Below are 144,179 nucleotides of genomic sequence, written 5' to 3'. Positions count from 1 at the left end.
TGAATATATGCTAAATATATATAATTATGTTCTGTAATCGAAGCTTTTTTTTCTTCTTTTTTGCAACCCCCCCTCCTTTACTCCCCAATTGTATCCGGCCAATTACCCTACTCTTCCGAGCCGTCCCGGTCATTGCTCTACCTCCTCTGCTGATCCGGGAAGGGTTGCAGACTACCACGTCTCCTCCGATACATGTGGAGTCGCCAGCCGCTTCTTTTCACCTGACAGTGAGGAGTTTCACCAGGGGGACATAGCGTGTGGGAGGATCACTCTGTTCCTGTAGCAACCAGGACACATACCCACATCCGGCTTCCCACCCGCAGACACGGCCAATTGTGTCTGTCGGGAAACGCGACCAAGCCGGAGGTAACACGGGGATTCGAACTGGTGATCTCCTTTTTGGTAGGCAACAGAATAGACCTCTACGCTACCCGGACGCCTTCTGTAATCAAAGCTATAGGCAAATATTTTTGCTTTCAGAAGTAACTAATAACCCTTCCCTGCTGCCATCACATTGACAAACTATTCTTCATAAAGGTAATATTGCAAAGTGTCTCTGACTTGATCCGCGTTGACCTTACCTCTTCTTTTCATTGTAGCTAACGTTTGAACAATCTGAATATGCTTGAAAAAAAAAAGTATTATTACATGATGATGTTTAAATTCAAAATTTCCCAATAATTGTGATTGGATCACAATTATTGGGAAATTTTGGTATTGGCAAAGTCACAGAAAGCAGCTGCTGAGATGGGAGAGGCTTTCGTTACGGCTAAATTATCTCTTTAATGACCTGTAGATGATGACGGGGTAATGGAGCCTCACACGCACATTGCCAGCAACTACATTTGCAGACGCACACAGATGCATGTAAAACACAGTCACATACTCACACGCATAGACAAATGCAAACACACACACACACACACACACACACACACACACACACACACACACACACACACACTGTGGGCAGGTGTATTCACAGTCCCATGAGACACAGGGGTAACCAAAAAGCAAATGGCAGCACAGCCTGTAAAAGCAGTTGCTATTTCACCACCTCGTGTAGACAGCACAGGTCATTTTCTGACAACCTGTTGGAAAACCCAAGTTTAAATATTTATACTGAAAGGAGAGACTCTTGTCTTGTTCTCATGTGAGGGATCAATAACAACAGATGTGTTTACATACTGGCCAATAATAATATGATCTAAAGTCAAGTCAAGTCAATTTTATTTGTATAGCTCAATATCACAAATTACAAATTTGCCTCAAGGGGCTTTACAGCAACACAACAATCCTGTTCTTAGACCCTCGCACCAGATAAGGAACAACTCTCTAAAAAAAAAAAACCCTTCAACAAGGAGAAAGAATAGGAAGAAACCTCAGGGAGAGCAGCAGAGAAGGGATCTCTCTCCCAAGACGGACAGATGTGCATAGATGTTGTGTTTACACAACTTACAGAACAAAACATTGAAAGAGGATAACAGAAACCAACCAAGGCATTACTTGGACTTAAGAAACACTCTAGGATACACTTTTACCTGCTTATCCTTATTGGGGCATGGTCAAATTTGGAGTAATAACACAATTAAGACAACCAAATTTTTAAATATATTATCAAAAGAATCCATGTAAACCCAGGTGAAAGACCGCAATATCTGAAACCATATAAACCCTTTAATTGAGATATTGCCTTTAACTGAATACTCCTAGTAATAGGGATACTCACAAAAAGAAAGAGGAGCTATGAAAGAAGCAATAAAAATCCACTTATGATATCCAGCAGGTTAAAATAATATACACATTATAAAGCCGTATGCTGTAATGCGAGTTCACCGGAAAAAAGGCCTTCACATAAGCTCTCTGTGTTAAGCTTATTCTTCTCATTTCTTGTGGTCTTTTGTGTTTCCTTATTTCCAGTAAAGTCCTTTAAACCTGGTAAATTCAACACTCATTATTTAAATTTGGGGTTAAAAAAAAAGGTCTGAGTCCCACATTTACTTGAACTGAAATATTACACAATCTTTTACAGGTTAAGCATATTTCAACACCCTGCAGACCACAAAATGTGCAAAAAAACCCAACAAACTTGTTCATTTTCAAATGTGTGTAACAGCAATATTCAGCTACATTTTCTCCAGCGATTGGATTTACAAGACTGTTTCAGACTTTGTAGTCCAGGTCCTTCTAATGTCATCATCCTCTTTCCGCTTTCCCAGCTAGTTTGCTGTTTATAGGCTCTCTCCAGGCCGGTCTACATACATCACGATAAACTGTAGCAGCAGGAGCCAAGCATGTGGCTCTAATATTATTAATGGTTGTGTAATATAGGAGAGATCAGACACAAGACAAGGGAGCTATTCAGATCTTGTCTTACAATGGGTCGTGATCCGTTTTCCACGTAGCGGGCTACAGATATTATCTGATTCAAAAGACATGATGAACAGACGTAGTTATTTTAACATGCATTGGTAGTTGAGGAGTGTTCCTCTGAAAGGGATGCCCATCATTAACCTCACTCCTTTGTTCCTACCGACACTGTTAGTCCAACCTTCAAGGTGAGATGTTTGGAAAATGAAATAACATTTAAATAATGATAAATTACATACAAAAATCTTCAGTGCTAGGGGCATCCAGGTAGCATAGCGGTCTATTTCGTTGCCTACCAACACGGGGATTACTGGTTCGAATCCCCGTGTTACCTCCGGCTTGGTTGGGCGTCCCTACAGACACAGTTGGCCGTGTCTGCAGGTGCGAAGCCGGATGTGGGTATGTGTCTTGGTTGCTGCATTAGCGCCTCCTCTGGTAGGTCGGGACACCTGTTCGGGGGGGGGGGGGATAGCGTGATCCTCCCATGCGCTATGTCCCCCTAGTGAAACTCCTCGCTGTCAGGTGAAAAGAAGCAGTGGGCAACTTGGTGGAGACATGTGGTAGTCTGCAGCCTTCCCTGGATCAGCAGAGGGAGTGGAGCAGTGACCACGACGGCTCAGAAGAGTCGGGTAATTGGCCAAGTACAATTGGGGAGAAAAAAAGGGGGAAAAAAAATCTTCAGCACTCCTCACAGTTCTGTATGCATGCATGTAAATGTGTTTTTAGGAGCATTTTAGGAGAGGAGGTTTGAAGCAAACCCCTTTCCATAATAGGGGTACCGCTATTCTCTGCCGAAAGATTCATAAAGGAAAAGGAAATCTCCAACCCAGTTACTGTTTTTATCATCCACTTCTCATTGAGCAAGACAGGGAATTGGGCCCCAAAACTTTTGCATAGTTAGGGCCATTATTTACCCACTGAGCAACAACAGGAATGGGACCCCTTACTGTGGTGGTTTTAGTGCCATACTTTACCCATTGAGATGCAAACCTAAGAAGATCCTGTGTTTCTACACCGGATCGAGTACAGATGGTAACAGTGATACCTCTGCAATGGGCGCCACTGTATAATCTGTGTGTATTTTCTTGGTGTCTTAGTGGCCAGTAACTCATCTCTGTGCATCATGGGGTTCGGACTATTGGAGACTAGACAGATCTAGGTCACAGTAGGACCTCTTGGTCTTCTCTCACAAATAATTCCAGCCGTGTAACCAGAGGTCGGCCTGGTGACCTGTTCAGCTCCATTCAGTCAGCTTTAACATGTGGAGCTACATTACTGTGTATGAGCCATGTTTTAAGATGACAAAGCCTTGGTGATGATGCCATCTAACTTCTGTTATAGTGTTTGGGTCAAACATAACACAAGTGGGTGAATTCACAAAGATTTGATTGCAGCCTCTGATAACACCATGAATTGTGCATCACTTGCCACAACTATCTGCCCTGTTTCAAGGTCCGATTCACAAATGCTATTGCGCAAATATATTACAGCGCAAACACGCTCATAAAGCGCAGCTGAGTGCAATTTGCCTTTGTTTCGCGTCTGACTGCAATTATCCATGTGGCGATGTATAAATGGTGGCGTTGTGCCAAGAGCACAGTAGGCAGGTTCAGTGTCTTCCTTGATGTCATCACGTATAGTAAGAACTGTTTGACCTGGCAATGTGTATCTGCAAATGATTTAAGTCTTAGTTAAATCAAAAAGTGATATTCTCCTTCGAATTATCCTTCATGAGCATGCCTGGCATGACGATGCCTTCGCCTGACTGCAGTCACTGCTGCCATAATTACTGGAAAGTCTGGGCATCCGTTGCCACCAACTGTCTGAAGACGATAATAATGTTCACTCTAACTGTGTATGGATATTAGCATTGGTGTATCTGAATTGGACTTTTTTTGCAATGAGAGACTCATTCACACAGAAAGGGGCCAATTTTGCACCAAATGTGTACATATTACCTAATTTAAGTACATACAAATAGCACCAGAGCACCGAGACACTGCTTGGCGGAGCAGTTTGGGGTACATTTCACCCTTTGTGTGTGCTTCGAGAATTACACTGTTTCTTTTTGTCTTATTTGTGCAGGTTTAGCAGCCAGAAAACGCCACAATTCCTTTTGTGACTTCACCCGTAGGTCTGCTACTGCATTCAGGATTTTGGTTTCAATTACACAGAGGACTTCAGTTTTAAAACTATTACAGCATATTGTAGCAACCGAGGGAGGTGGTCGCTCTGACTGTCAGCAGTTCTGCACTTGGGGAACGCAATGGCTGATGGGACTGTTAATGTTCATACAGAAATTGTGTTTTAGTGATATTGTGCTCATGTTGTGATTATTGTTGTGTTGTTTGTTTGGGAGCTCAACTCAGACCAAGTAGAAGACTGTTTACTGATTGACTGACTGTAAGAAGATGACTCAGACTAATGTCGCCACTTGTGACCTTGGGGGGGGCGGGGGATATTTGTGTCGTGGCTTAGACTAACTTCGAAGGGGGAATATTTGTGTAAGTTGTTCTGGATGGTATGTAAATAAAACAGCACTCCTGGGGTATTGCGATGTATGGGGCACGGAAGTGGCAATTAAAAAGACATCTCTGCCTCTCAACTCATTCTTCCATGCCGGCTTGCCACATTGGTGTCTGAAATGGGATTGAGCTGAAGAATGGAGAAGGAGATCCAGAGACTGGCGGGACATTGAGCAGACCCAATGGCGCTTGGTAAACCTGGCATGGCAAAAGACAGAGATGGAAGTTTTCCAGCCCATGGTTCCAGTGCACCATGGCCCGACTGCACCCTAGAAGCCAGGAGGGCCATTACAGCGGAACGCCTGTTGCCACTGACCGCCCCCTAGAGGCCAGGAGAGCCAATACAGGGTAACGCCTGCTGCCTGCTGCTACCGACTGCCTCCTAGCGACCGGGAGGGATGCTGCGCATAGAACACCAACCAAGCTGCCCAAGTACAATAGGATGACACAGCTAGAGTCATACCTCTTGTAAGTCCAATTAGCGGCATGACACAGTGGATGGAGCAACAAGGAAGCGGCCATCCACCTGGCTCTGGCATTGGAGGAAACGGCTTTGCAGGTGCTCCTCGACCTAGTCCCAGTAGAGCAGCAGGACCTCCAAGCCCTGACCATGGCACTGGAGAAGCTATTTGGGCAACAACCCTTCACTGACCAAAGCAGGGAGCAGCTAGCCAGCTGCTGCCGCCAAGAAGGAAAGAGCCTGGGTACCTTCACTGCAAATGTACAGTTACACCACCAACATAGATACCCGCAGTTCAACACGTGTACCAGAGATGTCAAGCTCCCGGACAAGGGAGCGACCTCCTGTAGCTATTGTTGCCTCATGTGCTCCGTCCCAGGTTTTCCAGGTGGTCCATGGCTCGGTGGGGGCGTGTCACTATGGGAATGCCAAGACCCTCCACCACCTCGGGGGGGGGGGGTGTACTACTGGCCTGGCTGTTGACAAGACGTGGAGCCGCATGTACACTGCTGCGAGTCCTGCAACCACTGGACCCGGGCCGGCTCCAGAATGTGGCAGAAGAGGGCCTATGACACACAGTGCCTTGGGCAGCTCTTCATGCGAGGGGACAAGGTATGGGTGTATTGTCCTGTTCACAAGAAGAGGAAAGCTTCGCAGCCACTGGCAGGGGCCAGGCGAGGTTGTGGGCCGGTTGTCTGAGGTGGTGTACTGGGTACACATGACCGGCCAGGGGCGCATGGTGGTGCTGCACCAGGACAGATTCTCACCATGTCACCCCCTTGCTCTGCCTGTTGTTGGGACCTGGGGCGACAGAAGCACCCCATGCACCAATCAGTGTGCCTCTCGCCTGGTTGCGCTTCGTGTGAGCCCCAGGTGGCTTGTTCACCAGCGACAACCCCCTGGACATTTGAGGGACTATGTTTTGTGTGATGGGGACGTTGAGGACGACTGACCGCTCAGATGGGGGCTATGTAGCGACCAGGGGAGGTGGTCGCTCTGACTGTCGGCGGTTCTGCGCTGGGGGAGCGCAATGGCTGATGGGACTGTTAATTTTCATGTTAAAATTGTGTTTTAGTGATGTTGTGGTTATTGTTATGTTGATTGTTTGGGGGTTTGACTCGGACTAAGTAGAAGACCGTTTACTGACTGACTGACTGACTGTAGGACCGTGACTCCGTCTAATGTTGCCGGTTGTGACCTGGGGGGGGGGGGTCATTGTGTAAGTAGTTCTGGCAGGTGTGTAAATAAAAAAGCACTGGGGCATCCGGGTAGCATAGGGGTCTATTCCATTGTCTACCAACACGGGGATGACCGGTTCGAAACTCTGTGTTACCGCTGGCTTGGTTGGGCATCCCTACAGACACAAATGGCTGTGTCTGTGGGTGGGAAGCCGGATGTGGGTATGTGCCCTGGTCGCTACACTAGCGCCTCCTCTGGTCAGTTGAGGCACCTTTTCAGGGGGAAGAGGGAACTGTAGGGAATAGCGTGATCCTCCCACGTGCTACGTCCCCCTGGTGAAACTCCTCACTGTCAGATGAAAAGAAGCGGCTGGCGACTCCACATGTATCGGAGGAGGCATGTGGTAGTCTGCAGCCCTCACCGGATTGGCAGAGGGGGTGGAGCAGCGACCGAGATGGCTCGAAAGAGTGGGGTAATTGGCTAAGTACAATTAAGGGGAAAAGGGGGGGGGGATCCAAACAAAATTAAAAAATAAAATAAAATAAAAAGGGCACTCCCGGGGCCTTGCGGTGTATGGGGCTATGGGGCATGGGAGTTGCAGTTAAAAAGAGATCTCTGCCTCCCGACTCATTCATACATGCTGGCTCACCACAGTACATATATTCATACGTTTGTTTATATATTTTTTTTTTCAGGTGAATCGGCCATACTAAATTGTAGTGTGTGTGTGTGTGTGTGTGTGTGTGTGTGTGTGGGTGTGTGTGGGCCCTGTGATGGCCTGGTGGCCTGTCTAGAATGTCTCCCCGTCTGCCGCCCAATGACTCCTGGGATAAGCTCCAGCCTCCTCGCGACCGTGAGAGCAGGATACGCGGTTTGGATAATGGATGGGTGGATATTATATCGTATTGATGTACAACCACGTTGATAATATTTCTAACATAATAATAATAATAATAACATTTATATCGCACTTTTCTAGACACCCAAAGCGCTTCACATTGAAGGGGGTAACTCACTTCAACCACCACCAATGTGTAGCACCCACCTGGGTGATGCACGGCAGCCATTTTGCACCAGAACGCTCAACACACATCAGCTTGAGATGGAGAGGGAGGAATCATTGAGCCAGTTACATGGGGGGATGAGTAGGTGGCCACATGGAGAGAGCCAGGTTCGGAATTTTGCCAGGACACTAGGGGAACCCCCTACTCTTTGCAGTAAGTGCCATGGGATCTTTAATGACCATAGTCAAGTCAATTTTATTTGTATAGCCCAATATCAGAAATTACAAATTTGCCACAGGGAGCTTTACAGCAACACAACATCCTGTCCTTAGACCCTTACATCGGATAAGGATCAGGACCTCGGTTTAACGTCTCATCTGAAGAACGGCATCTCCTACCTCACAGTGTCCCCATCACTGCACTGGGACATTGGTATATTTGTTGTTGTATATTAGGACCAGAGGGAAAACTGCACCCTACTGGCCAACCTATACCACTTCCAGCAGCAGCTCAGTTTTCCAGGGAGTTTTCCCATCCAAGTACTAGCCAAGCCCATACCTGATTATCTTCCGTCATTTGGCAGAGCAAGAGTACATATTGATATGGCTGCCGGCACATGTTGGTATGGCTTCCATATGCACCCAATCAATGCCTTGTCTTATTAACTGTTAACGTGATGAAATATTTGCTAACTATATTATAGAAAGATCATTCGCCAAAAGCAGTATGGGTGTCCGGGTGGTGTGGTGGTCTATTCTGTTGCCTACCAACATTGGGATTGCCGGTTCGAATCCTCGTGTTACCTCCGGCTTGGTCAGACGTCCCTACAGACACAATTGGCGCTGTCTGCCGGTGAGAAGCCAGATGTGAGTGTGTCCTGGTCACTGCACTGGTGCCCCCTGTGGTCGATCGGGGCGCCTGTTCGGGTTTGGGGGGGACTGGGGGGAATAGCGTGATCCTCCCATATGCTACGTCCCCCTGGTGAAACTCGTCACTGTCAGGTGAAAAGAAGCGGCTGGCGACTCCACATGTGTCGGAGGAGGCATGTGGTAGTCTGCAGCCCTCCCCGGATCAGCGGAAGGGGGTGGAGCAGCGACCGGGACGGCTCAGAAGAGTGGGGTAATTGGCCAAAAAATTCGATTGGGGAGAAAAGGGGGGGGGGGAGTAGTGCTGTGCACATCCTCTATATTAGCATCAAAATGTGCTTCGCTAGAATCTTCAGAATATTCTTTAAAGAAAAACAATATCATAAAAATGTGGTGCATTCACACCAGACAGACTTTTTACAGCTGCCAGAAAACCGAACCTTCAGTTACTCTCCATACTGTTAGGTGTATATTGGATTTAAACCCACCCAGTGGAATTTTCCTCCGACAGCTGTAGTTGTAAAGTGGATTCCTTCGCAACGCTGTGGCTAGCCTCACAACCCCGCCTAAACATGTATTGAGGTCTTGTAAAGAACACACGGAGGCATGTTTACTGTCAGGTCGACCATAATGGGAGAACTAGCAGCTCGGCACCGAAGAGCAGACTTTATAGAAGCCCCTCTTCTTACCATGGCACCATAGCAATGCTGTTCATTGATGTACAGGCTCACATCATTATACAGGCGAAATGCTTCCCCGATCTCTACTTGTGTGCTATCATGTTTATCATGTGCTGTCAGTTTATACAAATCGTGCTCATTCTTTCATTGAAGACTTCCCCAATTACCCCACTCTTCCGAGCTGTTCCGGTCGCTGCTCCACCCCCTCTGCCGATCCGCGGAGGGCTGCAGACTACCATATGTCTTTTTATGATACTTCCATTCTACAATACACTCTGGTAGGTCTTCATATAGTCCACTGTTAATGCACTGCTTCTGTTTGTGCATGTTTAACTGCCATGGCATTATGGCATTGGCTGCTCCTCGCTGTCAGCTCTCATTGAAAGTGAATGACTGCAATGTGCTTTTGCTGCACATGACACTTTAGGTGTGAGCACAGAATAAGAAAAGAATTGGAAAACTCAAACGTCGCCCTCTTTTTGACCCTTAGCAATAATTTAACTTTGACCTTTGAAAGCGGCATTACTTCTCATTTTTTACAATGGCTGTCATCTTATACGGTGTCCTAATATCCATAAATAACATCAACCTTATGTCTACCTAACAGAGATGAGCGAAATATGTATGTTAATGCAAGGATAAAATCGTTGAGCAGAAGCCGGTTAATATGTAAAAACGTTGAAATTATAGCCCATTAGTGTATGTCAGAGCTACTTGCTAAGCTCTAACATGGTAACGCTCTATTATTAATGCGATGCAGAGTTGGGGTCATTTTCCAGCAGATGTCATCCATATTAATCATCTCATCATGTGTAACACCTTTGACTCTATTACATTGACTCCCAGGACGTGCTTTAATTTTCCATTTTACAACTGCATCTCACGGACATATTGCCTTGGTTTGTCCATAGCTTGAACAAGCTTATGTCCATGAAATTACTCTTTTCTTCACTTCTCACTTCATGCTGCTTCTCTAATGTGGTGATAAATTATCCTCCTTCATCTGAGCAGAGGAAGAGACAGGGAAGAGATTAAAAGGTTGACACTAGCGGATGTCACTGGTGAGAGTGGAAGAGAGAGAAAGAGATACAGTTGATGTGGATGCACAGAGAGAGAGAGAGAGAGAGAGAGAGAGAGAGAGAGAGAGAGAGAGAGAGAGAGAGAGAGAGAGAGAGAGAGAGAGAGAGAGAGAGAGAGAGAGAGAGAGAGAGAGAGAGAGAGAGAGAGCAAACGATAGAGAAAAGCTGAAGTAAATGGAGGGAGGAGGGAAAGCGAGAGAGCAGAGAAGGCTTTAGATATAGGTCTGTTAGAGCTTTTATAATAGGGGATTTGAAACGTTGCATCTCAGTTTACATGAGCAGCGGCTGCAGCCAGCTGTTAGACCAGGAAAAAAACCCATTAGATCGCTCCCTTTGTCTCTTTCTTTCTCTCTTTCTCTCTCTCTCTGTCTTGTTCAATCCCTGGCCGCCTCCCTATCCATATTTTTTTTTCTCTGTCTCTCTATCTGTATTCCTCTCTGAATGTGGACCACTTTGCATATCGTGACGGTTTGTATATTTATGTACAGTATGTTGGGTTTAAGGTAAAATTCTGTATGCAATTCCGGTGTCAAAAGTGATGTTGAGGCCTTGCTAGCCAACGTGAAGTATTTTGTCAAATGCCTATATTCCACCACAGCTGTTGGGTCTGGAAACTTGGCGTCTTGAACGTAAAGGGGTTTAAAGATTTTTCAATTATAGAGTGAGTTGGTGGAGAAGCTGTTCCATGAAAACTTCTGTTTTCTTCATGTATGTCCTCAAACAACCCAAAACCGCGGGTTAGGTTTGGGTTGTTTGAGGACATATGTGACATATATGGAAACAGAAGCACACATTGTAATGTACTGTACGCACATGTAATCTATGTGTATTGGCCGTTGCTCTCATTCTTTCTTTGTTTCTTTATTTCTTCTAAATACTTACCAATCTCTCTCCCAAACCCACAACCCCAAAAAAAAAACATACACACACAACACTCTCACGATCATATTAATTTTTATATTTTACATCTCCTGTCTTTCTTCCTTTTCCCTTGTGTTCCCTCCCTTATTTTCTTTCACTTCATCTATTTCTCTCCCTCCCTTTGTCTAGCCCGCTGTAATATATCAACAGTATCTCTCCATGGTCAACTACCCCGCCCTGTATTAATGAGATACAGAAACAATACTTTCATACCACCAGGGGCATTCTTATTTTAGCCAGGAATTACCTAGTGTTTATTCTTCCTATCCATAACAAATGGTTAACCCTATATCAAATGGAGAAATAACACACTCGGAAAAATCAACACTATTGCCATACACGGGAAATGGGTTTTGTCTGATTTTTACTATGAATGTGCACAAAAGAGATTATCGCTCAGATCAAATTGGACTTTCTGTTTAATGTTCTTTGCCTGAAGGATTTCCAATGTGCACTCCATTCCCTGCTAATATCAAATGTGACATATCGTGATTTTTGTTACACTAATTTAGTTTCTTGTTACCTGAACATGTCTGTTCAGATAGCAAGTGACGCACCCTTCATAGTCATTGGGGTGCCAAATTTCCAATTATGAAAATCTGAAATCTAAAAAAAATTACAAAAAAAAAAGATCGCCTTCATATGACAATAATCAATGAAATTACTAGTGGGTGAACCCTGGGTAAGTTTGCCGAGGAAGAACAAGAATAAACAATCAACTCTGACTGACAAAACAATCAACTCTGACTGACAAATTTGAATTAAAATGTCAGTTGTGTCTTCCTGGTTTGTGCCTCCCATCAGCCAGACAGAAAGCAGGAAGGAGGTTGTTACAGATGTCCTGTTGCCATCTAGACATCCAAGTCACTGTGTTGTCCAGCTGTTACATCAGAGGAATGTATTCCTTCAATGTGAAGACCTGGAAGACATTAAATACAGTATGTGTTTATATTTGTATTTTTGTCAACACAGTGCAAAGTGTGACATCACATAACAACACCTGATAATCAATAGCAGCACATTCTGAAAGTGCCATAAAGTGTCCAAATAGAAACTGAAATTGAACAAGAATAAAAAGAAACCTTTCAATTCGATGCTGAACTTGCATGTCAATTCATGAAGTCAAGTTTTATGTTGTAACCGAATCTTGAAAATGGAAGACAATCAGGTAACACACGGTGGACATGCCGTTCAGTCTTCCCAGTTTGTGTCGACCCCCCTCCCTCCCCTCCAGCGTTTCCAATCGGTGTTATTGCACCGCTGTCGCAAACACAATCTGCTGGCGCAAACACAATCGATTTCGGTTTTCCTCAAAGCCTAGAAACTCCCAACAACACAGGACACATGCTTTGAAATGTTTACACGTTTCCGTGAAGAAGCATGTGAACCGGAGAGGTAAAGGGAAATTGTCATAATTTTAAACTGAATCTTGGAACTATTGGCAATTGTAACGATGTGCATTGCATAGTAATAACATAGTTTGAGTAAAGTTATTGCTTCGCACGAACAAGCACTACGGGTTGGCATCGGGGTGTACTCTGTGTACCGTGTCAATCAAGAATCCGAGCTTGCTTTTATCATCAGGTGCAATCTGGTTCATTATCTTCAGAACTTCTTCCCTTACATCTTCGTTCTCTCGCTCCGGGAGGTTGATGAAGCGGCCATTCCATCTCCTACTGTATCGTTCACTTTCTTCGATTTTCTCTTTTACTTCTTCCATGCGCTTATCCAGTGTTTTCACATTGTCCTCAGTCACCTTTACCTGTAACCCAAGCCTTTTCTTATCTTCTTTACCTCATTAATGTCTGCTGTGTTTTTATTATTTATTCGCTTTTCAGAGGCGAGGAAACCTTCCTTCAGCTCGTTGATGGCTTTGAAAATGTCAGTGTTAGAGACCGTCATGCTCTTGTTTTTATTGACACATATTTCCTTTGGGTTTGAACTCTTACTTGGGGTCTCAGGAAGGGGGGAGCACAAACTGTAGCAAGCCTCTTTTGGTTCCATGTCCAACACCAATCCTCCTTTTGAGTCCTTTGCATTTCTCTCAAACGGAGTGTTGTTAGCTTAGCAAGCTAATTATGTTCTTGGCATCGTCAAAGTTTTAGGTTATTTTTGCTGTCAAAATACTTATCTTGGTAGTTAACCTACACTTGTCTGTGCTTTTAATAAGTTTTAGTAGTTCAACAAGTGGTTAAATGGCTAGCATTGTAAAAATAACGTAAGGTACTTAACTAATGTTGCAGAGCTTAGCACATCTCAACCGCCACAGTCACCATCTTGCACAACCTCCACAATCGTCCACCATTGCCTAGCCTGCTACTGGGTGGTTGACGCACTTCCTTTGCTGTAAATCAATTTGCCGGAAAAAATTATGTCCGGTGGCGGACAGAATTGCATAGTGAAAGCGATGCTTATAGAGAAACAATCTAAAGACCAATGGTGTGAGCAAGTAAGAAATTTTACTGTGTGGCTGTTAATAACTTAAATTTGAAGTCACTGTTGTGTTTACATATTGGAGGTAGTCTTTTAAAGAGAATATTTACAAGATGTTAAATTTTTGGGATATTTATTTATGGTAGTGCAAACAGTCCCTGTGAATCTCATATTAAATATTCTACATATGAATCTAGCAGTGCAATGTTAAATGCAAACTTTGGTATGACACTAGACAAAGGTGTCAGAAAACAGACAGCTAAAAACCTCTTTTAGTAATATTTAATTGCAGAACTGTCCAAAGTTTAGCCCTCAACAATTACTTTTCGTCAGTCAAAAACAAAATTGTTCTCTGTTGTCTGTCAGCCTGTTTGACTGTTGTTGGATCCACACATTTTCCAATCGTCTTCATCTTGATCTTAAGTTTCTGGACGCTTTCTACTCTGTCCATTCAAGTTCATGAGAATTGTAGCTGGCATATCAATGACGTATCCTAGGTTTTCAGGATAGCTTGAGTGCATATAATAGACCAATTCAAACAGCGGTGTAGCAGAGGCCACACTTCACAGATTGTTGAGAACCCTCGCACCCCAGACATGATTTCCACATCCTCCAGGTCCCACATCCTACAATGTCAACATCCACACCCTCATTCTGACTCATGTAAATCCCAAGTTAAGTCTGTCTGACTTTTTACTTTTTCTTCGATTCATTGACCAATGATTCAGTTGGTAGAAACAGCAAGCTCCAGCATCCCCGCGACCCCGATTGGGAAAAGCAGCTTGGATAATGGATGGTTTTAATGGATAATAATAATAATGATAAATAACTATTGTTTAGCTTTTATCATAACCAGTGTGCTTTACAGGACAGAAGAAACCAAGTGACGTGTTTTTACTCTTAAAGGTGATTTAAAAGCACGCGCACGCGTAAACACACACATACACACACACATACAAACACACACACACACACACATACACAAAGTAATGTTTACACATATTCCAATATGATGCAACCTTGTCCATATGCTCCACAACTGAAATGCATAAACCCACACTGTGTCTGTCTGTCTGTCTCTCACTCACTCATTCTCTCTCTCTCTCTCTGTCTCTCTCTCTGTCTCTCTCTCTCTCTCTCTCTCTCTCTCTCTCTCTCTCTCTCTCTCTCTCTCTCTCTCTCTCTCTCTCTCTCTCTCTCTCTCTCTCTCTCTCTCTCTCTCTCTCTCTCTCTCTCTCTCTCTCTCTCTCTCTCTCTCTCTCTCTCTCTCTCTCTCTCACACACACACACACACACACACACACACACACAAAAACAAACACTCACATATTTGAAATTAACGTCCATATGTTCTTGCACAGCATGCTTCCTTCCGAAAGGTTATTATCCACCATTTAAATTCTACTTAGAAGTTGCTACAAGGCTGTTTGTGCTAGCTGCCAGTGACATAATGGAAAACATTCACAGCACTCGCTCGTTGACCATATGATACCTGCACTATTAATCAACTGCTGTGACAGAGCATATTCAGGCTCATTTTATCTTTATTTTTTTTCAAAAATTCATAGATGGAAATATTTGGACTGTGATCTAAGATAAGAGTTTTGTCCCGTCTGTTCAACATTTATTTATCATAAATCATGAAGGCAGCAGCAGCAACATCCCACGAAAAGTGAGAGGAGGGTGACTAACAGCCATGAGAGACAGAATGTGTTAACAGTGAAAACAATCCCAACACATTCAGTTCAATTTTATTTGTATAGCCCAATATTACAAATTCGCCTCTGAGCTTAACAGCAACACAACATACTGTCCTTAGACCCTCTCATCGGACAAGGAACAACTCCCTAAAAAATCCCTTTAACGGAGAAAACAATAGGAAGAAACCTCAGGGAGAGCAACAGAGGAGGGATCTCTCTCCCAAGATGGAAAACGTGCAATGGATGTTGTGTTCACGCAATTTACACAATACAACATTAAAAGAGGATAACGCAATTATAATGGACTTATAAAATGTATGAAGAAAATGATGCGCAGGATGCCAAGCAGTGTCCAGACGCCGTCGGAACAGTCCAGGACCCAAGCCACGCGACCAGCATCATCATGTAAGAAAAAAATTGTACGGATTTATAAAAAGAAAATGTGATGAGGGGAATGGCAGGCAGCATCCAAGTGCTGACCGCCATCACCATGGAGACCTGGGAGTAGAACCGACTGCACGTGCACGCAAGGGAGACTCACATTACACCATTCACACACAGAAAAAGAGAAAGGAGAAGACATTGTTCAGAGAGAGAGAAAAGACATGTGAGAGAAGAGAACAGTTTGCAATAGTCATTAGTCATTATTAAGTCATCAATTAGTCATAATCTGTACTCTATAATCTCATCCGCAGAACAGTGGTTGGTAAATTAATTGAGATAGAAAACCAACCCGCCATGCAGTACAGGTTGTGAAGCACTCAACTTAAAGGCAACTAATTGTAGGCTAAGGCAAAAAGATGAGTTTTAAGTTTGGATTTAAAGAACTCAACAGACTCTGATTGTCTGATGGCAGCAGGCAGGTTATTCCATAACAATGGAGCCCAATAGGAAAAGGCCCTGCCACCAGCTGACCTCTTTTTAACTTCGGGTACACACAGGAACCCTGTACTTTGAGATCGAAGAGCTCGAGATGAAATGTACAGTTTAAGGAGATCAGACAGGTAAGATGGGGCAAGCCCATTTAGGATTTTATAAGTCAGCAGAAGCACCTTGTATTCTGGTCTAACATGGATAGGAAGCCAATGAAGGGAGGCAAGAATTGGTGTAATATGATCAAATTTCCTAGATTTAGTTAGGATTCTAGCAGCAGCCTTCTGAACCATCTGAAGACTTTTTTAGTACTAGCATGTGGCAGACCTGAAAACAGAACATTACACTAATCAAGTCTGGATGAAACAAATGCATGTATTGGAGTCTCTGCGTCAGCCATGGAGAGAAAAGCCCAAATTCTAGCTATGTTACGTGAGTGAAAAAAGGCAGTCTTGGTGATTTCTTTAATGTGCTTATCAAAGGAAAGGCTGGGATCATAAGATTTTTGGCTGCCACACTTTGCAAGCACAGAGTTGTCGATTGTAATCGTTACTTGATCATCTCGGTCATCGCATTTGCTATTTCCAATAGATTTGTTCTCCGCGGCTTTAACAGTGACTTTCACTTTATTAAGAATCAAATCTCTCTGCATCACTCTGTGCATTTCCAAGCTAACACTACTCAACGAATTTATATATAATGCACATGTAATGCATACATAGTATAAAAAGTACTGTAGCAAGTATTCCCAGCATGGCTTCGTGAACAATTGCCAGCCACAAGATATTCATTTTGGTAAAAGCTGAGTGGGTGGGAGGAGATTTACGGGTGGCCTGGTAGGCGGTAGGCGATGGAAGTGGGTTTGCTCTATTGAAATCATCATGGTCACATTTGTCTCCCACAAAAACCAGTCTGTCTGCTCAGCCAGAGCTGAATCAGGATGTGGTTTTGGTATTAGTCATGAGGCGGATCATGAGTGTCCCACCTCGACAATGAGGCGCACCTGTGCCAAATGTCTTTCTATAATTACTTTTTTTAACTAACTTATTTATTGAAACAAATTCACATAAAAGAGGAGGAAAAAAACTCTTGATCTACTTAAAATGCTTAACACACATGGTCATGTCAGAGTCTTCAGAGGGGCTAACAACTGCATAGATACACTATTACTAACAGCTCTCTCCTCGCCTACTTAAATCTGGTATCTGGGAGTCCACAATTATCCATGTTGGTGGGAAAGGAGACGAATGTGATGCTCAGCCTATACATTTCCATGTTTTGTATCAAACTACAGTTATACTTCTCTACAAATGGATTAAGAGTATATTTCTTCAACCTGGCAGCTCTTTGGAGTATACGATACACGTGTTTAAAGCCTCTGAGAATGTTATCGACCCAGAAATGTTTGACACTTCTGAGACTCAAAACATGGCAGCTTGACACTCCTCAACACAGAGGTTAAGTAACAATAACCCATCCAACATGTAGTAAATATATATGGCTCAATTTTAATTTTGGTCCCCTATTAAAGTACGTAAAATAAAAAAAACCTTTTTTTTCTTTCTACCTGAAAAAGAATGGTAAATATTTAATGGAATGGAAATAAAAGACTATGGAGAATACGGAGATATATTTTGTTAATGTAGCCATCCATTATCTAAACCGCTCATCCTGCTGTCAGGGTCGTGGGATGCTGGAGCCTATCCCAGCAGTCATTGGGCGGCAGGCAGGGAGACACCCTGGACAGGCCGCCAGGCCATTACAAGGCAGACACACACACATTTACACCTAGGGACAATTTAGTATGGCCGATTCACCTGACCTACATGTCTTTGGGCTGTGGGAGGAAACAGAGCACCCGGAGCAAACCCACACAGACATGGGGAGAACAGGCAAACTCCACACAGAGGACGACCGGAGATGACCCTCAAGTTTGGACTACGTGGGGGCTCGAACCCAGGACCTTCTTGCTGTGAGGCGACTGCGCTAACCACTGTGCCACCCAATGTGTAATTAATGTATCCAGTCATCAGTATATAGAAATTTGAACATTTATTGAAAGGTTTCAATGCAGAGTTATGTACAGGATTGTAGTTTGCAGAGAAAAGGCTTGTCACGTGTGGAATGATGTGGATACATAGATCTGTTAAATCTTAAGGGGAAATACAAAATGTATTTTGAGTTGGGGATTAAGCTCTAGTTTTGATTAGAAGTGATAATGTAATGGATGGGTTGTGTCTAGTTGAACACAAAAATAAATGTGTCATCTGCGTAAAAGCTGATACAGCTCTCAAAAGCCCCCCCCTTTTTGTTTTTTAAAGTTTCCCCCTTTTTCTTCCAATTGCATTTTGCCAATTACCCCACTCTTCCAAGCTGTCCCAGTCGCTGCTCCACCCCCTCTGCTGATCCGGGAAGGGCTGCAGACTACCACATGCCTCCTCCGATTCATGTGGAGTCGCCAGCCGCTTCTTTTCACCTGACAGTGAGGAGTTTTGCCAGGGGGATGTAGTGCGTGGGAGGATCACACTATTCCTCCCACTTCCTCCTCCTCCCTGAACAGGTGCCCCGACCAACCAGAGGAGGCGCTAGTGCAGCGACCAGGACACATACCCACATCCGGCTTCCCACCTGCAGACACGGCCAGTCGTGTCTGTAGGGACGCCCAACCAAGCCAGAGGTAACACGGGGATTTGAACCAGCGATCCCCGTGTTGGTAGGCAATGGAATAGACCGTTACGCTACCCGGACGCCCGTCAAAAGCCCCTATTCTGGTCGCTGTAATGCTGAGCCTGTGTGAGTTCTGACAGCCACTGCAAACACTGGTTTTATTACGTAAACAAATAGCATCAAGGAAAGACTGCTGTCTTTTACAAGGGGGGGAAATTGGATGTTGTTAGTTTCCTAACTGATGTTATTTCTAATTTTAGCCATTGGTTAAGGTATAGAATTGTAATCCATTTACAAAATTGTTTAACCTCTGTTTCCATATCCAGCGTTGTTGACAGGCCGTTAAGCAGCACACCAAACACTAAACCTGAAAATGTTTGGTATGATACGGTTTGTTGAACTGAACCCAGCACAACAGTAATTATGTAAGCTTATGTTACTTTTATTTGTACAAAAGGGTGTCGGTCAAAGGTGCACAACAAATGTCCTCTTGGGTGTTCATGCAAGAGGACACACTCATTTCACAACATGCCATTGTAAGGGAAAACAGAAACCACAGCTGTGATATCTCTTATCAATGAGAATCAGGTTTACTCTCGTGTTATTGTTTGAATTCTGTACCTGCTATCTGGAACATGACAAAGTGGCATGAGGCACTTAACATCAAATTAACAGTAATAATTTCAAGTAATTACACGTCCACTACTTCATCAAGGGTTATCGTATTTTTAATACACGTTACATTATTTAGCAAGATCTGAGGATGAAATGGGACATTAATGTTTAATAGTCCAATTATTCAAGTATATACTGACCTAAATAATGGCCTTTTGGCCATGTTCTACCCTCTTCCAGACAGCACAAAGACTACAGCATAACAATCTGACTAACACACTTTGGACCTCATCTCTGCTCAGACACCGGATTCGCAATGTAACCGCTGCCATATACGAAATGAGCCGGCTTTGACCTTTACTTTGTGGGTTTAGCCAAAGACATTCATCAATTATGGACCCAATTCAGTGAAAGGTCAACCCCAGATTTACTGTTTCTAAATGAATCCACTTTAGCTCGGAGGAGCGGTCCTTATTTGTCATGGTTCAGGAGAGAAACAGTCACAATACGATAGAAAACAGCTGCCAATTCATACACACCAAAAGATTAAGGGTATCTGCATTCTTAAAAGCGTGTGTGTGTGTGTGTGTGTGTGTGTGTGTGTGTCTTGGCCCTGGTAAAAAGTAAATACAGGCCGTGAGTGTAATTATCTAGAATGACAGGAGTTTACACAGTGCACAGTAAGAGTGTGGACTGATTTCTGCGGATCATTTCCCGTTGTGTACAGTTTGTCAGAGGAGTTCTTCACATGAGACAATGACATCACCAAGCCAATATCCTAAATCAATCCCTAAGCATAAGTATGGGTGTTTTCTTGCCATTGTGTATGCATCTAATGAGACGCCACATGATGGACACAATGTGTGTGTGTGTGTTTGTGTTTGTACGTGTGTATATGTTGACCTTCCCTGCTTTCAGCTTCCATGTGAGCGACAGTTGTTTTTTTTCGGGTCATCGTTACAAGGGGTATCACAAACAAACTCACGCCTATTATATTTCCTTCTTTCACATGCGCACACAAACTGATCTGTTGCACACAAGCACAGACACAGTCACGTAAATATACAAATAAATTATTTATTCTCATGTCAGTTGGGAACGTCACAAGGTCACAAACGAGATGTTACAAGACTTTGTCAGTTCCATATGTGCTCATTTGACAATCAACACACTGGTAGAAAATGTGAAATATAATAGCAGACTTGCAAATGTGCACACACACACTAACACAGATACAGTGCTCCCCCAAATACAAATTGATACAGTGTGGCTGAGGCTGTGGGTCGAGTGTGCATGCTCAGCCAGTCCGACAACGCTTCAGTAGGTTACAGTTCAGTTCTGTGTGAACTGGTTTCCACAAACTAGAGGGGTTTACTTCAGGACACTTCTTGGAATCATAACAGTTTCCTGTGCCAGTGTGTATTTGTCTGCCTGCTGTAAGCACTATACTGGGTACTGTGCTGACGTGAGTAGATGATATGTGGCCCTGCGATGATGCTGTTGAGATACCAACACCTTTGGGAGATGTCCATATTTGATGAAAATTGCAGTGACTGCTGGGATAGGCTCCAGCATCCCCGCGACCCTGGGGGCAGGATAAGCGGTTTGGATAATGGATGGATGGATGGATGTAAATTTTCCTTTAATTGCTGGGCGGAGTCGATGTAGGTGGACATATGTGTGCAGACGTGTGCTTGCATGCATACATGCCTGCATGCATGGTCTTCATCCACATGCACTAATACTGGGGGAGACACCGAGGTGATGGACATAAATATTGTACACAATGAATAAAAGGTCTCAGTAAAGTCACTGATAGTTTCCTTATGGGAAAAAATGTTTACCGCTAGTTGAAAGAAAAAACAGAATAAACCGAAATTGTCAGTTTATTCTGTTTTTTGAAAAACTTGAAAATATGACTTAGGCCATTATTTTAAGAAGGTGACGATATGCAAACGTCGACATTAATTGCGGTAACAGACGATTGAAAAATCAACATTTCAATCTATCACAAGGTTAATGTAAAAAGGTGCAATGATGCCTCAGTTCACCGGAGAGCCATTCAGCCCATGGCAGACTGCTCCATGCGGCATGGCAGACTGCTCCATGCGGCATGGCAGACGGCTCCATGCGGCATGGCAAACTGCTGGAGTTGCACAACAATACTGAATGTTACCGAGCTGATGATGCTAGCTAGCCCTCAGTGCGTGCGTGTGTGCGTGCATGTGTGTGTGCTAAAGTTCCAGAGTTTAATAGCTGAATTTATCGGTGAGAAATATGAAGTTTGTGTGTTAGAGGGGGTTTGTGTGTCAGAGGGAGGGTGTGTGTGTGTGTGAGTCCATGCACATCTGCGTGCACATGCCTGCACGCGTACTCGCACTCGAAGCTTTTCTCTGTGTGCGAAAGTGTCTTCCATTGTTTACGAGAGTCTTCCAGAAACTATCAGTAGTTCATGGAAGTCCTTGCCTCGCTGCCATGAAATACACAGAAATCATCATGAACAGATGAGCAATGATGTGTCTGCTGTACAATACACAAATATACATGCATGCACAAGACAAATAATTCCACAGATGTACGTACATGTCTGCACACACACTCTCTGTCTCTCTCTCTCTCTCACACACACACACACACACACACACACATGCAAAAACAGATGCATATGTTTAATTTGAGTTTCCATGAGCACAGGGAAGGCGTGAAGCTTCCATCTCTTTCAACACAGGAGACAGCACCAGCCAAGAGCAACATAATAGCTAAGTGCGTGTGTCTGTCTCTGGATGAGTGTGCGTGCGTGTGTGTGCACGCGTGCGTACACATATATAAGAATGTGTAGTTGGTGTTTTCAGGCAGGCTTGTGACTAGTGTGTATAATTTTGTAAAAATGGCAGGCTCTCAAGCCATCCACAGATATAAAACATGACTAATGCAACTGGGGAGTTATGTTTTTTCCCTTCATTCATAATTCCCTCAGTCTCCCCCGCCCACCTCTCAGTCTGCCTGCATATTCTAGTGCATTAATTACTCACGGTGTGAAGTTTATATGGCGAGGTAGGCTACTGTAATATTTGCGGCGGCTGCAGGGCAGGGAGGGAGACTCGTGCTCGCAGCGTGATACCAGTTCACACTGTCGTATGCAAATCCCTTTTAAAATCGTGCTGATTCATATCACCGTGCTGTACTAACCGGCGTGTATGATGTCAGTTCAGTGGGCTACGTTTTCATATTCTTCCCCCATCTACTATCTGTGTAGCTGTCAAAACACGGTTCCCTCACTGGGAGAGTTGATCTCACCCATTATTAAGCCATGCTGTAATCTATTTTCAGGTTTATCAGGCTCAGCAGCGCTTAACCAGGTCATGTGAAGCATGATCCGGAGCAGCTGTCCCGGCACGATGTCGGTCCATAAACGTGGACCTGCTCGTTCCCTGTTGAAACTTCTCAAAAGGTGTTTGCGTCATTCTGGTCTAGCAGTTGTAGTTTTTCGAGCAAGCATATTCCCACGTCTGTTGTGAGCTTCACTGATTAATTCTGGCTCCCTTGCCTATGCTTTAGGACTGTCTCAGATGTTCTGCAAATCCCACTTTTAGCACAATAACAAAAGTGACAGCCAAAATACTGCCTCATCGTTTCTGTTTTTTACTTTCTTTTTTTTGGTTATTTTGCGCTAATTTCACCTGTTTGCAGTAATGGGATGTATGGGTGGAGGGCATGTGATGGGAGGATGCTGGAATTGAAAATACAGGGATTTCTCCATAGACGACAGCAGCATATGTCGGTTTTATCAAAATTTTCAAGGGGGGTGTTTGTTTCGTTGCCGTAACATTGAACTTTCCCAACATAAAAAAGCCCTGAGTTGGCGTCCCGTTAGCGTAACAGTCTATTCCGTTGTCTACCAACACGGGGATCGCTGGTTCGAATCCCTATGTTACCTCCGGTTTGGTCGGGCGTCCCTACAGACACAATTGGCCGTGTCTGCGGGTTGGAAGCTGGATGTGGGTATGTGTCCTGGTCACTGCACTAGCGCCTCCTCTGGTTGGTCAGGGGGCCTGTTCGGTGGGGAGGGGGAACTGGGCGGCAATAGTGAGATCCTCCCGTGTGCTATGTCCCCCTGGCAAAACTCCTCACTGTCAGGTGAAAAGAAGCGGCTGGTGACTCCACATGTATCGGAGGAGGCATGTGGTAGTCTGCAGCCCTCCCCGGATCAGCAGACGAGGTGGAGCAGCGACCAGGACAGCTTGCAAGAGTGGGGTAATTAGTTGGATACAATTGGGGAGAAAAAAAAGGGGGGGGTCCTAAAAAAACCCCAGCTCTGATTGGTTCGCAGCACACCGATTATCTAGTGAGCAGAGGACGCTGCCAGTAGATTGACGTTTACAATGGTGTGATGTGATCTGCCCCGAGCTCTGCACCATCTGTTATTGTAGAATCCCCCAACAGCTCCGTCCAAACAGCCTCCACAGTGTGTTTATGTCCACAACACTCGCACTTAGACCGCATCCTTTCAACATCCAGAAGATGGAGAGGAAGTAGACTTCTGTGGATGAAGGCGAGGGAGTACTGGATATCTTGGCCATTCTGTTTTTTGTTTTTTTTTTACTTTTTATTTCAAGTGTGACATTTATTTATTTCAGCTCATAACAACAAGTCCCTTGAGGAGTTTGGAGTGAAGGAGAATGACGTCCTGGATGTCTGTTGCTTGAAAATGATTTGCTCATTATGGTAAACATCAGGGCCTTAATACGTTTAAAAGCTGTTTACAGGCGCCACACAAACAGAAAGCGTGCATGTGACACTTTTTTTTTTTAGATTTTTCCCCCTTTTTGTCCCCAGTTGTATCCGGGCAATTACCCCACTCTTCCGAGCCTTCCTGGTTGCTTCTCCAGCCCCTCTGCCGATCCAGGGAGGGCTGCAGACTACCACATGCCTCCTCTGATACATGTGGAGTCGCTAGTCACTTCTTTTCTCCTGACAGTGAGGAGTTTCACCAGGGGGACGTAGCACGTGGGAGGATCATGCTATTCCCCCCAGTCCCCCCCCCAAACAGGCACCCCGACCGACCAGAGGAGGCGCTAGTGCAGTGACCAGGACACATCCACATCTGGCTTCCCACCCACAGACATGGCCAATTGTGTCTGTAGGGACGCCGACCAAGCCAGAGGTAACATGGGGATTCGAACCGGCGATCCCCATGTTGGTACACAACGTAATAGACCACCACGCTACCATGTGATACTTTCCGACTTGGGATTTCAGTTAAAAAAAAAAATTAAGTTACCTCGACTACTAAACCTAAACCAGTGTTTCCCAACCGAGTCCTCAAGGACCCTCTATCCTGCAGATTCTCTTTGCAACCCTGAATAGGTACCTGTTTATAGTTATTCAACCAATCAGCAATGAATTATGTCAGACGTTGCACACCTTGCATAATTAAGTGCTGTGAGATGATTGGTTGAGTAAGTACAAGCAGGGCTACCTATGCAGGGTTACAATGAAAATCTGCAGGTTAGGGGGTCCTTGAGGACTGGGTTGGGAAACGCTGACCTAAACGCCACCGTTACTGCAGTGTTCAGGACAATGAAATCATTTATGCGCATGATGTTATACCATATACATATTTTAAATCTTTGGATCCACTTTGGAAAAAGTGTAATTTGTCTGTCCTGCACAATGACATTACACTTTAGTTCACAAATTTTGAAATAAGTCCTTTAATAATCTTACATCCGTGTTTACCTTCATGTGCTGTTGCCCCACAAGGTCCTGGCCTCTGTTCAGATCCATCATTCACTGAAACTTCTGTTGTTCGTTAAGTTTCTTAGTAGTTTTTAACAGCGTCGAGGTGTCAGCGGAAGTTAAATAACGACAGAAGTGGCAGAGGTGACACTTTGCCTCGGACTTATTGCAACATCACCCATGAGAATTTCAAATTAAGTCTTTAAAACGGTTGTTCTTTCTCCGTTCAGTACAACTGTAGAAATAAATGGGATAGATCACATATAAAATGAGAGATTACATGGTTGATGAGCTTACACTAACACCACGTCTGTTGACCCGCGCACGTTCTCATCCACAACGTCCTGCATACAGCACCACGGCTGGCAGATATTGTAGTAATAATCCCGGCACAGTCTACCACTCATTACCTACTGAACCATACGGGATCGCACTAACCCTTACCTCTCTTCCCCCTCCTCCTCTCCCTGTCCAGAGCAGCTCATGGCCTACTTTTTGACCCTGGCTCTCTCTTCTAAAGCCTCATCAATCAGACCCCAAACAGAGCTCTGTGGTGATATTAGTTTTCAGGAGATATGCTCAGGAAACGAACAACCGTCCTGCTTGGGAGCAGGAGCTCACTTTTTGCACACATTAGTTGTGCTCACTTTTACGCACACACACACACACACACACACATACACATACACATACACACACTCACACACACTTAAAACCACATAGTTGCAAGCATCTGTGCACACTCAGATATATGTGTCTACGGATATAAATGTGTGCGCACAGGTCAGCACGCCTCATCCCTCACCACCACCACCACCACCACCACCACCACCACACACACCACATTTTACACTCCTGTATAGCTCAGTTAGGACAGCATCCCACCAACACGGTGGGTTCAATTCCCACTGGGCTTAGAGGTGGTGATGTGTAAATTCTGTTTTAAACATGTGTGCAAGGCCAGCAGTTGAGCCGTGATAGTAATGGTTTTGCGGGGCTCAAACGGTGCTCCTGATCATTGTGTGAGCAGAGGGTTAGCTGTGTAAATACGGTAGAAAGGTGGAAAAATGAGCCGAGAACAGTTGGGAACGAGAGACGCAGAAGACTGGAGGGCAAAGTAGCTTCGCTTTACCAGCGATAAACAGGACGTGGCTGAGCTTTTGGAACATTTACTTAGCAAAATGTGTATCTGGAGGTACATGTTAATTCTACATATATATATATATATGTATATATATATGTTTATATATATATGTGTATATATATGTATATATATATGTATATGTGTATATATATATATATATGTGTGTGTGTGTGTGTGTGTGTGTGTGTATGTATGTGTATGTATGTATATGTATGTATGTATGTATGTATTTTTACATGGGCATCTTGTAACCGACTGGAGGGACAGTGCTACTTCCCTGCTCACCCTGAAGAAATGCCCTCAACCAACGCTGCTTTGTAATTCAAACCGAACAACTGTCGACCCTGTGAAAACACTGCGAGGCCCTGTTTGGATACTGAGCCACAGCTTTAGAAACACTCCCCGACTTTCTCACAGCCATCCAGGAGGAACTCCCCGGTGAGGGTGTCTCCCAGCCAGACCTCTGCATATGTTCGCCAGACAGCAGCAGTAACACACACACACACACACACACACACACACACACACACACACACACACACACACACACACACACACACACACACACACACACACACAAAATTCACTGTCTGTCTGTCTCTGTCTCTGTCTCTCCCTCTTTTTGATTCACTCACAAATTCAAGCCAGGTCACAGCAACCACACCCAGCCCAGCAGGCTTTTCGGTGAATCAGACCTTCTTATAAGTAGGCTTTCGTTCTCTTAGGATCAAATATGTAAAATTTATAAGGTTCGATTATTGACATTTATGCTTTATTAAATGGTGTATGTAGTCAATTTAGCTCATTGAAAGCAACCTTGGATCTCTTGTACTTCAAAGGTTAACCACTGATACATATATACACACACACACACACACACACACACACACACACACACACACCAAGAAGGCACAGCTGAACACAAAACTGTGCTGATTATTAAACTTATAATGTATCCCTAAATGTGCTTTTCTTTAAGTTTGGTTTTGTTTTGGTTTTTTTGCGAAATGTCTGTCTCATTAGATGATGTACAATGGACAGGAGGGATGGAAGATTATATAGCAGTTTAGCCTGCGAGAAAGGTCATGACAGATACATACATAGCTAGATAGATGGATAGATAGATGGATGGATGGATAGATAGATAGATAGATAGATAGATAGATAGATAGATAGATAGATAGATAGATAGATAGATAGATAGATAGATAGATAGATAGATAGATAGATAGATATGTCCAGAATATTTGTTTACACCTCTCATAGGACAAGATGAAGATTCAATTTGTGTTTTTCATGTGAACCCAAGAGAAAAGTTCTGCAGAATTTTCACACTGGTCTTCTTTATGAGTGTGTGTGTGTGTGTGTGTGTGTGTGTGTGTTTATGTGCTTGGGATGGGCAGTAGGGGTCACGGGGGGGGGGCAGAGTCTTGCGTGGTGGCTTCGTGGTTACAGTTGGGGCCAGCTGCCTTCCGCCTGGCTGACCAGAGCAGACAGCAGAGAGCGGTTTACAGAGGTCGCTCTGGGGTTAAAGATAGGTAGGGTGGGTCTACTTCACTTGCCAGGAAATATCAAAGCGCACATCTGGGATCCCTCATTTACAACACAATATTAACCCACAAAAGGGCTCCACAATTTCTTACATCATACTTTTTATTTTCATTGTAAATGTATGTATCGTGTTAATCATTCATTTCTGTGTGTTCGGGTTTTTCTGCAAGTGGAGGTTAGTTTCGATTCCAAAGTGCAATCAAGTCGACGTCGTTCCGCCTCAGTAGGCACACAGGTTTGGAGAGGAGTTCATACTGCATCCAAAACCTCTGAAAAACTTTTTCTTTTTTTATGAAATTGTTGTTTTCTACTTAGCTATACGAAGGTTAAAACAACGGGTTTAACTAAAAAAATGCTGCAGTGATCTACCGGTTAAGACCTTATTAGATAAAGTTATGATGTAAAAAGCGGCAATATCTATCCACATTTTGTAAGGACTTCGTGCAGTAGAAGTGCAGAGATTAGCCAAAAGTTACACAACGCCTACTGAGAACAAGACTCAAGTGTACAAAAAAAAGATAAATACACTGTGCTACTGCATGAAAAACCAAATGTCTCAAAAAGTTATGTTAAAACAACGGGGGGGGGGGATTGTAGGTTGCGAGTGGCTCGCAGGATAAACAAGGCTTCATCAGCGCGTCCAGCTGTGGGGGGGGGGGCAGTCCGAGGGGTGAGCTGCGACGATAAGAGGAACGGCAGATAAACCGTGTTTGAGTTGGCCTGCTGTGGCCTGGGTCCGGGCTGGGCTTGGGCTTCTAAAATAGAGCTGAGAGAAGTGACCCTCGGAGATAAATATTAGAGAGAGAGAGAGAGAGAGAGAGAGAGAGAGAGAGAGAGAGAGAGAGAGAGAGAGAGAGAGAGAGAGAGAGAGTAACAGAATGTGGCCTGTGGCCGCAAAGGTCCACTTTCAGATAAACACACAACACACCCACACACACAAACTCACATACATACACACTTGGCACGGCCTCCCAACATAATGGAACTTGTGAACAAGCAGCTTATAACCTTTCCCTCACACGCCTGATAGTTGGTCAGGGGAGGAACAGTGTGCCCTCACACACACACACACACACACACACACACACACACACACACACACACACACACACACTTGCTTGCTTGCTTGCTGGTTGTCCATTGTGCCCGATGATGACCATCTTCTTCTATTTGTGGGTCCTTTGGTGGCTGAATAGTCCGATCCTGGATGCACAGTTGCGGTTGCAGACCGGGCATGTAAAAGTGGTGCTGGAGGGGGTAGTGGTAGCTTTGCGAGCATGCCTCTTCGCACGCTTTGCTACACGGTGTTGTGTGCGCTGGTTTTCCATGTACTTCATGCCCTCTGAGATGTGAGAGCGCCAGGTTGTGTGGCAGAAAGCAAGTTCCTCCAAAGAAGAGGGGTTGATCTGGCATCTTTTTAGTGTGGTCTTCATTTGGTCTTTGAACCGCTTCTTCTGCCCACCAGCAGTGCGTTGACCAAGGCGTAGTTGGCCGTAGAGGACTTTTCGTGGGAGTCGTTCGCTGGGCATGCGGATAACATGCCCAAGCCACCTGAGTTGATGGTGTTTTAGGGTAGACTCCACGCTGCAGCTGCCTGCCCGCTACAACACCTCTGTGTGTGGCACTCTGTCCTCCCAAGTAATGCCGAGGATCCCCTGGAGACATTTTACATGGAGACATTTTACACACACACACACACACACACACACACACACACACACACACACACACACACACACACACACACACACACACACACACACACTCTCACACACACACTCACACACACCTTATGGACACAAAGCTCTCTAGAGAGGGCTAGTGTAGGTAGCCTGTTGTCTCTAATTTCTTTAAAGTCTCAATGAATTTGATTTTGCAGACTTTACCTCAGAAACTAGCCCAACCACAACTTGATGTGTGTTCTTCTGTGTGCGACCTTATGAGTGTCCTCCACGGCTGGGACGACGATGGTCAGTATCCGATCATCAATCTGCAGCTAGCCAGGCTGAGATCACTGCATTTATTAATCGCCACACCACTCGCGGAGAAAACACAAGGTCAAACGACACCATTTAACTGAAATTAAACTGAAACATGGGTTATTTTTACACTACGTCTGTCCAGGATTAGTCAGTTGAATCAGTTCAATGAGTGGATTGTTGTGAATCATCGTTGGCGTCTCTCGTGTCCGAGGATCCATTCCAAGAGATTAAGGTGTGCGCCTTGAGAAACTCTTGGAGCCATTCGCTAAAGCCTTGATTAAAGTGATGATCAGGTCACGGCGCTGGTCCACACTGCTTGGCCTGGGAGGATCTAGTTCCATGGCAACACAAGAGTGAAGACGATGGGATCTGCCACAGGTTGCACCCAAGTGATGGTCGGATTGGGAGTCCGGACTGCCCACTTGTTAGGCACTTGTGAGCCAGGGATGTGTGGGGATTCTTATAACCGCCAGTCCGCGGTCCCGTTAGGCTTTAGCCAGCTGAGTGCTGCCCAGGTTACGCCAACTCCACAAGTGAAGTCCGGTCAATACCGCGAGGAGGGCCCTATCCGGGGTTTGTCACGCATGCAGGAATCGGTAGCCTGTACCTTTCAGCCTACATCACATGATGCTTCAGCAACGCTAGTTTTGGGGAATACATGCAAAGTAAAACCATTTTGCTGTGTGTGTGTGTGGGGGGGGGGGGTCGGTCACAGCCAGGTTATCACTGAGATGGATAGCTCTGTCATTAGTGAGTGAATTGTACATGTTCTATTGAATCCATTGAACTGACTCAAATCCTGAGTTCACCTCCGTCTGTAACTGAGATTCCTCGTCTCAGTAGTGGTCATTAGCCAGTCATTTGTCTTACGTAAACCCTGCTGAAGAGTCCAGAGTTACTCAACAATCAGTCTTCTGCAGAGCTGCCCTAAAGATCCCCAAGGGCCAAGGCAGAATCCAAAATGCCTCATGGACCATCTCATTACTCACACACACAAAAAACCCCTCAAACTTACAAAGAGTGCTTTTGTATGAATACGTTCGGGCCCCCGGAGCTTAGGGCTTCAGACACCTATCCCATAAATACTGCGTACAGTCTCAGGAGGGCCCTCATAGCATGCAAATATTGATGGTGTTTGATGACCTGGTAAATGTCTTGGGAGTTTTTGAAGCGTTTTCCTCCTCTTAAATATGTCTTCCCTCCATTCGTATGATTTTTTTTCCCCATTGGGATTGTGTGTCTTCAAATTCTGATCTTAAACCAGCGGGGGTGCATCCCATTTCAATGATGGAGGTCTTCACTTTAGAGTGGTCTGCTTTCAAGAGGAAATATAGTTCAGAGAAATGCTCTTAATGCTGCCTTTAGCAATTCTTGAATTTTAAAGTTAATGTCTTTACTTCCACTACCATGGTTTGGTCTCCAGTTGGCTGTGTACCAGTGACTGTAGGACACAGTGTACTTATTGTCTGTCTGTCTGTAAATCTATCTTCTCATTCTCTCTCTCTCTCTCTCTTTTTTTTTTGGCTTTTGTTCCCCTCTTTGTCTTCCCAATTTTATCCAGCCAAATTACCCCACTCTCCCAAGCCGTCCCGGTCGCTGCTCCACCCCCTCTGCCGATCCGGGGAGGGCTGCAGACTACCACATGCCTCCTCTGATACATGGAGAGTCATCAGCCACTTTTCACCTGACAGTGAGGAGTTTCACCAAGGGGACGTAGCGTGTGGGAGGATCACACTACCCCCCCCCCAGTTCCCCTTCCCCCCTGAACAGGTACCCTGACCAACCAGAGGAGGCGCTAGTGCAGCGACCAGGAAACATACCCACATCCGGCTTCCCACCCACAAACACGGCCAATTGTGTCTGTAGGGACGCCCGACCAAGCCAGAGGTAACACGGGGATTCGATCCCCGTGTTGGTAGGCAATGGAATAAACCGCCATGCCACCTGGATGCCCCCCCCCCCTTCTCGTTCTCTTAGATGAATATTTTCTACAGATCGACAGAAGTAGAAGGTTCATTGCTTGATTGATTTCTGAGAGTAAAAAAAATAAAATAAAAAGAAACGATACAAAAAAATATATATATCAAAAAACGAAGCTGGCAGCTGGCAGGTTATTCAGCCCGTGGACACAGTTAATCCATTATGCATGTTAAAATGTTGAAAAATAAAGCAAGGGGTGTTAAATCAATTTACTATTTCTCGCAAATCCCCAAAGCTGACATTGTGGAGACAAGAGGTTTGCTTAGCGTGTCTCTCTTCTTTTTCAGCTGCAGATGTTTGGAAGCCCTGCAGTGAAGAACATCCTCAGTGTCCTCCAGTCTCCTCACCAGGTATATTGGCTTTGTTCAGCGGTTTTTTTTTTGACTTTGAGATGTTTAGCGGTTATTGCTACATCATTATGTAACAACTAGTTAGGAACAAGTTTTTTTTTCTTCTTCTTTTGACACAGATCAATTTATCTGACCCAGTTTCATGCTCTGAATGGATTTCACACTTAATGAAAACCTACCATAGAAGACACATTCTTCACTGAGAGGAGTGGATAGAAACAACCGGACACCACCACATTACAACAAATCTAGTTCATGCTGCCAGGAAAAAAAGAAAGATCGATAGACAGACAGACAGATTAGAAGAGAGAAAGAAAGAAAGAAAGAAAGAAAGATAGATAGATAGATAGATAGATAGATAGATAGATAGATAGATAGATAGATAGATAGATAGATAGATAGATAGATAGATAGATAGATAGATAGATAGATAGATAGATAGATAGATAGATAGATAGATAGATAGATAGATAGATATGGAAGGGACAGGGTGTGTGAGAGATATATGTCCTGACTATATGACCCAGTTTCCATTTCAAACTTTTCTTTATTAACCTTTCATAAACAGCCAGGGGAATTATCCCAAGTAATATATTCCTCTAATAACATTCCACATTTTGTTTCAGAGGATCTCCACTGAGAATGAGATTCATCTGGATATGTTTCATGGGACATTTGTTTCATAAATGTACAGCAAGGTGATGTCTGAAAAGGCGTATGCATGAAATGTCTCACATTCAGTGGTAGGCTATTACTGTAGATAAACATAAGGAATGACGTGGTAATATTGAGGGAAAATGTAGGAGCCATATGAATATACTATGTCATATAATATTGTTTATTTGTGTTATTTCCTGAATTATGCATATTATTTATGTGCGCTTACCATATATCTGTGAAGAAAAATACTTAACCTGACCACTTATCTGAAAGCCACCACCTATAGTGCGTAGCGGTCACTGAACACAGGTAATAATTTCACAGTGCTTGACTTCACACAGAAAGGGAAGTGGGAGGCAGTACAATTTTTGACCGCACTACATGAGCTACCCCAGCTCTAATCTTTGTTTGTCAAGTTGAAAGAAATACAGTCTTATATTTCAAAAGAAAAACGACTTGAACAAAGTCTTTATTGGGTTGCGTGTCAGAGCCTGCTTCCCAGGGTACGGCGGCTCAAGCAGAAGCCACTATATTAAGTCTGAAATTGTGTGTTTTGTAGGAGTGTGCAGGGAAAGCCTGGGAACAGAACATTTCAGACCTTCCTGAAGATCGTATAACACCAGACCTGCCATCTTTCACTCACATGGACATTGACTATTTCGGTCCTGTAGAGGTAAAAAGGGGTCGGTGTAATGTCAAAAGATATGGTGTTATTTTCACCGGCCTGGTAACACGGGCCATTCATCTGGAAGTAGAATACTCCCTTGATTCTGCTTCCCATAATAACAGAATAAGAAGATCCATTTGCAGACAAGATCCGGTAAAAACTATCAGAACAGGCCAAGGAACCAACTTCATTGGTACACAAAAACATTAGATGAAGAACCTCAAATAACTTTGTCAAACCAAAATCAAATGTATTATGGCAAACTCTGGAGTGAGGTGGATCTTCAACCCTCCCTCTGCAGCCCACCATGGTGGTTTGCAGGAGAGGTTGATTAAATCAACAGAAAACATCCTCCAGTCACTCTTGAGAGAACAGAAACTGGGTGACGAGACTTTTTTTCACAGCGATGTGTGAGGCCAAGACAATTATGAACAACGGTGTCTAACAACCTCAAAGATTTACAACCCCTTACACCTAACCAAGTACTCCTTTTGAAAGGACAGCCTATCATGCCTCCAGTTGTATTTGTAAGAGAAGATACGTATGTCCTCCCATAGAAGATGGAGACAAGCACAATACATCACAGATCTTGTTTGGAAATGCTGGTTGAGAGAATGTTTGTCCATAATGCAGGAAAGATGCAAGTGGCAGACACAGAAACAGAACTTTGCTCCTGGTGACCTGGTGATCATAGTGGACGACGTAGCACCTAGGAATTCCTCGCTACTGGGACGGATCATGGAAAATTTTCCGGATGACAGGGGTTTGGTGAGGAGTCTTCTTCTTCTTTCAACGTGTTCCCCTGTTTCTCAGGGGTCACCACAGCGGATTTTATAGTTTCCATCGGTACCCTGTGAGGGCACAGCACCAATGGCAGTCGTTGTTAACCCGGGCCTTGACCGATCCGGCATGGAGCCTCAACCAATCCAGTATGGTCTTGTCAATCTGCATAATGATTTGGCAAAGTTTTACATCGGATGCCTTTCCTGACACAACCACTAACCCTGTGGACGGGGGCACAGGTAAAGTGCTGGATGCCATCCCAGTATTCATGGACTTATGCCCATGCATGTCGCCTGGTGAGGCGTGTCCTGGTAAAAACAAAGACCTATGTTCTACAGACCAATCGGCAAGCTCTGTTTGCTGATGAAATCAGAGGAGGGCCAGCAGGAAAGGTTGTACCCCTGCGGTGGGTCAAGTGCTGGTAACCTCTGACCCAAGAAAAATAGAGGACTGCCAGTCATCGCTTGAAACCTACCAGACCATAATCAGTGAGTGATGATCCTGAGATCTGAGATGACAACGCCACTATGTGAATATGAACGTTTAAATTTTTATGAACACTTGAGTAATTATGGACCAACCATGGACTTGGAGAATTCCGTTATTATAAAATGTGCTATGGACTCTATGTATGAATCAACATTATGAATGTGATATAAATGATATGAACAGGCATTATTAAGTGAATGAATTCTCACATAAGCTCCATATTTTCTGTTTTGTAATTGTGTGGCCACAATTAGGGGCCGGCAGTAGGAGCCATACGAATATATGTTATATAATATTGTTAATTTGTTATTCACTGAATTATGCATATTATGTGTGCTTACCATATACCTGTGAAGAAGAATACTTACCTGAACCCTACCACCTATAGTGCACAGCAGTCACTGCACACAGGTAATAAACTTCACCCAGAAAGGGAAGTGGGAGACAGTACAATCCTTTTTTTTGTTTTTTTGGATCCCCCCCCTTTTTCTCCCCAGTTGTATCCGGCTAATTACCCCACTCTTCCGAGCCGTCCTGGTCTCTGCTCCACCCCCTCTGCTGATCCGGGGAGGGCTGCAGACTACCACATGCTTCCGCCGATAGATGTGGAGTCGCCAGCCGCTTCTTTTCACCTGACAGTGAGGAGTTTCACCAGGGGGACATAGCGCGTGGGAGGATCACGCCATTCTTCCCCCCCGAACAGGCGCCCCGACTGACCAGAGGAGGTGCTAATGCGGCGGCCAGGACACATACCCACATCTGGCTTGCCGCCCGCAGACACGACCAGTTGTGTCTGGAGGGACGCCCAACCCAGCCGGATATAACACAGGAATTCGAACCTGCGATCCCCATGTTGGTAGGCAACGGAATAGACCGCCATGCTACCCGGACGCCCCAGGCAGTACAACTTTTGACCGCATTACACGAGCTACTCCAACTTTAATCTTTGTTTGTCAAGTTAAAATAAATATGATCTTTTATTTCAAAAGAAAAACAACTTGAACGAAGTCTTTATTGGATTGCGCGTCGGAACCTGCTTCCCAGTGTAAGGCGGTTTAAGCATAAAAAATTAATGTGTAAAAATGGAAATTAGATACAAAAAAAATAGAACGACTGAAATCATTTGTTAACACCATTGGTAACATCATTACCTGTTTACCCATCACCAAGGTAAGGGGTTAATACAGCTCATATAAATATATGTCATTTAGGTTTCAAGATTTCTGGCAATTTTTTTAATGGGAAAATACTTGATTAATTTAGTTTTTTGTACAAATTTCAAAAACGTGAACACTTAAAAGTCCACAAACTACAGTACCCTTTTTCCATTATATCGATTGCTGCAGAAAGTTCTGTCATAAACAAGACATACACGCACACACACACACACACACACAAAATGTGTGTGTGCGTCTATGTCCATACACATGCACAACATGGCGGTGCTTATATGTGCCTGACTGGCCATGCAGTCTCTACACTATACATAGGGCAGGACATTGCAAGATGTAGTAAGTGCAACTTGCAAAAGTGTGTTTGCTTTTTAATCTTACCTAATTATGCTCTTCGCCCCCTATGGTGCATTAGGCATCGATAGCGTTCCTCCACCTATCATGGTCTTTAGCAACTAGTTTTGCCTCACCCCATGAGAGACCCATCTCCAGCAGTTCAGCTTCTACCATTCTTCGCCAGGTGATCTTTGGTCGACCTCGTTTCCTTTTTTCTGTTGGTGTCCATTTGGGGGTCTGCTCTGGAGGCATTCATAGTATGTGTCCAAGCCATCTTAGATGACAGTGTTTAATTTCTCAGATCACGTTTCGGCAGCCAGTCTTTACATAGAGTTCCTTATTTGATGTCTTATTGGGCCAGAATATACAGCAGATCTTTTGCAGATAGACATTGTGGAATGAGCTGACTTGTTCATGTCGCATTTGATTATTCGCCAGCACTCAGCTCCATATAGTAGAACCGGCTTGACCGGAGTGTTATACAAATGGATCTTGGTTTTGAGGCTGTAGGTGTTAGACTTCCAGATGTTATGGGGTCTTGTGTAGGTGCTGTGAGGTTTTCCAAGTCTGTGCTGTATATCTTTTTTTGCCGCCATTGTCCTGACTAATCAGACCTCCCAGGTACACAATGTTGTTAACGACTTCAAGTTGCTCATTATTTATAGTGATGCATGTATGTGTGTTGGTGCTGATGGACATCACTTGGGTTTTGGTGGTGTTGATGCTAAGGCCTGTTTATTGAGCATATTTGGTGAGTCGATCAGTATTTTCTTGCAACTGTTTTGCGTTTGTGGAAAGGACAACAAGATCATCAGCAAAGTCAAGATCTCCAAGCTGACTGGAGAGAGTCCTCTGGATGCCTCTATGTTTGTCAGCAGTTGTTTTCACATAATAAGGACAGTCAGGAAGAGAATGGGTGAAAGAATGCAGCCTTGGCATATTCCAGATTATATGGGTAACCACTCAGAGATGGTATTACTGAGTATTACATTGCATTCAAAGTGGTTATAAAATGTCCCCATTAGTGAGACTATCTTTTGAGGGATTCCATAAAACTGCAGAATCTTCCACGGGGTTTTGCAGTGAATGCTGTCTAATGCTTTTCAGAATTTGATGAAATTGATAAAGAGGAGAACATTCCACTCATTGCATCGCTCTATGATGTTCTGAAGGGCAAATATTTGAACCATTCAACCTCTGCTCTTCTGGAATCCAGCCTGTTGTTCGTGGAGTTTGTTGTCAATAGCACCGTTTATTCTCTCCAGGATAACTCTACAGAAGACTTTGCTGGGGATGGAAAGAAGTGGGATCCCACGCCAGGTGTCACATTTCTGGAGGTTTCCTTTCTTGGGGATCTTGAAAATTAGGCCCTTGGTTCAATCACTGGGAATATTTTCTCCATTCCAGATGTTCCTAAATAGGATAGTCAGGGCCCTTGTAGATGTTAAGAGGTCAGCCTTTAGCATCTCAACATGGATGTAGTCAATACCTGCAGCTTTGCCGGTGTTCATGGCTTTGATTGACTTCATTACCTCCTCTGAAGTTGGGCACCAACATCATCGATTTTCAGGATATCAACTGTAGGGGGGGATTGGCTGGTTCATCAGGCTCTGGCCGATTAAGCACATCTTGGAAATGCTCAACCCAGTGTGCTGCTTCCTGGTGTTCTGTTGTTCTCCTGCCAGATTTATCCAGTACAGGAGTTGAGGGCTTGGTGTTTTTTCCTCTCAGGAGCTTGGTGATCTTATAAAGGGCACTTAGATTCCCCCTTGTTGAGGCATTGTCTGCTTCTTTCACTAGTCCATCCATGAGAGCTCATCTGTCCCTTCTGGCACTCCTTTTTACCTCCTTGTATTTGTCGCTGTAGGCTGTTTGGATCTGGCTATGGCATCTTGGTGATTTTGCACCCATCATCTTGGCTTTTAGGTGTTTCCGCTCAGAGATCTTTTGCCATGTCTGAGGTGTTATCCAATTTTTCTGGTTCCTCTGTTTAAAGCCCAAGATTTTGGTTGCTGACTCACATAAGCTCTTTTATGTGAGTCCCACCGGGTATTTATGTCTTGGGTCTAATTTTCTAGTGAGTCAGCAAGTGTTGAATAATGGTTTCTTAAATCCAGCCCAAACTGATTCTGGGTATGAGGGGAATTTAATTTCGAAATATCCAGGTGTTTGCATTTCTCACTGGTCTTGGGGAACTTGCATGGCTTCAGCTTGAGGATTGCTGCTACTAGGTGGTGATCACTGAAGATGTCAGCACTGCGGCAAACTGCAATAGTTTTTTAATCTGCATGTCTAAAATCTGCTTTGATGGCACCACAAAAAGAAAGCCAGAGACAGGGCGAGAGAGAGTATCAGCTCTCTGACGAATGAAGTGGCTCTTTTGGAGAGACGGAAATAACCCATACCTCCCAGCCAGCTCCCCCGCCACTGTAACCTGACTCAGCATCCTGACATTTGAGGCGAATTACCTTCCACCAAGTCACGGTCAAATTGATTATCCTCAAAATCTTGGTAAGACAGACCATGTTTATGAAATCAAAGTCAAACTGTCTGGTTCGACCTCCGTCATACAGTCTGGGACAGAGAAAGGAAAGAGAGAAGGGGGAGTGAAAGTTTGAGAAAGACAGCATAGAGAGAAACACTGAGAGAGAGAGTTAGAGAAATACTGAGGAGGTAAAGCGAGATACTTTGCATGTTTTAGAGGAAAAGGAGTGGCAGAGAGAGAGACAGAGAGATGGAGAGACAGAGAAGTAGAAGAGAGGATCAAGGGGTGAATAGAAATTTGATGGTGTGATCACTCAAAATACAGACTCAACAGAGCAACAGTGTAATGAGAAAGTAGCCTTGTAAAGAATCCCAGAATTGACTGAAAACTGAGATAACGCTGGAATTAAAATGTGATGTTAGCCAGAGGAGTAAAACAATGATAAAATAACATGACACTGTTTTTTATGCTATGCTTCAGATTTGGTCAAAGTTTTTTGTTTTGTTTGGGGGGGCGGGTTCTATTTTATCTCCTTTTGTTTGGAGATGGTGTAATCATTTCTACTTTCACAGTACTATATATATATTACTAAAGAAAAAAGTTTGGGCATCATTTCAAACAAAACTCAAGCTACACTCCTTCAGCTTTACACATTTTGACTGAGGGCTAGTGGACCCCAGCTGACCTTGTGCTACATAACCTGCAAGAACAAACTCACTGTTGTACCATGGGGTGAAAATGATCCATCCTCCATTTCACCTTGGGGAATCGACTGTTCTCGTATTTTCCATTATCATATCAAACCATCAGATCGTGCTTTCTTCATGCTGATCTGTCTCAGTTTGCCTGAAGGACAACAATATTACATTGGTTCCATAATAACTCAGCTTTGGTCCCATGTATGACCTACTTTTTGTTGGGTTTTTTTTTTTTTTTTATAAAATCAGTCCATTGGTCTGTGGGGTGCTGTCTGTGTCTAGTTAGGAAGATTGACATGTCAGGGAGCCCTAAGGCCCCTCCCCCCCCAGTTTACATATGCCTGCAAAGGGGTAAAAAGTTGGACAGAAAGAGATGGGGGAGTTGCTCGCAAAGGGGTTGGAAAGCAAAAAAAGGGAGAAATGGATAAAAGTATGACAAGGGGAAAGAGGATGAGGATGGACTAATGGGACAAAGGGTGATATGACAGAATGGACAGTAAAGAGAGAAATAAAGTGACTGAAGCGATGGAGGCGGAGGGGTAACAAAAGCAGAGAATGGGGGGCTCGGTAAAGAAAGTAAGCGTGGGAAAAAGAGTGATGGGGATGAAGAGCGGAGTTGAGGTACTGAGAAGAGAAATGAAAGCGGAGGACATGAAGGGTTAGGGGGTACCAACGGAGATAGGGGCTATTCAGTGACCAGTGCTACAGAGGGAGAGGGGACATGATTTCCTCAGACTGCTGCTGATTCAGCCCATTCCTGGTGGCCCCTGAGAAACCAAGTTAAACAGTCTCAATTTTAGACTGACACATATACTTGCAAAGGCCCTAAACCCCACCATTTTCCTGGCTCCTTTACTGCGCGTAAAGCAGCCAAGTCATTAAATGTTATTCCCGAGAACAAAATTGTCGTACGTAAAACTTTTCCTTTGTACATGTTAAACCCAAGAGCGGCAATCAAATTTGAGTCGTAAGGCAGCTGTGGCTGGATTAGTCTTAAACAGTGGTGCTTGTGTAATCAAGACATTTTACCTTTTAAGCAGCACCAGGGAACTTGTTGGATTTCGGCAACATCTTTTACGTCAGCTGTCACGAAAACAACCAAGAGGGAAGACCCACGCCCCTCTCTCTTATCAACCCAGCAGAGAGGTTGAGCAGCTGCAGGTACTTCTGTGATCACATCACTGAGGCCCTAACATGGACACCACACAAGGACATCCATCCATCCATCCATTATCTTGTGAAAAAGGTGAGGTAGTGTCTTTATCACCTCAGGCAACTGAAGAAGTTCATTGTCCCCCCATGGATCCAGAAAACCTTTTACTGTGGTGCCACTGAGAGCATCCTGGCAGGGCGCATCACCACTTGGTATGGGAACTGTACCTCACAAGACCAAAAAGCCCTGCAGAGAGTGGTGCATTCACCTGAGCAAACAGCCAGGATTACACTCATCCCCGTACAGGACATATACACCAGGCAGTGTAGGACCATTTCAAGAAGGATTATTACAGATCTCCATCATCTCAATATCAGACTGCTTCAGCTGCTGCAGTCAGGCAGATGCCTCCACAACCACAAGGCTAACACAGGAGTTTCTTTCCCCGGGCCATAAGGACATCCATCCGTCCATTATCAAACCCGCTTATCCTGCTCTCAGGGTCACGGGATGCTGGAGCCTATCCTAGCGGTCATTGGGCGGCAGGCGGGGAGACACCCTGGGCAGGCCACCAGGCCATCACAGCCATAACGACACTTAACACCAAATAGCAATAACATTAATAACTTATGCCATGTATACCATGGGGATCGGCGGTTCGAATCCCCATGTTCCCTCCAGCTTGGTTGGGTATACCTACAGACTCAGTTGGCCATGTCTGTGGGTGGGAAGACAAATGTGGGTATGTATCCTGATCGCTGCACTAGCGCTTCCTCTGGTCAGCTGGGCACCTGTTCAGGAGGGAGGGGGAACTTGGGGGAATAGTGTGATACTCCCACGCACTACATCCCCCAGGTGAAACTCCTCACTGTCAGGTGAAAAGTAGCGGCTGGCGACTCCGCATGTATCGGAGGAGACATATGGTAGTCTGCAGCCCTCCCCGGATCGGCAGAGGGCGTGGAGCAGCGACCGGGATGGCTCGGAAGAGTGGTGTAATGGAAGAGTGGTGTAATTGGACGGGTACAATTAGAGAGAAAAAGGGGGAAAAAATCCCCCCCCCTAAAAAAAACCCTATTTGTTCATTTGAATAATAGTTGCACATTTGTTTATAGATATCTGTCAGAGTATACCTTCTGATACTGCACAGATTTTTAACTTTTTAGGTGTTATTTTATTCCTTTTACATGTTCTAACTTTTTTTTTGCACAGTTTTGGAGTTTGCCAAAAAAGCATTTCACTGCTCATTGTACTTGTACATTAAGTATGTGACAAATAAACCTTTGAATCTTGAATCAAGAAGCTTTTTTTTCTTCATTGTGTAAAATGCAAACATTTATTTTTTACAAGCAGCTCAAAAGACTATAAGGGAAGAAGCGTGGGTGTTTTCACAGATGAGGTAAATTAAAATCGCTATCGTTATATGTGTGGTGTAAAGCAATCCCTATATTTCCCGAGAGGGTTTCCACCCCGCGGCAGACAAAATGCAAAGTGAAAATAAGGCTTCTAGGGAAGTGATCTGTGTCATTCTCCCATAGCCATCACACTATGCGACCAAAATTAATTGAATGATGATATGTCAACATAAGAAAGCTACCTGGCAGCACTTTCAATTTACTGCCGACGGTACATAAATTGTGAGCTGCAAGGTGGAGGATGGGGATGGATGGAGAGGAGAAAGGGCTGAGAGGACTCAGTTCATCTGGACATAGTGAGAGAAATGTTTCATCACTCATGTAAGTGACCTGTTCAGTCTAAACTGACTGCAGGTATCCCCACCCATATAAACAATACAGTGGCATAACGACCAAAAACAACGACTGGTTTCATATGCAAATTGCCGTGATCATTAACTAGAGTTACATGGCCATGTGTACTATTCACAGAAGATTGGGGAATAGTTGGAATCGCAGCATTGTAAGATGGTGACAAATGTACTCTTAGCCCCCCACCCCAGTTCAGGGATGGCCCTTCCCTCTTATCAAAGATGGCCTCTTTGACTCCCCGTTCAAACCAGCGTTCCTCCTTATCAAGGATGTGCACATCCTCATCCCTGAAAGAGTGGCCACTGGCCTGTAGACTGTGGAGTCCTGGCCTGACGTGTTAGCTCCTCTGTGTTGTGCCATCCTGTTTGCCATCATCTGTTTGGTTTCCCTGATGTACTGAGTCCTCTATGAGTAGTACACATGGCCATTGTAACTCTAGTTAATGGTCACGGCAGTTTGCATATGAAACCGATCGATGTTTTCGGTTGTTATGCTACTGTATTGTTTATAAGGGTGGGGATACCTGCAGTCAGTTTAGACTCAACAGGTCACTTAGATGAGTGATGAGCAATAAACGTTGTGTCCAGTTGAGCGGATTCAACTTTCTGTGATTTCCTTACCTGGAATAATGAGCATGCATAAAGACTTGCAGAGAGATGGGGAGGAACATGAGGAGAGAGTTGGGGAATGGGGGTTGATATAAGAGGATAGAGGAAAGAGTAGAAGAGATATAGGAGGTGTAACAAAAGACATTTGGGAGATGGAAGTCAAAATTGGCAGAATGGAACAACGGATATGTATATATGAGGATGAAGGGTAGAGGTACACAAGATACTGAGAAAAAAAAGAGAAAATTATGTTTTGAAAAGAGGATAGGGGTACCGGGGGAGGAGACAGAGTTGGCAGCATGGGGGATAAGGAGAGAGGGGGAAATCTAAACCATGTGCACTTATGTAATATTGGGGTCACATTCTCTAACAGAGACAGAGAGAGGTAATGTGTAGCAAAGAGGAGAGAAAAGGGATGTTATCATGTATCTGCTGGGCCAACGGTATGGTTCCTCTTATCCTCAAAGCAAAGTCTCTCTCTCTCGCTCTCTCTCTCTCTCTCTCTCTCTCTCTCTCTCTCTCTCTCTCTCTCTCTCTCTCTCTCTCTCTCTCTCTCTCTCTCTCTCTCTCTCTCTCTCTCTCTCTCTCTGTGTGTGTGTGTGTGATAGCACCATCTGAAAGTAGGCCAGAAGAAACAAATAACATGAAGTTAATGCTGTTCATGACAAATAGTATTTGTATGGTTTTCTGGTTTGCATTACTCAAGGCAAAACATACCGTGATAAAGGCCACAGGACCTACGCTGCTTGGGCTGTGTTCCTAATGTGATATGGTTAAATGATAGAACGAAGGTTCTTTTTAAATGATTTTGAAATGCCCTCTGTTCTTCTTCATGCAGAAAATACAGAGGCCATCACTTAGGTTGAATATTTCTCGTAATAAAGCGTGAAAGAAACGTATTATTTAAGTGGGGGGAAAAAGGTGACTTGGCCCTTGTGAAAGGGAGTTGCAAGGTGCTTCAGAAAGTATGCCCACAAATAAAGAAACAAAGGGAAAAGAAAACATCTAAGCGTAAGCAAACATCCAGCCTCATTGTTTAGTAATAATGATTAAAATCAGGCAAAATATTGCAAAACAACAGTGTTTCGTGTTTGTTTGTTGAAAGTATGATGATGTAATGCCTAATCTGGCCGATGGGTGTGTGGTGAAGTTAGTTCTGAAGTTGAAGCAAGTTGCAGAGGTGCATAGAAAGGTCATACTACTCAGAACACCCCATCTTCATCCCAGGTTAATGAGGGTTGGCTCTCCTAAATGCAAACTGCATGTCATGAACTGCCTGGGATGTCGGTGTTGCAGCACAGAGGTCTATAAAGTTGCAACAGAACTTTCAAAGGTCTGAATTTAAGCCCCACTGTCAGCAAATCACCTGAATACGTACTGCAATATCCAGAAGCAAGACGCTTTACATCTAAATGGTGAGTGTCAAACAGGTGATATGCATTGCGGAGTTATAAGCTGTTCCTCTGCTAATCATGCATTACAACAAAAACAATAATGCTTGCATACCTGAAGGAATCCATCCATCCCACTTTCCCGGGTCACAGTGGCAGTGGTGACAGGACCAGCAGAAAAGCTGAAACAATCTAACTCGCTTGCAACTTTCTTGAGCCTCTTCCAGGGTATCCCAATGTGGTCTCAGACCAGCTGAGATACAGACAGGTGACAGATTAAAGAAAAAAAACCAACATAAAGTGTCTTAGTAAGGTGTTTGGCCACCACAAGCCTCCAGAACAGCTTCAATGCGCCTTGTTTCTACAAATCTCTGAGCTCTACTGGAGGGATGGAACACCTTTTTCTTCTTCTTTTGGCTGATCTCATCTGTCAACCTATCCATCACCATTGCAAACAAGAAAGAGCTCATAGTAGCTGATCTTTGACGTAATCCCACCTCCACCTTGAATCCATCCGTCACTCCTACCGCACACCTCACCACTGTCACACTTCCCTCATACATATCCTGCACCACTCTTACATACTTCTCTGCCACTCCCAACTTCCTCATACAGTACCACACCTCCTCTCTCGGCACCCTGTCATATGATTTCTCTCCACTGCTCCTAGCTACACAGATCAAGCTAGGATGGGTTAATTTGCAGTAAATGAATTTCCCCAAGGGGATTAATAAAGGAAACTCAAATCCATGAAGACAAATGTAGCTCCTTCCTACCTTCTCTATACTACTCCATCAACACTCTCAAGGCAAAGCAAACATTGCATCTGTAGTGCTCTTTCCTGACATGAACTCATACTGCTACCCACTAATCATCACCTCTCCTCTTAACCTAGATTGCGCTTCTCATTCCCATAACTTCCTGCTGTGGCTGATCAACTTTATACCTCTGTAGTTGTTACAGTTCTGCACATCACCCTTATTCTTAAAGTGATACTGACATCAAAATCTGAAAATTCCTATTGATAGGCTATGTTCCGAGTTGGAATGTGACCACGGAGAAATTCAGTGGCCAAAACAGCGCATCTGCAGCCACTCGAGAGAGATCTGTGATTGACTGTAGATGGTGTCCAATGACAAATTGTGCCGGTGGATACGTCGACACCAGTCAATTTGCATATAGGGTGTGTCCGTAGCGAGATGCTATAAAACTATGGAGAAGCCGTTCTTTCACCCCCTCCTGCTAGCTACTTGGCTCGAGTTTGTGCTATTTTACTGAGATTTTATTATCGATCTTGCTACGACGTATTGCTATCTATCTATATATCTATCTATATGTCTATTTATCTAAATATCTATCATCTATCTATCTAACAATTATTTGTATCATCGAACATATTATTCGCCAAGTTGTATTGCACTGCCGTGCCATAGGCCACACCCAAATGACCACCCAGGAAGACAGTAGCCAATAGCTTTGAATTCATAAAACCACACTTATTTTCAGTTATGATTCAAACTCCCAATCTTAAAAAATGTGTTCAGAAAGGGCATGTCAGTCTCTCTTTAAACATCAGCACCAGTATACTTCTTCTCCACTCCTTAGGCATCCTCTCACTTTCCAAGATTGTTATAAACAATCTAGTGAAAAACTCTACTGTCATCTCACCTAAAAAGCTCCATGCCTCCATGGGTATGTCATCTGGACCAACCGCCTCTCCACTCTTCATCCTCTTCATAGCTGCCCTCACTTCCTCCTTGCTAATCCACCGCATTTCTTTATTCACTATCCTCACATCATCCAACCTTCTCTCTCTCATTTTCTTCTCTCAACACACTCTCCTCACTTGTCAGAACATTTCCATCTCTATCCTTCATCCAATCTCTTTCAGATTGCACCTCTTGCATAAGATATAGTCCACCTACACTACCGTTCAAAAGTTTGGGATCACCCAAACAATTTCGTGTTTTCCATGAAAAGTCACACTTATTCACCACCATATGTTGTGAAATGAATAGAAAATAGAGTCAAGACATTGACAAGGTTAGAAATAATGATTTGTATTTGAAATAAGATATTTTTTACATCAAACTTTGCTTTCGTCAAAGAATCCTCCATTTGCAGCAATTACAACATTGCAGACCTTTGGCATTCTAGCTGTTAATTTGTTGAGGTAATCTGGAGAAATTGCACCCCACGCTTCCAGAAGCAGCTCCCACAAGTTGGATTGGTTGGATGGGCACTTCTTTGAGCAGATTGAGTTTCTGGAGCATCACATTTGTGGGGTCAATTAAACGCTCAAAATGGCCAGAGAAAGAGAACTTTCATCTGAAACTCGACAGTCTATTCTTGTTCTTAGAAATGAAGGCTATTCCATGCGAGAAATTGCTAAGAAATTGAAGATTTCCTACACCGGTGTGTACTACTCCCTTCAGAGGACAGCACAAACAGGCTCTAACAGGTACTATTTAATGAAGATGCCAGTTGGGGACCTGTGAGGCGTCTGTTTCTCAAACTAGAGACTCTAATGTACTTATCTTCTTGCTCAGTTGTGCAACGCGGCCTCCCACGTCTTTTTCTACTCTGGTTAGAGCCTGTTTGTGCTGTCCTCTGAAGGGAGTAGTACACACCGGTGTAGGAAATCTTCAATTTCTTAGCAATTTCTCGCATGGAATAGCCTTCATTTCTAAGAACAAGAATAGACTGTCGAGTTTCAGATGAAAGTTCTCTTTTTCTGGCCATTTTGAGCGTTTAATTGACCCCACAAATGTGATGCTCCAGAAACTCAATCTGCTCAAAGAAGTGCCCATCCAACCAATCCAACTTGTGGGAGCTGCTTCTGGAAGCGTGGGGTGCAATTTCTCCAGATTACCTCAACAAATTAACAGCTAGAATGCCAAAGGTCTGCAATGCTGTAATTGCTGCAAATGGAGGATTCTTTGACGAAAGCAAAGTTTGATGTAAAAAAAATCTTATTTCAAATACAAATCATTATTTCTAACCTTGTCAATGTCTTGACTCTATTTTCTATTCATTTCACAACATATGGTGGTGAATAAGTGTGACTTTTCATGGAAAACACAAAATTGTTTGGGTGATCCCAAACTTTTGAACAGTAGTGTATATGCCCCTTCCTCCACTTTCATGCATTTGCGTGCATGAAATGAAATGAAATATCATTTCCCCAGCCCACACCAGTGCAACACACAAAGACAAAAACACATATATCCAACATATTAAAAAAAATAAAAATAAAAACTCACTGTCCGAGAGAGCAAACGCCAGCCAGGATGACTGTCAGAACTGCCGGTCTGCATGGGCTAGCAGTTAGCACCCACCTCTGATGTGCCTGTCCTTACTTCCCTTCCACGTGGTCTCTTGCACACATAGTATATCTACCTTCCTTCTCTCCATCATATCAGCCAACTCTCTCGCTTTACCAGTCACAGTGCCAACATTAAAATTTCCAACTCTCACCTCCACACTCCTCTTCCTCCTCTTCCTCTTCTCCCTCTTCCACTGCCTCTGGTCATGCCTTCACCCTCCCCTTTTCCTTCACTCAACAGTAACATAGTTTCCATCGGCACCCTGCTGACCAACAGTACTGGTGGCAGTCATTGGTAACCTGGGCCTTGACCGATCTGGTATGGAAATCTGATGTATGATCTGCATATTTGATTTGCAAAGGTTTTATGCCAGCCGCCTCTCCTGATGCAACCCTCCCCATTTATCCAGGCTTGGGACTGGCTCTAAGAATGCACTATATTGTGCATCCCCAGTGGCTGGGTTGGAGGGATGGAACACCATTCTTCCAAAAGATATTCCCTCATTTGGTGTTTTGATGATGGTGACACATCAGTCCAAAATCTCCCATAGATGTTTAATTGTGTTGAGACCTGGTGAAGGCCATAGCATATCCAGCCATCCATTATCCAAGCTGCTTATCCCAATTGGGGTCGCGGGATGCTGGAGCCTTTCCCAGTAGTCATTGGGCGGCAGGCGGGGAGACACCCTGGACAGGCCGCCAGTCCATCACAGGGCCGACACATTCACACCTAGGGACAATTTAGTATGGCTAATTCACCTGACCTACAAGGGAGAACATGCAAACTCCACACAGAGGACGACCTGGGATGACCCCCAAGGTTGGACAACCCCAGGGTTCGAACCCAGGACCTTCTTACTGTGAGGCGACTGCACCTCACAGCAAGCCATAGCATTGCATAGCATAGTTGTTAGCCATAGCATGTAATTTACGTCATTTTCAAATTCGTCAAACCATTCAGTGACCCTGGATCAGTCAAGGCCCGGGTTAACAACGGCCGCCATTGGTGCTGTGCCCTCACAGGGTACAAATGGAAACTGTAAAATCTGCTGTGGCGACCCCTGAGAAACAGGGAATAAGAAGAAGAAGATTCAGTGACCCCTCGTGCCCTGTGAATGGGAGCATTGTCATCCTTGAGGAGGCAACTCCCATCAGGATAGAAATGTTTCATCATAGGATAAAGGTGATCACTCAGAATAACTTTTTGATTGATTTGCAGTGACCCTTCCCTCCAAAGGGGCAAACCGCACCAGGAAAATGCCCCCCACAGCATAACAGAACCCCGGACCCCCTCACTGTAGGGGTCATGTGTTCAGATTTTTCCTTTAACTTGTCACCCATCTGTATAGGAACCCTCCAGTGTGTCTGCCCCAGTATCTCCCCCCAGCTGGTCATGCCTTCAGAGGATTGACCCCAGGGGGCACCCTTTATTACAATAGAGTCAAAATTATATAATAAGGCCATCATATGAGGTTTTACCTCAGGCCTTATGGCAGAGGGACAGTCATCCCACTCACCACACCACCATGTCATATGTTGTGTGTAACAAAAATGTCTTTGAAATCATCAGTAGTTCCTTAACCTCAAATGGCCTGTTGAAGGATTTGATCTAACCATGAAGTATTCAACATCCTTATGCAGTCAAAGCAACATGTTTAATGCAAAGACCACTGCCTAGAACGATACAAGATCCATCAGTGAAATTCACTGGTATTACCACTTAAACACAAAATGGATTTTTTTAAAAGATATGATTACCCCTCAAAGTTAATCTGAGTATTTTCAGAAAAGAAGCAAACTGGTGAGCCAAGGAAGTGTTTTATGAAAGGTTCCCTAACCCTGTGTCCTTTGCATGACTTGTGAAAGGAGTTTATTTAACCATGAAGCATCCATCATTGTCACAGAGCAACCCCAGTATGTTTGATGACCAAAACACTGCTGGGCCGTAAATATATGCGTGTGTGTGCATACAACCCTCAGATCCTCGGCTTCTTTGAAACAAAGAAAGAAAAAAAAAGGAAAGAAAATAAGCCTAATTTTAAAATTGCTGCTCCTTCAAACGCCATCCTCTCCTCCTCCAATAATTCCTGCCACTCTCCATGGGGTGCTTTCTTTTAAAACTGAAATGATAGTCATCAAACAAGCTTTGAAAAAATATTACCTTTGTTATAATGCATGGAGAAAATATGTGATATGTGACCATTGCTGGAACATTTAATAACTATGCCAGCAAACCACTTAGAGCTGTTTGTTCTGCAGTTGTACAGTGATTGACACTTGTGTGTGTGTGGGGGGGGGCTGGAAATCAACAAATCTGTAGCAAGGTAGTCATGCAGTCAGTATTGCTTTGTTAAATGCCAAAAAATATGGATTCAGCTCAGATAATGCTTATAAAATATTGTCACTGTTTCGTAGAAACCAAGAAAAACAGTCTCGGTTTAAGACTGACACCTACGCAGCACATATGTCCTTCCATATCCTACTTCTTTACACTGTGTCAAGCAGGCACACCATAAAATGATATTATTAAAGTAAGCAAAGTTTATTTCTAGAGCACATTTAAACAAAGCTTAAGCTGACCAAAGTTCTGTACAAAGGACAGCACCAAAGTGCTGTACAAAATAACATTAAAATATAAAAAAGTTTTAAAAAAAAACACAAAGAGAAACATACCAGTGACAACAATAAACAACAAAGGATAAATACAGAATTATAGACATGACAGCATATTGAAAGATTAGCGAGCCAAAAAGGCCAGTGAATAAAAATGTATCTTTAGCCTAGATGTAAAAAGAGACACATCTTATATCTAATGGCAACTGGTTCCACAATAATGGAGCAGCAACTGCAAAGGCTCTGTCACCTTTTATTTTAGTCATGACTGTGGGACATACAAGAGAGATTTGTTATCAGGTCTAAGAGACCTAGGAGCTGAGTACCAATGAATAAGGAATGTGATATAAGATGGGGCCAGACCATTAAGAGATTTGAAGGCAATCAGCAAGGTCTTAAATTGAATCCTAAAATGAACAGGGAGTCCGTGAAGACAGGCTAGGACTGGTACATACGTATGTGCTCACAGTTTTTAGCACCAGTCAACATCCTTGCACCTGCATTTTGGACCATCTGCAGTTGAGTTAATCAAGACTCGGGAAGGCCTAAATATAGGAAATTACAATAATCCAGTTGTGACATAATGAAGGCATGAATTACTTTTTCCATATCGTGGAAAAAGCATAGAATTGACAGGAGATGTCATGCTTCCTAATAATGTTGCCAGGAGGGAGTATGTACAGGCAGAATAGAACAGGTTCCAGGATGGATCCCTAATGGACTCGATTGTTGACAGGTGCAGACAAAGAGGAAAACTGACCTATAGCCACTGAGGATGTCCTATGTTTAAGATGGAATTTAAACTAGTTTATTGCTTTACTCTTAATACTAACCCACTGTCCGAGATGTGTCAAAAGGATGTCATGAGCCACAGTGTCAAAGGCAGAACTAAGATCTAGTAAAACCAGGATTGCATTTTCCCCAGAGCCAACAGGGAGTAACAGATCATTTGTCACCTTTAACAGAGCTGTTTCAGTGCTGTGGAGGGCTTTGAACCCTGATTGAAACAGATCAAGGATCTCATTGGTATTTAGGAATGGTTGCAGTTGTGACAAGACAAATCTCTCCATTATTTTTTAAACAAATGGTAATTTAGAGATGGGCCGATAGGTATTTAAACATTTAACATCAAGGAATGAATTTTGAGCAGATGCTGGACAATTGCATATTTAAAACGTGCAGGAACAGTGCCAAAGGCTAAGCAAGAATTAATAATAACTTGAATGCTAGGGCCAATTATATCAAAAGTATCCCTTTATGATAAAGGAAGGCACAATATCATGGGGGAGGTAGTGGGTTTCATGTGCATGACTGTATTCCTCACACCACCATAAGCAGTGGGGCGGGGTGTCAGAGAGGGAGAGAGAAAAGTGATCCAATGTTTTCAATTTTTTTCAGTGAAAAACTTCTCACATATATCCATGGATGCTTCAACATCATGAGAGATACAGGGATTGGGGCATAATTTATAGTGCTGAACAGAATGTTAGGTCTGTGAGAATGATTACTGATTATCTCAGAGAAATATTTAGCCTTGGCTTTTTTGACTGCTGTTTGGAAATAAGCCAGACAGTTTTTAAATATTTCAAATGAAACTGAGAGTTGATCTTTTTTCCATCTCCACTCAGCTTTCTGTTAGGCCTGCCTAAGAGAATGGGTTGAATTGTCCAACCACTGGCGGGATTTAAGTTTGGGATGTCTATATTTGAGGGGGGCTACAGAGTCCAGGGTAGCTGAGCAGGAGGGATGGAATAGGGAAATTAATTTATCTGGGCTCAACAGAAGCTCAGCAGTAGAAGATATAGAGGTTGCGATGGCATTTCTTTAATGGGCTTCAGCAAACTGATTTGCAGTGAGCGAATTTACGTAACAGGAATAGTAACCAGGGGTTTTGGCAGTACACAGTGGACTAGATGAGGTGGCATTGAATACAATAGGCATGTGATCAGAAAAACATGCACCCTCGATATTAATATTATCAATAGAAAACTCATAAGACATAATAAGGTATTAGTACATGGGTATTAATACATGGGTAACCTTATTTATATGCTGAAGAAGGCCAAAAGAATCCACTACATGTATGATAGATCGTTTGTCACTGGTTTACCTGGACACCATACATGAATAAGATTAACAGTCTGTCATGCAATGCAACAATATGAGACAGGAAGTCAGAAAATTTTGTTAAAAAGTCTTTGTCTGACTTTAGGTGTGTGTTAATGTGTATTAGTGTTAGTGGGGTATGCGCGCGTCTGGTTTAGGAGGACACATCAGCAGGGGTGGGAGGGGGAGGGGGCGGGTATGTTTACAGTTTCTTTTGTGTGATGTTGTTTGTATTGTTTTGTCTATAGCCTGGTCGCCGTATTTTAAAATCTTTATCAGGGCATCCTTTACAATGTTACTATTCAGTTCACACCCAGCACCAGTTTATGAACCAACCTAAGGTTTCACAGCAGTTTGGAGGAGTGGTAAAATTTCCCAGCTGGCACTGTAAAGGCTTAAACCAGCCAATTAAACGCGGTAAAGTTCTCAGGCATCTTCAGCATCTGGGAGTTCATATTGCTTTTCTTCAGGAAACCCACCTTAAATTATATCTGATCATACCAGGTTGCGGAGGAGGTGGGTCGGACAAGTGTATTGCTCATCATTCCAGAGCAGATCTAGAGGTGTGGCAATTTTAATTCATAAGTCAATTAATTTTATTTGATGTCTCTTCTGGCCCAAATGGTAGACTTGTGTTTGAAACCAGGACAATTTATAGGACCCCAGTGATTCTGCATAATATTTATGGCCCTAACTGGGACAATAGTTGCTTTTTTAGATCAGTGTTCTCCTAAATACCCAACCTGTCCACACATCATCTTATCTTAGGAGGGATTTCGATTGTTTGCTTAATCCATCTTTGGATCGCTCATCAACCGTTATTATTTCCTGGCAAATTGACTTTTTTATGAGTGTTAATAAGACACCGGGGGTTTCAGCTTCTTGACTGTGGGAGACATTGAAGGCTTATTTAAGGGGAGAGATTATTTCTTATTGTGCTTATGAGACCAAAATCAAAGTGAGGAGATTGGCAAATTTAACCAAACAGATTACACAGATCAACGATGTCTAGTCTGTCGCTCCATCGCCAGATTTATATAAACTCCTTTTATTGCAAGCAGAATTTGATGCTCTTTCTACCACCCACACTGAAGAATTATTGTTCAAATCCAGATGTACTTACTACGAATATGGAGACAAAGCACATAAACTATTAGCCTATCAATTAAGACAAGCATCGGCTTTGCATCAGATACCACAAATTCAAACTCTGACAGGTATAACCACGGATCCCAAACATATTAATGAGCAGTTTAAACCGTTTTATAGTTCTCTTTATCCTGCTGAGCAGTCCAATGATCCCCCTGCTTTTCACAGTTTTTTTTTTTGATCCACTTGATATTCTTCAGGTTGACTCTGACTCGGCTGTGAGAATGGACAAGCTTATCACAATAAAGGAGCTTGAGAAGACTGCTCACACTATGCAGGCAGGTAAATGCCCAGGTCCTGACAGCTACCCAATCAAATTTTATAGGAAGTGTTTTGATAAATCGGCACCAATTCTCATTGACATGTATAATGAATCCTTTCACTCTCTCAAATTGCCGTATACACTTACTCAGGCCTCAATCTCTCTAATCCTAAAAAAGAACAAAGACCCTCTCTTATGTGGGAGTTACCATCCTGTAAAATTACTGTCAGTTGATTTGAAACTTCTCTCCAAATTATTAGCGATGCGTTTAGAAGCTGTATTACCATCAGTTATTTCCCCCGACCAGACTGGTTTTATTCAAAACAGACAGTCCTTCTTCAATATTAGACGGCTTCTCGGTGTCTTGTATAACCCCTCCACTTCATCAGTGCCAGAGGCTGTGATCTCACTTGATACAGAGAAAGCCTTTGACCGGGTTGAGAGGGGCTATCTTTTCTGTACTTTGGAAAAGTTTGGCTTGGGTAAAACTTTTATCAGTTGGGTGAAATTGCTTTATACCTCTCCCACAGCCTCAGTCAGAACTAACAACACCCACTCTGACTACTTTCCTCTTTTTCACTCGACTCGTCCAGGCTGCGGTTTGAACCCATTACTATGTGCGATTGCAGTTGAACCATTGGCCATTGCTCTTATAGATCAAACCCTCTTATAACTGGTGTTTCTAGATTTGGTGTCGAACAGAAGACCTCCCTTTATGCGGATGATTTACTTTTGTATGTATCTAATCTCTCTGTTTCTATTCCAGCTGCCCTTGAAATTTTTAGTTCATTTGGTAGACTATCAGGTTATAAACTCAACGTGGATAAAAGCAAGCTGTTCCCTCTGAATGTAGAAGCTCGTAACTTTCCCTTGCATACTTTGCCTTTTAAAATTGCTCCTCTCGGCTTCACATACCTTGGCATTGATTTCACAGATAAATTTGAGAACTTATTTAGATTAAATTTTCCCCTGTATTGAGCAAACTGCATAAAGACTTTGAACGCTGGTTGTTATTGCCCTTGTCTCTATCTGCACGGGTTAATTCAGTAAGGATCAACTCCCTACCAAAATTCTCATACCTTTTTCAGTGTTTACCCATTTTTCTTACACAATCATTTTTTCGCAAAATTGATTGCTTTGTGTCAGTTCATCTGGAACAAAAAAGTCCCTAGGCTTGGTAGAACTTTATTACAAAGACCAAAATCTTTGGGAGGCTTGGCTTTGCCAAATTTTAGATTTTATTATTGGACAGCCAACTTAAGCGTATGACAGTATTGGACTCGGTTTGAGTACTCCCCTTCATCCCCTGCATGGTTGGATTTAGAAACCTCTTCTTCTAGCCCTGCCTCATTGACAGCTCTTGCATATGTGCCTTTAAGCTTCTCTTCTTCTTCTTACTCTAAAAATGTTATTGTTAAATCATCACTAAGGATCTGGAACCAGCTTAGACGACATTTTGGTTTACAGTCTATTTCTCTATGGGCTCCAGTTGCAGTGAACCCTGTCTTCCCCCCCCTCCCTGGTGGATAGAGGTTCTTTCCACTGGTCTATTCTGGGTGTCAGAACATTCAGAGATTTATTTATATAGGAAACATATTTGCGTCATTTGAACAACTATCTGAGAAATATTCACTTTTAAAACCACATTTTTTTAGGTACTTGCAAATCCGTAGTTTTGTCCATAATATTAGTTCTCAATTTCCCAATCTCTCGGATGCCACTCCTATTGAACCCTTTTTAAGACCCTCACCTTGCACAAAGGGGATTATATCTGCTATCTATGGACTGATTTCCTCGCTGCGCCCCTCTTCATTATAATATATTCAGAAGGGATGGGAGGAGGACCTGGGAGTAGAGATCACAGAAGACCAGTGGGAGGTAATTCTACGGCGGGTCCACTCCTCTTCAGTTTGTGCTAGATATGGACTGATTCAATGTCAAATTGTACACCGTACACATTTAACTAAAGCTAGGTTAGCCACAATGTATGATAACATTGATCCCACCTGTGACAGATGCCACCAGGCCCCGGCCACGTATAGTCACATGTTTTGGTCCTACCCTTCCCTATTCAGTTTTTGGTCAGAAATGTTTAAAACAATTTCAAATAGTGTTGAGATCCCAAGTAGGCCAACAGCTTTAACAGCTTGCTTTGGTGTCTCTCCTGCTGACCTGCCATTACCATCATATAAAGCAGACCTGGTAGCTTTCACAACTCTTCTGGCCAGACGCCTCGTTTTATTACGGTGGAAATCACCTACTGCTCCATCTCACTCTATGTGGCTCAGGAACATTTTGTATTTTATTAAGATGGAGAAAATAAGATGTGTCACAGGGGGTTCCACAACCAGATTTCATAAAACATGGGGTCCTTTCTTTAAAATTGTTAAGGAACTGCGGTCACTTGACACCCCATAAACTTGGGGTAGTCTATTTACATGTGTGGTGATCCGGGTGTACCCCTTAACTATTTCTTTTTTTTACCATTGTATTTTTTCTGTATAATTTCATTTGATAATATTGTTTATTTGTCTTGAGTATTCAAGCTGTGTTTTTTCTAATTGGCTGGATGGCCAGGCTAGATGTTTGTTTGTTTTTTGTTTGTTTTTTGTTGTCTTTCTTTTTTTCTTTTTTCTTTTTTTTCATATGTTGAGTTTTGGTTGTGGGCGGCGCAGTGGTTAGCGCAGTCGCCTTACAGCAAGAAGGTCCTGGGTTCGAGCCCCGGGGTAGTCCAACCTTGGTGGGTCATCCTGGGTCGTCCTCTGTGTGGAGTTTGCATGTCCTCCCCGTGTCTGCGTGGGTTTCCTCCGGGTGCTCCGGTTTCCTCCCACAGTCCAAAGACATGTAGGTCAGGTGAATTGGCCATACTAAATTGTCCCTAGGTATGAATGGATGTGTGTGTGTGTGTGTGTGTGTGTGTGTGTGTGTGTGTGTGTGTGTGTGTGTGTGTGTGTGTGTGTGTGTGTGTGTGTGTGTGTGTGTGTGTGTGTGTTGGCCCTGTGATGGTCTGTCCAGGGTGTCTCCCCGCCTGCCGCCCAATGACTGGTGGAATAGGCTCCAGCATCCCTGAGAGCAGGATAAGTTGTTCAGATAATGGATGGATGGATGGAAGTTTGGATGCTGTTTTTTCTGGGGGTTTTCTGTGTAAATATAAACATTGACTTGTTACATGTATATACAATATTTTGATTGTAAAACTTCAATAAAAAAAGTTGTGGGATAAAAAAAGTCTTTATCTGGCTTGGGAGGCCTATAGACCAAGATACAGACTTGAGGGTTAGTCATAGATTCTGTTTTTACAGTCTGGGGTTCAAATGTAGAATAGCTAACCGTAGCCACCGCGCCCCTTTGCCAACACACTTACAGGTACTTATGAAGAAACAGTTTGCTGGACACAGTTCACCAAAAATGGTTGACTCACCATCACCAGCCCATGACTGTTAAAACCAAAATCCAAATTGCGGTAGGTGATAAGATCATTTGAAATGAATACCTTACTCAGACCTAGCCTTCACCAGGGCCATTTTCGCCTTAAAGCGAATGACCAGTTGCCATAACTGTTGAGCATACTCCAGTGGGCGAATGCTCAGGAACTTCACCCTCCGCTTCAGATGTGTAATTTCACGCTGGAGCACAGCGGGAGGCCTTGTGCCAAATATTTATGACAGATGAGGCCAGTGGGGGGAGCTGGCGGTTTAACTGTTACCTGGAAAACCTTTCATTTACTTAAGTTAAATACAAAAAAAGGCGACGAAGGCTTGGTTATAAATGTAGTAGTGGATAACTCAGTTGTAGTTTAGTAGCGGTGACAATCGATCATATGTGACCTAGTATGTTCAAATGTAAAAAAGAAAAATCCAAACATAAGAAAATGCAGGGCAAATTACCAAGTAAACAGATTGTGGCTATAAAAAAAAGGAAAAACAACAACAAAAACAAGGGCTGTATTCTATTTAGATCTGTAACAGTATGTCTTTCAAATTATTGCTGTTTGTGGCGATCCTCTGGAAATATAATCAGGCTTACTCAACATCACTGGGCAACTCCTCAAGGCATCCTGAAATAATATATTTCGTAATACGGGGCTTCTTAACCTCTACCAACCACAGATCCTTACTTATGAGATTTAGTATCACATCAGGACCCAGTAGAGTGAGAACTTAAAACCGGGTCATGCGGGTACCTACAAGAAACATGTATGTGGCCCATTTTGCACCCCGATACATCATTTAAACAAACATGGCTGGAATGATTCATCAAATTGCCTTATTCAGTCCTTCAGATTTATGCTCTCTGGGTACAGCGCTGCAGCTGTAATAGTGGAAAACTGTGCTCTCTTCAGCAGTGATTTGGTGAAAGAAGCCTGGGGATCCAGGACATTCTGAATCAATGAATAGCGGGTGGGGGATCATTCTGTGACGTTGCATTCAACAACACAGCACAGTACATCTGTTAGTGTGTGTGTGTGTGTGGGGGGGGGCATGCATGTGTGTGCTTGTTCTCACATCTGGCACTATGTGTGTGTTTGCCTACGTACAGCCTTTCTCTAGGTCTTCATGACATACAGTTAAGTGATCAAACGACGAGGTCTTCAGAAGACGCTCAGACTCTCCAAAGTCAGCTTTAAGCTTCTCTCGGCCCTGTCTGCGTTGGCCAAATTTTGTAAAAGTACACATAATAAAAGTGCATCCAACCAAAGATACCGTTTTACTACATCCATATTGAATAAACCAGATAAAATGAAATACTTTTTAGAAATCCTTTCACAATTTATTGGCAGATAGCTGTCATCAACTATGCCCACAGTTAGTAGTTTGGATGATATAAACGTAAGCCCGATATACACCAAACTGGTTCTGAAATTTTGTCATCACTCCAAAACATCATCAGGATTGGATCACTGACAGCTCCAGTGAAGGACGGGCACTAGTAGAGAACAAATGCAAAACACGTCATATCTCTAAAACTCAGTCTCAGATAACAGCCATCATTTCTCCCGTACTGGGAAATGTCTTTGTGACCCATAAACTTGCAACATCACCTGTGTCAGGTCAGCAAATCCCAGTGAGCTGGGCTAAACTCTAAACCACAATCCTGAGTGAGAGGAACTTCTCTGACAATTCAGTCCTGGACTCGCTCCCAAATATGCCAAAAGCTTTTTCACTCAATGTAAAAACACACAAAAAAGACAGAGGCACATTTTGCATCATCTTTATTGCTCATGTAAACCTATAAGAGAAAATGAGCTCAACGAACAGAATCAGAACCGGTTTGGTTGCCCAAGTCAGTTTACACATACAAGAAAATATCCTTACCCAAGCCAAACTTTTCCAAAGTACAGAAAAGATAGCCCCACTCAACCCAGTCAAAATTCATCTTATAGATGTAACACAAAAGCATAAAGAATTGCATATAAAGCACGAGTAGACAAAAAAAAAACAAAGTTAACAAAACGTTTCTGTACATCTTTACAGCTAAATTAAGTGTGAATTAAGAATATGGAAGTGTTCCAGTGAACAGAACTTCATTACTGGCAGCAGACGCATTTCTCTCCCACGCCAAACTCTCATGCGTATGAGAGCATCCAGATTTAGTGTTCCCTTTGTGGGGGTCTAATTTCAACATATCCAGGATTTCCACTGTACACATGAAGCATTGTATCTGAATGGGCCTATTACATAATTCTTATTCTGTGTTTCTGTTCAGGGGGCAGTGTGGTGGCTTAGCGGTTAGCACAGTTGCCTCAGCAAGAGAGTCCAAAGTTAAATTCTAGCCCATCTACAGTACATGGAGCTTGCATGAGTCTTCTCCCACAGTCCAAAAAACATTGTAAGTGGAGTCTCTAGTTGCCCATAGATGTGAATGGTGTGTGTGCCATTGTGTGTTTGGGCCCTGTGATGGACTGGTGACCTGTCCAGGGCGTCTTCCTGCCATCCAACCAATACTTGCAGAGAGACACGCTCCAGCCAGCATGTGCCTGAAGTGGATTAAGTAGGCATAGATAATGGCTGGATGGATGTGTTTCTGTGTAGCGCTCTGTGGATCTCCTGGTAATTGTGCAGAAAAAAGGGGCATTGGAAAGTCAGCAATTTCTGTCCTCCACGCAACTGCTTTTCAGTGCCTCGAGCACATCGAACTATTTACTACATCTGTACCATTCTCGTTTGACCTTTATCTATGGACAAAGGATATATATAGTATATACAGTATGATCCAAGCTTTCTCCGTCAAAGCCTCCGCTTTTGTTAGACTGTCATTCCCTGTGTTTGAGAGCAATAACCTCAAAATCCTCAGACTACTAAACAGTCTGGCTCTTATCCTTACATTAAGACTGTGGCTGGGACAACTTTCCATTCCAATACCCGACAAAAACACACATTTTGACAGATAACCTTAATAACACGCTGGAGCATAGCATCCCTCAGGTCACATTCTCCACCACAACAACCTCATTAGGATGGATGCTGAAAGATAGCGCGAGATAACTACTCTGCATATAAAATGCAGATGTCTAAAGTAAACCTACCTTGGAAGCCATTCACTGGGCAATGCATTTAGAGCAGCGGTCGGGAACCTATGGCTCGCGAGCCATATATGGCTCTTCCGGTGACGGCATATGGCTCCCAGACAATTTTGAGTTGAAAATTATTTTTTTTTCAAAAAAATCAGTTTGGAACTGATTTTAAAATACTTGTGATATTTCTTAATAATACTGTGTCATTTTAAAGTAAACAGAAATTAGTTTTGAAGATAAATTTCACGGGTCACGGGTCACCCGTGGGTCGGGTCGGGAACCAATGGCTCGCGAGCATGTCCGGGTCATTGTAAAGGTGAAGAAATCAATTTTATCAGATAGCCAACTAGTTTATCCGCTTCAACCCTTGTAACGGAAAAGATGGCGAAAAGAAAAAAAGACGATGATTACCGTGCATTCCAGGCTGCGTGGACAGAGGAATTTGCATTTGTGGAGAGAGCAGGATCTGCGGTATGTCTAATATGCAATGATAAAATTGCATCGATGAAACGGTCAAATATAAAGCGGCACTTCGATACGCACCATGCTTCATTTGCATCGAAATATCCAGCGGGGGACAGCAGGAAAAGGGCACGCGAGGAGCTACAGCGGAGAGTGCAGACGAGTCAGCAGCAACTACGTGTGTGGACCAAGCAAGGTGACGGGAATTCCGCTAGCTTTGCGGCTGCTTTGGCAATAGTAAGGAATGGAAAGTCATTCACAGATGGCGAGTATGCCAAAACATTCATGCTTGATGTGGCCAATGAACTGTTTGATGACTTCCCAAATAAAGACAAGATAATCAAACGAATAAAAGACATGCCCCTGTCAGCAAGAACTGTGCACGATCGTAGCATCATGATGGCAAATCAAGTCGAGGAAACACAAATTAAGGACATAAACGCCGGGACATACTTTTCTCTCGCGTTAGATGAGTCAACAGACGTTAGCCATCTATCTCAGTGCAGTATCATTGCCAGGTATGCTGCAGGTGACACACTGCGTGAGGAAAGCTTGGCTGTTTTGCCAATGAAAGGGACAACAAGAGGAGAGGATTTATTCATGTCTTTCATGGAGTTTGCTAAAGAAAAAAAACTACCGATGGATAAACTTATTTCTGTCTGTACTGATGGTGCACCCTGTATGTTGGGGAAGAACAAAGGATTTGTAGCGCTTCTCCGTGAACATGAAAAGAGAGCCATCCTAAGTTTTCATTGCATCCTGCACCAGGAGGCGCTTTGCGCTCAGACGTGTGGCCAGGAGCTTGGTGAGGTGATGTCGCTGGTCATTCGAGTGGTCAACTTTATTGTTGCCCGAGCTTTAAATGATCGCCAGTTTAAAGCTCTGTTAGAAGACGTTGGGAATCATTATCCCGGTCTGCTTTTACACAGCAACGTGCGTTGGTTGTCAAGGGGGAAGGTGCTCAGCCGTTTTGCAGCTTGCCTGAGTGAAATCCGGACTTTTCTTGAAATGAAAGGCATCAAGCATCCTGAGCTAGACAACACTGACTGGCTCCTGCAGTTTCACTATCTCGTGGACATAACTGGCCATCTGAACCAGCTCAATGTGAAAATGCAAGGTATTGGAAATACAATCTCATCCCTTCAACAAGCAGTGTTTGCATTTGAAAGCAAGCTGGAAGTCTTTCTCAGGGACATTGAAACAGGTCGTCTTCTGCACTTTGAAAGACTGCAACAATTTAGAGATGCATGCTTAGCAAGTGACTCCACTCAACATCTGGATCTCCAGCAGCTAGCTGGCTTTACGTTCAATCTCCTGCAGTCATTCAAAGCACATTTTGGAGAATTTCGTGCGCGCACTGGTCTTTTCAAGTTCATCACTCATCCACATGAGTGTGCAGTGGACAAAATCGACCTGACATGCATCCCCGGGGTCTCTATCGGAGACTTTGAGCTGGAAGTTGCTGACCTGAAGGCATCAGACATGTGGATGAGTAAGTTCAAGTCACTTAATGGAGAGTTGGAAAGTCTTGCGCGACAGCGAGCAGAGCTGGCGAGGGAACACAAGTGGACAGAAATTAAAAATCTTCAACCTGAAGACCAGCTGATTCTTAAAACTTGGAACGAGCTTCCTGTGACATACCACACAATGCAGCGTGTGAGTATTGCCGTATTGACCATGTTTGGCTCTACATATGCATGTGAACAGTCTTTCTCGCATATGAGGAACATTAAGACCAACCTACGCTCACGTTTAACTGATGGAAGCCTCAACGCCTGCATGAAGCTCAACCTCACCACGTATGAACCAGACTACAAGGCCATCAGCAAAACCATGCAGCACCAGAAGTCGCATTAAAAGTAAGACATATTTAATTTATTATACGTTAAAAATACTATATGGCTCTCAATGAAATATATTTAGAAATATTTGGCTTTTATGGCTCTCCCAGTCAAAAAGGTTCCCGACCCCTGATTTAGAGTAACCCCCAGTTGTATCCGGCCAATTACCCCACTCTTATGAGCCGTCCCGGTCGCTGCTCCACCCGCTCTGGCGATCCGGGGAGGGCTGCAGACTACCACATGCCTCCTCCGATACATGTGGAGTCACCAGCTGCTTCCTTTCACCTGACAGTGAATAGTTTCGCTCGGGGGACGTAGCGTGTGGGAGGATCACGCTATTCCACCTAGATCCCCCTCCCCTCGAACAGGCACCCCGACCGACCGGAGGAGGCACTAGTGCAGCAACCAGGGCACATATCCACATCCGGCTTCCCACCCGCAGACACAGCCTATTAGGGACGCCCGACCAGGCTGCTACGTTACCCGGATGCCCGTAGAGTAGCCATAGTTGAAACCCAGCAAACCTTTCACTGTAGAGCTCAGTGGCAACATTAATATTGTAGTGAATTCAGGGGGCAGCCGGGAACCACTGCAGCCGGGACGCAGACCCAGGTCTACCGCACCACCGGCGACTGCGTTAACCAGTCGGCTAAAGGGTCAAAACCGTTAGCCAACCGGCTAGTGAGTCTACTCATCCGTGATCGTTACACTACCCCCCTCCTTCGGGAAGTGCGTGCCCGCGCTACGGCATATCAGCTCCCTCACGCCTCTGGGCGCACACGCTTCCGATGGCTTCACGGTCTCACCATCCATCTTCTGACACCAATGTAGCGAATTTGGGGGGTCAGCCGGGAACTGCCGTAGCTGGGACGGGAACCTTTTTTTTTTAATCTCCTGCACCACGGGCAACTACGTTAACCAGTCGACTAAAGGGTCCGACCTGTTAGCCAACCAGCCAGTGAGTCTATTCATTCATGCTCGTTATACTAACCCCCTCCTTTGGGAAGTACGTCACTGTGCTTCAGCATACCAGCTCCCTCACGCCTCTGGGCACACGCGCTTCCGATGGCCTCACAGTCTCACCATCCCACTTCTGACACCAATGTAGTGAAATCAGGGGGCAGCTGGGAACCGCCACAGCTGGGACGCGAACCCGACTTTCCCGCACCAGGGGAGACTACGTTAACCACTCGACCAAAGGGTCTGACCCATTAGCCAACTGGCTAGCAAGTCTACTCATCCATGATCATTACACTACCCCCCCCCCCCCATTCAGGAAGCGCGTCCCCGCGCCCCTTTGGCATATCAGCTCCCTCACGCCTCTGGGTGCATGTGCTTCCGATGGCCTCACGGTCTCACCATCCCACTTCTGACACCAATGTAGTGAATTCAGGGGGCAGTCGGGAACCGCCGCAGCCAGGACGCAAACCCGGGTCCGACTGCACTAACCAGTCAACTGACCGGTTAGCGCAGTCACCCATTGTGTGGGGAACCCAGGTTCGATTCCTGGCTGCGCCCTGAATTCACTACAATATTAATAATATTTGTCTGTGGTAAAATATATGGCTCAAGGGTTGATGTCTGTGGTCACATGTGGTGGCGCTGGCCCTGACACACATAACCAAGGCCAGAGCAGCTCCACCCTTCCACCCAGTCATTTATGCATCTAACAGTCCAGCTTTTCACTGGGACTGCCATATGGAAAACAGTAAGCACGGGTGTGTTTATGTGTGTGTGTGTGTGTGTGTGTGTGTGTGTATGTGTGTGTGTTTGTGTGTGTTCGTGTGTATCATACATTTCCGTTTGCCATCCGGCTAACACTCACGACGTAAATCAGAGCCTCCAGTCTCTTTCATCCTTGTGCAGGGGCACTAAGATAGAGTTACACCAACAAGAGCACACACATGAACACACACACACATGAACACACAAACTTTCAATGAAGCCTCTTAGCCCTCTCTCATGTGTTCAGTTTCCATAAGGATGCAGTTAGGCGTTAATAAGCTAATTAACTGACAATTATACTGTTATGCTCTGTAAACGGCTCAAGCAGTGACTGTAGATGTATATGTTTTTGCAAGGTTACCCACTCAGGGTTATTTTGTTTGTCTGCAGAAATGTAATTGGAGTATAAATTGCGTATGTTTGAGTCTTACTTGCAACTTTTCTCTACATAGATTTGCAATATGTTCTTATTTGCTTGATTGCTGGTGGTGACCTTTCCAAATTATGTCCTCTACCTGGTTTTCAGATGTCTCTGCATGCTCTATAATTTACAGTAGCAGCCAGGATATTCCACACCAGCGTGGCTAGCACTTAAGCCTCAATGAAATGCAAATAATTTACTTTTAACCTTTTTTTCCCCCCCTTAAACGTAAAGCCTTTTTCTTAAAATGGGGCTCTTGGGAATAGATATTCTATATTCCTGCCTTCAAAACAGTACATGAGAGGAGTATTTATGTTGGGAGTGCAAATGTGAGCTGAAAGCTAGGCCAAGGTTCAGATTTAATTACTATTTGTTTTCTTTTCATCTTTTCCATAATGAGGTGAAGTCCCTAAAAGGTTTGGTTCAATGCAATTAGGCTCCGTATGCAAGTTAAAGGTAATTAAGCGTCAGATTCCTGGGTTTTTAGTTTCTTCCTTCCCTTGTAACGAGAGGTCAGTGTAAGTGCAGTGCAAAAGTAAGTAAACATATACTGTGGGCAGTGTCGTGGATGTTGATAGGTGAGTACTGTTATAACAGCACCTTCCTACAAAGTCAGTGGGACTTTGATTGATAGGTTTATGGTCGTATGTTTAGTGAAAGGCGGTGAAAGGGGAAAAAAGAGTAATTTCATGCACCCTACATAGACCCTGCACCACACTGTTTTCATGTCAAGTGGAATGAAATAAATGAACAAATAAATAAATAAATAAATAAATAAATAAGCTTTAATTGGAATTTGAAAGCTTCATTTAATCCCCCATGTTGATTCGCTTGTATTTTTGCCATATTACAGCCAATTATCAATCAATATGTTGGTTCGGTTCCGGGCTTAAGCTTGGTCTGTGGTTGGGAATGGGTGACAAAGGAGGTTTGGTGACCATCTAAGACAGGACACATGCAAAAAGACTGATTTTTAACACCGAAACAGTTTTTTGATTGAGAAAGCAGGAAAAGGCAAAGATCTGGGGCAAAAAGTTCTGAAAAAGCAGATTTTTGGTGCACGTTTAGGTTCAGAATCTGAACCTAGCTGCTATGCTGAGCGCAATATTTGAAAAGTGACTGAAATCAATTTTTTTTTTTTTATTATTTCTGATTTTTTTTTTTTCTCCCAATTTAGTGGCCAATCGCTCCCTATTCTAGTTCAAACTCCCACCCTCGTACTGTATGCGTTCGCTAGCTGCATCTCTCTGGCCGGCAGTCTCGAAGGAGACGCCTCGTCACTTTCGTGACAAGGCGACTCCAGGCCGAACCACTGCTTTTTCCGACACACCCAGAGACGCATTCATATGATGAACACAAGCCGACTCTGCCCCCCTCCCGAAAACAGCGTTGCCAATAATTGCTCCTTCATCGAATCCGGCCATAGTCGGATCTGACGAGACCGGGGCGCGAACCCCGGTCCCCAGTGGGCAACTGCATTGACACAAAGCCAATGCTTAGACCGCTACACCACCGCGGATCCCTGAAATCAGTTATTAACAGGGGTGGGTAATAAAAGTTAACATATACTGTGGACAGTGTAGTGGACGTAACTGAAACTGGACTTGTAACTGAAACAAGTCACTCAGTTGTTCAAACCCTTTAAACCCTAAACATAAACAGCAGTTTATGAGAGAGCATCCCCTTGTCTTTGTTTTCTTTGGTAGGCTGGTTATCCCTACATTCTCATAGGTGGGGTGGCCCAGTGGTTAGTACTGTTGCCTCACAGCAAGAAGATCCTGGGTTCGAACCCCAGGCCATCCCAGGTCCTTTCTGTGTGGAGTTTGCATGTTCTCCCTGTGTCTGTGTGGATTTCCTCTGGGTGCTCCGGTTTCCTCCCCGCATCAAAAAGACATGCATGTTAGGGTTAATACTCTTGTCTGTGTCCCTGACCAAGACGATGGAAAGACGAACTGGAGATGGTCCCCCGGGGCTGCAGCTACCCAGTGCTCCTATACAATAGGATGGGTTCAATGCAGAATACATGTCATTGTAACCAGTACAATGGCAAAATAAAGTGGCTTTCTTTCTTGTAATAAGTTGTTATAACCTGACGTGTTTTGTTCCCCCAAATACTTTCAGTGAATCCCCAGCTGTGGGACTACAAAATGGGCCCTAGTGAAGGACACTCTATGGGAACTGAGACAGCACCTTGTACTAACTGCTGTTGGCGAGACTCATCAAGGGACAAACTACTCTCGGAGGTGCAAGTGAATGACAAGGATGAAAGAGTGTTCAAACAAATCCCATGGCCCCCAACCACCAGTCCAGACTGGCCAGTCTGCAGCCAACTGACCCACGAGTGGTACAGAGGCACCCAAGAGAAACAACAACAAAGACAAGATGAATTAGCCAGGGGTAACCTCATTAGCCCCACTGGCAAATAAATCAGTCAGTCAATTATCCAGCCCTCTGATGTCCTGACACGCTCTGACCCCGATCAGATATAGGGTTATGGACCCTGTGCTGTGCTGGTAAACCCGGTTGATGGTTGTGGATAGAACTGATAGATTTTGTGCTCAGTGATCGTCGTATTAGTATCAGTGCTTATTTATTTGAAATGTACATATACATACAATGAAATGTGTTCTCTGCATTTAACCCATCCTATTGTATAGGAGCAGTGAGCAGCTGCAGCACCCGGGGACCAACTTCTTCTTTCCATTACCTTGCTCAGGGGCACAGGCAGGAGTATTAACCCTAACATGCATGTCTTTTTGATGGTGGGAGGGAACCGGAGCATCTGGAGGAAACCCACGTAGACACGGGGAGAACATGCAAACTCTACACAGAAAGGACCTGGGACGGCCTGGGGTTCAAACCTAAGACCTTCTTGCTGTGAGGCAACAGTGCTAACCACTGGGCCACCATGCAAGTTGTGCACAAAGGAAAAAGTGTTTTCCAAAAGGAAAGGGGAAAATCCCAAATTTCATGTGAATGTTGGTTTAAGTATTAGGTTGTTCAGAATTGTTTATGGCATTGGTTATTCAACATTTGTAAAGACTTTCTGTCTGTCTTACTGGGACAAAATTGATGACCACACACCTGAGGAAAACAGAGACAGACAGACAGACTATTGATTGATTGATTGATTGGTTGGTTGATTGAATGTGTGTGTGTGTGTGTGTGTGTGTGTGTGAGAGAGAGAGAGAGAGAGAGAGAGAGAGAGAGAGAGAGAGAGAGAGAGAGAGAGAGAGAGAGAGAGAGAGAGAGAGAGAGAGAGAGAGAGAGAGAGAAATAATACATTTTAGTATTTAATCAACTAATATACTGCAGCAGTTGTCATGTAATGTTAATCAACTGTCAGTTAATTTAGTCTGGGAATGCTTTTTCCTTGAATGTGTTTGTTGTCATTTTCAAGGAAAAAGCATTTCCCGAACTTTAAGTTAACTGACAGTTGATTAACATTACATGACAACTGCTGCAGTATATTAGTTGATTAAATGCTAAAATGTATTCGTTTTCTCTCTCTCTCTCTCTTATTCCTTGAATGCTTATGTTGTCATTTTCTTTGTAGATTTAGAGAAAGCATATGATGGTGCCGAGAGAGGAGGTGTGGTATTGTATGAGGAAGTCGGGAGTGGCAGAGAAGTATGTAGGAGTGGTGCAGGATATGCATGAGGGAAGTGTCACAATTGTGATGTGTGCAGTTGGAATGACAGATGGGTTCAAGGTGGAGGTGGGATTACATCAAAGATCGGCTCTGAGCCCTTTCTTGTTTGCAATGGTGATGGACAGGTTGGCGGCCGAGATCAGGCAGGAGTCTCCATGGACGATGATGTTTCCGGATGACATTGTGATCTGGAGTGAGAGTAGGGTGCGGGTTGAGGAGAGCCTGGAGAGGTGGAGGTATGCGCTGGAGAGAAGAGGAATTAAAGTCAGTAGGAGCAAGATGGAATACCTATGCGTGAATGAGAGAGAGGACAGTGGAATGGTCAGGATGCAAGGAGTGGAGGTGACGAAGGCATATGAGATTAATTACTTGGGGTCAACTGTCCAAAGTAACGGGGAGTGCAGTAGAGAGGTGAAGAAGAGAGTGCAGACAGGGTGGAGAAGAGTTTCAGGAGTGATTTGTGACAGAAGGGTACCAGCAAGAGTTAAAGGGAAGGTTTACAAGATGGTTGTGACACCAGCTATGTTATATGGTTTGGAGACAGTGACGCTGATGAAACGACAGGAGGGGGAGCTGGAGGTGGCAGAGTTGAAGATGCTCAGATTTTCACTGGGAGTGACGAAGAAGGACAGGATTAGAAATGAGTATATTAGAGGGACAGCTCAGGTTTGACGGTTTGGAGACAAAGCAAGAGAGGCAAGATTGAGATGGCTTGGACATGTGTGGAGGAGAGATGCTGGGTATATTGGGAGAAGGATGCTGAATATGGAGCTGCCAGGGCAGAGGAAAAGAGGAAGGCCAAAGAGGAGGTTTATGGATGTGGTGAGGGAGGACATGCAGGTGGCTGGTGTGACAGAGGAAGATGCAGAGGACAGGAAGAAATGGAAACGGATGATCCGCTGTAGAGACCCCTAACGGGAGCAGCTGAAAGTAGTAGTAGTAGTAGTAGTAGTAGTAGTAGTTTATGCTGTCATTTTCAGGTGAGTTCTGAATATATGTCTTAACTATCCTCCTCTCCTCATTAAACTCACACTGCATACTGACAATAAGCCACAACTGACAGCATCCTCACTATTGTGTGGGATGTGTAAGTTCAATTAATTCAGTAGTCAGGGTAATCCACAGCTAGGCTTTTGGAGTTTTAATTTTCTCTATCATTTGTAAGTACTATAGGAGTATTAATGTCAGCCATTTAGTGTTAATAAGGGGGAAATGTCCTTAGTCCTTAGGCATAATGGCTCACAATACCGATGTCCTCGCAATCGAAGGGAAAATATTAGAACGGAATACGCACTCGTTTATTAGCGGTGGGTGTCCTGTCATGGTACACATATTAGGGTGGGTAATGGCAACCCTTAAAACCTTTGGTGATAATGTGTAGAGACCACATGCAAAGGGTTTGTTCAGTCAAACTAGAACTAATGCGTCTGTAAGGTTTATGGCGGGTTGCAGGTTTCCTTCCGATAAGTAAGAATGGTGAGGGTACAATAAAGCCCAACCATAAACTGCTGCCCTAATCACAACCAGAGCCGTGCCGATCTGCGTGCACGTGTGTGTGCGTGCACGCAAACATTGGGTGGATTTGTATGTGTGTGTGTGTGTGTGTGTGTGTGTGTGTGTGTGTGTGTGTGTGTGTGTGTGTGTGTGTATTTGTGTGTGTATTTGTGTGTGTGTGTGCGTGCACCAAGTAAAGGTATCCAAGTGTGAGTGGACACGTTGTATATCAGGTCCTGGGTGGCTCTCATTATCTTAAATGAATAATGTCATGCTGTGCTTTAAGTGTGTGTGTTAGTCACCATCATTTAACGTCCAATCCAAATCATAAATTGAGGCTTTCAGTATGAGGTGTACAATTACAAGAATAAAGGGGCCTGCTTACAGGAAATATAGGTCACATTCTGCCATGGAAAGTCAAGAGTAACCAAACCTCAGCAATGGCTGCTGCGTTTTTACAGCGTGTCGATTTAATTTCCTGTCTGCTTTACAAAACGGAGATCACCTGAACAAATCCTGAATACATGTAAATGTTTGATTCTCTGGTTGTTTATCCCAGGTTTTCCCACACTTCCGCAACAAAAACATGACTTCAAGACACCCCCGCAATATTGGGAATGTGCCACAAAGCATCGTATGATCACACAAAAGAACTGGCAAATGTGACTGGCAGGGACTTGGACCCTGGACAATAAAGTGTGATATTTTCTTTGACACTTTATTGTCCTAGTTTGTTTGCCAGTGTTTCTTTCCTTATTTAACCATAATTTTTACACCCTCTTCAATTCAAATGCCCCTAAAGGCCTTGAGGTAGAAAAAACAGCGTTTGGACTCTGGATTGGCAATCCATGGTAGTGCCTTCTGTCAGGATTTCAACATGGACCGCCAATGCACATTTGCAATGTCATGCAAACGTGCCTTGGCACAATTGTTGAGAACTACTGAGATGTGATGCTTTAGGCGCCATAGACCACTACACTGGTCTCTGTGTGTCTCTGATGGCGCACACTTAACAAGTGAGTATGGCAGAGAGATGGAACGAGAAGAGCGTTTTCGATGTGCATGTGTGTGCATGTGCATGTGTCCGTTATCGAGTGCCTGAATGTGAGTGTGCATATGATTTATGTGAGTCTGCACGATTTGGAGAATCTGACTCATGGTTAGAATATGATCGCCAAAAATCAATTCGATTACCCAAAGTGCTGTACGTGAATTGAACTTGCTCCCAGAATGGTGATAAACTCTAAAATCAGAAGACTTGATCTGAGGCCAAAGCAGACATTTTTCATTCCTAGCACACTATAAAACATAGCTGGGTTCCCTGAACCACAGGCCATAAACCCATGACTAGCTACTGAAGCACTGTGAATTTTTTTTCTAATTTTTTTGAGCAAGCTGTACTTGATGGTGGTGAATCTTGGTGATGTATTTGTCGTAATTATTATTTAGTCTCAAACAGGCCTGTTTATTACCAGTCTGAACCTGGGTGTCTTCAGAGATGAATAACAGATCAGAATATTTTCCGACAGGGATCGGCCTGAATTCAAGCATGCATAAACACTACACAATAAATTTGGTAGAATCATAGGATGCACATTCCCTCAGGACACTGCTTATTACTGAACTTCATTTCTATCTTATGTACTATCTAATACTACTTTCTAGTCCTCACATGCTAAGACTTCTGCAGACTTTTGATCACAAAGAAATGCAAAAATGCTCAGTTTCTGTGTCTCTCTGCAACCCCCATTGGTCTTAAAAACATAATCCTAGGAAATTTGTAGTTTTGTAGTGTTGTTATTCTATGTTAAGTATGCTGAGAGAGCCACAAAACCGGCGTCAAATTCCATGTAGTGCAAACCTACATGGCCAATAAACTTGATTCTGATTCTGATTCTGAAATGATTGACTAGCTTGCGTCCCTTCCTCACTGGCTACCTACGGAAATAACCCTTTCATTCATATTCGCAGTCCACACACTTGCAGGGACCTGCACACTCAGACACAAAAACAGTCGGCGTCCGTCTCCTTTGCTTTGAAGTTGTCTATCAGCGGACGGTCATTGCTGTCGTTCCTGTCGCCCACTGCACCCGATAACCACCCTTGAACCAACACGCATGCACACGGACCCACATGCACATACCGCACACACACACGAACACACACAAATGCCCAAACACACACAATTGTCGCCGTGTCTGGCTCCGTAGAAGACAAGAGATTGCGAGCGGCCACTTTTCCATTCATCTTGTTGCCCAGACTTCTGACTTCTCTAGCTTCTATAGACAGACACTGAAACAACACTTGTGGTGAGCACTTAACAAAGGGTAGCTGTGATAAACTGAAGAGCTAAATCCAGTGGCGCTTTACACACATAATATCCTCCTGGGTGTCTCATTTCAAGCAGTGGGTCTTTATCTGTTTCCTTCAAACAGACATAGAGATTATTCAGTATTCTCACCCGAATCCCAACAGCAACCACCCCGTTTAACTTGAGTCAGAGATAATTTTATTGGTTATCGATCAGGTCTTGAATGAGCACAAACATGCTTACAAACTATGAATTCAGACAAAAAAGTAGAATCAGATTCACCTTCACTTTACTGCCATTACAGGGACATTTCTTTGGTGAGCTCATGACATAAATGCATACAGGAGAATATTCGACACAGCATACTGTAACAATCAATGCTAAGATCCATCACTTGGATTCAGGTTCACAAAAACCCTGTGTCAGGTTTGGACAGATGTTTTCAAGTTTGGGTCAGTCTTAGACCTGGGGTCACGTTCTCAGGCTTGTGCCTAGCTCTGTCTTGTTGTCACTCACTTATGAAGCACAAAAATATAGTCGAACACCCTGGGGATCCAGGTCATGTGGTATAAGAATTCATTTCTATACAGATCTGAAATATTTGACTGTATTAGGCAATTTGGTGTTCAAATGAAAATAATTATATGTTGGTAGTCCTAGCTACCGAAATATATAAAGTAATAGCTTAGCTATTGAAAAAAAAATTAATATTTGCCAATCCCTAAAAGTATGTGACTCCATCATAAGAATTGCAGCTAATTTCCGATGGAAATAAAACCAGGAATCAGGAACAATTTATTGTCATTTCTTACATGTACTTGGGTACACAAAGAAATTAAATTTCGTTTCTACCAGCCCAAAGCAGTGCAACACAAAGACAAAAACACATCCAAAATGTCCCAAAAACTACTCCACCAAAAACACGCAAAAACAGAGAGAACAAACCAAATATATATATATATATATATATATAAAAAAGCAAACAGTTAACAACACGCCCCACTCAGTGCAACACAGTCCAATTCCCACTGTCCAGAGAACGAACGCCAGCCAGGATGACTGTTAAGAAGATTCCATATCCTTCTCTTTGTTTTAGTTTATTAATATCTCTTAGATGTTGCGAGTAGTATTTTAGTTTAGAATAGGCCTATATTTCATGTTCATTCCTAAAGTCCCGCCTAGTCTATGTTTCTATTGGTTAATGGTGAAGTAGCCTGTTTCCTATTGGGTACCTAGGTTGTCACTCATCCCCTATAGGGAACATGTCACGTCATGTCCTCAGTTGCTCCGGTGAAGTTTGGGGAAGACACACGCGTGCTGACCAGTGGTTATTAGCCCAAAGTTCTACAACTAGCTAAGAATTAGTAACGAGGAATAGTGAATGAGTGTTTGTTTGGACATCGTTTGTCGAAGTGTGCGTCCATCGAGAGGCAAGTACCGTTGTATTTCTGTTGATTTGTGCAACGTAGATGTGAATGAACCTAGCTAAAATAAGCTAATGCTAGCTACAGTTATTGGACCTGCATGGGGATAACAATGGCGCTGCCCATGAAGAACCTGTGCAGTTAGGTAGAAGTAAACTAATGTGTAGGAGTGGCTAATGTTATTTGATTGCTATGTAGCCTGTAATGTAAGATGAATGATTGGTTGTAGCCTAACTAAATTTGGTGATTTACTTACAAGGATCTAATTATTTCTGGTCTATTGCTGTAGTAGTGTATTTCATAGTGCAGCTACTGTAATGTGAATAATATTGTTTATTTCTGTTATTCCAGAACCACAACTCATAACACAAATATACATGCAACTCATTATACAAACTATGTACATCGAGACAACTGTTCAGTGCGTGAAGATATATGAAAAGTCATAAAAGGAAGACCATCTCTCACTGTGCATTCTTACCGATGCCCATCGGTGACATCGACTTACTACCTGTCAGAGAATCACGAGTAGGCTACCTATCACCTTATACAATTTTACAATGACTGTCGGAATTGCCGGTCTGCATGGGCTAGCAGTTAGCTTAGCCTGCCCCGCTTCCGCGTCCTGTCACACCGCTCTCGGTGTTTCCTCTTTGGGCGCAGCTCCGTGCAGGGCCGTGGTCCTTGGGCCCGCAGGACGCAGCAGACCTGGCTCCCTCGGCCGGTCCAGCGTCAGCTCTCCCAGCCATTACACGAAAAAAATCGACGATCGAAATAAAAACTTCACACGACGAGAACAACAGACGCAGACGGAGACGTGGACAAAGACTCTGCATAGTCGGCACTGGGCGAGGCCACCGCAAACGTGAGTTCGCGCCACCATCCTCTCACACCGGAAGCAGTGTATGTGCAAAAGTATGTGCAATTTCAAACGATCTGACTCTAAAAGCCTTTTTGGCTGAAAGATATTATTTTGATTGAGAAAATGCACATATCTACCCCTTTGACCATTGAGAATAAGGAGGACGAGAATGTGGAAACAAAAAAAAAGAAAAGAAGACGGCCTGTCCAGGGTGTCTCCTGTAACAATAGGAACTATTGTTAGGAACCATTGTTTAGTTCCTTATTTCCACAGAGGTCGTTTATGTTGTTGCACCTTGAATAACGGACCGAGCATGATGTATAACCTTACCTGCTGAAGTTATTATTAAAGTTTATAGCCCAGTGGGGTTGAAACGAGTTGTAAAGTCTTATTAGTAGAAGGAAACAACACACTTTAACATCTCCTCGCCTGCCGCCCAATGACTGCTGGGATAGGCTCCAGCATCCCCGCGACCCTGAGAGCAGGATAAGCAGTTTGGATAATGGATGGATGGATGGTATGTTAGGAACAATTCTACGGAGCCCTAAAGGGACATGAGCAAAATTTTATCATTCCCCACACGAGAAACTCGGGGAATATTACATTTTGCTCATGTCCCTTTAGGGGCTCCGTAGAATTAAAACTCTAACTCGAAATCCAGCTGTTTATTTTTCCGTCTTTGTTATGATTTAGTATATCAGTACTTAGGTACGGTATCATCTACTACTACTACTACTACTACTACTACTGCTACAAACCCCAATTCCAATGAAGTTGGGACGTTGTGTAAAATGTGAATTAAAAACAGAATACAATGATTTTCAAATCTTTTTCGACCTATATTCAATTGAATACACTACGAAGACAAGATATTTAATGTTCAAACTGATAAACTTTATTGTTTTTTGCAAATATTCACTCATTTTGAATTTGATGCCTGCAACACGTTCCAAAGAAGCTGGGACAGGGGCAACAAAAGACTGGGAAAGTTGAGGAATGCTCAAAAAACACCTGTTTGGAACATTCCACAGGTGAACAGGTTAATTGGAAACAGGTGAGTGTCATGATTGAGTATAAAAGGAGCAGTCCCGAAAGGCTCAGTCGTTCACAAGCAAAGATGGGGCGAGGTTCACCGCTTTGTGAACAACTGCGTGAGCAAATAGTCCAACAGTTTAAGAACAACGTTTCTCAACGTACAATTGCAAGGAATTTAGGGATTTCATCATCTACAGTCCATAATATCATCAAAAGATTCAGAGAATCCAGAGAAATCTCTGCACGTAAGCGGCAAGGCCGAAAACCAACATTGAATGCCCGTGACCTTCGATCCCTCAGGCAGCACTGCATTAAAAACCGACATCATTCTGTAAAGGATATTACCACGTGGGCTCAGGAACACTTGGGAAAACCATCGTCAGTTAACACAGTTCGTCGTTACATCTACAAGTGCAGATTAAAACTCTACCATGCAAAGCGAAAGCCATATATCAACAACACCCAGAAACACCGTCGGCTTCTCTGGGCCCGAGCTCATCTGAGATGGACTGACGCAAAGTGGAAAAGTGCGATGAGTCCACATTTCACATTGTTTTGGAAATCATGAATGTCGTGTCCGCCGGGCTAAAGAGGAAAAGGCCCATCCAGATTGTTATCAGCGCAAACTTCAAAAGCCAGCATCTGTGATGGTATGGGGGTGTGTTAGTGCCCATGGCATCATGGGTAACTTGCACATCTGTGAAGGCACCATTAATGCTGAAAGGTACATACAGGTTTTGGAGTAACATGTGCTGCCATCCAAGCGACGGCTTTTTCAGGGACGTCCCTTCTTATTTCAGCAAGACAACGCCAAGCCACATTCTGCACGTGTTACAACAGCGTGGCATCATAGTAAAAGAGTGGGTACTAGACTGGCCTGCCTGCAGTCCAGACCTGCCTCCCATTGGAAATGTGTAGCGCATTATGAAGCACAAAATAAGACAACGGAGACCGCTGACTGTTGAGCAACTGAAGTCGTACTTCAAGCAAGAATGGGAAAGAATTCCACCTACAAAGCTTCAACAAGTAGTGTCCTCAGTTCCCAAATGCTTATTGAGTGTTGTTAAAAGGAAAGGTGATGTAACGCAGTGGTAAACATGCCCCTGTCTCAGCTTCTTTGGAACGTGTTGCAGGCATCAAATTCAAAATGAGTGAATATTTGCAACAACAAAAAAAACAATGAAGTTTATCAGTTTGAATATTAAATATCTTGTCTTTGTAGTGTATTCAATTGAATATAGGTCGAAAAGGATTTGCAAATCATTGTATTCTGTTTTTATTTACGTTTTACACAAAGTCCCAACTTCATTGGAATTGGGGTTTGTAATTTCGGCTGCTCTCGTTAGGGGTACATAGGTACGGTATCATATTATTCCAAAACTAAGCCAGCTTTTTGATGGACGGACAGCATATTTAAGTCAAACAAGAGTTGTACATGCGTTGAAACCATTTCATCAAAATTGTACACGAACACTCAAATAATGTCTACAAAATAAATGTTTGAATCAATGGGCTATCAATGGAGCAAAAACTTGCATCCTGGCATTGGAGTCAAGTTCTTGCAGGGTCCTGCCCTTCATAAATAAGATTGCTTAAATGACAATGTAATTTGACTGGTGGATTTAAAGATGTAATCCCAAGAGGAATATTACCAGACTCACTATCATCACTGACACTATTATTAAGTTCAATTATGCTGGATTTGTATTTTGCCATTTCTCAGTACACTTTCCAAGAACTCACATTTTCTTCCCTAGAAGAATACTTGATCCCACCCACAATTATATGATTACGTGTCGTGACTTTTTAAGCCATGTGTCTCAACCCAGAGAGGACCTCCTACATCATACATCCATAATCACTACAGTCTGATTTTGGATCCCTTCTTTCCCTTTCATGGCTGTAATTTTCTTTGTGCTTACTTCCCCTCCCCCTAAGAAAATGAAATGAAAATGGTTTTCATACACAGCAAAAACGTTTTGCTGCATGATTGTCCTCATTTCACTTCTGAAGAGTGGAGCTCCCAAGCAGGAAATCCTTAGACTCGGGGTGTGTGTGTGTGTGTGTGTGTGTGTGCCTGCATCTGTGCCTATGTGTGCATGTCCACAGTATGACTATGTTCATGTATGTGCAGTAATGACAGTGTGTGTGTGTGTGTGTGTGTGTGTGTGTATGTATGCCTGCATCTGTGCCTGTGTGTGCATGTCCACAGTATGACTATGTTCATGTATGTGCAGTAATGACAGTGTGTGTGTGTGTGTGTGTGTGTGTGTGTGTGTGTGTGTGTGTGTGTGTGTGTGTGTGTGTATGCCTGCATCTGTGCCTGTGTGTGCATGTCCACAGTATGACTATGTTCATGTATGTGCAGTAATGACAGTGTGTGTGTGTGTGTATCCACATGTCAATGGGGTCCAGGCAACAGCTGGTTCTCACATCACTGTTTCATGTGTTTCAGCGCAGGCTGTGTGTGTCTCCAGGCTCTCTGACCCGCACAAGCACAAATGGTTTTCAAGTGGGGGCTGAAAGTTTTCACTTCTCATTATCGAAGAAGTATTGAGGTAGAAATTGGAGCTGTGTACTTGCTGTCTGACATACTAATCTCAACTCCCAGTAATGCTGGTTACATCACTTGGTGATTTGCAGGATGGTCTATCTCTCTCCTAGCACTGTGGCAATTTGTAGAATGTTCCGGCAGCCAGGTGCTGTCTTTTGCTCTTTAGCTGTACAGTATAAGTGGATAATACTTAAGTTGCCAAAAGGCCTATAATCATGCCATTTTTATTCAAAGGTCATCTCAGATTTTTAACATACGGTACTTTGTCAAATGGTTTATATCTAAGAGTGAAACTTGGATGCAATCTGTTCGTTTTGACAAAGAAGCCCTTCTTGACACACAAATTGCCTTTTCAACATTTCTCAGCTAATCTCTCGAGCAGATAGCACAACATGTCAAATGATGGACCCCATTTGTTTACAATGGTTCCTTTGAAAGTAGTGACCTCTCGCTTAAGCAAAGACTATACAAAAGCTTGCATGCTCATTTATTTGTACGAGCATTTCATAGAGTTCTGTGCAAATGACCATTGCTACCATGATACTTTAACAATGTTTGTTTAACCCTCTCTTACTGTCCCTCATGGCTGACAGTCTCAAAAAGTGGGATGGGATTGATGTCACGTAGCCGAAGTGGGCAAAAACTACAGAATATAACTATTCCAGCCACTTCATTAGATTTTTCAACAATTTATGCTTTCTGGGATAGGTTTGAATCCAAAACCATGCCTCAGATTAGCATCCCACATCCAACAGATATCACGGATTAAATTATATTCAATGTTTTAGATATGGCTCCTCACGTCTAGCAACGTCACTTGTAAGTTAATACTTTAACACTACAAATGACATTAATACAATCAATAACAGAGGAAATAAAATGAAAGAACATTAGTAAACACTGCTAGCTTGCTGTTTTTCAGGCGTAGAATCATTTTTGCTGGTATATGTTAATCTGTACACTGCCATTCTTTGTGTGGTAAGAGAGGAAGGTGTACGCTGTTAGACGTGTTAGCATCAGATAAGCTTGTTCACTTGAGTGGTGGCATCTGACGGTGGCGTCGTATGAGTCAGGCTGTCAGGATAGTTAATGGATATTTTGAAACATATCTATTGTTAACACAGGATCTTGAGGATAGCTATTGAAATTAGCTGTTGTTGAAATCAGCTGTTAGTAATAATACAGGTGTGGTGATGCAGTGATGGAGTGATGTGTTGATGTGATGTGGTGATGCAATGATACGGTGATGCGGTGATGTGTTGATGTGGTGATGGAATGATGGAGTGATATGGTGATGAGTGATGCAGCAATGCAGTGATGTAGTGATGAGGTGATGCAGCTCTGGCAATGTTATAATAAATAATGCACAACTCTCAGCCAATCAAATTGCTTGATCACAAGCAACTGTTGTCCATCCATGCATAACATACTTCTGTTCAAAAAGTAGATGGAGAAGAAACTTTAGAAAGTGGGAATTTGGTTTAAAAAAAAAGGGGGGGGGTCAAACAAGACCAGAAATATGGCAGCAATGAGATGGCATAAAACGTTTTCTAATAGTAATGAGGAACATGATGGGTTTTCTGCAGATGCTGAGATATTCTTGTGTTGAGAGAAAAAGAAGCACAGAGGCAGGAGAGGAGGAACGGGGGAACGATGAGACACGGTGGAAATCCATGCCCCATTCAAAAGGAGACAAAGAAGAGAGGGAAAGAGGAGAAAAAGGCAGACGGCGAAAGAGAACGAGGGTGATCCTGTGACTACAAATGAGATTAGTTTTGGGGTATGGTCATTATGGGGAGGATTTCCCTTTAGAGTTACAAAGCTGATTACAAGCAGCCCTTTAAACTTCTTAGGAGGACAAAAACCATTAATAATGGGTTTAATGTCGAACGAGATGGTCAAGAAGAAATGAGGGAGGGTGATGGGGACTGAGAGGCTTTGTCAGAAAATGATTAGGATGATGGTGATGGTGAGGATTATGAACACAGATCCAGAAATCCTGTTGGCGGTCTCACTCTGCTGTTAGTAAAGAGGCACTGTCCGCGTGTGAGGTATCATCATGATATCCACGTGTTACAGCAGGGATCAATCTCGAAATAAAGTCCAGGCGTTACTAGTTGCAACACAACTCAGATGACATGATCCTCCCAGGGTATATTAACAATAGGAGAACTTACCTGACTCCCTGTCTCCACTTATTGCTGGGACTAGACAGGCTTCAACGGGCTAGCGGCCCACCACCCATGGTACGCGAGTGTGCAGGGTGAATCGGCGTGTCACCACACATATGTACATGTGTGTCCATTTGTGAACGCCAGAGGTGAACGTGTCCAGATGTGAGCACATGTCAACTTGTGAATGTGTGCACTTGTGAATGCGTGGGTGTGTGCATGCTCTTGCAGTGTACCTGTATGGTCAAAGGTGGTGGGCGGCCACCGTGGCAGCCAATCTTAAGTCACCCTGCATACTTACGCATGCAAACACACATGCTCCCAAACTGTAACTCCAGCCTGCCCCCTGCAAAGCAACTGCCCTCTGTCTCCGTGCCAACTTGTGTCCCTGGCATTATTGGTAGTAGCCTGAAAACAAAGAACAAAGAGCAAAACATCAACAGTAAACGCTGCCTCCACTGGGACTGCTGCTTTCCTATACACAGTGTATGCACACACTGCCAACCTCAGCTGTGCTTTTCCTCATGTTTTTGATGTGTGAAATTGAGCCCAGATGCTCAATAAAGCAGTGGAAGCTAGGGGGAAGTGTGTGTGTGTGTGTGTGTGTGTGTGTGTGTGTGTGTGTGTGTGTGTGTGTGTGTGTGTGTGTGTGTGTGTGTGTGTGTGTGTGTGTGTGTGTGTGTGTGCGTGCACCACTGATTTTACCAGACTGATTATGCCAGGGTTCAGTCAGCTGTATCAGTCAGCTCTGTTTATACCATATCGATGTCAATTCAAAAATTGAAACCCAATGTCAAATCACACCTCACGCACAATTTTCGAACTGCATTTCTGGTTGACACAAGGTTACAGAAGGACGCCGTATCAGAGTGATATATCAGAAATGCAAGCAAAAAGGATCATCTGTGGAAGATTAAAATCTTGAATAAAGCGTAATGGGATACATTTCAGCTTAATTGTCTTGATGCATGCTCAATAATCCAGGTAAGGAAATCAAACAAGGTTGAATCAGTCCATCAGTTCAGTGAATCAGAGGCACAACCGAGAGCATCCTGACTGGATGCGTGGCCGCCTGGCATGGGAACTGCCCTGCCCACAACCGCAAAACACTGCAGAAGGTTGTGTGGACGGCCATGGACATCAGTGGATACGAGTTTCCCTCCATCCAGGACGTATACAATAGACGTTGTGTCAGCAGAGCCCGTACGTAGGCTTATCAGAGACCCCAGCCACCCCGACTACGGACTGTTCCAGCTGCTACCGTCAGGCAAGCGGTACCACAGCCTCCCAAGCCTGGACCAGTAGGCTCCGAAACAGCTTTTTCCACCAAGCAACCAGGCTTTTGAACAAAGAACATTAAAACACACTAAGCCTGGTGCCGGACTGATGGTACTGACCTGTGGTCTTCAGCAGATCGTCAGTTTACACACACACACACACAGGTAGCTTGGCATGCACAGACGCACGGATATGCAGACAACTACACACACATATGTGTGCACATTTATTGGGGCTGGGCCTACACTCACACACAGCACCTTACATACATCACACACTATTATTGTTGCTGTTTTTTTGTTCTGTTTTGTTGTTGTTCAGTTACTATTGCTGCTGCAGTGTTGAGGAGCCGAAACTCAAGAATTGTACTCGCTTATACTTTTATAATGAGACGTAACAAATAAAGAATCTTGAATCTGGATACAATGTTCATTGACAGAATCATTCTGTCAATAAACATTGTATCCAGATGAACTGATTCCACCTCCTTTGATCTCAGCCTAATTGTTTTTGTCCCCTTTGCCCAATGAAATGAAATGTGTCGGGTAGGTGCATGATAGCAGCCTTTCCAAAAGTGAAGCACTCAGAAACAGTGCTGAAATCGCCACAATTAGTACAGATTTGGTTTGACAAAGCAGGACTAATAAACACATGCCAGCCACTGTTATCTTGTTAGGACGGGGTCTCATGCACAAACACAGGCACTGACAGAGAGAAAGAGAGACACACACACACACACACACACACACACACACACACACACACACACACACACACACACACACAGTTTCCAATCCGCCAGTCCACCTTAAATGTCCTTTGATCTACACAGGGAAGAGCAGAGGGTCACGGACACAAGGAGGAGCTGTTTCTGTTTTCTTCTTTCCACTGGAAAATTAGCTCACGAGACACGAGTATGTACGTAAATACACCCCAACATGTGTGTTTCCGCCTTTGGTAATCTCTAGCTGGAACACAGCCACCATGCCTGTGTGTGTGTGTATGTGTGTGTGTGTGTGTGTGTGTAACACTAAGGGTCTTCATCAGTCATGTTAGCCGCTTCAGCCTCATGTAATTTTAGAAAGAGCCAGGAAGGTTGCACCCACCAAATTCACACACACACACACACACACACACACACACACACACACACACACACACACACACACACACACACACACACACACACACACACACACACAACTGAGCCAACAAAAGAAGTGCTTGCCTGTGTCTCCGAGCAGATGAAACAGGGTTGTCGGTTCTTTGGCGGTGAAGAAGTCCTCTTCTGCGTTCCCTTGTTTTCTTCTTTGGTATCTTTTACACACCTGAACCGCCTTTCTGGGAACAAGTAAGGCCAAAGTTCCCAGTGATGTCCAGCTGAGCCGGAGGCGATGCTAGGACTCCAACTCTGAACCTCAGCATGGGAACAATGCTGAATTAGTCCACTGTCTCAAGACACTTTCCTCATTCACTCTATTTGCACACTTGTACTTGTAGTTGCACAGTGACTGCACATTGTATCTCAATATTTATTGAGCTATACCTTCTATATCCTCCCCGGATAACTTTTTTTTTAGATTTTATCTTTTATTTTATTCTCATTTTGTTGTTATTGTTGTTCCATTTGTCTTTTGTTGCACAGTTTTGGAGTTTGGATCGCTTATTGTATCTGTACAGGAAGTGTGGGACAAATAAACCTTTGAATCTTGACTCTTGCGTGACCCAGCCGGCATCTTTTAAAGCAGGTCAGAACAGCAGGGTTTTTTTAAGTGAGACCTGACCAGTGGACCAGCACCCTTTTGCTACCATTTCCAGTCAAGTCATACAGAGGATCTGATAGAAGCTGTCAGCCATGATCATTGTAAACCCACCCATCCATCCATCCATCCATCCATCCATCCATCCATCCATCCGTTATCCAAGCCGCTTATCCCAATCGGGGTCACGGAAACCCATTGTAAACCCATCAACTCTTAATCAAGTGACTATTATTTTGTGTAACTTTCACTATTTCGTGTTCAATAAAAGAAAATCTCAAGGCGCATCCGCCACCGATATATCTCATCCATGTGGGCGTATATCTGAACAATGTGTCACTGGTCTGTCTCTTATCCCACGGCTTTCTCCAGAGCAGAGCGCGGCTCCTTGTAATCACTGTTATTCCACCGGGGCAGACCGAGAGGTCATCTAGTCTTATCTGGCTTCAGGTTGGTTGGGGAGATATGGCCTATGGGCCTCATGGAACAGATTCTGACACAACTGGAAAAGTCGGAGGCAAATCAGTGTGCCGGACTCCATTGCAACACATCAGCATTCCCCTCTGGTGTACATTGTGTTGGTGATACAGAAGTCTTGTTTGGAGGCATAGAGAACGCAGGGGTGAACTCAGGTACGTCATTTGGGTCATCAAGTAGCCTCATCGGTTCCACCGCACAACAATTACACACTGATTACGGGTCAGCTGCCCAGACAGATTATCACTGCACACACCAGTCATGAAGCTATGATGTGAATCCAGCGTCTGTCAACACACACTCCTGTACAATGTAAATATATATCGTCATACCAGTCAAAAACCTCCCCAACCCCTTTCTTGTTGCACAAAAAAACAAACAAATGCAATGCCTAAAACGAGCTTGAGACTATACATATAGCCCGCGACCCCGTTTGGGATAAGCGGCTTGGAGAATGGATGGATGGATGGACTGCACATGTAACCAGCAGATTTTGGCTCTTCTCTCAGTCTTTAATGTGAGTCCATATATAAGTACGAACATGTTAGACAAACCTCTGAAGAAGCCTCCTCAATGTTGCTAATCCTCACAAATAGAGGTGTATATGCATTATGCAAAAAAAAAAGTTGATAAAAAGACCCAAATATGGGGCATCCGGGTGGCGTGGCAGTCTGTTCTGTTGCCTACCAACACGGGGATCGGCAGATCGAGTCCCCGTGTTACCTCTGGCTTGGTCGGGTGTCCCTACAGACAATTGGCCGTGTCTGCGGGTGGGAAGCCGGATGTGGGTATGTGTCCTGGTCGCTGCACTAGCGCCTCCTCTGGCTGGTTGGAGCGCTTGTTCGGGGGGAGGGGGAACCGGGGGGAATAGTGTGATCCTCCCACGCGCTACGTCCCCCTGACGAAACTCCTCATGGCAGGCGAAAAGAAGCGGCTGGTGACTCCACATGTATCGGAGGAGGTATGTGGTAGTCTGCAGCCCTCCCCGGATAAGCAGAGGGGGTGGAGCAGTGACTGGGACGGCTCGGAAGAGTGGGGTAATTGGCTGGATAAATTGGGAAGAAAAAGCAAGGAGGGGGGGGTTCCAAATAACAAAAAAAGACCCAAATATTTAACTGTACATCAAAATCAGAAATTCAAGATTCAATAAAGTTGTGTCAACTTCAAATGGTGAGATAAGAAATATAAGATATACAAAGTATAAGCAGTATAAAGTAAAAAAAAATACAATACAGTTAATGATAAAATACAACTTAGGTGGTGCAGAATCATCAGCAGAAAAGTTCTTGGCAGCTATAGTGAATGTTCGCCCTCGTTTCCCCTAGGGAGATGATAATATCCATCCACCCATCCAACCATCATCTGAACCGCTTATCCTGCTCTCAGGGGGTTGCTGGAGCCTATTCCAGCAGTCATTGGGCAGCAGGTGGGGAGACACCCTGGACAGGCCGCTAGGCCATCACAGGGCGCGCACGCGCGCGCGCGCACACACACACACACACACACACACACACACACACACACACTTTAGTATGGCCGATTCACCTGACCTACATGTCTTTGGACTGTGGGAGGAAACCCTCGCAGACACAGGGAGAACATGCAAACTCCACACAGAGGACGACCCGGGATGACCCACCAAGGTTGGACTACCCTGGGGTTCAAACCCAGGACCTTCTTGCTGTGAGGTGACCGTGCTAACCACTGTGCAACCGTACCGCCTGAGATGATAACAGTCAATATTAATAACAACTAGAAGCGCTGGTAAGAGGAGCGCAAAGCCGCCACATCGAGCAACAATATCACATTCTGCAGTCATATTTTATTGGTGTTTAAATGTTATATGGCAAATACGTTTAGGAATAGAAGCATTTGTCAGTGCTTTGCAAACAACAGCAAGCTTTGACAAATACAGAACTTAGTGGTCTTCCTATACAGTCCCGACAGATAAGAAAGCATAGCCTATAAGCTAATTCATTAGTACTATCTACATCAAACACTTTGAAAGGTTATTTTGTTGGAACTTTATGTACCGTCATAACATTAAACACTGTGTCGTTACCTTTTTAATTCATTAAACAAGATGGATATTTCGTTGAGATGCCTATTCGTGCTTGACAGTTTCTATTAATTCATCGTCATAAGTATTGTAACTACAGTCCTTCAAATCCACTGGCTTTGCTTCTTCTCTTTTGCATATTTCCGGTGTTTTAGGTCATCTTTTACAGTTATCCGCCAATGGTTCCCGTGTCCATGTAGTCTCGCGATACCAGACAATCGGAGATCTCCGCCTACCAATCGTCTGGGGAGTTCTAAATGCAAGACAGTTGCTAGAACGGCGGAAGCGTGATTTTTTTTCGACCCGTTTTCCTGGAACTCTACCTCTGATTGGCTAGTACTCGTTGATTAGGTTGGTTAGGGTTAGGGTGGGGTTAGGGTGGGGTTAGGGATAGGGTTAGCCAATCAGAGATAGAGTAGGGGCGGGTCTTCCCGGAATCCAGGTGAACGTTCTCTCAACGAGTACTAGCCAATCAGAGGCAGAGTTCCCGGAAAACGGGTACGAAAAAAATCACGCGGGCGGCCGAGAATGGCCGCTAACAAGCCTACGCCTTACTGCTACGCCCCTTACGTGTGTCAAGGACACGCCTTACCGGAAACTGCTCTCTCCCCATCCTCCGTAGTAGTGAAACAAACTGGAGATACAGCGAAAGAGCTTTTTAAAACACAGAAAACGATTGTCCCGAGTAACGTTAGATCATTTGATTCAGTGTTATTGAACGTGTGCTCAGTCCACAAGATTGGTGCAATTAAGGATCTACAGCGGCTTTGTTTAAAACTTTTAACCCAGGACAAGAAAGACGTGTTTGCTTGTTTACCAACTGATTACGGGAAGAGCTTGGTCTATCAAGCCTGGCCAGCTGTCTGCGACTTGTCCGCACAGGGACATAAATATATGGTGCTGGTCATGTGCCCTTTGCTGTCGATAATGGAGGAGCAGGGGCAGTTTGAAAGCAGAAGGCTTTCCTGCCGCACACGCGGGACAAAGCGAGGACAAAGCGATGACCAGATCGCCGCCGGTGGTTCCGCCCTTGTGTTTGGCACACCAGAAACTTCTGTTGGCCAAGCAAAGTGGAGACGGCTTCTGCAAACACCGTCATTTCGGGAGCGGTTGGTTGGAGTGGCTGTTGACGAAGCACACACTGTAGTGCAATGGTGAGTTTGAAACCATAATTAATGTTAGCTCGCTGACTGTGTATTGTTTATCTAGTTTTCTTCGGTGACTGCGCCTGAGCCATCCTATATGCAAGTGTTGCTGGTGTAACGGGGGCAGTTCTATGCTGTTCTATGCTGGTCAGCCTGCTGCACGCCCGTCACGCTCATCATTAGCTCTGCGTTGTGTTCTATTTTCGGTGGGGTCCCAGATGTTGTGGGGGGCCCTCAGTCTCTCATCATCATCATCATCATGATCAAGGAAGGAGGGGGGACACACAGGACTCCATTTGGCTCACCTTGCCATTTATTTTGGTTTCAAACCCTTCGACAAACGTCCAGTCCTCCAGCGGGAGCGGTGTTTCTTACGGACGTGGGGGTCGAAGTTCAACCACTGCCCGGACTTCACTCGTGTGCGTTAGGAGAAACCGTCCACGGGACTCCGATGTAAGAAAGGATAAACAAGTATTTTATCCCACAGCTTGCAGTATCTTCTTACAGGGATACTCAAGGTTACGTTCTCCTCAACCAGCAAAACTGTCCTACGGTAAGAAACACGCGTGGCTCGGCTCGATCGCTGCTTGAGACTCCCCCCACAAAACAAAAATGGCCTCTCCCGCGTTCCCTCTTCCGTGTACCCACAATACCTCTCTCTTAAAGCGACAGTACACGTATATGACGGTCGTTGTAAAACGTAAAAGTAAATAATGACATAAAATAAAATGTAGTAAATACAAATAACAGCACACAGACAGGATTTGGTGATATTTCATACTCAAACAAAATAAAATAAAAACATTAATTTTAACCTGGTTACACTGGTACGACAGTGTTTACAAGCACACGACTTCTGCATGTCACCGCCCCAGTGTGACGGCCTGAAGACTTTGGATTGGCTCTGCAATTAACTTTTTTTAAAACTCTAATTGTTTCCACCCAGTTTTAGCAACGATAGCGGGGAGAATGTCCTCAGCCTCTAGTTGAGCGAAGCGTTTAGAGACTGACTTGTGAGTCTAGTGTCGATGAGCGCTAATTAAGTATACCAATGTATTGTAACGTGCATGGATACGTAGACACGTTGACCCTTGGCCGACGGGTCGGGCCCTTTAGTCGACTGGTTAATGTTGTCGCTTGCGGTGTGGGGGACATGGGTTCGCGTCCCGGATGCGGCGTCCCGAGGTACCCCCCCCCCCATAATTCGGTACAGTATCTTCATTCATTCATTCATCGAGGTGTTTCTCTCTCTCTGCCATTGTTTTACTCTATGGCCAATACAAGAAACAGTTGGTATTACGTGCAACAACAACAAAAAAGCAATAATGGCTTTTGAGTATGATGAATAGCTTTCTTCAGCCTTAATCATATTCAGAACTATGGTGATAATGGCCACTCCCTCATGAGTGTGAAGGCCAGGCCCTGTTACACCCACGCATCACAAATATAATGATTAGGTGAGACGTGATGAGCAGGGCATGAATTCAGGACAAGCATGAAACCAGTTGCAGCTGCTGGCAACAAGCTCCATAATGCAAAGTAGAAATCTCTTTTTACTTCATGAAACATCCAGTCAATTAGAGGGCAGCCTCCAAATATCTAAAGATCCCAATGCTGTAGATTTTACTCACAGATGAGGCATCAGTTGCACTGTCCTGAATCATCAAAAAGAAATACCCTGCCAGACACAAGACATTTTGCTGTAGTTGTGTGTGTGTGTGTGTGTGTGCGCGCAAGTAAGTGAGTGAGGGAGTTAAAGAGATAGAGAGATTGAGCTGAATACAAAAGCAACTTTTGCAACTAGTGCATGACTTCACTGGATGCCTCATAGGACCCGGCCCACCAGAGCTCAGGTCCGATCTGGGCCACGAGCAACTCATAAAGACGTGATCCTCATCATGGAAATGTGATGACAAATGAGCTGATGTTGTGGGACTGATTGTGGTCATGTAGAGGTCAAAACGATTAGCTGAGTACGTCTGCGAGTTCATGCTGCATGCCCTCTGCTAAAGAAAATACGCTGTAAATATATATAAATATTTACACTAATCACCCTCAATGTGACTATCCACAGTATATCGTTCATTTGGTTGATTTTTTTAGGGTTCCACTGGCAACAAAAATCAATAAATTTAAAATCATTATGCCTAATTTAGGCAGCGCAGTGGTTAGTACGGTCGCCTCACAGCAAGAAGATCCTTGGTTCAAGCCCCAGTGTAGTCCAACCTTGGGGGTCGTCCTGGGTCATCCTCTGTGTAGAGTTTGCATGTTGTGTCTGTGTCGGTTTCCTCCAGGCGATCTGGTTTCCTCCCACAGTCCAAAGACATGTAGGTCAGGTGAATCGGCTGTACTAAATTGTCCCTAGGTGTGAATGTGTGTGTGTCAGCCCTGTGATGGACTGGCGGCCTGTATGGGGTGTCTCCCTGCCTGCTGCCCAATGACTGCTGGGAGAGGCTCCAGCATCCCTGTGACCCCGGTTGGGATAAGCGGCTTAGATAATGGATGGATGCCTAATTTAAATTAGGACACTGAATAGGATGAAGATAAAGTGAAATGTTTTGTTGAATACGAGGTCATGGTCAGAGAGAATGATGGAGTTTACACTTTTTACTGACAGTCACAAAGGCTCGACATCTCATTTCTATGACTGTTCCTATATAGCTTTTAAAGTAACCTCCTGTAATCATACCTTTATAGTCTTTGATTATTCAATACGGTGTTGCTATCAAGAGTATATACAGGTATCAAATCCTGCATTTTGCTTTTGAGTTTTATTAGAAATGCGGATTAATGGGACACACACTACAACTTGGAAAAAGCGGTATCCCCCCCCCCCCCCCCGAAATTTGAAGTTAACAATTCTGGCATTACCTTAAGTGGTAAGAGTCAAATCTGTTTTGGCTGAGGTCTGTTTAGCAGACTGAAACGCAATAAAATAGAATTGGTTACATGGATGTCAATCGTTCATGCTGCCAAAGTGCTTCATAAAATGCTCTGACCGACTAACAATGCCAGTTTCATTTCAACTGAATAATCACCTAACACAAGTGATGGAGTCACTGAGGACAATTTTGATGAACCCACGCCACACACACCCCCCCCCCCCAAGTCCCAATATAACATCATACTGTAGTTCAGCAAGATTGTAACAAAAAACATGGAACTATTTAACAACTCATAATGTGGACCTTGTGCACTATAAGCTTCATTCAAACGACATAACAATCACTTGGATCTTCCAGTTTAAGACATGCATGCTGTTCCTGTTCTGACTCGCCCTACTTGCTGTGGACTATTTGCTGTTCAATTTGCAACTTGCATCATTTAAAGGTACTCTAAACAATTTTTTTCCCTTTTTACATTTAACCTCCACCTGGGAGACATCATTGACAGATTTTTTTTTTTTAATAATGGTATTAAAAACATATCAAATGAGCAGGCTCTTTATGACTTCTGGTTTCTACTCAACTCATTCACAAGACATAATCCTTTACACTGCTTGATTCTGGGGCCAAACCAGACAAACATGTAGAATTAAGCGGTCAGACCGACATTGTTTATGTGTAAATGTTCATGACAAAGCTCAACTGTTTAATGTTTGTGAGGATATTGTCATTTGCTAGTCCTTTAGATTTGTTTCTGTGGTCTTGGTACTTTAATGGTCACATGTGTGCCACCAATAGCAGTTGCAAAGTGTGCAACATGATGGAATCTGGTTTGATAATGCATATTTGTGCATTAGTGTCTAGCCAATACATACAGTATGTATTCTTTGATGCATTTACTTACTGCCATTAAAGATAGTGCCCGCAGTGGAAGATAGAGGTCTGACATATTTGCACAACATCCCCGGACACTTGTATGGTCTACATGGTGACATTACTCTCATGTAACAAGGCTTTACAATCTGGCATAGCCAACCTCCATTCAAAAGAGAGCCTAACGGACCCAAAACCATAACACAATTTAAACAAATTACTGGCACCTCCTGTGCTCCCTGGTAGGGTCACTCGATGACCCTTTAAAAGTCGCAAGGGATAGTTTGGGTTTTTACACATAAGACAGTATGACTTAGTCACAGCTAGTGATGTCGATTTAAGACACATTCTGTAATGGGTGGTTAAAATCTATTTTTGCTTATTTTGCTTTTGCGTAATTGCTTAAAGTGTTTTTTATTAGCTTACCCTGTTTCACTGTCATTCATTTTCTTCAATAAGCTGCCAACATGCTGCGACAAGCAGCCAGATCTCCAAGATATGGGACTCACTGAACGGACTAATGTTCACGCATCAATATACAGTGCCGACGTGAAGAAGTATTTGCCCTCTACCTGATTTTCTCTATTTTTGCATATTTGTCCCACTGAATGGTTTCAGGTCTTCATACAAAATATAACATAAGACAAGGGCAGTGGTGTACTGGCCATCAGGTATACTGGGACAAATCCCAGTGGGCCGCTGCAACGGCTGGTGGACCATCCAAAAATCCATTAAGTTTTTACCGGTCCTCTGCGCCTGTCATTTGGGGTGGTACATCAGAGCAGCTGCATGCGTGCTCTGGGACTGGGCTCACTGGCCAATCACAACCAAGGTAGTTAATGCGAGTTAACATGCTAGACTAATGCAAAAGTACCGCACAGCAGTGAGATGGCCAACAAAAGCCATGGGCAAGGAAATGTAAAAAAAATAAAGGGGAGGGAGGGGGCGAAAAAAATTAGAGAAAAAAAGGAAGTAGCTATTAGAGGGATACGCTTCCAAATGTAAACAAGCACAAAACCATCCAGACCCACAGCGCACCTGTGTTGCGCGTGTAGGTGGAGCAAGGCAGTGTTCAATGAGAGAGGCGGGAGACCAGCAAATAGCGATTATATTCCAGGGATTAGTCATATCCTAAAAGTGTCATGAATAAAACTAAGCTAACTATATAGCTAGCTAGCTGTGGCATGTCTTCACCTCTGTAACGCTGAGCCTTGTCAATGGTATCTCTTCCTGGAGAATGTATATTAATTTCCAATGTTACCGATTCACACGGTGGACATTTTGCTCTTCTGCACCTGCAACACTTGGTGAAAACTGCAAATTCAGACGTCTTCTTCAAACAGATTCAGATAAATTAAAAAAAATAAAATTAAACCAATTCCTGACTGACAGTTATATGTGGGATATTGGGCCACGTTTCAAGGTACTAGTCTCTCACACCTCCCTCCTCTACCTAGAGATGCTGTAGCCTAGTTTTTGTTGTTGTTGTTGGGGGTAACTACGTTGATGGTAACAGAGCTTGTGTTTTCATGTAACGTTGATTAACATCTGACACATAAGTGTGGCCCAAGCACTTCAGGGTGGAGTGTTTTATTCAGCACAAAGACTCCGGCAAGACGTTTCTGTCTCCGGGAAGTGTTCCTCAACAATGACGCACATGCTTCTGTGTGTGTATGTGTGTGTGTGTGTGCGTGCATGTATGTGTCCGTGCATGCGTGTGGGTTTTTCTATCCTCGTGAGGGCCCAGTGTACTCATGAAGATAGTAAAATCAGGAAGAGCATACCTTTTGGGGACATTTGTGTGTGTGTGTGTGTGGGGGGGGGGGGGTGTTTGGTGTTTGTGTGTGTGCCTAGGTCCATGTGTTAGAGTGGTTGTGGTAAGGTGTGATTGAGTGTGAATATGTGCACACACGTGTCTGTGTTCCCTGATGCATACTTCCTAGTTGCTCAGTGAAAGAGCCGTATTAGCAGCTCATCTGACGTGGTCTGAGCGTCACAGGGCACAAGGGTGTCTGAAGTAAAACCGTTGCAGCCGTTGAACTGAGGTCATAATACCCTAGAGGACTGTCCTGATTTTGATTCCGGGTAATTCTCTCATATTAAGAGAAATAACCGTTTAAAAAAAATCATAGGCATCCGGGTAGCGTAGCAATCCATTCCGTTGCCTACCAACAGGGGATCGCCAGATCGCGTCCCGGTGTTACCTCTGGCTTGGTCAGGCGTCCCTACAGACACAACTGGCCGTGTCTGCAGGTGGGAAGCCGGATGTGGGTATGTGTCCTGGTTGCTGCACTAACGCCTCCTCTGGTCGGTCGGGGCGCCTGTTCGGGGGGGGGGGGGGGGGGACTGGGGGAGAATAGCATGATCCGCCCACGTGCTACGTCCATCTGGGGAAACTCCTCACTGTCAGGTGAAAAGGAAGAGGCTGGCCACTCCACATGTATCGGAGGGGGCATGTGGTAGTCTGCAGCGCTCCCCGGATCGGCAGAGGGGGTGGAGCAGTGACCGGGACGGCTCGGGAGAGTGGGGTAATTGGCCAGATACAATTGGGGAGGAAAAAAAAAGAAAAAATCATAGTACAAAACATCATCTGGGGTGTCATCATAATTACCAACCCCTGCTATCATACGTAAATGTGCCCCTCAACCCAAGAACGCCTTCATGCCAGCATCCTTTGCTATCGGATTTACCATGATTTCCTTTTCCTTTATTGACTGCACTTTCCTTCACAGATTTACCTCACTGCCCAGCTCATGTTGGGGGGGGGGGGGGCGATGGCCATGGCCCCCTCCAATAACAAATATAAAAACGGTTTTTGCCCTTCTAATGTACACTGGGCTTAAGATAAAACAGCGCTCACTGGACAAAACGTTGCTTTGATTTTGTCTGTGGCACTTCTATTAACTGGACGTTAATACCAGTTTGTCATAAGTCAATGTTTTCTCTTTCCACAACTATCTTGGCTGTCGAGGAATAAAATTCGGTCAAGAAATTCTTAATCCACAAATTCATCTGTCAGTTTGGGAGTAACACTTCTCACATACGCTCACACAAACGTCAGCCGCCACCGTCATCGGCCTTTGTTGACATGTGAGTCATTAGGACAGGGAACACCCACATAGCAGACACTAGCTCACAAGATAGCCTTTTTCTGCGTGTGTGTGTGTGTGTATGTGTGTGTGTGTGTGTGTGTGTGTGTGTGTGTGTGTGCGCACGCGCACATATGCATGAGACTAATGGGAGCCATGGGATTTAGCTACCCAGTTGAGCAGTCTGATTTTAAAGGCAGGGGAAGGGAGCATCTTTCCACCTCCTCTCTCTGTCTCTCACACACACAGACTCACAAACAAACACAATCTCTCTTACTGGTTCAACCATATGTCGTACTCCAACACACTTCCTCTCTCCCCGTTTTGATATCAGATGTCATATAGATGTCAACTGAATTGGTGTGTGTCTGTGTGTGTGTGTGTGTGTGTGTGTGTGTGTGTGTGTGTGTGTGCGAGAGAGAGAGAGAGTCTATTCATGTCCAGAATTGAATGACATCCTCAAAGATAAATCCCATTACATTTAATACTTTAAAGTGGAAAACACACATATATTCTAGTCTGTCCGTCTGTTCCGCCACTCCAATACTAACTTTTTATGTGCCTTTGAGTATGACACTTTACTACTTACTAACTGTTATCATTGAGCTACCGAGTACCCCGCAGTGGGAGACTTGTAAAGGCAGTGTATGTACGCAGCTGTGGGGATGTGAAGAAGTTGCGATGAAAACTGGGGCAATTACAAAGGTCCTGAATTGATTTAGGCTGGTATAGAGAACAGATGGATGAACCCGGGGTGTTTACATATCAACGCCCCATATCTTCTCCTCTATGATGGCCTTGGGCCTTTGTTTCCCTCTTTTACCCAGTCCCTGCTTAGCTTATTTAATCGATATTTCATTGTTTTCCCCACAAGCCAGATGAGTCTCAGTGGGTTATCTTGCTGCAAGACGGAGACAGAGTGATTTCATCTGGGGGTATGCCACTGTTTGGCAACCGCCCGTGTCAGCTGTTGTACGACTCTATTCACCTGGTTAAGATGCTAGCCAGATGTACGCTGCTTTTAGCTGCCCATTGTCAGCTTTTAATGGATGTTTTCGTTATAAATTAGAGCTATAACTGGCTGTTCCACCAGAATCCCAAACACATCCTCTTGATACTTGTAAATGAGAGCAAGGTCCATCATTTATCATTGAGCAACCAAGATTTTTGGCTACCAAAAAAAAAAAAACAACTTTGCAAAATCCATGGAAAATGTCTAAGCCATAAACCTTAATGTGCTCAGGTTGATGAAGTTGCTGATCTGGTCCTTCATGCGAGCCAACACCAGAATCACCGGATTAACTTGCAAGGCTAACCCCACTCACTTAGGACGTCTGCCTAGTATGGAAAAAGCTAAAACTCTTAAACATTCACTGATGAACTTGTGCACTGTTGTGTTGTCAGATAAGACCCCCTCTACCAGATGCTGTTATTGGCTCCGTCGTTGTCCCCACATTGGTGTATCATAACATCGTGGTAGCTAGAAGCAAATCTTATTGGCTGGGACTTTTTCCTGCTTTCATTTACATATCGCATCATCAATGCCACAAGCAATTCTCACTCGCTCACACTTCCATGAACTGAGACAATATCAGTCCGTAAGTAGAGTCCATATCTGGTGGGCTTCTTTCTTCTCAGTCATGACCCTAGTTTCGGGAAATAAGATGAAAAACAAAAACAAAAAACGTGAGATTATTATTCACAAGCATGTAACTGCATAAAGTTTCTCTGTGCAGTTGCTCAAAACGATTTGAGCACGTTCAGCTTTATAAACAGATGCAAGCTCATTAATGGCATTTACCTGCAGTGATGTAGGCTGCTTCACCTCAGCACCTCCAAGATGCCTACAAGAGGCTTTCATCTCAAAAAGCCTGCAGGGAAAAAAAATGTTTGGCACCGCAAGGACATCAGACATGTCCTTGAGTTTATAATGCTGTAGAGTACCTTGAGATTTATGTTTAGTTTAGTTTCCAAACCAAACCCTGGCTTAAAACACTGTCTGTGAAAATCAATTCATCAGAAACATCTGGTGGTCTATAGCAGACACAAGGTGGCTGCGGACGAGGGGGAGTCTGGGTACAACTCAGATTTCATTAGTTAGTTAAAAGCCTCAACATCCTGTCTCTCCGATAAGCGTAACTAAGATTGGTTGAGTTCGGAAATTCAGAGCAGCTATATAGGTTAGGGGCCACAATGATGCCCCAAATACTGTGGAACAATTTTTTATAGTGACCCACATTTTACAGTCATGTTACAACCCCTAGCGCTCGCTCGCTCTCTCTCTCTCTCTCTCTCTCTCTCTCTCTCTCTCTCTCTCTCTCTCTCTCTCTCTCTCTCTCTCTCTCTCTGTTGCTCTCTCAGAGAGAATGGAAAAATCAATGTTTTGTAACATTAACAAGGAGAATCTTCACAAATTCCGATGTGAGACACTTTAGATCATATTAAGTCTAACTCGTACTGAAAATGGAAGGGTAAACCTACGTCACATCACACGACGCATGAAGATTTTGGAAAATTAAAATACAGCCCCAACATTTTTTTAAATATGCATGCATAATTTTGGTCAAAATTAATATTTTAAATGCAATGATCCAATTTGCAGTTAGATTTTATCTTTTTTTTTTTAGAAACACTCTCCATGATATCAATTAGATGATCAGTTGAACTAAAGAGACCTGGAAAAACAATTTAATAGCCTGACATGCAACCTGTGCACATCGTATGTGAAGTACATATGGAAGCAAATTGAACTCGTTGTAGAAGCCTCCTGAGTTGCGACAGTAAATATCTGGGGAGGATAACATGGATGTTACTGTGAGTGACATACACCACCAAGTTCAGACACAATCATAATGCTCCAGAGGGGAAAAGAAAAATACCCTGTTGTACGGATTTCAAAGCCCATCCTCACTATTCATTCCAAAGGATAAAATCTTGAAATAAAAAGAATGTCGTATGCAATTGATACAGACATAACTCAGAGCAAGGTTCAGCTTTAAGCTAATAAGTTGTAGCCTTGACCTACATTTTGAATTTTGATTTTGATATACTTTATAAATCCCCATGGGGAAATTATGCTCTGCATTTAACCCATCCTAGCTGTGTAGCTAGGAGCAGTGGGCAGCCGCCGTGCAGCGCCCCGGGGATCAACTTCAGTTCATCTTGCCCTGCCTCGGTCAGGGGTACAGACAGGAGTATTAACCCTAACATGCGTGTCTTTTTGATGGTGGGGGAAACCAGAGCACCCGGAGAAAACCCACCACAGACACGGGGAGAACATGCAAACTCCACACAGAGGACGACCTGGGATAACCCCCCAGGTTAGACAACCCCGGGGTTCGAACCCAGGACCTTCTTGCTGTGAGGCGACGACAGCACTAACCACTGGGCCACCGTGCTGCCCTGGGTCGAACCCCGAATTGAAAGTGAATTTCTCCAAACCTTGACTGGTCAAAAGTCCAACGAAAGAGTAAACTATATGTAAAATACAATGTTCAATGCTCGAGTCTGTTGTAAATCTTTCGCAGTACCTGAGGGAAATATTCAGTCACAACATACAACCCACCATGAACCCCAGAAAAATACTGAAGGTCTCTTGGTACCATGGATCTGTTTGGTTTGCTACTGAGGCTGACTGACAATCAGTGCAGACATGGAAGAGTAGGATAGTTAAGTAAATGGACTGCATTTATATAACACTTTTCTATCTACCAACTACTCAAAGTGCTTTATAATGTGTGCCTCACGTTCACACACTGATGATGGAGGCTGCCATGCAAGGCGCCAACCTGCTCATCAGGAGCAGTTAGGGGATCCGTGTCTTGCTTAAGGACTCTTCAACACGGTCTCTGCAGGAGCCAGGGATTGAACCAGTGACCTTCCGATTACTAGACGACCTGGTCCACCTCTTGAGCCATGTCACCCCTGCCACAGTTCATATTTTATCATCTAAACACACACACACGCACACACACGTACACACTCAACGATAGACAGAGCACATATCTGTGTGACACTCAGATGATGAGATGAAACGTATTATTTGCTCATTATCCTACAAAAATTGCTTACGATATCGTCGTTTCATTTTGTTACTGTGGTAAATGACTAATAAAGATATTTGAACCTCTTAATCATCAACTGTTGTTTTGGATTAACTTTACGATAGGATTTATTCAAAACTGCTTTACAGAATGATGGAAAAATGTCCTGTTAGCTGGCTAATCATTAATGCAAGCAAGAGCAGACTGCACGGTGAGAAGGTAATTTGATTATTAGTAACTGTGGGGAGAAAGAGCCCCAGTTGAATTTTAAATTAAACAACAACTTTTGTTGATTTATTTGTTAACTAACACAGGCATGATATGTAGGAAAGGATTTTCTCAAGTTTCCACGGTGAACTTACTTTATGATCAATGTGTGATAATGCATACGTGTAGAGAAGCAAAGTGTCCCATTCCTGACTGACTAATCTAGATGTGCCTCTTGATGGTGACAGCACTGTATTGAATACACATGAAAGAAGCCTCTAGAATGCTATATTTTGGCTATGCTATATTGAGTAAATATCTAAGGAGAAACCGTAAGATTGCAGGACTGTTGGTCTCAAGCCTTTAGTTGGAGACACTGTGGTATCCCATGAGTCTCTAATTGTGGTCTACTGCCTTTTTTCTGAAGTGAAAGATGATGGCATCAAGTATTCATCAAGCTGAACACTGCAAATCATTACAAGATTAACAAGTAGCTCTACAGAGAAGAGAAGAACGTGAATAAGCAAGAATAAGTGCAGTCGTACTTTTCATATATGTCAAATGAAACTTGAAACTACTATTTTGGATTTTCAGATTTACTGGTATATTGTGATTATTTAGAAGATGATCTTTAACACACACACACACACACACACACACACACACACACACACACACACACTTTGGGTTGTACATCGTGTCCGATGATGACTCCTACTTTTGTTTGTTGTGAGTTCGTTGGTGGCTGTAAAGTCCAATGTGGGATGCACCCTGTCTTCCACAGGCAGTACACACAAAAGCACTGGCAGAGGGTGGTGTTGGATTAACTGCAGCCACGGATTTGTCTCCTTTGCTTCTTTGCCAGGTGCTTTTCCTCCCTTTTTTTCTCAGCAAGCTTCACACCTTCATGGCATAGATGGCACCAGTTGGGTCGATCAGCGGTTGCTGTCTCTAATGTGCCAGGGTGGAGCCCACACCTCTTAAGGGAGACCTTCAGCTGGTCTTTGAACCTCTTTTTTGGTCCACCAGCTGAACGGTTTCCCAGCCTCCACTGGCCATAGAGAATCTTCCAAGGGATGCGGTCCTCTAGCATCCTGATGAGGTGGCCAATCCATCTGAGTTGCTGGTGAAAGATGGTGGCCTCTATGCTCCTGCTGCTGTTGCATTTTGGATTCTCCAGATGTGAGACACGATCCTGCCAGGTCCATACAGAAGTGTGGATAGGCACACTGCCTGATAGACTGCATTCTTTTTATTGAGATGCAAGTTGTTGTTGGTGAAGACCTGCTTCCTGAGGCATGCAAAGGAGCATGAAGCTGGATCCTGTTGTGGATGTCCTCCTCAGTGTTGCAGAGAGGATGCTACCATGGCATTTGAAGTGTGGTACAAGGGCAAGAGAAGAGTCTGGGATGTAAAAGTTGGGAAGTTCTGGTGGGTGATCAGATGGCCATTGGCAGAGGGTTTCTGTTTGGGGGATGTTAACAGACAACCCCATTCGACTCTATACCCTTACAGCAGCTATAAGGGTGGTTTCCAGTGCTGCTGGAGTGTGTACCACAAGACCACAATTGTCAGCATACTGTAGCTCGAGTATGCGCACTGACCTGAGCTTTGTGGTGGCTTGGAACTTCCTGATGTTGAAGAGGTTCCTATCCAGATGGAAATCAATAGTCACCCCACTCTCTGCCTCTATGCCCTTGTGCAGCAGAGTGGTCATGCAGAGGAGAAAGATGTTAAAAAGACAAAGCCTTGTCTCACGCCTGTGCCTACACCAAATTCCTCAGACTCAGTTCCACTCACGAAAACATTAGCGGTCATCCTTTCATGAAATTGATGCAAGATGTTTACAAATTTTGTGGAGCAGTGATAATGCAGGCAGACCTCCCAAAGGAGGTCACAGTCTACTGTGTCAAAGGCCTTTGATAGGTACACGAAGACAATAAACACACACACATAAACACACAACAAATGGTGCATAGATGGCTCCTTTTATATCTTAATGTAGACTGTAGGTAGTTTCATGAGCTTGCAGGCATATAACTGCTTTCAAGTTAGGATACTTTTGCTTCAGTTGATTCTTGTTTTCTTCCCCCCCCCCCCCCCCCATAAGAGTGAGAAGTGCACTTATCCTTTGCAGTTTGGTATGTTTGGACAGATTGGACAGCCCAGGGGGAGACAGTAATGGGAACACATTAAGCCAAGTCATACGTGTGACTCTTAAGGCAACAAGCATAATCACCTAAGTATTTTTAGCATAATTGTTGTAGTTTTTTATTCAGATCATACATTTGATATTTGCACACAGTTGTGTCCCGTTGTGTTTCATGTCTATCTAATAATGTGTAGAACCATTATCTTCTGTGTGCTAAAATCTGTAACAGGTGGTGGGTGGGTAAAGTGACTTGTTTTTTTGTTTTTTGTTTTTTTGGTAAAAACTCATAACGCATGGCATGTCTGTAGGACAGTTTCTATAGTGCTTTGTTCCTCTGCTAGCCTCTGTTATGTCAGTCACCAGACCAAAAAATTGCGAACACAAATTTTCATCAAGCGGATAGGGAAATCAAACATATTCGTTTCTGTGGTCGCATGTGATGGATTTTTCACATGCACAGTTGCGGAGTTCTAAAATGTGGACAAAACCACAAAGCCTCCAAAAGCTTACAGTACTGTAATTTCATTCCCCCATACTGACTGTGATAATTCAGCCGAGGGAAGGGGGAGCGGTGAACCTAGAAGGAGAGAGCAAATGAAAGAAGGATTGAGAAAGAGAGGTCCACATGGGAAAAAAAAGGCAAAAGCGGGTGTGACTGAAAGAGAAGATAAAAGCGCGAGGTGTTTATTCCGATTGACAGCCTTCCCATCACAAGCTGCGTATGTTAGCTAACATCATCTCATTGAGTGATTGCACACACATCTGTTCAAAAATGCATTTGGCAAACTGCTTGGAGCCTGACAGACCGGCTGTGAATTACTCATTTTTTGGATTTTTCTCCCTTTTTCTCCCCAATTGTATCCGGCCAATTACCCCCCTCTTTCTCGAGCCATCCCGATCTCCTGCCGATCCAGGAAGGGCTGCAGACCACCGCATGCCTCCCCCGATACATGTGGAGTCACCAGCCGCTTCTTTTCACCTGACAGTGAGGAGTTTCGCCAGGGGGATGTAGCGCATGGAAGGATCATGCTATTCCCCCCTCCCCCCCGAACAGGTGCCCCCGACCGACCAGAGGAGGCGCCAGTACAGCAGCCAGGACACATACCCACATCTGGCTTACCCACCCGCAGACATGGCCAATTGTGTTTGCAGGGATGCCTGACCAACCCGGAGGAAACACGGGGATTTGAACCGGCTATCCCCATGTTGGTAGGCAACGGAATAGACCACCATACTACCTGGATGCCCCATTACTCTACATATTGATCTAGTGACAAATCATTCAATAAAACGAACTGAATCGATATTTCTCTGGGTTGTAGTTTTCATATATTATGACAACATAAAAGTGTAGCTTGATCAATGCTACTGCAGCTTCATAAAAAAAATAAGATTCTATTACATTTTATGATATGGTTATTGTGCAGGGAAAAGGGTGCAAAGCTACTTTTAGCATCTTCAGTTCTCTATTTTACCTCTTTACCTCTCATACTCTCCCTTTCCTCAAACTCTTTCTTTATCTCTCTCAGGTTTAGCTCTCATCTGACTTAGTCTGCTTTTCTCTCTCGCCAGCTATCCTCTCTCCCTCATTCTGTCTCTTCCTCTACCCCCCCCCCTTTTGTTTTTCTACTTGGCAGCTCTCTTCCTCTCTTTCTTTTTGTCTTCCCCCTGACTTAGTCTTCCTTTATTGCTACCTCCCATCTGGTCCTCTCGGTCTACACTCATATTTCTCTGGTTCTGTTTAGTAGGGTATATCTCTGTTTCCTCCATTGGTTCATTAAGTTAAACCCTTTAGATTTATGTTGGGTGTCACCAACAAACAAATACCCACATCTGGATTGCTGTAGTGACCCGAACACGTGCCCAAACATGCATACACACACGCACGCACGCACGCACACACACACACGTACACACGCACACACACGCACACACGTCTACCTTCAAAAAAAATATGTTGCACATGCAAAAACTGATTAATGTATTGAGAAACACCCTCACACACACACACACACACACACACTCAGCAATGTCAGAACAATCCCAGTACTCACACATTTTCATTTGTCACCATGGCAATGATCAATAACATTCCCACCCTCTCCTCCATTTAAATAACTGTAAAGGTCACAACACACACACACACACACACACACACACACACACACACACACACACACACACACACACACACACACACACACACACATCTTTGCTTTGAATCCTTGAGTTATCTCTGTTACTGTGTCATTGCTTACATTCATTATAATATTTGACATTTTTTTAGACACCTATTGCATGTCTGTCCATCCTTCGGGACTATTTTGTGGATACAAATAAACTTGACTTGACTTTTTCACATTTCCTGGAACTGTATTCGATAGAATATCAGTCGGATCAATAGATAGATAAATAGAGAGTTCAGTCTGCTGCTGATAGGTCGACAGAGTGGAGGCTCGTCGGGGAGCTCAGACACACCTGGGCTCACCTGCTCTATCCAAGGTGGCTGGTTGGGCCATTCCAGTCTCTTTCCTCTTTCCTGTTTTGGCCTTCTTTTGTTGATTGTTTGAAAATAAACTATTTTAGGTTGGTGCCTTGAGGCATGCTCAATAATCCAGGTAGGGAAATCCCAGGAAGTTGAATCAGTTCATCTGGTTCATCTTATAAGGGTGGGGGATACCTGCAGTCAGCTGAGACGGAAGAGGTCACTTTAGATGAGGGATGAAACATTTCTCCCAATTAACATTGTGTCCAGATGAACTGATTCAACTTTCAGGGATATTTTCGGTTGGAGTAAGCTGCTGTGTGGTCTCTGTCTTTTGTCTGAACTTGGAGCTGGTTCATGAAGCTAGATACATATCCATGACCATGGAGAACTACAGTGCTCTTTATTGTTGTGTTTTATAAATGGGTTTTTTTCGGTGTACTTGTCCATCAAGGCACCCTCCCAAATGTTCAAGATATTAGTGTGCAGGGGCAGGGGCGTCCAGATAGCGTAGCGGTCTATTCTGTTGCCTACCAACACAGGGATCACCGGTTCGAATCCCCATGTTACCTCCGGCTTGGTCGGGCATCCCTACAGACACAATTGGCTGTGTTTGTGGGTGGGAAGCCGGATGTGGGTATGTGTCCTGGTCGCTGCACTAGCGCCTCTTCTGGTTGGTCGGGGCACCTGTTCGGGGGGGACTGGGGGAGAATAGCGATATCCTCCCACGCGCTATGTCCCCCTGGTGAAACTCCTCACTGTCAGGTGAAAAGAAGAGGCTGGCGACTCCACATGTATCAGAGGAGGCATGTGGTAGTCTGCAGCCCTCCCCGGATCGGCAGAGGAGAGGGGGTGAAGCAGCAACCGGGACAGCTCGTTAGAGTGGGGTAATTGGACAGGTACAATTGGGGGAGAAAAAGGGATGAAAATCCAAAAAAGATATTAGTGTACAACCGTTAAACAAATTAAACGCCCAGTTCATTTGTAACTTGAACTTGAAAGGTGTAGGGTATCCCTAAGTCTGATCTGGCTGTTGTCCCTGAGCAGTCATCATGAGAGTCAGTAGTTCATGTAGCAAGCCTTCACACAGCACCCCATGATGTGGAAAGGTAGACAAGAGCAATTTTGAGGTGCAGCAAGTACCAGGTACTGCTGAACCCCTTCTGGAGCTTGTTCTTAAGGTCCTCTGTTTTCGTTTATCGTTTCTGTTTCACAATCACTACACCAGTTAATTTCACTACTGGGTCTTGTGGATCGGTCCCATGTGAAAGCTGTATCTCTTATCGGGAACATTTGTGGTTACTGTTTCTGTTTCACTTAAAGAGCCGTAACAGTGAAGGGGGGAAAAAGTGGTTGGTGACAATTTACAATGCAAATCTACTGACATAAGGCACACAACATTGTATGTTGTCTTTATGCATGCTCAATAATCTAGATAAGAAAATCGCAGAAAGGTGAATCGGTTCATCTGTACACAACATTATGTCCAGATGAACTGATTCACCTTTCTGTGAACACTGTATGTTGTAAATAAAAACACAGTGAGCTAAAGTTTGTTGTCAGTTTCAATCTGCTATCTGGTGAGTTATTCAAAGATGGCATTTGAACTGTGAGTAATGCGTTCAACAAGGCAGCAGCGTTCACCAATGCTAGCTCAACCCAGTGGGCGGAGGTTGTGTTTGCCTTTCCAGCCATCTGATCAGTAGGTTTTTAGACCTGGCGTGACTGGTAAATACAATCACCTTCTGACAGAATAGAAAACCAGCAGTATTGCAGGTCCCCGAGGACTGGCTGGAAAACCACTGCTGTGATGAATGAGTGCTCTGGGACATTGCCTGTAGTTTATTATCAACAGAAAGTGTAATTAAAAGGCCCAGCATTCAATCTAAGATTCATTTTCAGGGGAAGAACATTCCCTTTTAAGAATTCCTTTTCAGGGCTATATACAAAAAAAATCCATCACATCGCTGTACAGTCCTGAAAGACCCAGTCCATCAGCTTTACGCCATACTAAAACACAAGCGTGTGCAGGGGAAAGCGAGAGGCGAGCTGGGTGTTCATAGCTGGTCATATAAGACACTTCTGATTCCACTTGCCTCTTGACTAATGCACAAATCATGCCATCTTACATGAACGATAATCACAGGAAGTTGTGGCCACCTGCCACGACTTTCTTGAAAAAAATCTACAATCTGAATTTGTTCTATGAAGTTTACAACAGCAGGGTATGTGGTTTTTCTTGCTTGCTAAAATACACCCACCCCAATTAAAAGGGCTTGGAAAGAGGAAAACACTGATTAGATTATTAGACAAAATGGCCGCCCTTCCTGTTTGGTCAAAGGTCCCAGATAATGACAGTATGGTTGGTATAAGGGGACTATTTATTCTCCAAGGCCTAGAAACATGCAAATACAAACACACTAAAAAATACACACAAAGTGTGTATACACACAAACGCACACAATGTAATAACACACACAAATAAACCCACACCAAAGCATCTGGGTGTTGTTAACGGTAATGTTTCACACTGTACTTCGTGGACCATGCTGTTAGTGTGATTACCGTTAATTGTAAAGGAGGGACTTGCCCTGTGTAGTGTAATCATGGACATGAAATTACAAACAGCCACAGTGACCAACGGATCCATGAACCAATTTGATTCCCTGCAGGCCAAGGTAGCTTCAACCATAAAACAGAATTTGTTTTAAATCAAGCAAAATTGAATTATTCGACAATGGTTGGCTACCCATCAGCATAGCCACAGTAACTGACAAAACTACCCATGGCCAAAATGTGTTTGTCCAAATTACTTAGTGTTATGATGTCTCCCAATTTAGTTCAGTCAGTTATTTTTGACAGTCATTGTCTTCCACCATTTGAGTTAGTCAGCCTATCACCTCAATCAGTGTCTGTTGTGTTTCCTGTTTCATTGAAGTTCACCCGTCCTGTCATGTCAGTTCCTGCCCCTGGTTTTTTACTCAGTCTACCCCGTGTATCCCACACCTGTTCCCCATTCCCACATTAGCTCCCCAGCTCGTACTCCCCTGGTTCCCCTGCCAGATTGTCTTGTGTACTCGGCCAAGCTACTCCAGTGTTTCATGAACTCTCGTTCTACCAAGTCTACCCGTGTCTTGAAGTCTTCTGCCTGTTTCCTGGACCTTGTTCCGCTTGCTTGCTGCTCGTTGGATCTATTCGGACTGATAACCCCGGTAACTAGAACTTGAGCTCTGAACCTGTTTTGCCTGTTTGCCTGCCCCCTTGTCTATCCGGTCGCCTGTTGGACTGATTTCCTGTGTGCTGACCCCCAGCTGGCCTTGACCATTAATCCCAGTGTTGCTGTCACCTTCCTGTCTGTGAGTCGTGCGTTTGGGTTCTTACCTGTCTGTTTCCCTGGGAAACCTAACACCTCGATGTCTCGTCCCATGAAGGAGCAATGGTTTTGGATTATTTGCCGTTGCTTCCAATAAATGTTCCCCCTTTTTCTCCCCAATTACACTTGGCCAATTACCCTGTTTTCCGAGCCATCCCGGTCGCTGCTCCACTCCCTCTGCCGATCCGGGGAGGGCTGCAGACCACCACATGCCTCCTCCCATACATGTGGAGTCGCCAGCTGATTATTTTAACCTGACAAGAGTTTCGCCAGGGGGACGTAGTGCGTGGGAGCATCACGTTATGCCCCCCAGTCCCCTCCCCCCTCCAAACAAGCGCCCCGACCAGCCAGAGGAGGCGCTAGTGCAGTGACTAGGACATATACCCACATCCGGCTTCCCACCTGCAGACACGACCAATTGTGTCTGTAGGGACATCCAACCAAGCCGGAGGTAACATGGGGATTCGAACCGGCGATCCCCATGTTGTTGTTGTTTTTAACGTTAACATTTTGCCCCATCGACAGGCCTTCGTCAAAATGCCTTACCAAACTGCACATTGTAGAAGGATGTCTACCATGAAATCTTCATGTCACAAATAATCATTTAGGTACTAAGATCTGATTGTTTCTCTACTAATCCGAAAGCAGGTTTTGGTGTAAAAATGTGAGTTTTAACTATTTTGGACTTGATAGATACAGATAGTGGGTATGGCTTTTGAGAAATGAATAATTTTTCCGTGTGCAGTATATGTAATTATGAAACTGGCTGCCTTACAGTCTGCCTCAAGGACGCCTCTCATTTAGAAAACAACCCCATCAAGCCGATGTCCAAAGCAAACAAATTATGTACTTTTATACCTACCCACTGCCTTCTCTTAATTTTCAATCACTATTTTAGTTCTCACTCGAGTCTTCGTGGAAACATTAATCACTGCACTTTCCATTGTTTCTCAGAATTCCCAAACCTTATGTCGAATAACACAACCAACAGCACTTGAGTGATGGTTGTTGGTCAGAAGCATCTATCAGTCCCCCCCCCCCCCATGTACCATGTAAACCAGGCATCTAGCCCACATTTTGAGCCTCATTCTCTAAACGATTTTAGTGTGTACCACACTGATCAATATTTACAAGCTATATCAGATCTGTAGAACAGTGCCATCTCAATGCATGTTTTTTATAATACTATTATTATAATAGCGATTAGATGTTGGAATGTATTTCTTAAGGAGAACATATGTATAATTTTATATATAGTTCTGCACATCACATTATACTTAAATCATTTCAACAGCTGTTTAGTTTCCAACCATGTGAGATCTCATCAGCAAGGCTCAAAATATAAAGTGATGTTTTATCACAGTTGTGCTTTTAGATGAGGTGAGGAAAGTAGGTTTCTACAACAACAAAAAAGAGGCAAATACCCTGTTGATGGCCCTGTGTAGTTTGACGGTGTATATGCTACTTTTTGCATATGCCTAAAAACCTTATACAGTAGGTGTTTGCCATTTCCATGCACTGTGCAACTGGGTGTAGCTGTGGCAGTTCACCCATCACAGGAAATGATAAAAGGAAGAGATTCACAGCAAACTCATCCACAAAGCATCCATGTGTCTTAATATCTGCATTGTCCCTATAGTTTGTAATTGATTACTAGTTAATATATATTATAGGCTCTCCCCCCCTCCTCTTTTTTTTTTCTCCTCAATTGTATCTTGCCAATTACACCTGTCTTCTGAGCAGTCCCGGTCTCTGCTACACCCCCTCTGCCGATCCGGGGAGGGTTGCAGACTACCACGTCTCCTCCAATACATGTGGCGTCACCAGCCGCTTCTTTTCACCTGATAGTGAGAAGTTTCGCCAGGGGGGCATAGCGCGTGAGAGGATCATGTTATTCCCCCCAGTTCACCCCCCCCCGAACAGGCGCCCCGACCAACCAGAGGAGGTGCTAATGCAGCAACCAGGACATCCGGCTTCCCACCCGCAGACATGGCCAATTGTGCCTGTAGGGACGCCTGACCAAGCCGGAGGTAACACAGGGATTCGAGCCGCCAATCCCCGTGTTGGTAGGCAGTGGAATAGACCGCCACGCCATCCACCAGTTTACCAATAATTTAAAAGTGAAATTTTCATCCAGCATCCCCTCCTGCGAAGTCCAACATATTCACGAAATCCTCTGGCATTTAAACACGTTTGTTTCAGTACAAAGTCTGGTAAGGATATTGCTTTTGTAGACAGTTTATAGAAACACGTGTGAACTGAATTTCTTATGATCTCCTAAATTCCTGCCAAGGTATGATTAAATGAATGAATGATGATTTGTTTCGAACATGTGAATAAGCAGGGTATAACATACAGATAATCCATTGCCAATAATCTGAAGTGATCAACAAATCCACACCAAACAAATCTCCATATACATCGGATTATTTGTTACGTTACACACACACACATACACACACACACACACACACACACACATATATATATATACATATATATATATATATATATATATATATATACACACTACCGTTCAAAAGTTTGGGATCACATTGAAATGTCCATATTTTTGAAGGAAAAGCACTGTACTTTTCAATGAAGATAACTTTAAACTAGTCTTAACTTTAAAGAAATACACTCTATACATTGCTAATGTGGTAAATGACTATTCTAGCTGCAAATGTCTGGTTTTTGGTGCAATATCTACATAGGTGTATAGAGGCCCATTTCAAGCAACTATCACTCCAGTGTTCTAATGGTACAATGTGTTTGCTCATTGGCTCAGAAGGCTAATTGATGATTAGAAAACCCTTGTGCAATCATGTTCACACATCTGAAAACAGTTTAGCTCGTTACAGAAGCTACAAAACTGACCTTCCTTTGAGCAGATTGAGTTTCTGGAGCATCACATTTGTGGGGTCAATTAAACGCTCAAAATGGCCAGAAAAAGAGAACTTTCATCTGAAACTCGACAGTCTATTCTTGTTCTTAGAAATGAAGGCTATTCCATGCGAGAAATTGCTAAGAAATTGAAGATTTCCTACACCGGTGTGTACTACTCCCTTCAGAGGACAGCACAAACAGGCTCTAACCAGAGTAGAAAAAGAAGTGGGAGGCCGCGTTGCACAACTGAGCAAGAAGATAAGTACATTAGAGTCTCTAGTTTGAGAAACAGACGCCTCACAGGTCCCCAACTGCCATCTTCATTAAATAGTACCCGCAAAACACCAGTGTCAACATCTACAGTGAAGAGGCGGCTGCGGGATTCTGGGCTTCAGGGCAGAGTGGCAAAGAAAAAGCCATATCTGAGACTGACCAATAAAAGAAAAAGATTAAGATGGGCAAAAGAACACAGACATTGGACAGAGGAAGACTGGAAAAAAGTGTTGTGGACGGATGAATCCAAGTTTGAGGTGTTTGGATCACAAAGAAGAACGTTTGTGAGACGCAGAACAAATGAAAAGATGCTGGAAGAATGCCTGACGCCATCTGTTAAGCATGGTGGAGGTAATGTGATGGTCTGGGGTTGCTTTGGTGCTGGTAAGGTGGGAGATTTGTACAGGGTAAAAGGGATCCTGAATAAGGAAGGCTATCACTCCATTTTGCAACGCCATGCCATACCCAGTGGACAGCGCTTGATTGGAGCCAATTTCATCCTACAACAGGACAATGACCCTAAACACACCTCCAAATTGTGCAAGAACTATTTAGAGCAGAAGCAGGCAGCTGGTATTCTATCGGTAATGGAGTGGCCAGCGCAGTCACCAGATCTGAACCCCATTGAGCTGTTGTGGGAGCAGCTTGACCGTATGGTACGCAAGAAGTGCCCATCCAACCAATCCAACTTGTGGGAGCTGCTTCTGGAAGCGTGGGGTGCAATTTCTCCAGATTACCTCAACAAATTAACAGCTAGAATGCCAAAGGTCTGCAATGCTGTAATTGCTGCAAATGGAGGATTCTTTGACGAAAGCAAAGTTTGATGTAAAAAAAAATCTTATTTCAAATACAAATCATTATTTCTAACCTTGTCAATGTCTTGACTCTATTTTCTATTCATTTCACAACATATGGTGGTGAATAAGTGTGACTTTTCATGGAAAACACAAAATTGTTTGGGTGATCCCAAACTTTTGAACGGTAGTGTGTATATATATATATAAATCCAGATATCGGTGTCATATGAAGAAAAAAATTTAATTAGGAATGTCTGGGCATAACACAACTCTTGGTCGTCCCGATATCTCTTGATAATCAGTCCTTAGTACGTCTTGAACTGCGTTAATGTTTGTACTTTGAGTTCTATGCTCTTCACATACAATTTGAAGTTTAACTTCCTTCTCAAATTATATTCCCCTTCTCTGATTACTTCAATTGATTATACATTTAATTTTATTTTATTGCATTAAGCATTCAAGTTGCAAACCGAATTTGAGGCATTGCAGGAAATTTTAAGAATCTCCTCAGTGGGCATCTAATGGCCAGTAGCCTGAAACAGTGGACTGCAAAAGATGACCATGAAGGATGGATAAATGATTGAATGGATGAGATATGATTAATAAACCAATGATTGAGTGAGTTAATGAATGGATGGATGGCTGGATGGATGGATGGATGGATTGATCAAAAGACCAAGGAATGGTTGATGTTATTTATTTATTTATTGGCTGCTCTATCAGGTTTATGGATGTGGTGAGGGGAGACATGCAGGTGGCTGGTGTGACAGAGGAAGATGCAGAAGACAGCAAGAAATTGAAACGGATGATCCGCTGTGGCGACCCCTAACGGCAGCAGCCGAAAGAAGTAGTAGTATTTTGTGCACATCCCTTCACAGGGTCCCCGTAGTTGGACAGATCATGGGACCACAAAGTAAAAGATCGAGCAGCATGCAGTGGGAGCACACACCCATGAAAAGACAAATTAAACCCCCCCAAAAAAAACATTTCACACTTTTTTCAAGAAGTTTTCGCTAGCCTTTGACCATTGATGTCTGTCCTCTTGTTTTCTAGTAAAGGTAATTAGAGTCTCAAAAATACCACGAAAAAAAAAGAAATTTTTTTTGAGGGCATCCGGGTAGCGTAGCGGTCTATTCCGTTGCCTACCAACATGGGGATCGTCGGTTCGAATCCCCGTGTTACCTCCGCCTTGGTCGGGCATCCCTACAGACACAATTGGCCGTGTCTGCGGGTGGGAAGCCGGATGTGGGCATGTGTCCTGGTCACTGCACTAGCACCTCCCCTGTTCGGTCGGGGCACCTGTTCAGGTGAGAGGGGGAACTGGGGGGAATAGCGTGATCCTCCCACGCACTACGTCCCCCTGGCGAAACCCCTCACTGTCCAGTGAAAAGAAGCATCTGGCGACTCCACATTTATCTGAGGAGGCATGTGGTAGTCTGCAGCCCTCCCTGGATCAGCAGAGGGGGTGGAGCAGCGACCGGGACGGCTCGGAAGAGTGGGTAAACGGCAAAGTACAATTGGGGAGAAAGGGGGGGGTCACTGTTCAGTTTAATGTAATTTACCATAAACTGTACATTGCAGGCCCACTCAGTTAAGTTTAGCGAAGCTCATATTCATTTAGATGTTCGGAAATACAATTGACACCTAAGTGACCTCACCCCTACCCTGTTTTATCTCTCCGTCTACATTCTTATTCCTTCTACCACCTTTCCCGCCCTCTTTTAATCTGTGTTTCTCCATCTGCCCCCACCTCCCCTTCACTGTTTTCTGTGCTGCGTCGCTGATCGTTTGGCTGCCGCTGCTCCGCCACAACAAACACTTTGTTGCCATGGTTTTATGACGGGGAGTCCCGGGAAAACACGACAGCTCATCACGTCTCAGTTGGTGGACCTCTGCTTCCTGGGTTTGGAAACGTTGCTTAACGCTGGGACTCTCAGAACTCAACTCGGGACTGTGGAGTGATGTATTTCAAGCACAGGGTCAACTTTAGTAGTTTATTGTACTTCTTTTATTGCAGAGGAGGGACGAAGAAGTTACTCCCGGGTTGCTTATGTTAATCCTTTCAGATTTGATGCATACCACAAAAACTCTTCTTTTTTTTTCATGCACAGGAGCCCTGATGTTTTTTTTTTCCTGTTATGATTTTCCCACATGAGCTCACCTAGTCTCTGCTCTCTGACACCACCCTGCCCAGACTGACGTCAGCATAACCGAACATGTGTCAAACATTTGACGGCTGACTGTTTTTGTGTGTGTGTGGGGGGGGGTGACTGTAGTCAATGAGGGGTCCCCACAAGTATAGAGAAACAGAATGTGTGTGTGGGGGGGGGGGTGACTGTAGTCAATGAGGGGTCCCCACAAGTATAGAGAAACAGAATGTGTGTGTGTGGGGGGGGGGGTGACTGTAGTCAATGAGGGGTCCCCACAAGTATAGAGAAACAGAATGTGTGTGTGTGTGTGTGAGAGAGAGAGAGAGAGAGAGAGAGAGTGAAAGAGAGAGAGAATTTGAGTTGTTGAAGTTATTGAATCCTCCCTGACAGACCCTAAAAAGGCCTTAAAACGATTCAAAAGTTCTTAAAGGTAAACTAAAGCCACCATTAAACAATTGAATGACTGCGTTTGATTTATACGGTTGTGTGTGTGCCTGTCTTACCCCGTGTTCATGTGCACTCATCTGTGTCTGGGGAGTCGGCTGACGTAAGGCGCCGAGGTGTGGTTGGTTCAGAGGTTAAAGGTAGTCCTATATTGTGAAGACGGCAGTCACTGATCCTCCCCTGGAGATAAAAACAAAACCCCTGAATGCTAGCTTCCCCTTATGCATCTTTTTTCCTTTCACCAGCCCTATCCATATAAGTAAAATATGTTTCCATATGGTATGCATAATCATTTACTTGGCAGTGTTAGCACAGTTTGACTTGGGTGTATCTGCAAACAGTTTGATTTCCATCCTCTTGCTATTCAAGATATGCCTAAACTTGCCAACACAGGCATTATATTTTACATTTCTGGCTGTTGCTTCCAACCAGCAACATTAATGTCAACCTTTTATTACTACTGGGCTCCTACCCATGTGGCAGATGGTTATGTTAACCAGCTGCATTTACACCAGTTTGGCTGTATGACAATTGTTATCAATTCAAACAGGACAGTTTTTGTTTTTCCACAGCATTTATGTTACGTTATATGTGATGTATTGTGTGAGTATTCACATGATTTATGTGCAATGTATCATAGTGTTAAAGTATTAAAGAAAGACACCCAGTCAGATTTTTTTTAGCGCTATTATAGAATAGTTATAGATATCCAACATCAGAAAAGGGCATAAATACTTTCACATTCTCACTCATGGTCTCCAACATCGCCTGAGTTCAAAAGGAAATGCCGCAGGCTATTATGTCTGCTTTTGAGTAGTTGATGTAACCTTGTGTTAAGTTCATCCCAGCTGGGTTCAGATTAGATGATCTTCTCAAAGACTTTTGGTCCTAGCCTCCATTTGCACGATGAAGTGGCAATTACGAAGTAACAATTTAGGGCAATTTAAATGGGCTATTTTTCATCATCAATCATATTTTATTACTATACTCTTGTTCTTTACAGACCAGTGCATTTTAGTATTTGCACTGATTTTGTTCGTTTTTGGATTTTACAGCTCAACAAACTAAAGTTTCCTTACTGTTTAAGGTCTTCCCTCCCATTCTGAATTTTCATAACTTTGTGGCGAGTGGAAAACGCATCAGCTTTTGCAGGAGTGCTGGTTTTAGACTGTCAACCGTGGCCTTCAGCTATGCTTCAACCCTTTGATACAGTGATCCATTGGAAAAGCGGCAGAGACTGTGTGAAATCTTTAATCAGCCCATCCATACACACATCATCATCACATTTTTCTCAAGACCTTGTCCACCCCCACCAACACTACACTACACTATGGAGCTTCTTTCCAAGGCCCCCTGGGTTCACACAGACACACATATAGCCACACACACACATGCACAAATACTCTAACATATGTTTAAAAATACTAGAAAATGCACTCATTTTCACCTCCAGTGCTAATAAAAAAAGAAGAAGAAGACGCACACAACACATATGCATACAAACACTCTTAAACAAGCCAGTGGAAATGATGTAAGTTGATGGATGTAAACAGCCAAACCCTAGATCTCCTCTCAGGTCATACCTATAAAATGTTATATGTGGTGTTTTACACACTCAGCCAAAGGCATGGGAAACCCAGGGCCTTAACTGCAGAAAATGTGGAACAGTTTTTGTTATTGACCTATTTCAACGCTAGAGGTAACATTTGAGCCACTTACATCTCTTCACCAAAGGCATGCTTCTCCAGTCCTTATCCTTTTAAAATTAGGCAAGTTGACAAGAAGCACAAACCCAATTACAGCCAAACAGCACAGAGCACTACCCTGATCCAAACTTTAAAATAAGCTGCAACCTAGCTGTATGGAGGACAGTGAGAGCAGAGCCACTGTCATTGTTGAGAGAGGGTTGACATGAGATATGTATTAAAGAAAATCACATTTGGTTAAAACGTACCCTGGTATTGGAGGTGAGCTCATGGAAAACGTGCCTCTTACAAAAAGAGTCTGTAGATCCCAGCTGGTTGCTTGGCTAAGGCTGGAGATTGACTCATAGAATGGCAGTGACCTACCAAAATGCTTTTGAGGCCAGGCCAAGTGATTAAAGGAGCAGCTTTGCAACTGGAAAGTTGCCGGTTTGAACTCCCGGACAAGCTCGGAAAATCTGGGTGGCGGATATGAACACGAATTGCTTTCACTTACCTCGGTAACAAAATGCGTAAGTGCTGGTGAACAAGGCGCCGAACTACCCGGTTGTTTCAGTGGAGCTACTGGGTGGTTAACCGGTCAAGAGTCTTGTTATTTTGGGACACGCCAAGGCTTTGTGTATGGGTAACCATTCTTCACCCTACAGCTATATTACTAAACTCCTACTATCGTTCAGCTAGTGCTGCACGATTAATCTAATCGTGCAAATATATAACCGCAAAAGGCTGCAATTTAATTAGATAATAAAATGTGCTTGTGTGTGAATGTCTGTGTGCAGTCTGCATATCTACGCCCGTAATTAAGAGATGACCAATAAGTCTCTGTTTAGGCAGTGATGCGTGTGCAGTCTACGGTCACATGACTATCCGGTGTGCCGTGTGCAGGCCAGAAAGAAGGCAAGAAATTAAACCTTATGACAATGAGCCTTATGATATATACCTTATGATAACACGGATGAACTGGTGGCAAAAAAAAAAAACGCGACCTCTCTTACATGAGACTCGGCAATTAATTTTTGTCCACTGTAGTAGACATAGCGTTTTTGCTCATGCCACTGTGTTCATTCCTGTTTTCCCTTAAAAAGGATGACTGTGCCTTTAAAATGACATCTCCGGTGGGGGGGTGACCTTGCGAACGTGCCTGGGACTATTTTCAAAATGGCTTCTCTCTCGGTAAGCGTGTTATACGGGAAAAAATAAATCAAAGCACGATATTCATAAATAAAACATTTTTGTGTATATTTCGATTGTTTCGAGTAAGTAAACGTCTCAGGAATATCCGAGTGCGAGTTTTCAGAGCTGAGCTTATTTTCATTTGAAAAATGCTAATTTTATGAATGTCCTCTGTAGTGGACGTCAGGACATCGTACTTAAGTTTGTTTCTAATTTTTTTCAGTAGGCAGCTCTATGACGGTGGATGAGGGGATTCTTAACAGACTCACTGAGGGAGATTCTGACATCGATTTATCAGAGGATGAGAGTCCAGAGAGAGAGTATGAGACAGAAGGAGGAGGACCCAGATGAGGTGGGCCAAAACCAACATGTAGGGTTCTGATGTTTTTAATCAGTGCTAACATGGAAGGATAACCTACAGTGGTGTGTTCCAGGAAATTGATCCCAACATTTTATTTTTGAACCTAATGAAACAATTAATGAGGGAAAACAATTAACACATTCATTAGAACAGGGGTGGACAGCCAGAAAGGGCCAGTGTGGGTGAAGGTTTTTGTTCCAACCAAGCAATCATACACCTGATCCCACTAATCAACCAGTAGAGTCTTTGCTGAGGAACTTGATTAGGAGACACAGGTGTGTAATTGCTTGGTTGGAGCAAAAACCTTCACCCACACTGGCCCTTTGTGGATAAGATTGCCCACCCCTGGAGGGATGAACATATAGAATAAAATGCAAAAGTGTTCTCAAGGGAACTATCCCTTTTAACATTTTTATAACATGTTAATTGCGCTAAATTATTGATTGTGCTTTGTCTTTTCTCAATCAAAGCTGTCTACTTACATGTAGCTTTGATGGCTAAACAACAAAATTGTGAAAGGCGAGTGTTAACAGTGAGGTCTCGTGGTGTAAGAAAGTATTGATACACTCAAGTATCATGATATTATCTTTTGTGATACCATATTGATTCTCAAAACCACCATATTGACTTTTAATGGTTTGCATGTAAAGGTTTGTGACAAACATTTTGTGTTGTGTGTAACCCCACGACCGCTACATATGTGTTGTAATCTATCTTCAGCCATTTGACTCTTCTACTCCAACCCAACAATGTAAACTGAGACAGGAAGTAGCATAAGCACAAAGAGCACCTATGAAACTGCAATATATCGCCTTTCTTACAGTATCACAAAAATATATCGCAATGTATTGATTCGTAACCCCTGTATCGTGATGCATATCGTATTGCCAGATTCTTGCCAATACGCAGCCCTAGTGAGGTCAACTGTGACATCTATAGGCCTTTACACACCGGAGATGTGACAAATAACTGACATGAAATTACGCATTTTCGTGTCAGTTATTTGTCATGTCTCACCCCCCCCCTTTTCTCCCCAATTGTACTTGGCCAATTACCCCACTCTTCCGAACCGTCCCGGTTACTGCTCCACGCCCTCTGCCGATCCAGGGAAGGCTGCAGACTACCACGTGTCTCCTCCGATACATGGGGAGTCACCAGCCACTTCTTTTCACCTGACAGTGAGGAGTTTCACCAGGGGGATGTAGCACGTGGGAGGATCACGCTATTCCTCCCAGTTCCCCCTCTTTATAATTTTTGTGTCCTTCCTTTGTCATACAATACAGGGTGATGAGAAACACAAACGATCAACAGGTCCGCCATTGACAATAGGAGTTGTGATATATCGTCCATTCCGCATAACGTGATTGGCTGATGCCTTTGTTCGCGGTGTGAAAGCTCAGGAAAATCAGCCTTGGTGCATTTGCCCCAAATGCTCAACATTCCAGATGCAGAATGCCTGGATGCAAAAGCAAAACCTTTGTGAGATGCATAAAGTGCGACATGTTCCTCTGTGTCGCCAAAAAGTCAGAATGCTTCATGAAATACCATCTAGAGTCAAACGTCTAATGAAAATGGTGAAGTTAATACATAAGAATGGAAAGTCTACATTTGCTATTTGTTTTGTTTGTGGTGTTGTATTTTACTAGATGATTCCAGTAGATCTTTCCATGTACATACTCAGCTTTTAAATGTTTCATGCTTGAGAACATTTAAAAACGCTTAAATTAAACAATGAATCCTGTTGTCCACTACAGTGAACATGTTGTAAAATTTGAAAAAATCAAGTTTTAACATTTTTTTTTCTTTGCAATGTGTTTTTTACCACCCCAATACTTAATTCATGGAAGAAAAAATAAAGAAATTAAACAACATTATTTTTCCTAGGTCTCAGGAAGGCAATATTTTGGATTCAAGCTCAACAACATTGAGCAGAAAGAGGTACACGCAAACATAAAACATGTAAAATGAAAGTTGCTACATGTCACAGCAACACAACAAATTTGTATTATTTGTATATCTATGTATTTGTTTATTATATCGCAAATCGCAATATTGTCCACAATAATGGCAATAAGACTTTTTCTCCAAATTGTGCAGCACTAGTTCAAACCATGTTCTTTATAGACGTGAAGCACCTCATGAACATGGCTTCTAACTCATCACATACTGACATAGCCTCATGTTTAGCTGTACCATCTGCATAGATTGTTTCAAAAGTGTTTGTAAGTGCATCAAAAAATATATGTTGTCATAAAACACTAAAGATTTTCTTCTTTTAAATTAAAATTATAATCCTCATTGGAAAGAAAATTAGCTAAATCATTTTTTTCTGCACCCCGACCATTATTTTCTCTAAGTCTCATAATCTATCGCTTGGTATTACCCATGAGGCTTCATTCGAGGTAGTATTTCCCAGAAATACTGTTGACAGAGCTGCAAGTGAGATGTACTCTATCACCTTCAATGTGACCAAACAAATCAGTGTTTTGAGGACATTTTGTAAGTGTTTCAGATGTGTCAGTTTGCTTTTCGGGGTTGTTGGTTAGCTAAAAACAGGCTAAATTCAGTTGAACTCAGATGAGCTAAATTTAGCTCTGTTGAACCGGTGCAAAAGCATCTGTTTTATGTCAATATTAAGCGTCCAATCAGGATATTATGTAAATAATATGTAACATTCGCTGCTGAGTTGAAAATATTCAGCAACTACTAGGCATACTTCAAATTACAAGCTTAAGACAATGACCCTGTATTGTACTGTTCACAACAAAATCACCTGACATTTGTCCTTCGCATCTATAAAACTATGGGTCTCATTCAGGGGTGGGCAATCTTATCCAGAAAGGGCCAGTGTGGGTGAAGGTTTTTGTTCCAACCCACTAATCAACCAGTAGAGTCTTTGCTGAGGAACTTGATTGGGAGACACAGGTGTGTAATTGCTTGGTTGGAATAAAAACCTTCACCCACACTGGCCCTTTCTGGATAAGTTTGCCCACCCCTGGATTCATCAGTCGTTCATACGTACAAATTTGTTCTTTGATTTTCTGACAGTCAGAAGCAAAGCCAGATGTTATTTGTAATTCATTCCCCCTAACATCTATTGTCTACCTTTTGCAAGGTGCAATCACCCAGGCATGCAAAGGCTTCAGTTTTAGCCAGTTGGTGTCTAAATTCAGGGATGGGTTACCTAGGTTCTACACTGGTCTCAGAGACAAACTTCAGGGCTAAAAAATTCCTTGGGTGTGTAAGAACACACTTGTACGTACGAATGATTGATAAATGAGGCCCATTATGTGTCCATGGTAATTTGCATGGCTGAGGAGAGGTTAAAAATGTTCCCTTGTCTGAAGACACGTGCTACAAATTTATCAGCATAGAAACTAAAATGTCACTCATGTGATTGGAATTTGCATGCTCATTCACAGTCATTGCTCCTGCATGCAACGAGACTGTGACTCTTTCCTTTCGCCTGAGTTTGATGTTTCCTTGAAGTCCTTCGAGCGCCAAGTAAGTGTCACGACTCCAAGGGCCCATAAAACTCAATGAAAGCCAGTCGAACAGTCTGAGAAATTTTCAACACCGAGGCTGTTCTTGATATCTTAAAATCGGACTTTATGGAGGTGCATGACCAACCGCGTAATTGCAACGAGGGACACGTCCCCCACCATGTACGAAAGAGGGAAATTTGACACCCCCCCCCTCCCAAAAAAAAATATTGTCATCCATTGATACAGGTTCAAGGTCATGAAACTGCACTGTTACTTTTCTGTGTTTAATTACACTCGGTCGGGTGGAGGGAGCCTTGGGTCTAACTGTACCTAGTGGCATACCACAAAAAACACAAAAGAAGAAACTCCGCCCGCGTGCATGCGTGCGTGCGCGTGTGTGTGTGTGTGTGTGTGTTTGTGCACGCATACCTTCTGGTAAAAAGTGACAACAGAGGCAAAAGAGGCAGACAGAAAGCAGACTGATAAAATACGGGTTCACGATGAGCACCAAGACATTGTATTACTCAAACAACACTTGCATAACAATATTGTTGACAGCATGTTGCATGTTAAATTGATTGCAGTTCCTTATTTCAGAGTTTGTGGCGAGACAAAAAAGTTTATAGAACTTGGCTAGCAGCCAGCCTCCATATGGCTAGCTGTTGTCCTGATGTCTCTGTCTGTCTTTGGGTTACCTGCTTCACCACAGCTAACATTGGATAAGCGGTATCATGAAGCTGGTTATCACCTGTCTCTGTTAACACTGTGAGGTTTCCAGCTGTGAGCGGAAGAGGCGGGTTGTTAACCACTACATTTCACCACATAATCAGAACCATGAATGAAGTATCGATGACTCATTCCCAGAGTTGTAAAAACCAGGTCCAGAAAGTAAAGGTCCAAATCGTGTATTTGCTCCAACCATGTTACTAAACCAGCTGATTTCATTAGCTAGTTTTCCCTACCTAGTTGAGGAGTGGTGTTGACTAGAATCTGCTGGTGCAGTGCATGAGTGGAGCAAATACATGGGTTGGACTTTTACTTTCTGGACCTGGTTTTTACAACTCTGCGAGTCATTCCCCAGTCGGTCCTCCACAAAACTGAGTGAGGATTTGGCCCTTGTACATGATCCTCATCCAACAGGGGTGTTGGGTTTCTCAAAATTCACGACTCATGAGCGGATGCTCACTTGCAAGGTTTTTGATGTTGTCACGATGACAGTCATATGTTACTCAGTTCTAGAAATGGACCACACGTCGATAAAGGTTTTGTTTGATGAAAAGGAGAAACAGACAAAGTGCTGTCTCATTCTCAAATCCACGTTGTCTATTGTCATTTTTTTGCAAACAGTCAAGTGATAAACAAAAGCACTGGTTCATTGAAAACATGTTTTTCAAAGTCAGTATAAACAGTACAAAATCAATTGATTAGTTTGTCACATTTTTCTTCAACTGCTTGGGCAATTTGTGACTGTAAAAAAACATGAAATCCTATATTAGGCAATCTACAGCTAGCAGCTCATTCTGAAAGTTACACTACACTACTTCATTTAGCTAACACAACATAAATTTGATATTTGTCTTACAGGACACCATTAGATCAGTCATATTTAATATCAGATTATGTCTTTATTAGAATATCATTTGAAGCGTCTCCTGGATCACCACCTTGCTGTGGTTGAGAAGTTTGCATGTAGCAATGATCCCAGGAGCTGTGCCGTCCGGAGCTTGGCTCCTGGTAGGGTCACCCAAGGCAGATAGGTCAAGGGGGAGGGTCCAGATGAAGCGCGATCCAACAAAGACCTCAACGATGGAACTGGTGGAAGATGTCTCCAGGTCACAACAGCAGTGAAGGCAGATGAAGGCTGCAACAGAGAGTGGTCCCCAATCGTCTTTGTTCTCCATGCCATTGGACTCTGGCCACCCCCTGCCAAGGACTGTGTGGTGGCTGCAGACACATCAGCCTCTCCGCGTAAAAAGCTGTCACATGCAGGCGTCCCCCCATTATGCGGCTCCAGGATTGGCCGTTACACCTACCTGAAGACCCAGAGGGAAGACGGTCATACTCGACCCCGAGTGACCGATGATGATGATGATGATTTGAAGCCCTTATGTCAAATGAAAATCTTAACCCCCCCCCCCCATTAATGTGGGTCTAAAAATAAAGAACTAGAAAAATAACATAAACCAGAAATGTTAGCAACAATATATCCCTGTGTTTCCGTTACTGAAATACAGATACTGTCTGTCTGTGACTAAAATACACCAAAATACTCTGTTACATACTAATAGCATATATTACATACTAACAGCACTGCATACTGTTTAATACATACTATTCCGCCAAATCATGTGTAGTATGTGATATAATTCTATTGTACTATCCTCAGTCAGCCAGCGGAAGTGACACGAAGTTGTTGATATGGCATATTTAGTAGACTAAATGTTTCCATACTACATTTTAATCTAGTATACTAAAAATATATAAAATATTAATATATAGATAAAATATTGCCAAATATTGCACAGTGACTGCAGGGATAGGCTCCAGCATCCCCATGACCCTGACAGCAGGATAATGGATGGATGGATGGATGGATGGATACTAAAAATAGACGCGTACTATGTGCACATAGTATGGTCTAATATGTGTATTCGGACACAACCACTATGTGCTCTTTTATGTCATGAGTGTAATGCTGCTTTCCATTCAAATTGGGGTGTTGGGTTTTCACAGGTTCACAAATATTCTGACTCCAAATCTAAAAGCGTTCTGTCATATAAAGTTGGAGAAGGCTCAACAAATGGGTCATCAACACCCTCAGGCAAATGATATATGTGTGGCAGGTCTAACGCTAACATTGGCTATTTGGGCTAATGTTTTATTAAATGACAAAGCAATGCTAGAAAGATAAAATGTAGTTGCATAATGAAGTTTAAGTCAATGATGAAAATTAGCTTTTAACACCTCGCCGTGTGTGCTTCCCTCTCACATGACGTCCGTCAGGCGTCTCTGCAAAGTGAAGGTTGAGGAGCTTGCTCGAATTTCCAAGTTGAAATTCTGACTTGAAAGGGCCGCTCCATTGATTTTTCTTTTAAAAGGATGTTGGAAATCCTAAAGTCCAACATTAAATGTAATGCAGCATAATTTGACTTCCTAACTTATAGATAGCATGTTCCCTAATGAAATTCTCAAGACTGATTTAAGACTATGCTTACAGTAACTTAGATGTAAAGCCCCTAAATATTTCCATGCGGGGTAGGGTTTGAATGCTATTTCTGGTACCATTCAAGAAGATTCCTGTTTATTCCGGGGGTAGCTTGCCAAGAGGGAAAGTCGCATATGGGAAGTAGGTCTATTTATTTGCTGATTTAAAACTGTTTACAATAATTCAATTATATCAATCTACTTGATATAGGAAAGAAAGGAACTACTGAGCTTCAGGAAATCCTATCTTGGTCAGACATACACATACATACAAGACATTTGTTTGAAACTTTAATATACTTGTCTTGACAGATAAGAAATTTTATCAGGTATTTTAAAAGGGCAAGTAAAAATACAAATGTAAATCCTATTGAAGTTAAACGCAAGGAATATATTTCACTTGCACTTTGGGTACAAAAGTTTAACAAGAGAATGCCACACGAAAACTTAATATTCAAGTCCTTTTTTGGTCTCATTCATGTCTCATGAGTATATATTCTGTTTGCAAAGTAAACACAAGTCTTTGACTCAAGGAAGAGCAAAATACCCTGATTGACTCCTCCTGGGGTGATGGTGTCATGGCCGCTCCCGGTTCCAGCCACTACAGCCCTGGTTTCCATGTCTCCTGTCTTGTGTTGCCCTGACAACACCATCCCCGTTTACCCCAAAACTGTTGTTGATTTTTCAGTTAGGCTTCTGTGCATCTAGGTTTGGCTGTTTAGTTTGTTGGTTGTCACAGCATTCCACATCTGTACCATTTTACCATGTCTACCATGTTTTCGTCATGTGTTTTCCTGATACCCTTAAGTTTCCTACCAGTAAACCCTTTGTTTCATCTGTTACCACATCTGCATTTGGGTCCTTAACTCCTGCTCCCATTGTGACAGAAGGTACAAATTCTGCTGTCAAACTTATGAATTGCGTCCGGGTGGCGTGGCACCGCAGTGTTGCCAGATGTACGATAATTATCATATTTGTACGATAATTATCCAAGACTGCATAGGCCTACCACTCCTAATACAAAGTGTCGTAAAATGACCAAATTATCGCACATTATGGGACTTTTTGTCATTATTGATTGTACATCGTACAGAGGGCAAAATGATCATACAAATGCGATAATTATCGTACATCTGGCAACACTGCGTGGTGGGCTATTCAGTTGCCTACCAACACGGGGATCGCCGGTTCAACCCTGTGTTAGTTGGTCGAGCGTCCCTACAGACACAATTGGCTGTGTCTGCGGGTGGGAAGCCGGATGTGGGTATGTGTCCTGGTTGCTGCATTAGCGCCTCCTCTGGTCGGTCAGGGGCGCCTGTTCAGGGGGAGGGGGAACTGGGGGGAATAGCGTGATCCTCCCACACGCTACATCCCCCTGGTGAAACTCCTCACTGTCAGGTGAAAAGAAGCGGCTGGCGACTCCACATGTATCGGAGGAGGGGGTGGAGCAGCAACCGGGACGGCTCGGAAAAGGGGGGAAATCCGAAAGAAAAAAAACTTACTGAATTAAGGTATTTAAAATAATGTCAAAAAAATTTTTTTTGCCGTTACAAGGTGGTGAAATGCCTTTTGATACACAGATATACACCAAGTCTTAGTATGATGCAGTCATCAATGAAAAAGGGGCCTTGAACTGCTCCTTTAAAATCAAATGCAACATCTTTTTCAACTGTTTTTAAAATCCAGAGTGTGCCTTTTTATGATGATGCAAATCGTAGCAAAAAATCTTCCCTGTACTGTGCTAAAAGTAGAACGAATGACTGTAACTGTTGGCTACTAAGTAATAATATCTCACCTGATTTTCATTCATTGTCATAGTATAAACTTTACAGAACGGTCACAGTAAATGTTACTGACAAAAAGTGTTTGTCGTCTCTTTCATGGAAGGTGTTTTGTTTCTGAAACCAGACGTGTGGATAAGAAATGTTTGTTGATGCGCCCTCATCTTTTGATGGAAGGAAGCTGTCCTTTTTAAAAAAAAAAAAGCTGTTTACTGGGTTCTCTGCATTTATCACAGAAGCTACAAAGTATGTTTGGGTCGTTTTGAAGACAAATTGCAGATAGTGACGTTTACCACCCACGAGTCTTTTGGGGTCCTGACCCAGTGACACAGTAAAAAAGACCAGGAGAAGACATGAGAGGAGAGATGAGGGAAGAATGAATGAAATGAAAAAATGTGTTTAAAGGCAAACCAGGCAATGTTTGAAATAATGACTAATTTGTTACCATTTCTTTCCTAGGACAAAGCCAAACAGTATGCGATATTATTTAGTCTAGCTATGTACTTTCTAAATCACATGCAAGGTTGTGTCTCAAACAGTTTACCATTGGGTTAACACAATATTTCCTCCCTCTGACCACTAAAAATACAATACAACACAATATAATACAATACAATACAATACAATACAACACAATACAAACAACTTTATTAATCCCGCTAGGGGCAATTTGTTTGGAGCAGTACACAAAACACAGCAACACACAAACAAATAACACAAACAATACATAACAACACTCCAGGGAGCTAAATGTGGAATAAAATCTATAACATCTAAAAGTAATTAATATATTTGATAGGCTAGATACTTAGTAAAAGCAATGAAACGATCAGATAATAAAAAAAACTACAGAGAGTTTAGTAGTGGAATTGCAGGGGGACTGAACGATTTAGAATAGCGGTTACTTTTACAAGCAGGTAAAACATAATAACACCCTGGCAGGAACAAGACCAGAAGAAACCAGAATACTTGCTGTTTTCTCGAGGATTTGTTGGTTGCAAAATAATTCGGATCTCTTTGTTTCACTCCAGTGACCTTGGAACAGATTTTAACAATGCTTTTCAGGCTGTCTTTCACTGCGAGACTGTGAAACCAGCACATAAAAGAAAAACTCCGGAACTCTCAATAAAAGATTGATAAAAGTGACAGATGATTATGAGACTGACAGAAAATGAATTTAGTTTGCAGAGAAGGTGAATTCTCTGTTGCCCCTGTTTCAGCAGTAGCCTCAGTGCTCACATCAAATCTAAGGTGATCGTCGATAATCTACTACTACTTTCGGCTGCGCCCATTCGGGGCGCCACAACGGATCATCCATTTCCATCCTTCCTCTGTCACACCAGCATGTCCTCTCTCACCACATCCGTAAACCTCCTCTTTGGTCTTCCTCTTTTCGTCTTCCCTGGCAGCTCCATATTCTCCCAATATACCCAGCATCTCTCCTCCACACATGTCCAAGCCATCTCAATCTTGCCTCTCTTGCTTTGTCTCCAAACTTTCCAACCTGAGCTGTCCCTCTTAATATACTTGTTCCTTATACTGTCCTTCTTCGTCACACCCGATGAAAAGGCAACCATCGATCATAGTACCCAAATATTTGTATGATGTTACCATTTTCACACTGCACACTTTGGCTGCATCTCTTACATCTAAAATCAATAATCAGTTCCTTGGTTTTAAAAACATTTAAGTCCAAGAAGTTGTTATCACACCAAGAAATAATTTTTTTTTTTTTTAAATCTGGATACTAGATACTGGAAACCCTTCAAACATCTAGCTAAGTGCCACCATTTAGATGTTGGATTCTTCTTACTAATCTCTGTTAACCTCGTCTGCAAATGCCGGGAAACTGTATGCCGACTAAAACTTAACATTGCAGAGGCTTAATTCTTTTGAAACAATGCAGCCAAACTGATGTTTACTCTAAATTGGAGTTCATAAGTTTGCCTGGATTTCAGCCCGGTGAAAAAGGCATGATTTTATTTTCCTTTCAGGATTCGATTGGAAAATAACAATAGATGTCGTTTCCATCAAAAGGTTGGGCAAATCTAACAAAAGATAACGCCTCTGTTGCTGAATGGTTACAGCACAAGGTTGCAACTGTCACCGGTTCGATCCTGGCCGGCGACCTTTGTTGCATGTCATTACCCCTCTCTCTCTCTCACATTGTCCTGTCTGACTTTTCACCGTTGCTATATAATAAAGGCAAAAAATGCCCCAAAAAAGAAAAAAAAAATCTCAAAAGATTTTTGAGAAGCTGCAAAAGAACAAAAATGTGAATCAGGTATTTCCATTAGTATGCTTTAATCAATTAAACAATTAATTGAAGCTAAAAAAAAAAGTAGAAAGTATGATAAGAATACCCTTTTCACTTTTTTGTCATTTAGTTTGCCGTTCAACTCAAGTGAGCACAATAGGTTTTTTTTGTTGCTTTTTTATTGCAATATTTCAGCTTTTAATATTTCCAACTTCAAGACTTGCATCAACATAGCTTGATGGAAATGCAGCTGGTGGAAAACGCAGAACACAAAACTGTGACTTTACAGTTAAGTTCCATGTGAGGAAGCCATGTGAAAAATGGAATTTGACAGGGCAGTATTTTGTCTCCTTTTCTTTTTAACATCTATATGGATGATCTGTCAGTGCAGTTAAATGGATGTGGAACAGGGTGGGTGGTTGGCAATTCTCTCATTAACCGCCTTATGTACACAGATGGTTTGGTGATTTTCTGTCGATGTAGTGCTGGTCAACAATTATTAAGGGTATGTTCACAATATGGTATAGATTTTGAAATCAAACATAATGCAAATAAGAGTAATATGATTGACAGAAGTAGGGAAGATAGAGAATTAGTATTTTCTGATTTCAACCTGGCTGGCATTGCCCTTAAAGTGTACAATGAGGCTAAATATTTAGGCCATTATATAACCGATGATCTATCAGATGATAAGGACATTTACAGACAGTGTCAAAAGTTGTACCCACAAGCGAACATGTTGGCTTGTAAATTTAGTATGTGTTCAGTGACTCTGAAGACCTCTCTTTTTAAAGCTTTTTGTACCCCACTATATACTGCCCACCTGTGGTGTTGCCACAGAAAAGGCAGTATGCAGAGACTCACAGTGGTTTATAATGACTGTATGAGGCTGCAGCTAAAAGCTCCAAGAAGCTTCAGTGCAAGCCCCATGTTTTGTTAATGTTAAAGTACCCAACTGCTCTGCTGCAATACAAAATCTTATATATAGATGTATGTGTAGGTTATCTGATTCTGGAAATGGTATTATCTCAGCCTTAACCACCCTGAACTGAGTTCCATCAGGTTCTCATCTAGAATGTGGAACCATTGGCATTTCAACCTGTATGTGAATGTTTGATCATTGTGGAATGATTTTTGGTTAATTTGTGGATTTTCCTTTTTCTTTTTTTTCCTCCTCCTCCTCCTCCTCCTCCTCCTTCTTCTTCATTGTGCTATGGACCCCCCATGAGCTGTGTCCTTAATAAAGTCTGAATTGGAAAATTCACCTAACAGCTTATGCCAAACAGATTGACATCTAACGTCAGCTTCACTGAATGTCGTACACTATAAGATTTCATTGAACATATGCATATTGTCTCTCTGTCAGACTGCCTTTCCGACAGTCAGTGATGTTGTCTGACGGGGGCTGACATCAGCCAAACCATAACATGTCTCCATTCCCATAATCTACTTTCGGAGATGTTTCAGGCCTGGGATCTGCAAACATACGCATACACAATGACTCACACGGACATGCAGACAAATACACACACACATACATGTAGCTGCACTTACATACTTGCATGCTTACTTTCTGTCTTTGAATTTTTTTTCTAAGAGATATGAATCTCTCTGAGATGGGCTTGCATGTATGAATTCCCTCTCATTCAGTCTATTTCATTCCAAATCATAGACACACCCATGCACATGCCTGCTGTCTTTCTCTCTAACATACACATGCACATTCATGCATAAATATACTCTCTTTCACTGTTTCTCTCTTCTGATTACACACACACACACACCGAAACAGGCAGGTCAGTAGCATATTGGGGTGAAGACCTGATAGTCATATGATCAGGATAATTAGTTAGCACACAAGGTCAGTTAATATCCTTTTGGCTTCCTCTGTGTGTGTGCGTGTGTGTGTGTGTGTGTGTGTGTGTGTGTGTGTGTGTGTTTATGCCCTCACAAAGATATATGTGTGTATGTGTCTTTGTGTTTGCCAGATCCAACACAACACCAGCTGCCCTCAATAGTATTGCGCAATCAACAAGATTTTATCTTGTGTTATAATGAAAGAAAAAGGAATGTTATTCAGGGTTAAGGTGTAACGTTCAGAGTTAGGAGTTATAATGAGGGTTGAGTCAGGCTGTGTTGTTTAGCAGTCGCTTTGTTTATCTCTGTAAGTCTATCTGTGACTGTGTGTGTGTGTGTGTGTGCACGCGCATGTGTGCGCGTTTGTGTGTGTGTGTGTGTGTGTACAACTTCAAAGGCCTTTGAAGGCCTGCAGGTGTTTCCTTTGATAAGTCACATACTGTTAACGTCTCAGTCAGCAGCCAAAACACCTCACACCATAAACGCCTGTTGCTCTCTCCCAATACTGTGGCATTAAGAGCCGACAACAGTCGCTTGCTGAGAGAAAAGTGATAGTCATTGCTGCAACTGCTGCGATGAGCCTTGAAAAAAAAACATTTTTTGTTCAGAGTGGAAAGACTTTTTACTTTCATCGCCTGTTGTGTGAAGCACCGAAAATGTCCTTACCATACGGGACGACACAACCACAGTGCCTAAAATGTCGGGAAAGTAGCATCCACCGCACTTGAGCTGCAGAACTCTTGCATCAGCAACACAGCCGGTGGATGGGACAAGACTATCAGCTGGTGGATCGTGACATAAAGATATATGAATACAGATGTAAACATATATCTTCAACTCAGGCTGTTTCCCTCCGACAATAGGGGCTGTCATAGGCCGGTGGAGTACTTAGTCTCTACAACACATCAATCGCTGGAGGTCACTAATCTCTTTCACCTGGAATGTGAACAGTAACAGACCGTGTTGTCTGTCTGTCTGACATGCTGAATGGATGAATGAACAGCTGACTGGCTGTATGGTTGACTGGCTGTGTGTCTGCCTCTTCCTCTCTGTCTCTCCCGCAGATGCTGAAGATGACGCCCACTGGTTAAGTGGCGCTTCTTAAAAGGATTTAGTTAGTGTCACCAAGTTAGGAGGGGCTTGGACCACAACCTGCCTGTCCATTTGTCCCTTTCCATTAACCTGTGCGTCTCCCTAGCGTTCCAAGGCCGAAGGTCATAGACAGGAAATCGACGCCTTTTAAAAACGGTATACTTCTACCAGATTGCTGAAATCATGAAGTCAGTCAAAAAGATTGGAAAAAATTCAACTAAATTTGGCCAACAAGAGAAATTAGAAAACCCGCTTAAGCTCTAGCTAACTGAGGCTCGGTTGTGTTAGCCCTGTCTGGTGTTTACAGGCCTTGCCGAATAAAGTGGAGCTGGATTTTTTTTTTTTTCAGGGTCAGTGGTGCCCGATGCTCCGGTCAGTCTGCCAGGCAGTAGAAACCAATGGGACGAGTCATGAGAGACTCATTAAAATGTTTAGTCTGACGGATGGGGAAACATGACTGGGTGTAACAGTCTGTTCCAATCACAATGATATGAAGTGGTACCTTGACAGATGACAGCCCAACAGGCCGGTGATATGTTATCGGATTGGCTGCATTAAGAATGCAATGTAAATCATTTCACCACCTCCATTTTATCAAATATAGGGCGAGATAGGCTAGAAAAGAGATAAACAGAAAGAAAAGAGAGAGACAAAAGACAAATCAGAGAATAAAAGGGTCAATATGATATATACACGTATGTCTGTTACGCCAAAAGAACGCCCATCCATCCATCCATCCATCCGTTATCCAAGCTGCTTATCCCATCAGGGATCATGGAATGCTGGAGCCTAATTTGCATTATTATCTCAAGTTAATACAACAATATACCGAAATCAGTGATTTTGAACTATTTAATGCAGCATTCAGTTATTAAAGACCTGCAAGTGTGAGCCCTTGCAGCCGGCTTCTGGGGAGATGAAGTGCAATGCATTTTTTTTCCCAAAAGATATGTAATGACAGTTCTGCTTCCTTCACTAGTGCACGATAAAAGAAACTCGGGAAACACAAGTAAGTGGTGATGACATGCAGCGCAGATTGAGTAAGAGATTTAAACTCACAACATGATTTTCAGTTTAGCCTGGTGTGCTTAATCAAATATTCATCTTGCAAAGACATTTCTAAATGGGGTGCATTGTTCTATGATCGTACAATGATGGCAGCAAATAAGTTACACCTGTGTTGAATGAAAAAGCATTATAAAACAGCTTTTTGTCTTTCAAGCTAACTAAGCTGCAGTATGATGCAATGCACCCTTGGTAGTAAAATCACTCATGCACCAAGTATAATATTGTCTGATTGGCTTCAATGCTAAGAAAATAATCCGCAAACCACACAGGAAGTCATTACAGTGGGTCACAAAAGTACATATTGATTGAATCGACTTCTTTCATTAATAGATAACTTTTCAGCAACTGAGAAAGCTGAATGATTATTCTTCTGATGGATGTTTGCTTTTGTTTTTTTGCACATGTTACAGTTCATTATCACTGGTACGCGGGGCAATAAAAACCTCCAGACATGGGAGGGAAAATTCAGCTATTAAGCCAATAAAACCAAGATGGCAAAATTAGAAATACACAATGTTTGCACAACACCACTGAAATATTGAAGCAATATCCAATGTGGCTGTTCAGGGACAACATCTAATAGGCAATGGGGAAAAGTAGGGGGGGAAAATCTTAATGGAGCCAAAGAAGCTGTAGTATTGTCAGACTCTTTCAGATGAGCAACAGAAATTGAAATAAAGACCGAATGGAAACAGATGAAAACATTAACATGATACCTGCAGAGGGTGAAAATAATGCATTATAGCATTTAATCTTTCTCAGATTACTGTTGGAACACAAAGACATCAAATGGAAGAGACACGTGTTTTAAAAGCCAACTTGCAGGAAACACCTGCGTAAATGAGGGATTTGGAGTATTCTGCTAGCAGCGGAGGCTTTTTGCCAACACACACCGAGGCGGCAACCCATGTAGTAGCCAACACGCTATATGACACTTTGGGCTGGTGTTTCCTGCTGCTGCGGACATTACCTGTCGTCAGGGAGGGCGGGGCGGCTAGCGGTTGCAGAGGGAGTTATGTAGCAGACAAGCAAGTTTTAAGTGGAGTCGAGTTCTTTGTATCGCCCGAAATCACATTTATATTCTGAGAGGGCTTTGCAATCCTACAATGAAGAAGAGAGGAAGAAAAACAACAACATTAGACAACACCCCCTCTCCCTCCCTTGACCCTCACTCCGGATAAGGAAACAGCAAGAAAAAAAATTTGCTGGAGAATATTTTAGATTTTTAAACACACTACTTTGTCTTATTTACATCCTTGCAAACATTTCGACCCTCTATTTCTTAAGGCGACACCCAACTCGCTGAGTGGTTTGTGGATCTGAATTGTTCTTTTAGTTGTATTTTCTTCTTGAGCAGCAACAAGAGCGAGAGAGACATTTCGTCGACCCACTTTTATTATGTACCAGCCTACGTCTCCCTCCTCAACACGACCACTACCACATTTGGCGCTCAGGCCCACCCAATCAGAAGGCTTCCTTTTTTGCTGGGTCATCCAGTGAAAAACAGTCAATGAATACTGTTTCAGTTATCTGACCATGCGACCAACAAAAATTTAAAAAAAAACCTTGTTTCTTGCTTCTTGTTTTACCATATGATGTGGGTCAGATTTTTTGAGTGGCGGTGCATTTCGCAAATGCCAGATTGTGAGCAGTCCCTCCTCTTTCACTCAGTGCGCAGGCATTTAACAGCGGAACAGAAGCGCACTTTCCGCTAGCTAGCAGCTTGTAATGTAGGTCAAGATAAAAAATCATGGCAAAACAAAGCGGTTTGCTTAAGTTTGTCACAAAAAGACATGGCGAGGAGCAGGAGGAAGAGAATTCAGCTCAACTTATGCCATCATTCTCAACTCAGACCCTTGCTCCTGCGCCAGTTTCTCCTCAAGCGCCAAGTATTAACGACATGTACGTGGCTGCTAATTCAGACCTTTCCCCGTCAGCAGCTGTACCACTGAAAGACATCTCAACTGTCAGTCAGATAAAAACTGGTACTAGGGCATCAATGATGACATGCAAACTGAACTCTGTCTCTGCGGTTGGACCATAATGAAATACCTCAACACCAAGCCTCGTCATCTCCTGCAGTAATCATCAAAAGTAAGCTAATTTACACTATAGACTGTAGTGGCCCATTGCCTATTTCACTGTTATTGTTATTGGATATGGTTTTTATCCATCCATCCATCCATCCATTATCTAAACAGCTTATCCTGCTCACGGGGATGCTTGGAGCCTATCCCAGCAGTCATTGGGCAGCAGGTTTTTATTGGGTGTACAATTGCATTTTATGCTGGTGTTGCTGCATGCAAGTGTGTGTGTGTGTGTGTGTGTGTGTGTGTGTGTGTGTGTGTGTGTGTGTGTGTGTGTGTGTGTGTGTGTGTGTGTGTGCATGTGGGTTATGTGGGCAGCCATGCCAGGCTATGTTCAAGTGTCGTCTTTAACGTTACTGAGTGTATTGGTGCCGGTGTACCGCTATCCATAGATAATGATTAATGATGCTGTTAAGTCTGTCAGCTGTGTGTGGTGTGTGAATATGTGGCCGCCATGCCAGGTTATCCGATGCCGTTGTTAATGTTTGTCTTGGAGCCTGTAAAATTACGTCTGATGTGAAAGCTTGTGTGAGGCTTGTACTGTGGTGCGTTCAGGCAAGTGTAGTTGTACTGGCCTATTTTGGTTCACATATGTGTTTCAGAACCTGGATGGGCACCTGATTTTCTCTGCGCCCGCCCACACTGATTTCTGCCTACGCTACAGGTGTGTGCGTGTTTATGTTACCTTTTGGGAGACCTTTTCCATATAAACAGTAACCTTGTTGGGCCCAGTAGTCCTCACGGGGACCAAAAGCCCGGTCCTAGTGAGGCAAACCATCATTTCTGACTTAAGTTTAGGGTTCGGCATAAATTGATTATGGTTAGGGATAAGGTTATGGTTTGGGTTAGGCTGTCCACAGTCAATGGAAGTCAATGCAATGTCCTAATATGGGTAACTGTGCAAACTTTTGTGTGTGTGTGTGTGTGTGTCTGTGTCTGTGTCTGTGTGTCTGTGTGTGTGTGTGTGTGTGTGTGTGTGTGTGTGACCTGCTCATGACAAACCTTTCACGGCTCTTAAGATTGCTCTATATTGGTGTTACGGTGGCCTAGAGTATCCATCCATTATGCTTATAAGTGGTGGTATTAAGGGCTGGTGTGTTTGTATGTGCATCAATGGGGCGGGGTGATGGAGTATCCACGGGCTGGTTGTGGTCGGCTGATCTGGGTAAAACAAGTCCAGGGGCTTTTTTTTTTAGCCCCAGTCTGTCCCTGCGCCATTCCCATACATGTACACCGCTATTACAATAGGTTGGGCCACCAAACTATTTCCTAAACACATAATATGCAAGTTTACTTCTGAAGAGCAGCATGTAAGTTAACAGCTCAAGACACAAGGTGCATACATAATGGCCCGTAAAACCGTTTTTGCAAACACAACTTTAACTTCCCTGTGAGTACCAAGCCAACCTTTACCACCCAATAGGCTTACTGGCTGTACGGCTGGCATGATACCAAAGCTTTTTGATTTTGCTGTCATTCATTCAGTTGCTCTTTAGTTTTGCGCATTAGTCCCAATACATAAACTGGAAAAACAATCAAAACATCTGCTTTGACTGCCAAACACACCATTTACCTACGGTGGTGAGCACGGTGTCCACCCGCTCATCACAGCCAAATGGAGCTGAGCAGCCAACCTAATTTATGATGTTAATTTGAAATAATGCGACCCATACGCTTACTTGCTTCCAAACCTCATTTTCTCATTTGTCTCCCCGTCTACACGTCCATGACAGCACATCTGTGGCACTCGGTGAATAGTCAGATCTTTTATTGTAGTGACTTAGTTAAAGACCAAATGGAAAGACGGTATATGATATCATGAGAGCGAGAGAGAGACGACGTCAAAAGATAGTTTATGGATTACATAGACAGACACAATGATAAATGAGCGAAAGAGAGAGAAGAAGAAAGAGACTAGATGGCATTCGGGGTTGATCCCCTTCTGATATGTATGATATCATTGCTTGGTTCGTTAAAGACGGTAAAGTGGTTTCTGCACAGATACCCTTGGTTCTTTTGAGGTAATTAACCCTGGACATCTCTGATTGTGTGTGTGTGTGTGTGTGTGTGTGTGTGTGTGTGTGTGTGTGTGTGTGTGTGTGTGTGTGTGTGTGTGTGTGTGTGTGTGTCACCTTCCATTTTAAAGCTGGCTGGCAGACAGGCAGACAAAGAGACACAACCGCAGTGTGAAAATATAGTGACGTAGCCGGCTTTGCTGTCTGAGATTGTGTGTGTGTGTGTGTGTGTGTGTGTGTGTGTGTGTGTGTGTGTGTGTGTGTGTGTGTGTGTGTGTGTGTGTGTGTGTGTGTGTGTGTGTGTGTGTGTGTGTGTGTGTGTGTGTGTGTGTGTGTGTGTGCGCGTGTGTGCGTGTGCGCTTTGTAAAAGCTATTGTCTGCTGAAGTGTCTCCATATGTGCTTGGCTACTGACAACATCTGACCGACGTCAGTGCACTTTATAGATAGCTTATGTTGCACACTGCAGGCGGTAAATTGTGTGTCCGTGTTTGATGTAGAGCATATGCAACACACTCATGTACCTACTTTTGTACAATAGACATTTGTGCTGGTTCCCAACTAATAACATATGCTACACTGAAGTAGATAGTAACGACATACTGTAACCCAGGGGGGGAAAGGGGTCATTTAAGGGCTTAGAGGACAGCTTAGGTTAGAGGCTGGAATGAAGTTGACATCAAGGTAAGGGTTAAGGTTTATTAGCCAACGGTCAGTGATAAGGTTAGGATTTGGAAAAGAAAAGTGGGAAAATTGGGAAGTAAAGATTGTCTTAATTAGTATGACAACACAAATGTATGGTGCCCCTAAGGGGACATGGGTGAATTTTTTTTTGTTAACTATCTCGTGCGCACCAGTTAGTACCTCGTGAGCACGAGATAGTTAACAACAACAACAACAAAATTCACCCATGTCCCCTTAGGGGCTCTGTACAAATGTGTGTGTGTGCACGTGTGCATCCTTTCGCGAGTAAAGTAAGCTGTGGTCTGAGTGCTTGTAAGTATACTGTAATACCACAGGCCACAGAGAGCTGGACATTGACAGCTGTTTGAAGTCTTTTTTTTTCCTTTTGATAGAACAAAAACTGAAGTGGTTCCCATCAGTATCCTGTCAGACCAACAATTAGATTGCATCAAACTAGCTTCGGTAAAGGACATGGTTGAAACGGTAGTGTTTGGAGCAGTGGTAGAAAAGTGGCAATAATAGGTAGTATATCATTGGTATGTACGCAGATCATGCTGCAGTTGCTTTGCCCCTATGAGGTCATAGGGCACAGTTCTGCGTCAAAGACACAATGCCAGAGGAAAATGGAAAGAATCAAAGAGAGGTAGAACTGAGTAATAAGAGGAGCGATGAGTGATGAGCGAAGAAAGAAAGCAAGAAAAGGAACGAAGGAACGAACGAGCTCCTGGCGAGTATAGACTATAGTGACTGTACACTATGGCTGGAACTAATTAAGTGGCGTAACGTTTTATGATATATTGTTCTTTTACACTGGGAAAACTGAAAATTGAGTGAAACAGGGTCGACGTAGACCCAGTATTAGAGCTAATCAGTCCTGTTTATTGGCACTGAGGGTTTTTTTGGTTTCATGTGAGTAACATTCTGCTCAAGAGAGTTTCCAAGGCACAGCTCTAGGCAGTCATATTGCTAACCTTGTTGCCCTCTAGAGCGAAATACTGTAATATTCATAAAGGGCTTGTGGTAGAAGTACTGCATGTTGAAGTTTGGATTGCCCAAATGCATATAAACACAAAGATCCTCACTACTTCAATGTCAATGCCAGCTTTAGTGGGTTTTTGCAGTTGAATTCTATTACATCATGATAGTGATGTGACTTAAATAATACTCTTAAATATCAGGATTTATTGAGGCTCTCTCTATAGTCTAATAACATGGTGTTTATCATAGCCAGAAAAGAGGGAAAGTTGGTCTCGAACTTCCCTTGCACAGCTCTATTGAAGGTGAATTGGAAAATAAAGATTATGAACACCCAGTTGCCCTGTGAATTTTCTATAGATATGGACATACAGACAGCTGGCAAATGAAAAGAAAGACCTGAATGCTTGACCCCTACAGTGAGGGGGGTCCGGGGGTTCTGTTATGCTGTGGGGGGCATTTTCCTGGCATGGTTTGGGTCCACTTAAGAGGGATGGGTCACTGCAAATCAAAATTATTCTGAGTGATCACCTTTATCCTATGATGAGACATTTCTGTCTCATCCCCCGCCCCGCCCCATGCGCCCATCCACAGGGCCCGGGGGGGGGGGGTCACTGAATGGTTTGATGAGTATGAAAATTATGTAAATCATATGCTATGACCTTCACAGTCACCAGATCTCAACCCAATTAAACCCCTGTGGGAGATTTTTGGACTGACGTGTTAGATAGTGCTCTCCACCACCATCATCAAAACACCAAATGAGGGAACATCTTTTGGAAGAATGGTGTCCATCCCTCCAGTAGAGTTCAGGGACTTGTAGAATCTATGACAAGGAGCACTGAAGACGTTCTGGAGGCTCGTGGTGGCCCAGCACCTTACTAAGACACTTTATGTTGGTTTTTCCTTTCATTTGTCACCCGTCTGTGTTCTGCCGCTTTCATTTAAACTCAATGGCGCATCCCTAGTCAGTACATCTTGATGACATCACAAACTCTCGAGTCTCTCTTGGGCTCACTCACAAATATTAGCTGTATAAGGTCGGTGGCATAAGATGAAAATTCTTGTACTGAGTGGAACTCCCCTTCAAAACGCTTGATCAAGTACTCTATATGTGTAGACTTTGCCGCAAACTAAACTGTCAAACTAATCTACCTCGAGTGTGTTGCCAATTCACAGACCTTGAAGCTGTATTGCTGAAGGGAGTTTTCCACTACCATGACAAGAATAATGTCTACAGAGAACTTTTTTTTTTTTTTGTAGGCCTTAAAACCGGCCTTGTTATAACTGGAAGAGATACACACATATATCTGTGCCCATAAATAATTATAGGATTAAATGATTGCAAAATTTGTGGGTGGGCTTGAGGAGATGTACTCTTTGTCTTCATTGAGGAGAAATTCTGTTATACTGTGTTGCAACAGCTGAAATGAATGTACATAGAGAGGTTTTACTATCCAACTGCCTCTTGTGCTTAAAAATCAAGATCAGACATGTGTATAATGAGCCAGCCAGGGTGGCACAAGGCGGTGATGGACAGCTAACTCAGATTGGTTTCACGAAAGGACTTAAGACGTGCTTTGCTAATTCAATTTAAATATTTGCAAACAACTGTGAACCAGGTAATTCTGGGTTAACTTTGACACAGATCAAGTTTGACCAACCAAGTTGAAAACACAGCAAACTGAGTAGAAAATGACAAAAATAAATGTATTTAGGACTATGGTACAATAGTAAAAGTTCTCCACTGTGTTTCTTCCTAGAAAGTCAAACAAAGCAAGAATACGGAGGCACAGGCTTGGATTAATAAATTAAAATGAAAGAGGAGCCGGGACAACCAAGTTGTTTGATCCATTTCACTGACAGTCTGGTTCCCATTGGAAGTGCAGGACTGGCAGCCCACAAATCACCGCTGTGTTTGTTTGCTTTACATGGTGAAGTGATGGAGAGAGCATAAAATCAGCCATGCCTCACCCTGCATGCTGACTGGCTACAAGACACTTTCCCTCGCTGCAGCCAGGACCGCCCCATTTCAGTACACAGATGAACAGTCATTGTTTAAAAACACAACTATTACACAATATTTACATAGCAATGAGTTCAGATTTATAGATATGTGTATATTACAAGCAAAACGTGTAATTGCTCTTAATTGGAAAAGTGTTGATGGACCAAGAATTGGTATGTGGGTTAAAGAAATGGCCTCAAACATGTCAATGGAAAAGATAATGTATATTGTTAGACGTAAACAAAGTGTTTTTGATAAAATCTGGGGATTGTTTCTGTACTTCCTAAGACGTAATACTAATGTTGGTAACTTGCTTAATCAAGAACAAGCTCTGGGGGAGTAGAACAACTCTATCTGACTGTTTATATGCGTAAAAGCAACTGAAAAAAAACCACACCCTCTAATCAGTCTGTGAAAGAAATTATTGTTATTATTATTTTATTTTATTATTTTTATTAATTGAATTTTTATCTTTATTATCTTCTTTAACCCTGCTTTGAATTGTATTACTTGTTATAGGGACAGGGTTATGGGGGGGGGGGGTAGGGTGAAAATGTTTGCTGCACTGTGCTATTACTTGTTTTGATGTAATTTGCAAACAAAATTCAATAAATATATTGCTTAAAAAAAAAAACTATTACACAATGTCTTATCCTCATTACTCATGATGGTCATCCGTTACCAGGTTATTCGAAAGGGGTCTCGGTTTCCTAGCCTGCAAGATGATCAGCTGCTTTTGCCACTCCATTCTGAATACATTCATGTTGATTTTGCTTGCAGGGCAATCTTCCTCTTCCTTCAGCTTGTTCCCTGTTTCCCAGGGGTCGCCACAACGGATTGATAGTTTCCATCGGTACCCTGTGAGGGCACAGCGCTGATGGCGGTCTTGTCAATTTGCATAATGATTTGGCAAAATTTTACATCAGATTTTTTTCTTTACGTCGAATTTTGCTTTCAGGGCAATATTAAACTTTAAGAATGCTTCACAGATATATAAAAGCACTGCATACACAACAATGTTTTATTATATCATTTGAGTTTGTTTGTGGGCGGCACGGTGGCATAGTGGTTAGCGCAGTTGCCTCACAGCAAGAAGGTCCTGGGTTCAAACCCCAGGGTAGTCCAACCTTGGTGGGTCATCCTGGTCCTCTGTGTGGAGTTTGCATGTTGTCCCCGTGTCTGCGTGGGTTTTCTCCGGGATCTCCGTTTTCCTCCCACAGTCCAAAGACATGTAGGTCAGGTGAATTGGCCATACTAAATTGTCCCTAGGTATCAATGTGTGTGTGTGTGTCGGCCCTGTGATGGCCTGGCGGCCTGTCCAGGGTGTCTCCCTGCCTGCCGCCCAATGACTGCTGGAATAGGCTCCAGCATCCCCACGACCCTGAGAGCAGGATAAGCGGTTTAGATAATGGATGGATGGTTTGTTTATTTATTTATTTACTCACAGCAGGGGGGGGGTTAGCTTTGGTATACACACGTCAAGACTTCGGTGTTTCGCAGCAGTATTTGTAAGCGGCTGTGATGAACCCAGAAGTAAGATATCACATTTTTAAATCCCCTCCGCTTCATCTATTGTCGGATTGCAATGCAAAATTCACAATGTTTGATACTAATCCTTATTATCAGTCTTTAGAATGTATTGAAACTAAAAGTTTCAAGACACACACACAACAGACACACTTTGCCCACAAAGTCTGCCCAAAACTTGGGTTTTATGATTGATGACCAACTAACCTTTAAGGTTCACATGTCCTCAATTGCTCGGTCATGCCGATTTGCCCTGTACAACATCAGGAAAAGTAGACCCTACCTGTCTGAGCACACAGCACAACTCCTGGCACAGGCTCTTGTTATATCACGCATTGACTACTGCAACCCCTTACTGGCAGGTCTCCCTGCATGCACTTTCAAACCTCTGCAAATGATCCAGAACGCAGCGGCGCATCTGGTCTCCAACCAACCCAAAAGAGCACATGTCTCTCCGCTGTTCACATCCCTCCACTGGCTCCCAGTCGCTGCCCGCATCAAGTTCAAAACCTTGATGCTCGCTTACAAAACAGCAACTAAAACGGCTCCCGCCTACCTGAACTCCCTCAGTCCCGCTCACTAGGCTGTGCCAAAGAAAGGTGCCTGGCACTTCCGTCACAACGGGGCCCTAAGTCACTAGCCAGACTCTTCTCTTCTGTAGTGCCCTGGTGGTGGAACAAGTTACCAAACTCTGTTCGATCGGCAGAGTCCCTCTCAATCTTTAAAAAAGACTAAAGACCCAGCTCTTTCACGAACACCTCTGCACTTGATGGATTGAAGTAAAGAAAAATCTGCTTCTATGCACTCTATGCATTGCCTCTACACACTGCCTGTTGGCACCTACGTCCTGTCGGACTCAAACTTAGCTTCATGGCACCTCCTCATGTTGCTCTCTCCTGCCTAGATCCTTGCTTGTGTTGTATCAGCTCTCATGAAATTTTCGAAGATTTTGGAAATGTTGTGATTCTCAAACATATCTTAGGTGATATAATGCTGCACATTGTGAATGGGGAGATGTTTGATTCTGATGTTCAGTTTCATAATCCTTTGGCCATATAGTGCTTCAGGTGTCATACAATGGTGCCTATCTAATGGTACACGTCTACTACTGAAGCACTAGACACAACCATCTAGTCTCTCTCTGCCTGGTCTCACATACAAATAGAGAGAGGAAAGGAGAGAGGTACAGAGACAGAGATTTTTAAAATCTTAGTACTTTTTTTCCCCAAACATTGAACAGACTTTACTTGCGGTGAAACAGCATTAAATTTAACTCAGATCTTCAGATAGATAGTCTTTCTATCTGAAGAGCTTGTTGGTGCTCCTAAAACCACCAAAGGACCTGACTTCTCTTACACTCTGAGCAACTTTTCAGGATATGCACATGCGTGCATGTGTGCATGTGTGTGTGTGTTCCTGTGAGGTGTGCATGTGTGTTTGTGTGTGTGGGTGGGTGCATATGTGCATCTGGGAGTTACAAGATCCAGGTTAACCCTGATTTTGCAATTTACAACCCTAGCTGACATCCCGGATAAAGGAGAGAAGGCGCCGAGGCCAGCAATCGAAGAGAAATTGGCAGATATTGATGATTTTTCTTTTCTTTGTGTGTCTTGAGTTGTAACAAAAACAGTGGAATAACATGTGTGCATGTAAGCTAGTGTGAGTTAAGTGAGTGGAAGTTAATGTGTACTCGTATACTTTTTTATGGATATGAATGTTGACAGATCGCTTTGTCGATGATCACAAGAGGAAATCATTCTCTGACAATTGCCAACATCGCAAAGAAATTGCAGACATCATGTGGTTTATATTACCCATAATGCCCATTACTTTTCGTTTATATATATATTTGGGGTTGTTACTGATTTGCACAAATTAGTCGACACGGATTTGGACACTATCAAATGAGCAAAATCAGAGAGCTTATCTCCATAAATGATGATGATAATTTTATTTAACATTTTGCAGGGGGAAAAGAAAGTATGTGAGCCATTAAGGTTCATTTTCTCTTCTGCCTCACACTAAACAACATTCCTGCTCTTGTCCAGAACTCTTTCTGCTTGTAATAGATATGGCACAATATATGGGTACCAATTTACAATAAGGTGTACTTGTTAAAGATTTTATAAGTGATTACAAATTACTTTATTGATGGTTAATAACTCATTTTTTAACCCTCAATAAAGAGAGTCCATAGACTACATGAATGGCAAGGAATGCCGATTCACATTCTCAGCGAGCAGCGTACAAATAAATGATTTAAAAATGTAATACAATGCATATGCAAAAGTCAATTTTGGTGCAGTAACGATAGCAACGACAGTTACAGAGATTGAGATTGGGCAGTGGTTAAATGTAGGGTTCATGGGTAGATCTAAATCACCCGTGTTAATATGTGCACCATGGGCAGCACCACTGTCAGCAGTGCATCTGGCACCTTCACCGTGTTTTTATAGAGAAGAAAGCTGAGAGCTTTACTTGACCTTTTTTGTGGTGGCAAGTTAGTAGAAAAAGATATTTTCATTTAGATGTTAGCTTCCCTGAGATACATTTTGCTGACTGCATGAGGTAAACAAAACCCACTCAAGAGCATAAGCATGACAACTCCAACCCCATCCACCACCTGTGGCGGTCTGCACGTGGCGAAGCAGCCAATAAAAACCACAGATCCAAATACTGAAATGGGACCCCTGGCTACTACGAGGAGAGCCCACACACCATAGAACGGTTTAGAATGGTGGACGACTTCTGAAGATAGATCACAAACAAAGCCCTAATGCAAACTCATATGTTTTATGGATTTTCAGATTCAGGAAGTTTCTCTTGGGCCACCCTGTAGGCAAGACGGGCCATCCCTCCAACTGAAAGGAGGGAGGGAAACCCTTGTTTCCCCCACACCCTTATGGACAGTGTTCTTTCTGATTTTTTTTTTCATGAAAATAAGTTTCACAAGAACACAAATACAACTTAAGGCTTTTGAAATTCACTGTCAAATTGTGATCGCGTAATTACTTATGATACTGTCATTCATTTACCCAGCTGTTTTAATCATAAATACACTGCTGGTTCCACTCCTCTAAGAGTCCTTATCTGATAATGGTGGAAAGTGGTGTCTTTACACACACAGCATATTTGATGCTGAAAATGCACACCCCACCCCAGGATGTTTGACTTCTGACCTCAATCACATCTCATTTTATTATAATTAGGAATTTGCTTATCAGCTTTAAACCTCTAATACCGGGACTTTTGTGAGGCTGTCTGGGGTGGAGTTAAGGCTACACACTAAATTAGCCTATAGAAGTGATGTTATATTAGTATTTTCATTTAGAGTTGATTGGGGTTGAGTGGAGTTGATTGTCAGTAAAGAGTGGCTTGCAACCAGATGACATTATAGTCTAATGTTATATAAATAAGGGTTTGCTGAAGTGAAGTCCATTGGCTTTATGCATTTATAAATCAAGTATCAATAAACAAAACTGTTCTTAAGCAATAGTTATGGCCTGCCGGGGATGAAGTTATTTGTGTGCTTTGCCCCACGGTGAATATTCTCCAAGGGTGAAATGGTGCAACTCAGTTCTTCCATTAGTGGGTGTTTAATAATGGGGAGTTTCAGAATCATAAGCTTTTTAACTACCTACCTTGGGATTTTGAATACATTAATTTGACCAATTTTTTCAGTTTTAATAGTTGTTAAATATAACCTAATGTACACTGTCACTGTAGAATAAAGCAGAGTTTAAGAAATCTCAACAGGTCCTGGTCCTGGAAAAGCTTTCTTACTTTTAGTACTCCTGGTACTTTTTTGAGGGAACGACCATCCCTGAACCGGCGGGGGCTCTAAGAGTACATCTGTCGCCATCTTACAATGCTGTGATTGCAAATATTCCCCAATCCTCTGTGAATAGTACACATGGCCATCGAAACTCTAGTTAACACTAGAATGACCGGGATTTCACTCCTACCTAAAACGACCATGGGCTGTCAAAATGACAGCCGGTTTTTAAACTCTATATTCTTTCAAGATAAATACCCAATTGGGATATTAATGCATTGCATATGTTAGTATGTCTGTTAGGAAACGACTGACACCAAAGTTAACAACTATAATACTATCCATCCATCCATTATCCAAACCACTTATCCTGCTCTCAGGGTCGCGGGGATGCTGGAGCCTATCCCAGCAGTGATTGGGCGGCAGGCCGTCACAGGACACTATAATACTATTTCTAAACAATTTAAACTTCAGAGAGACATGGTCGAAGTTGAATAGCAAAATTGAAA

This window comes from Lampris incognitus, chromosome 9 (assembly GCF_029633865.1).
Source record: "Lampris incognitus isolate fLamInc1 chromosome 9, fLamInc1.hap2, whole genome shotgun sequence".
In the NCBI taxonomy this organism is placed as follows: Eukaryota; Metazoa; Chordata; class Actinopteri; order Lampriformes; family Lampridae; genus Lampris; species Lampris incognitus.
The sequence above is the reverse complement of the archived record's forward strand: the minus strand, read 5'-3'. Positions refer to the sequence as shown.